We start from the raw sequence: 144179 nt of genomic DNA on the forward strand, positions 1-144179 counted from the left end.
CATTTTCACCACATTGTCACGTCTCTTATTCAGCAAGCAAATGAGTTAAAATGAGGACCATTTGCGTTGTAACTTGAATGTTGAAATGGCCTCCTCACCAATTCAACCCATCACTTTTCAAAACTTTGAATGCATCCTGTAGAAGCGAAGCAATTAAAGTGTAAAGCAGTGTTTTCCAAACTTCTTTCCCATGACTCACTTCTACCAATAGGCCGACCTTCGGCACCTACACCGGCCAAGCCTCGCAACCCATGCCGGCCGACATACGCGACACACCATTATTGCTCACCTTTAATGTGACAGGTGAGCCTCCTTGGTCCTCACAATCTCACTTACTTTGCCATTCGATGTAACATTTCTGCTAAAGACTTCAGCTGACGGTTTAAGTTCTCTCTGTATCTTCTGAAAAAAATCATTTGGTTTGTCCTCGAACTCGCCATGCTTAGTCTTCAAATGCCTTTGAAGTTTTGAGGATTTTAAACTTTCATTTACCAATACTTTCTTGCATATAATACACATGGGCTTTGCATTCTGATTTGTGTTGGCACAATTAACAAAGCCATACCTCAAGAAATCATCTTTATACTGCTTTGTTCCCGATTTCAGTTCCTTCTTAATGAGTTGTTCAGAAAAGGCCCTGGAGCTCTGTATATAGCTCACACCAGCACTGCTTTGACCTATTGTGGACTCTCCTGACCAGCTCTCTCCATTAGATTCAGTTGTGAGATGCTGGCCTCCTTGGGTCTCCGACCCTCTTTTCCTTATTACGAAACAATCTATAATAATAATTATAAAAATCTTATTGTCACAAGTAGGCATACATTAACAATGCAATGAAGTTACGGTGAAACTCCCCTAGTCGCCACATTCTGGCGCCTATTCGGGTACACAGAGGGAGAATTCAGAATGTCCAAAATACCTAACAGCACGTCTTTCGGGACTTGTGGGAGGAAACCGGAGCACCCGGAGAAAACCCACGTGGACACAGGGAGAACGTGCAGACTCCGCACAGACAAGCCGGGAATCGAACCTGGGACCCTGACGCTGTGAAGCAACAGTGCTAACCACTGTGCTCCCGTGTCCCACAAGAGGACAAGTAAATTGAAAACCAAAGAAATCAGAAGACCAGAAAGGACAATAGAGTGCGAGAGATTCTGGACCTGTAACAGTGTGGGACAATTGATACCTACACCAAGTGACTTCTTGAACTAAGCAGTAAATGTTCCCCTTCAAGCTACTCACCATCCTGGCTTGGAAATGTGTCACCATTCCTCCACCATCACTGGGTCAAAATCCTGGAGCGAACTCCCTAACAGCACTGTGGGAGTGCCTACACCACATGGACTGCAGTGGTTCAAGAAGGCAGCTCACCACCACCTTCTCAAGGGCAATTAAGGCTGGACAATAAATGCTGGATCAGCCAGCAAAGCTCACATCCTTCGAATGGATAAAAAATAAGAGTCATCAGCGAGGTCCACAATACAGACATGAGAGATATTCCTACATCAATCCAAACTGGAATTGATTTTATCAGAGAAAGAGCCCCTGACTAAAACAAATCCCGGGGAAAGTTTTATAAGCCAAGTTCATGGGCAGCACGGTGGCGCAGTGGTTATCACTGCTGCCTCATCCCGCTGAGGACCCGGGTTCGATTCTGGCTCCGGGTCACTGTCCATGTGGAGTTTGCACATTCTCCCCTTCTCTGCGTGGGTCTCACCCCCACAACCCAAAGATGTGCAGGGCAGGTGGATTGGCCACGCTTAATTGCCCCTTAATTGGAAAAAAGAAGAATTGGGTACTCTAAATTTGTAAGCCAAGTTAAATAATGCATGAAATGCCTTTAAAGGCATTGAAATGCCTTTACCAGGGGCTGGTTTAGCACAGTGGGCTAAACAGCTGGCTTGTAATGCAGAACAAGACCAGCAGCGCGGGTTCAATTCCCATACCAGCCTCCCCGAACAGGCGCTCCCGGAATGTGCCGACTAGCGGTTTTTCACAGTAACGTCTTTGAAGCCTACTTGTGACAAGTGATTATTATTATTATTAAAGAATAACATGATAATCTCAGACTAAGGTGGGTGCCCTATAAGCAGAAATAAATAATTAACATTGCCGAAAATAAATAAATCTTGCTGAATTGTATAAATTGCTGTGATTGTTTGAAATTTGGTATTCTTGTGTAGGGTCTGATGAGTTCAAGATGAAAATCTTTGACAGCATGTCTCTCTTTTCAGCAATATTCAAATTTGGTGCTACCAAATGCTCAAGTGAATAATTTGATGTTGCCACCTCTTTTTTCAAAGGTTGTGGTTGTGCTTTTCGTGACAGGGTCAGCTCAGCTGTCCAGGTCAGTACCTCCATGGGGTAGATGAATGCTCCCCTTTGACAGTCAAACTGCATTCCTCGCAGGTCCTACTGGAATGTTAGCTTCGTACAAACTGTTCACTTCATTTATTGATTGGTTGGCATGTATTGTGGGAGAGTTTAATACTTCAAAGCATTACTATTGTGGGCCCTTGTTGCCATCATTGCATTGAAGGCCTCATTCTTACCCAGATAGGGAATCACATTGAGAGAGGCATTTCTGCACATGGAGAGATTGGCTCCTCGTTCTAGATTTGGACATGGCAAGTGAGTCTTTTTTATATTTTAGTATCTGTTTTGTAAGTAGGCAAGTGGCACTCATTCCTTGCAGTCCCACACCAGGGACAGCATGGTAGCATTGTGGATAGCACGATTGCGTCACAGCTCCAGGGTCCCAGGTTCGATTCCGGCTTGGGTCACTGTCTGTGCAGAGTTTGCACGTCCTCCCCGCGTCTGCGTGGGTTTCCTCCGGGTGCTCCGGTTTCCTCCCACAGTCCAAAGATGTGCAGGTTAGGCGGATTGGCCATGATAAATTTCCCTTAGTGTCCACAATTGCCCTTAGTGTTGGGTGGGGTTACTGGGTTATGGGGATAGGGTGGAAGTGTTGACCTTGGGTAGGGTGCTCTTTCCAAGAGCCGGTGCAGACTCGATGGGCCGAATGGCCTCCTTCTGCACTGTAAATTCTATGATAACCAGAGGTTTGTGCACTTAATCTAATGCACAGTGAGAGAGTGCTTTTTAAAAATTCATTCATGGGATGTGGGCAACGCTGGCTGGGCCTTAATTTATTGCCCATCCCTACTTGTCTTGGAGTGGGCAGTTCAGAGTCAACCACATTGCTTTTTCTTTATCGACAGTGGTGGGATTTGAACCCGGGTCCCCAGAACATTACTCTGGGTTTACTAGTCCAGTGACAATATCATATGCCACTGCCTCCTGGCACTTTGCACTGTTAAAGGTGGCACCTTTTAGATGAGGCCTTTAAATCCAGGCTCTGCCTTTGCTCCCAGGTGGATATAAAATATGCCATGGCACTACTTCAGTGCAGAAGAGGGACGTTCTCCCTGGGTGTCTTGACCAACATCGTTCCACAGCCAACATCACTAAACTAGGATACCTGGTCATTCTCACATTTCTGTTTGCGGGAACGTCCGCGTACAAACTGGTTCCTGTGTTTCCATCATTACAATCGGGATTACATATCAATCCTTTTTCATTTGCTGTCAAGAACTTAATAATAATAATAATAATCTTTTATTGTCACAAGTATGAAATTATTGTGAAAAGCCCCTAGTCGCCACATTCCGGCGCCTGTTCAGGGAGGCTGGTACGGGATTTGAACCTGCGCTGCTGGCCTTGTTCTGCATCACAAAGCAGCTGTCTAGCCCACTGAGCTCTTTGGGACATTCTGGGGCTATGAAAGCCATTATATAAATGCCAACTTTTGATTACTCCTGTTTCTAATACTGTTTTGCTCCTGTAACAGAGCCACACACCTCACTTTACACCTTGCTGGGATTCCGTGAGAATAGAAATGCGGCTGAACATGGTTTGCAGGGTCATTTTGAGTGGATTACGAACACTGGGGAGGGGAAAAGCTCATAGAACATAGAACATACAGTGCAGAAGAAGGCCATTCGGCCCATCGGGTCTGCACCGACCTACTTAAGCTCTCACTTCCATCCTATCCCTGTAACCCAATAACCCCTCCTAATCTTTTTGGTCACTAAGGGCAATTTAACATGGCCAATCCACCTAACCTGCACGTCTTTAGACTGTGGGAGGAAACCGGAGCACTCAGAGGAAACCCACGCAGACACGGGGAGAATGTGCAGACTTCGCACAGACAGTGACCCAGCGGGGAATCGAACCTGGGATCCTGCCGCTGTGAAGCCACAGTGCTATCCACTTGTGCTACCGTGCTGCCCTACTGCACCAAGTAAAAGACCAACAAACGAGAATCCCTAAAACCAATAAACATTCATCAAACGAGAATGCTTTGAGTTGCTTTGAGCGTTTTCTTTTAATGATAAGACACAGTTTGGCGAGTGATTCAGTGCCCTTGTCCATCAAGCCTTGATTTAGCAAGGAATTACTTGTGAAGTTAACTAGCCTGAAGGTGTGTTACTTCATTATTGTTCCCTGATGAAAAGATACCAGTGAAGTTAGACACTCTCAGTGGATCTTGCCAAAGAGAGCACAGATGCACTCCAGTAGCGGGATTCTCTAATAATGGGGCTATGCCCACACACCGGCGTGAAAAGTGGTGCTAACCACTCCGGCGTCAATGGTCCCCGAAAGTGAGGAATTCGCCCCATCCTAGGGGGCTAGGTTGGCTCTGGAGTGGTCCGCGCAGCTCCAGCCGGAGCGGAACGGCCGGCGCGAGTTCACGCATGCGGGGAACGTCCGGCATATTTCCGTGCATGCGCGCTACGGCCGGCGTATTTCCGCAAATGCGCGGGGGTACCCTTCTCTGCGCCGGCCCCAAGGCAACATGGCGGAGCCCTACAGGGGCCCGGCGCGGTGTAAAATAGGCCCCCATGGAACCAGCCGCCCCCCGATCGGTAGGCCCCGATCGCGGGCCAGGCCACCATGGGAGTCCCCCTGGGGTCGGTTCCCCCCGCCCCCCCCTTCCAGGGCAGCCCCCGCAGACTCACCTTCCAGGTCCCACCGTGTGGGACCTGAGTAACCCACGCCGGCGGGACTCGGCCAAACCCGTCGGCCGTTTGGCCCATTGGGGCCCGGAGAATCGCCGGGGGGGGTGGGCGCTGTCAACGTCCCCCGACCGGGAGAATGGGGAAGTCGGCATCGGAGCGCGATTCTCCCTTCCCCAGGGGGATTGTCTGACCCGGCGCCGGGTCCGAGAATGCTGGCCCATGTGTAAAATATTCTGGATGAAAAACAAATTTGGTCAAAATCAAAAAAGAAAGTATATTTTGCATCAGAACCTTCCATGTTACACCGGGAACAAGGTTTGACAATGGCCACAGTCTCCATCCTGCTCTGAGCATTGCCTTTGAGTTTAAAAAAAATATGTTCATTGCATGTGGGTGTCGCTGGCTGTGGCTGCATTTATTGCCCATCCCTAATTGCCCTTGAGGGGACAGGTAAGAGTCAACCCCATTGCTGTGAGTCTGAAGTTACTTGTCGGCCAGACTAGGTAAGGACGGCAGCTTTCCTTCCCTAAAGGACATTAGTGAACCAGATGGGTTTTTACAACAATCGACAATGGTTTCATGGTCATCTTTAGACTTTCAATTCCAGATTTTTATTGAATTAAAATTTCTGCAGTGGAGGGATTTGAACCTGGGTCCACAGAGCGCTCTGGGTCTCTGGATTACTCGTCCAGTGACAATACCATTTATTATTTCCAGAGAAAATGGTCACACTGTTAAATGATTCAGAGGAGGGTAGCGGTAATAGATTCATTCACGCTATTTACATCAGGCCTTGTTTTGTGCCTGCTTTTATGTTAGCTCACAACGAGCCCCAGGTATTTGGCCTCTACCCCCTGCCTGGGAAGATCGTACTCCACGGGGATGTGGTGATGTGCATCACTGTGGGTACACGGGGGGGTTAATGTAAATACATGTAGGCTAGCTAGACACTAGAGGGAGCACCAGGGACATCACATACACACTCAACCAATAGATCAGTTAGATAGGACACGACCAATGGACATTCATGATACACACAGAGGTGACACGACCACAGGAGGGCATTACACCAACCCATATATAAAGGACACCACACACATGATCTGCCTCTTTCCAGTGGAGACAGTCAGTGAGTACAGGCGCAGGGTTGATTCAATATTACACCCACCACGTGGATTGCAGCAGCTGGTTAGTTAGTCTGGGTAGCTACAGTAGGATTAGCAGTCATGTCGAACCTGAGTAATAGAAGTGTAAATAGTTTAATAAACGCGTTGAAGTTATCTCCACGTCTGAACCTTCCTTTGTCAAGTGCACCACAAGGAAGCCGCTTATGCTCCACCTAGAGCATAACAAATCATGGGAGATCAAGGATGGCTTCCCCGTGGTCCTTGTGGGGGGTGGGGGGGTTATGATACACTGCAATGGGCTAGAGCCAAATTCGCAACACGGAACGAGAAGGGCTAGATTTGCAAACGCAGTTCTCCACTCACTGAAGTCCCTGAGAGCTATATCACTCAGGGAAAATAACCAGTTAGACTGTGGAAGCTCCCCAGATAGAAGTGCTCTTTTTATTTCAGGGTCCCATTGCTGAGGGCCTAAAAGGAGTTAAACTACCAACCTTCTGAGCTGGGACTGAGGGTGGCGCAGTAGGGCCAGTTTAAGAGGCTGGCAATAAAGGGCTTCCTTAAGGAGTATCTTTATATTGTATCCTCAACGAGAAGGTCAAAGAACACACAATAGAAAGTAATCCACTGAAGTGGCTATGCGTCTAAATAGTAGAGATAAGGGGCAGCATGGTAGCCCAAGTGGATAGCACTGTGGCTTTACAGGACCAGGGTCCCAGGTTCGATTCTCCGCTGGGTCACTGTCTGTGCGAAGTATGCACGTCCTCCCTGTGTGTGCGTGGGTTTCCTCCGGGTGCTCCGGTTTCCTCCCTCAGTCCAAAGAGGTGCAGGTTAGGTGGATTGGCCATGATAAATAGCCCTTAGTGACCAAAAAGGATAGGAGGGGTTATTGGATTACGGGGATAGGGTGGAAGTGAGGGCTTAAGTGGGTTGGTGCAGACTCGATGGGCCGAATGGCCTCCTTCTGCACTGTATGTTCTATGTTCTAAATAGAATAAGTGCCAATATCGTCAGTATTTTGCTTTTGTGTGGGAGAGTATGTGTCACAGGCATTTTAATAATAATAATAATATTTTATTGTCACAAGTATGAAGCTACTGTGAAAAGCCCCTAGTCACCACATTCCGGTGCCTGTTCGGGTAAGCTGGTACAGGAATTGAACCCGCGCTGCTGACCTGGTTCTGCATTACAAACCAGCTGTCTAGCCCACTGGACTTTTCATGGACTTCCAACAAATTTTCACACACCCCATTTTCATGTTCTCTGTCTCTTCTGTGCGAGCCCGTCGTTGGACTTCCATTTCTGTTGGAGGAGTGATTTAAACAATAAGAAATTGAATTTAGGCACGGTGAGCTCTCCAATTTCACTGCCTCATCCTTATTCAGGCGCTGAGCCAGACATGATATTGTCAGATATAAAACAGCACTCTCCTAATTACTCCAGGCTGCAAACTGACAATGGGCATGTTCTGAACCAACAAACTATTGATAAGAAAGTCTAGCCAAATGATACAAGTTCTGGAAATGAAGTCCACCTTAATCACAGCTGACAGAGAAAGGACCACGCAAATATTTAGGGTCGTTGGTGCAAGTATTTAAAAGATAACACATATTTGATAAAAGCAAAGTTTAGAGATTTATGTGTGCTTGATACGGTCTTGAGAGTTGGAATAGTTTAGATAACAATGGAAGATATAATACAATACAAGTATTACCTATTAATATGTTCCGTGTTACAGAGATACAATAGTCAAGAATTTTGATTTATATAAAAATTTCAGGAGCATCCTACATAAAAAACACAGCACATCAAATTCAACAGATCAGACTCGACGCACCAAGCTCTGCACACAAAACACCGTTCATCAAATATACCAAACTCTTCACATCAAACCCTGCACACCAAACCCTGCACACCAAACCCTATGCACCTAACACTGCACAACAAACCCTGCACACCAAATCTTGCACACCAAACCTTGCACACCAAACCCTACTCACCAAAACCTGCATACCAAAACCTGCACACCAAACCCTACGCACCTAACACTGCACAACAAACCCTGCACAACAAACCCTGCACACCAAATCTTGCACATCAAACCTTGCACACCAAACCCTACTCACCAAAACCTGCACACCAAAACCTGCACACCAAAACCTGCACACCAAACCCTGCACACCAAACCCTGCTCACCAAACCCTGCTCACCAAACCCTGCTCACCAAACCTTGCTCACCAAACCCTACTCACCAAAACCTGCATACCAAAACCTGCACACCAAACCCTACGCACCTAACACTGCACAACAAACCCTGCACAACAAACCCTGCACACCAAATCTTGCACACCAAACCTTGCACACCAAACCCTACTCACCAAAACCTGCACACCAAACCCTGCACGCCAAACCCTGCTCGCCAAACCCTGCTCACCAAACCCTGCTCACCAAACCTTGCTCACCAAACCCTGCTCACCAAACCCTGCTCACCAAACCCTGCTCACCAAACCCTGCTCACCAAACCCTGCTCACCAAACTCTGCACGCCTGACCATGCACACCGACCGCTGCGCGCCCAAACCTGCACGTCCAACCCTGCGCGCCCAACCCTGCACGCCCAACCCTGCGCTCCCAACCCTGCGCGCCCAACCCTGCTCACCAAACTCTCCACGGCAAATTTTGCTCACCAAACCCTACACACCTTACTCCACACACCAAACTCTGCACACCAACCCTGCTCACCAAACCCTGCTCACCAAACAATGCTCACCAAACTCTTCACGCCAAACTCTACACGCCAATCGCTGCACACCAAACTCTACACACCAAACCCTGCGCACCAAACCCTGCTCACCAAACTCTACACACCGAACTCCGCACACCGAACTCCGCACACCAAACTCCGCACACCAAACTCTGCACACCAAACCCTGCTCACCAAACTCTGCACACCAAACCCTGCTCACCAAACCCTGCTCACTAAACCCTGCTCACCAAACCCTGCTCACCAAACCCTGCTCACCAAACCCTGCTCACCAAACCCTGCCCACCAAACCCTGCCCACCAAACTCTGCCCACCAAACTCTGCCCATTAAACTCTGCCCACCAAACTCTGCCCACCAAATTCTGCCCACCAAATTCTGCCCACCAAACTCTGCCCACCAAACTCTGCCCACCAAACTCTGCCCACCAAACTCTGCCCACCAAACTCTGCACTAAACTGCTCACCAAACTCTGCTCACCAAACTGCTCACCAAACTCTGCTCACCAAACTCTGCTCACCAAACTCTGCTCACCAAACTCTGCTCACCAAACTCTGCTCACCAAACTCTGCTCACCAAACCCTGCTCACCAAACCCTGCTCACCAAACATTGCTCACCAAACCCTGCTCACCAAACCCTGCTCACCAAACCCTGCTCACCAAACCCTCCACACCAAACCCTCCACACCAAAGACTCCACACCAAACCCTCCACACCAAACCCTCCACACCAAACACTCCACACCAAACACTCCACACCAAACCCTGCTCACCAAACCCTCCACACCAAACCCTCCACACCAAACCCTCCACACCAAACTTTGCTCACCAAACTCTACACACCAAACTCTCCACACCAAACTTTGATCACCAAACTTTGATCACCAAACCCTTCCCACAACCCTGCTCACCAAACCCTCCACACCAAACGTTGCTCACCAATCTCTACACACCAAACTCTGCATACTAAATTCTGCGCACAAGACTGTGCTGACCGAACTCTACCTTCTCCTTGTGCTGGTCTCCAGACTCCATGCTCCGAATACCATGTTGCAGATATCAGATGCCACACGGCCGTGCATAATTAAATAAACATTCACACACATTCCAAGACCCCACACGTACGCGCAACCATATGTTCATGCACAAATACACATAAATGCACACACCACAGAGCCATGCACGCCTGCGCTTCCACACTCTGTGCAAAGCAGTCGCAAATCAGAGGTGCACAATTTAGAAAAAGGGGACAAAACAAAAGAGAACCAATTCCAGAAACTTCATACAGATATTTACTGGCTGTGAGATAACCTCTCCTCTCCCTCAGCGAAGAGGTCCATTAAGCTGCAATTTGAAATAATTTCCAACACTAACACCAATTAGCCTCGAAAGCTGCCACCAAAATGATGTTACAATTGCAATAATTAACAGCCACTTCAGCCGAGGGCCAATTTAGACTATTTCCCAGACAAGGTGGCCTTAACAGGACAAGGCCAAGTTAGCAACTCGGTCCAGCAGCTATGCTGGAGACCCGAAACAATTCTTAAGCAAAGGGGGGTGCTTATAACAGCCAAGTCATTGAGGATGGATGTGACACTTCTGGAACTGTACAATACCAGGTATGACAGTGAGAAATTCTTTAATTATAACATAGTTTTCTTGGAATGTGCTGAATGCAGCCAGATGAAATTTTTGCTATTTAATGGCGCAATGAGAATATAGGGCAAAATTCTCCGGTATCAGCGCGATGTCCGCCGACCGGCGCCAAAAATGGCGCAAATCAGTTGAGCATCGCGCCGCCCCAAAGGTGCGGAATCCTCCGCATCTTGGGGGGCCGAGCCCCAACCTTGAGGGGCTAGGCCTGCGCCGGACTAATTTCCACCCCGCCAGCAGGCGGAAAAGGCCTTTGGTGCCCCGCCAGCTGGCGCGGAAATGACATTGCCGGGCAGCGCATGCACGGGAGCGTTAGCGGCCGCTCATGGCATCCCCGTGCATGCGTTGTGGAGGGAGTCTCTTACGCCTCCGCCATGGTGGAGACCGTGGTGAAGGCGGAAGGAAAAGAGTGCCCCCACGGCACAGGCCCGTCTGCGGATCGGTGGGCCCCGATCGCGGGCCAGGCCACCGTGGGGGCACCCCCCGGGGCCAGATCGCCCCGCGCCCTTCCCAGGACCCCGGAGCTCTTCCGCGCCGCCTTGTCCCGCCGGTAAGAGAGGTGGTTTAATCCGCGCCGGCGGGACAGGCATCCTAGAAGCGGGACTTCGGCCCATTCGGGCCGTAGAATCGCGGGGGGGGCCCGCCAACCGGCATGGCGTGATTCCCGCCCCCGCTGAATCTCCGGTGCCGGAGAATTTGGCAACCGGCGGGGGCGGGATTCACGCCAGCCCCCGGTGATTCTCCCACCCGGTGGGGGGTCGGAGAATCTCGCCCATGGTGGATGTTTACGTGCTGGAGGTTAGATTTTGAAGCAATGATACTTTCTTATAAATGCACTTCTTCTGGGAATTTCTTTTAAAAAAAATTTGAAGTGCCCAATTCTTTTTCTTTCCAATTAAGGGGCACTGTGGCACGGCTAATCCACCTACCCTGCACATCTTTGGGTTGTGGGGTTGAGACCCACGCAGACAGGGGGTGAATGTGCAAACTGCACACGGACAGTGACCCTGGGCTGGGATCGAACCCGAGTCTTCGGCGCCGTGAGGCAGCAGTGCTAACCACTGCACCACCCTTTCTTCTTCAGGGAATTAAATATGAAAGTCTCCATACAGAAAACATCTTAAATTCTCTGTACAGGGGTCTCCTGAGGCTGCCCTTGTACAGCTCATCTAAAACGACTGCAGTGATTTTACAAAAAAATCTATTTCTTTAAAAAAAAATGCTTGTTACTTTAAATTAGGGCTGAAGGATTTTCATGTACTTTTGGCACCCTCCTGCAACAGACACTAATGTATGTATACACACACATACACATCTATACACACACGGAAGTATACATGCATACACCACAGATGCACACACACCACATGTATGCACACACGGAAACATGCATGCATATGCGCACGCATCACAGATGCACACTTGCACGGAAACATACACATATATACGCACACACCACAGATGCATGCACACACGAGCACAAATTCACACACATATTGCCTACACGTGAAAACACACACACACATACATCCACACACACACACCACACATGTATCCACACATGCACACACACATACACACACACACACTCGTGAACATTCCACACATATGCACATGGTTTTTGTCACCAGCTCTGAGGCAAAAATCAACATCCTCTGAGAGGTTTCTGTCGTGATGTACACAAGGGGTTAATGTAAATACACTACACCTAAGTAACCACTAGAGGAAGCACCAGAGATGTCATGACATGCAGATACGTAACCAATGGGTCATTAGAACAGGACACAACCAATGGGCAATCAGGACATCCAGAAGTGGCATTACCACAAGGGGGCCCTACACAACCCATATAAAAAGGACAGGGCATACAGGCTCTGCCTCTTCCACCGGCAGAAACCAAGAGAGCAAGACAGGGTTGATTATCAGCAACATCACGTGGTCTAGAGCAAGCTTGTATAGTTAGCAGAATAGACTGAGTTACTAGAGGCAGATTAGTCGAGTGTCGAACTCATTTAAGAACATTGTTAATCGTTCAATAAAAATGTTAAACTTATCTCCGAGTCTGGACCATCTTTCAGCAGAGCCTACATCAAGTGGCAGCTTATGTTACTCGCAATAACATAACACAACAGTTTCCATTAATCTTTCTGCTTGCCTTACGAGCATATCATCCACATCATTGAACATGTCAAGACACTTCACAGTCTGTTATGGTGAAGGACAGTCATTTTCATCTAATTAAGATGGGATCACTCATTAAGCTCGTGTTTCAACACTGTTTACTGTCGCAAACTATCACATCGAGTTAGCCACTGGAAATTGATTCTTTAAAAAATTTCTGCTGATCAGATGAATATTAATTTCCCCTCTTCTTAAGAAATGCTGCGAATCTTTGGGTTTCTGTACTTTCCATTGCACAGTTAAAGCTGTCATTCTTCCAGCTCCAGAAGGCATTAAGCCCTGCTTGACTAGTCACTGGAATGCCAGATTGGCTATTGAGAGACTTGAAGACTGATGGAGTCAGGGAAGGAATGCTTTTCTAGGCACGCCACGCTGGCAACCCATGCGTAACCAAAAGGGCATGAAAATCCCTCAGCACTAACTTAAAGCAACCAGCATATCTTCTTTATAATTTTTTTGGGGGAAAGTCGCCGTATAGTCATTTAACATGGAATTGTATAATCCCTGCAGTGCAGACGGAGGCCATTCGACCCATTGAGTATGCACTGACCCTCTGAAAGACCCACCCTACCTTGGCCCAATCCCCCACCACGTCCCCGTAACCGCACCGAGGGGTAATTGTAGCACCTAACCTGCCAATCCACCTAACCTGCACACCTTTCGACTGTGGGAGGAAACCGGAGCAAATGTACAAGAAGAGGGCAGCACGGTGGCGCAGTGGTTAGCACTGTCCTTTTTGCCCCACAAGACCCGAAAGACGTACTTGTTAGGTGAATCGGACATTCAGAATTCTCCCTCTGTGTACCCGAACAGGGGGCGGAACGTGGCGACTAGGGGAGTTTCACAGTAAAGACTGTGGGAGGAAACCGGAGCTCCCGGAGGAAACCCACGCACACACGGGGAGAACATGCAGACTCCACACAGACAGTGACCCAAGCCGGGAATCGAACCTGGTGCTGTGAAGCAACAGTGTTAACCACTGTGCGACCGTGCTTCCCGTTGCACATACGTGATGCCTAAATGTCACAGGTGATGAGTGATGTTATGGACAACTTGCCTTCGGCCAATGTGTTTTAATTATGTAGGGAAACAATAATTGACATTTTTAGTTCAATACTCCACTAATGTCAAGTGTTTTATATTTATTCTTTCATAGGATGTGGGCAACAACGGCAGGGTCAACATTTGTTGCCCGTTTCTAATTGGTCTTGAACTGCGTGGCTCACTGGGCCCATACAGTGGTCAGGTAAGAGTCAACCACATTGCTGTGGGCCTAGAGTCACACATAGACCAGACTGGGTAAGGATGGCAGATTTCCTCCCCTAAAGAGGAATGGTGAACCACATGGTTTTTTTCTAACAATCAATGATAGTTACCATTACTAGCTTCCCATTCCAGAATTTAGGAATTGAACTTAAGTCTCAATGAGGTGGCGGGATTTGAACCCACGCTCCCCTGCCCCCAGCATTAGCCTAGGTCTCAGGGACAACTGGTCAGTGGGAGTCTTTCAAAAGGGCATCAACTAGGGTTCAGAGTGAGCACATTCCTCCTAGAGTGAAGGGTAAGGCTGGTGGAAGGAGGGAACCCTGGGTGACTCAGGATATTGAGACTATGGTCAAAAGGCAGAAGGAGGCGTATGACAAGCATAGGCAGCTGAGATCAAATGGACCCCTTGAAGAGTATATGGCTTGTTGGAGTACAGTTAAGAGAGAAGTCAGGAGGGCAAAATGGGGACATCGGATTGTCTTGGCAGATAAGGCAAAGCAAAATCCAAAGAGCTTTTACAGATACATAAAGGGTGACTAGGAAGAGGGTAGCGCCTCTTAAGGGTAAACAAGGTCATCTATGTACAGATCCACAAAGGATGTGAGAGATCCTAAATGAATATTTCTCATCAGAATTTACTGTTGAGGAAGGCACAAATGTTAGGGAAATTGGTGAAATAAAAAGTGATGTCTTGCGGAGTGTACATATTACAAAGAAGAAGGTGCTGGAAATATTAAAGCTACATCAAGATGATAAATCCCCGGGACCTGGTGAAATGTATCCCAGGACATTGTGGGAGGCTGGGGAGGAAACTGCCGGCCCCCTAGCTGAGATATTTGAATCACCGACAGCCACAAGAGAGGTGCCTGAAGATTGGAGGGTGGCAAACGTTGTGCCCTTGCTTAAGAAGGGCAATAGGATTAAGCCTGGGACTACAGACCAGTTAGCCTTACTTCTGTCGTGGGTAAATTGTTAGAAGGTATCTGAGGGACAGGATCTATAGGCATATAGACAGGCAAGGGCTAATTAGGGAAAGTCAGCATGGCTTTGTAAGGGGAAAGTCATGTCTCATGAATTTGATTGAGTTTTTTGAAGGGGTAACCAAGAAGGTAGATGAGGGCAGTACAGTCGATGTTGTCTACATAGACTTTAGCAAGGCCTTCGACAAGGTACCGCATGGTAGGTTGTTGCAAAAGGTTAAATCTCAAGGAATCCAGGGTGAGGTAGCCAATTGGATACAAAATTGGCTTGGGGACCGAAGCCAAAGGGTGGTTGTAGAGGGTTGTTTTTCAAATTGGAGGCCTGTGACCAGTGGTGTGCCTCAGGGATCGGTGCTGGGTCCACTGTTACTTATATATATTAATGATTTGAATGAAAATGTCGGAGGCATGATTAGTAAGTTTGCAGATGACACCAAGATTGGTGGCATAGTGGATAGTGAAGAAGGTTATATAAGATTGCAACAGGGTCATGACCAATTGGGCCAGAAGGCCGATAAATGGCAGATGGGGTTCAATTTGGATAAATATAAGGGGATGCATTTTGGTAGATCAAATCAGGGCAGGATCTACTCAGTTAATGGTAGGGAGTTAGGGAAAGTTACAGAACAAAGAGATCTAGGAATACAGGTTCATAGCTCCTTGAAGGTGGTGTCGCAGGTGGACAGGGTGGTGATGAAGGCATTCAACATGCTAGGTTTTATTGGTCAGAATATTGAATACAGGAGTTGGGACGTCTTGTTGAAGTTGTACAAGACATTGGTAAGATCACACATGGAATACTGTGTTCAGTTCTGTTCACCCTATTATAGGAAGGATATTGTTAAACCAGAAATAGTGCAGAAGAGACTTACGAGGATGCTACCAGGACTTGATGGTCTGAGTTATAAAGAGAGGCTGGGACTTTTTTCCCTGGAGCGTAGGAGGCTTAGGGGTGATCTTATAGAGGTCTAAAAAATAATGAGGAGCATAGATAAGGTCGATAGTCGACATCTTTTCCGGAAGATAGAGGAGTCTAGAACTAGAGGCCATAAGTTTAAGGTGAGAGGAGAGAGATATAGAATATACTAGAGGGTAAATTTCTTCGCACAGAGGGTGGTGAGCATCTGGAACGAGCTGCCAGAGGCAGTGGTAGAGGCGGGTACAATGTTTTCCTTTAAAAAGCAGTTAGACAGTTACATGGGCAGGGTGGGTATAGAGGGATATGGGCCAAATGCGGGCAAGTGGGACTAACTTAGTGATAGAAACTGGGCGGCTTGGGCAAGCTGGGCCGAAGGGCCTGTTTCCATGCTGTAAACATCTATGACTCTATGACTCTATTACAAGTCACGCAATATTATCTTTTGGAAGTGCTAAAGTGCTAGAGTATCCTGTTGGGGATGGGGGAAATGAAGGGCACGCCTTGCATCGAGGAGGAGTTAGAAGATGGGAATGAGAATGAGCATGAACTGAGGAGGAAGACAGTGGTGACAATTAACTTGTGCCAGACATTAAGTGTGAGACTGCAATGGTACAGGAGGCAGTGAAGGGTGAGAGTTGCGGTGGAGGGAATGGGTGGTTGGCGACAGAGAGGAGTGCGCTAATACATACCAAGGGTAGAGGAAGTCATTGCATACTAAAAGGAGTAGAGCAAGTATAATAATCCTTAATTTCTGAGCAAAAACAGCAGAAACGTTTCTGCCTGAATCGAATTACCACAATGTTCCACTACAATAATAATAATCTTTATCGTCACAAGTAGGCTTACATTAATACTGCAATTAAGTTACTGAGAAAAGACCCTCGTCGCCACATTGCGGCACCTGTTCGGGTACACAGAGGGAGAATTGAGAATGTCCAATTCACCTAACAAGCCCGTCTTTCGGGGCTTGTGGGAGGAAACCGGAGCACCCGGAGGAAACCCACATATGAGTGTCTGAATGTTTAAGCTCTCGCAAGTTTGGACTCGACTCCATTTTGAATTCGATGGCTTACGTTGAAGGATATTGTGGAACGTTCAACCTTCTAGAAGTTGGTCAAGAGATTATCCCAGCCACCCAGCTTGCGTAGCTCCCAGAAACCGAGGGTGGGATTTTCCAGCCCTTACTGCCGGTGGGATGTTCAGGTCCCGCCCTCCCCCACCACATCCCCACCCGCCCCGGCCCCCCCTCGGTGCAGTTTCCCTGACGGCGGGACGGGAAAGCCTCACAAAACGCCGCAGACTTTGGCGAGACCGGAGGATCCTGGCAGTGGCCAATGCTGAGCTGCTGCCGCCGCCGAAAACACGCTGCCGGGATTGTGTGTGTGTGTGTGTGTGATCGTGTGTGTGTGTGGGGGGGGGGGGTGATAAATATCCACAAATAGGCTGCATGCTGATAATGTCAGTTCAGAACCTACTTGTGACAATAAGTGATTATTATTATTATTATATACGGCAGTGGGATAGAAGCAATGGGGAAATGGAGGAAAAAGGTTTATAAATTACCTAAAGAAAAGTCAGCAACTGCACGCAAACAAAATGTTTTAATCATTCTCGGGCTTCAACCAACATTTAACTTCCAACCCTTCTAAGGGGGCCTTTGTTTATTCATGGTCGGATAGCAACTGATTGGCTCACGAGGCCAGTAGAGCATTGTTTGAGGGTCAACCATTTTGGCATGGGACTGGATTGACAGGTAGGCCAGACCAGGCGGGGGAGAACCACGATGGTCCTAATGGCCCCCTTCTCCGCCCTCACAATTCTGCGATTCTGTGTGATTCGGAAGCATTTTCAAGCCAATCCAAATGCTTTCCGATCGCTTTTCCTGATTGCCAGGGTTTATTTTAACGTCCCGGTTTTTAAAACCGATTCTTGGAATTAAAGTCTGACTGATTCCGAGACAGTCTCTGTCTAATCCGCTAACGTTCGCTCTGCTGACACTTTCTAGTGTCTGCAGCTCTTTTGCATTTTCTCTCCAATCACAATTAGTTGATCCTGGCCAGGGCAAAATTTCTTCCCAGTAATTTGAATCGGGGAAAGCCACCAGGGTTCGTTGAAATGTTAGCCACACTGTTCGGGAAGGAAAAACTGGCAAAGACAGATCTGACTGGTCAATGGAGGCGTCCCACCAGGGTATGAAGGTTTCTCACAGGTCCTACTGCCTGCCCACACAGTCAGCTCTCACTGAATCTCATCTCATAGAATCATAGTCAGGGGGCGGGATTCTCCGAAATGGAGGCAGAGTGTTTGCGCCATCGTGAACGCCGTCGAGGTTCACGACGGCGTGAAACGGCCCCTATCCCGACCGATTCAGGGCCCGATAATGGGCTACGAGCGGCGCCGCCAGGCCTTGGCGCCGCGTAAAGGCGGCGCCGCATACATGACGCGGCCGGCGCTGCATAACTGGCGTCACCCGTGCCGACCCGCGCATGCGTGGTTGCCATCCTCTCCGAGTCCGCCCCGCAAGAAGATGTTTGACGGATCTTGTGGGGCTGCGGAAGAAAGGAGGTCCTCCTTCAGAGAGGCCGGCCCGACGATCGGTGGGCACCGATCGCGGGCCAGACCCCATTTGAGGCCCCCCCCCCGGTGCAGGATCCCCCCCCCCCTCCCCGGGCAGGCTGCCCCCCAGCGTTCCTGCGCTGTTCCCGCTGGCAGCGATCAGGCGTGGACAGCGCCGGGGGGAACCTGCCGGGGGGAATCGCCATTTTGGCTGTCTCGGGCGATTCACTGGACCGCACCGCGCAAAACGCGATTGTGCCGATCTGGCCGCTTCCACGAATCGCGGGAGGGCGTCGGACCAGCGTGGCGGGAAAATTTGGCGACCCAGGCGATTCTCCAAACCGGCGCGGGAGCAGAGAATCACGTCCAGGGAGTTTTATCAGCACGGAAATAGGCTCTTCGGCCCATCATGTTAACCCCAGCTCATCATGTTCACGCCGGCCATCAAGTACCTATCTACTCTACCCTCTGGGTGAAAGAGCTTTTCCTCAAATCCCCTCCAAGCCTCCTGCCCCTTACCTTAAATCCATTCCCCCTGGTTATTGTGTTTGAATCCCATCGTGGCAGAAAGATCGGGAATTGAAAGCTTAATGATGACCAAGAAACCATTGTCGATTGTCATAAAAACGCATCCGGTTCACGAATGTCCTTTAGGGAAGGAAATCTGCCGTCCTTACCTGGTCTGGCCTACATGTGACTCCAGAACCACACAGCGATGCGGTTGACTTTTTTGTTCATAATTTAGAGTACACAATTCTTTTTTTCCAATTAAGGGGCAATTTAGCTTGGCCCATCCACCTACCCTGCACATCTTTGGGTTGTGGGGGTGAGACCCACGCAGACACGGGGAGAACGTGGAGGTATTGACCTTGGGTGGGTGCTCTTTCCGAGAGCCGGTGCAGACTCGATGGGCTGAATGGCCTCCTTCTGCACTGGAAATTCTATGAAATCTATGAAATCACATGAGAGGCAGAGCCCAAATTTAACATGGTGCCTATGGTTAGCACTGCTGCCTCATGGCACCGAGGTCCCAGGTTTTATCCAGGTTGTGGGTCACTGTGTGTGTGAAGTTTGCACATTCTCCCTGTGTTTGCGTGGGTATCGCCCCCACAACCCAAAAGATGTGCAGGGTAGGTAGATTGGCCAGGCTAAATTGGCCCTTGATTGGAAAAAAAATTGAAAAAGGTACTCTAAATTTCCAACAGAAAACGTGGGGCGGGATTCTCTAATGATGCGACTATGTCCCCAAGCCAGCGTGAAAAGCGGCGCCAACCATTCCCGCGTCAATGGTCCCCGATAATGGGGAATGCTCCCCTTCCTAGGGGGCTAGGTTGGCGCCGGAGTGGTCCCCGCAGCTCCAGCCGGCGCGGAACCGCCCGCGCAAGTTTGTGCGTGCGCGGACGGCCGGCGTGATTCCGCGCATGCGCGGAATGGCCGGCGTATTTCCGCCCATGCGCCGGGGTTCCCTTCTCCGCGCCAGCCCCCGGGCAATATTGTGGAGCCGTACAGGAGCCCGGTGCGGAATAAAATAGGCCCCCACGGAACCAGCCTGCCCGCCGATCTGTAGGACCCGATCGTGGACCAAGTCACCGTGGCCCCCCCCAACCGGGGTCGGATCCCCCCCCGCTCCCCCTCCAGGACGGCCCCCGAACACTCACCTTCCAGGTCCCACTGTGTGGGATCTGGGTAACTCACGCCGGCGGGACTTGGCCAAACCCATCGGCCACTCGGCCCATTGGGGCCCGGAGAATCGCCGGAGGGGCAGTCAACACACCCGACTCGTGCGGTGGGAATCCCACGGGTGCCCGGGAATCGGCGCCGGGGAATGGAGAATCCCGACCATGGTGTCTGGGAAATAGCATATCTAACAAGGCAGCACCCCTGCAGTACTGCACTGGGGAGTGAGTCTAGATGTGGAGGTGAACCCACCACCGTGTGATGTAGAAACAAGAGCATTACCCACTGTGCCAAGGCCAACACAGCGGAAAGATTACAGAAAGTTAGGCTTAATAACCCTTAAAAATAATCATGCAGGGGAGACGAATTGTGCCAATAAATGATTGAGAAAGATGAGTCCAGAACATTACTGTAAATTAAAATGCGGGAGTAGGACAAAAGGATATAGTTTAAACTCGAGAAGCCTGTTTTTCGGACTGATATCAATCATTTTTTTGCTTAACAATGCACAATTGTTTTTTTGAAGGGGCATGGATAAAGGCAACAAGTTTCCATAAAGTTTGGAAGATTTTCCATTGTTGTGAAAGAGTCCGGTTGTGATTGTTCTGTGCCAGGCTTAATCCGGTAAATGCTGCATGTTTCGCTGCGGGTGACGTACTACACCCATAGAGAAAGAAAAAAGATGGCTTGCTCCAAAGCTAGAAACGTCAGTTCCTTTCTCTCCCTACAGATGCTGCCAGAGCTGCTGAGATTTTCCAGCATTTTCTCTTTCGTCCCTCAGCACATGTTGAACAGATGAGAGTAAACTCTACAACCTGGTGTTTTAGCTTTCCAAAACCTCCTTCCAACGAGAGGGCTGAGAGAGAGTGTGTGAGTATGCGGAGAGCTTGAGGGGGGGGGGTGAGTCTGTGCTAGCTTATCATCACGGCACGGTGGTGCAGCGGTTAGCACTGCTGCCTCACAGCACCAGGGATCCCGGTTCAATTCCGGCCTTGGGTGACGGTGTGGAGTTTGCATGTTCTCCCTATGTATGCGTGTGTTTCCTCCAGGTGCTCTAGTTTTCCCCACAGTTCAAATGTGTGCAGGCTGGGTGGATTTACCATGCTAAAATTTCCTCTTAGTGTCCTGGGATGTGCAGGTATAGGGCGGGGAATGGGCGTAGGTAGGGTACTCTTTCGAAGAATTGGTGCAGGCTCGATAGGCCAAATGGCCTCCTTCGGCACTGTAGGGATTTTATAATGATATAAAAATCTTTATTGTGTTATGGGCCAGGGTTTAGAGAACCCCAAAGTGTATCATGGAGTTCACCTGACCCACAACTTTTAATAGATTGTGGTATGGGGAGCACACGGCCCACTCTACAGGTGAGGTACAGCAGAAATGGAAAAGTATTTTTTTAAAGCAAAACAATGTTTATTCTATGAACTCAAGTTAACCTTTTTAAAACATACAGTGAACATCTTAGCAACCATCAATTCAAATACAACCCCCAAAGAATACAACACTAAGTAATCCTTAATAACTTCCCAAACAACATCCAGAAGACAAAAGAAGCACCTTTTAAAAGAAGCACATCTGGTTTACATTCACTACTGAGAACATTTATAATTCCGAATTCACCAAATGATCAAGAGGTAGTCTTTTCATGGCAGAGAGATCAACAGTACACCTGTTTTGTCTGGCTTCAGCTCCAATACTGAAAACAAAACTAAATCACACCCTGCAGCAAACAGCCTAAACCGGAAGTAAAAAGCTGACAAACAGCTTAGCTCCACCCACTCTCTGACATCACTGCAATAATAAACACCCATTTCTTAAAGGTACTCTCACTACAGATATTTATAAACAACCATTTCTTAAAGGTACCCTCACATGACAATTGTCACATGTAGGCTTACATTGCAATGACGTTACTGCGGAAATACCCTAGTCTCCACATTCCGGCGCCTGTTTGGGTACATGGAGGGAGAATTCAGAATGTCCAAATTACCTAACAGCATGTCTTTTGGGGCTAGTGGGAGGAAACCGGAGCACCCGGAGGAAACCCGTGCAGACACGGGGAGAACGTGCAGACTCCGCAAAGACAGTGACCCAGCGGGGAATCAAACCTGGGACCCAGGTGCTGTGAAGCCACAGTGCTAACCATTGTGCCAGTGTCCTACCGTGCTGCCCTATTTTATTGGTTTTATGGAAATGGAGACTGAGTCTCTTGATGTGTGATCCTGGATATCTACTCAATTTAAGGTTAGTTGATTGAAAGACTTCAGTTCAGTGAAGAATTGGATGAATTGGTGATGATCAGATGTCACCATATTCAGTTTCACCCTTGCCCGTGTGATGGTTCCAAATTACGGCTAACCACCTGGCTTGCTGTCAGCCTGCCTGTCCACTCTGCTTCTTACAACTGGGCCTTGCAATCTCAATTTTCCGCCACAAAAGCCTTTTGTGCGTCATTCTTTCGGTCCGCCATCCTGCTGATCCTACCCGGTAGTTGGGATACTTACGCTAATGTCAAGGTGCATTGTGACTCTTCTTACACCCGCCTCCCCCAACCCACCCCCCCCACCCCCACACACACACACACCCCACTGCGGGTTGCGACCCCCACTTTGAAATAGCCCGTGCTGGACCATTTCAGATTCAACCACATTGTCCTGGATCTGGGGTCACGTCGAGGTCAGACCGGGACCCGTAGGGATGGCAGATTTCCTTGCCTATAAAAGGACATTAGTTCCTAAAGAACATCTACAAAGTTGAAGCCCAAAATCAGCCATGACTGCATTGAATTGCAGGGCAGGCTCAATGGGCGTGTGAAAACTCCATTTTCCCACCCAATCCCCATATCCCTTAATTCTCTGAGAGACCAAAAAATGTGTCCGTCCCAGCCTTATGTGCATTCATCAATGGAGCACCGACTGGGGTAGAGAATTCCAAAGATTCACAACATAGGAACAGGAGTAGGCCATTCAGCCCCTCGAGCCTGTCCCGCCATTCAATGATATCATGGCTGATCTGTGACTTAACTCCATATACCTGCCTTTGGCCCATATCCCTTAATATCTTTGCTTAACAAAAATACAACTATCTCTGATTTAAAATTAACAACTGATCTAGCATCAATATTTTTTTGTTTGTTGGGACATGGGCATTGCAGGGCGGCACCAGCATTTATTGCCCATCCCTAATTGACCTGTAGGGGGCAGTTAAGAGTCAACCACATTGCTGTGGGTCTGGAGTCATACGTAGGCCAGACCAGGTAAGGACGGCAGATTTCCTTCCCTAAATTGTCATGTGAGAGTACCTTTACGAAATGGGTGTTTATAAATGGGTGTGTATATAAGTATCTGTAGTGAGAGTACCTTTAAGAAATGGGTGTTTACTACTGCAGTGATGTCAGGGTGTGGGTGGAGCTGGGCTGTCTGTCAGCTTTTAACTTTTGTTTTAGGCTGTTTGCTGCAGGGTGTGTTTTAGTTTCGTTTTCAGTGTTGGAGCTGAAGCCAGACAGAGCAGGTGTACTGCTGTTCTCTTTGCCATCAAAAGACTATCTCTTGATCATGTGGTGAATTCAGAATTATAAATGTTTTCAGTAGTGACTTTAACCTGACGTGCTTCTGTTAAAGGTTTTGTTATTTAAGTCGTATGGATATTAAAAGGAAAGCTTACATGGTTACTTAGTGTTGTAGTCTTTGGGGGTTGTATTTGAATTAATGGTTGCTACGATGTTCACTGTATGTTTTAAAAAGGTTAACTTGAGTTCATAGAATAAACATTGTTTTGCTTTTAAAAAATACTTTTCCATTTCTGCTGTACCACACCTGTAGAGTGGGCCGTGTGCTCCCCATACCACAATCTATTAAAAGTTGTGGGTCAGGTGAACTCCATGATACACTTTGGGGTTCTCTAAACCCTGGCCCATAACAAAAGGACATCAGTGAACCAGATGGGTTTTATTTTTATTGAATTCAAATTTCACCATCTGCAGTGGTGGGATATGAACCTGGGTCTCCAGAGCATTACTCTGGATGTCTAGTCCATTAACAATACCACTATGTCACCTTTTCCCCTGGTTTGTGGAAGAGAGTTCCAAACACCTACCACTCTTTGTGCATAGCAAGTGCTTCCTAACGTCTCCTGAATGGTCTGCCTCTATTTTTTGACTATGCTCCCTCATTCTAGAATCTCCAACCAGTGGAAACAATTTATCTTCATCTACCCTGTTTTTGAATGAAGTAATCCCACGTCATCTCAGTCCTAAATGATTGGCCTCTTATCCTGAGATTGTGCCCCTATGCTTTAGATACCCTGGAACAATCTCTCAGCATCCACCCTGTCAAACTCCTTCAGAATTCTGTAGGTTTCAATGAGATCACCTCTCATCCTTCTAACTTCTGGAGAATATACTTTACTCAACCTCTCAATATCGGACATCATCCCAGATACCAATTTAGTGAACCTTCACTGTATCGGCTCCAGTGCTGTGACCAGAACTGCAGACCGTGCTCCAGAGGCAGCCTCACTCTGGTATTGTGCCTCAAGTATACAATTTGTTAGCAGTGAGTCAATGAGTGTATTAGTATTAGTGAGAGGCAGCATGGTTTTGTGAAGGGGAGGTCGTGTCTCACTAACTTGATAGAGTTTTTCGAGGCGGTCACAAAGAATATTGATGCATGTAGGGCAGTGGATGTTGTCTATATGGACTTCAGTAAGGCCTTTGACAAGGTCACTCATGGTAGACTAATACAATAGGTGAAGTGACACGGGATCAGGGGTGAGCTGGCAAGGTGGATACAGAACTGGCTACGTCATAGAAGGCAGAGAGTAGCAATGGAAGGATGCTTTTCTAATTGGAGGGCTGTGACTAGTGGTGTTCCGCAGGGATCAGTGCTGGGACCTTTGCTGTTTGTAATATATATAAATGATTTGGAGGAAAATGTAACTGGTCTGATTAGTAAGTTTGCAGACGACACAAAGGTTGGTGGAATTTCGGATGGCGATGAGGACTGTCAGAGGATACAGCAGGATTTAGATTGTTTGGAGACTTGGGCGGAGAGATGGCAGATGGAGTTTAATCCGGACAAATGTGAGGTAATGCATTTTGGAAGGTCTAATGCAGGTAGGGAATATACAGTGAATGGTAGACCCCTCAAGAGTATTGAAAGTTAGAGAGATCTAGGTGTACAGGTCCACAGGTCACTGAAAGAGGCAACACAGGTGGAGAAGGTAGTCAAGAAGGCATACGGCATGCTTGTCTTCATTGGCCGGGGCATTGAGTATAAGAATTGGCAAGTCATGTTGAAGCTGTATAGAACCTTAGTTAGGCCACATTTGGAGTATAGTGTTCAATTCTGGTCGCCACACTACCAGAAGGATGTGGAGGCTTTAGAGAGGGTGCAGAAGAGATTTACCAGAATGTTGCCTGGTATGGAGGGCATTAGCTATGAGGAGCGGTTGAATAAACTCGGTTTGTTCTCACTGGAACGACGGAGGTTGAGGGGTGACCTGATAGAGGTCTACAAAATTATGAGGGGCATAGACAGAGTGGATAGTCAGAGGCTTTTCCCTAAGGTAGAGGGGTCAATTACTAGGGGGCATAGGTTTAAGGTGCGAGGGGCAAGGTTTAGAGTAGATGTAAGAGGCAAGTTTTTTTACACAGAGGGTAGTGGGTGCCTGGAACTCGCTACCGGAGGAGGTGGTGGAAGCAGGGACGATAGTGACATTTAAGGGGCATCTTGACAAATACATGAATAGGATGGGAATAGAGGGATACGGACCCAGGAAGTGTAGAAGATTGTAGTTTAGTCGGGCAGCATGGTCGGCACGGGCTTGGAGGGCCGAAGGGCCTGTTCTTGTGCTGTACATTTCTTTGTTCTTTGAGTGAGAAAAGGGGATGAAAGGCCACGAGGAAGATCAAATTAACTCTGAGTTGGGAATTGGCCTGGTCAATTCACTTACCCTGCACATCGTTTTGAGTTGTGGGGGTGAGACCCACGCAGCCACGGGAGAATGTGCAAATTCCACACGGCCAGTGACCCAGGGCCAGGATTGAACCCTGATCCTTGGCGCCGAGAGGCAGCAGTGCTAACCACTGGGCCACCGTGCTGCCCGATTGCAACTTTCTAACATCTTTTCCCATGGGATGCGGACTTCGCTGGCTCGGCCAACATTCACCGCCCAACCCTAATTGCGACTTGAGAAGGTGGTGGTGAGCGCCGCCTCGAACCGCTGCAGCCCACGTGGTGTTGGTACGCCCACGGTGCTGTTAGAAGACATGCTTGTTAGGTGAATTGGACATTCTGAATTCTCCCTCAGTGTACCTGAACAGGCGCCGGAGTGTGGCGACAAGCAGATTTTCACAGTAACACTATTGCAGTGGCATTGTGAGTCTATGTGTGACAATAATAAAGATTATTATTATCAGTTAGGAGGCTGGACCAGTCGCGGCCACAGTCCAACTACATCGCCTGTTGGACCACACATCCATCGGACATGGCGGATTGTACAGCGAAATTGAATAGACCCTGCCATGCAGGCCAAGGAGGAAAAAAATGTAAATCATCGATTGAGACGAGGCAGGGAAGAATATTCCTCCCTTTGGCTGTGAAGTTCTTTGGGACATCACACGATTGCGAAAGGGGCGGCACGATAGCACAGTGGTCAGCACTATTGCTTCACAGCGCCAGGGTCCCAGGTTCGATTCCCGGCTTGGGTCACTGCCTGTGCTGAGTCTGCACGTTCTTCCCGTGTCTGCGTGGGTTTCCTCCGGGTGTTCCGGTTTCCTCCCACAAGTGCCGAAAGACGCGCTGTTAGGTGGTTTGGACATTCTGAATTCTCCCTCGGTGTACCCGCACAGGTGCCGGAATGTGGCGACTAGGGGCTTTTCACAGTAACTTCATTGCAGTGTCATAGAAATCATCATAGAAATCATAGAATTTACAGTGCAGAAGTAGGCCATTCGGCCCATCGAGTCTGCACCGGCTCTTGGAAAGAGCACCCTACCCAAGCCCACAGCCCCACCCCCACCCTATCCCCATAACCCAGTAACCCCACCCAACACTAAGGGCAATTTTGGACACGAAGGGAAATTTATCATGGCCAATGCACCTAACCTGCACATCTTTGGACATCTTTGTCAATGTAAGCCTACTTGTGACAATAAAAAATTATAACAATAATCACTTCTTGTCAGAAGCAGGCTTCAATGAAGTTTCTTTGAACCACGTTCCAGCACCTGTTCGGGGAGGCCGGTACGGGAATTGAACCCGCGCTGCTGGCCTTGTTCTGCATTACATTGTATATGTTGTGTTGCCCTATTATGTATTTTCTTTTATTCCCTTTTCTTCCCATGTATTTAATGATCTGTTGAGCTGCTCGAAGAAAAATACTTTTCACTGCACCTCGGTACACGTGACAGTAAACAAATCCAATCCAATCCAAGCCGGCTGGTTTAGCACAGTGTAATAGCATTATAATAGCAATAATTATTATTCTCACCAGTTCTTGTAAACTGCATGGACATGAGGGGGGCGGCTTGGGGAAGGGGAGGTCGCTAACTTTCCTGCAAATTTCAATTCCCTGCAGAGTTGCAATTGGTTGCGGAGGCTTGCTTTTTTTGTTTTGGGACGTTTTGTGATGCGGTAACCTCGTCGGGCGCAGGGATCCCGCGGAATCCCTTATGGAAGAAGGGTCCAGTGGCGGAAGATTTGCCCTGAGAGTTTGCAGAGTCAAAAGAGGAGGGAGGTGAAAACCCAGAGAGAGAGAGGGGGAAGCAGAGAAAAGTTGGTGTATTGGAGTGTCTGCACAGCACTGGGAACAAATGAGGTTAGGCAGACTCGGCTAATCTCTGCCTCCCTCCCTCACCATCCACCCTGTCCCAACATGTTTAGTCTGGAGCTGTGTGCAGTCGGGGGCAGAGCATCGCCAGGAAATCTGAACTTTTCCTAAAGAAACGTTTTTTTTTTGTTCTTGTTGCGCTGCGGAGCAAGGTCGGTGAAAGTTTAACTCTGCAAAGTTGGGTTGGGGGTAAAAGTTTGGCTGCCCCCAGGGCTGGGTGGGGATGGAAGGGGCCAGGCTGCTGCCCGCTGTCCTGGGCTGCTGGTCAGTTTCCTGGTTAGTTTCACTCCGCTTGCCGCTGGTGGGGGCTCAGGGCGGCTGGGGCCAGGTCATCCAGTGGGAGAACAACGGGCGCCTCTACAGCCTCCTCAACAGTGGCTCCGAGTACCTCCCGGCCGGCCAGGAGCCCACCGGCAGCCACCCCCGGGTCTGGCTGGGGGGCCGCCTCCGCCCCGGGGGCACTGGACGTCGCCAGGCGCCCCCCCAGCCGGGCAGGGTGGGCTCGGAGACGGTGAGGGGTCAGACCAGGCACCCTTTCGGCTTTGGACAAGTGCCGGACAACTGGAGGCAGGGCACCTTTGGGGACCCCAGCAACACCCACCGGTACCTGCCAGCCTCCCCAAGGCAGGATGCCAGGCCGAGGCAGCATCAGCCCAGCTCCTTCCCGGAGCCCTCCTTTGCCCAGCCACCTTATCCCCGTTTCCCGGGGGCGCAGCCCTCTTACCCCAACTCCTACGAGCCCAGCTACGAATATGGTTCGCCAATGGGCTTCGATGCGGTGGATGAAAGTGCCCCCTATCACAGAGTGCCCGGGAGCTTGCCTTCGGAAGATAGGGGGTACCCCTACCAACCCAGGACGAGATACGATGAGTATAGAGAGAACGTGCCCCCTTACAGAGCCCAGAGCCAATTGTCCAATCAGGAGAGGTACAACGTGCCCCAGCAACCTTCTGCTTTCGACGGACTTGATCGAAGATACACGCACAGTCTGTACGATGAGAATAGGGAACAGGTGGTTCCGGCAGGTGAGGCGCCGTCATCCCTCTCGCTATCCGGCACTGGACGTAACCCCGCCCTTCGGTCCCCGCTCCCGTCCTCTGAGCTTGGCCAGCTGGGCCCCCGGGTGAGCTCCGAAGGTGCCGGCACTGGGTTCTACCCGTTCGGCCGCAATGTCCCAGTTGACCGCTACTCCTCATCCAGCCACGTGGAACCCAACGCTCCTGCCACCAATTTGGAACAATATGCACTTCGGCAAGTGGACCCCGTTGGTGCGACTGAACAACTGAGGCTCCATGTTCCGCCACCACGTATGGCCCTGGGAAGCGTCTATAGGCCAGACCAAACTGGCAGAGGTAATAGTGTTTAAAATGTATAACAAGTTGTCAAGCAATGCTCAGTTTTTTTGTTGTTGCTGTGGAACAGAAACTAAACTGAAATTACTATTTTCTCTCAGCGTGATTGAAATTCTTCAAATGCCTGCCTGTCACATCTCTGTATTATTGCCCAGTTCAGTCCCCCAGCGCGTGCAGACTAATGAGCAAGTTTATAAAACACTGACATTCATTTTTCATAGCTTCTCTCTTGAATAACATGTTACCCCAGCAGGTGAGGGTTAGGACACCTTCTAGACCTTCAGACTTGTGGTATTCATTGCTAAAGTCGAATCAATAGAAATTTGTTTCCAGCAGTACCATAGATATTTGAGCAGTATTGTATCTGTTGGAAGATGCACAGGCACCAACTTTCTTTTGCCACTCATAAAGCGGGGTGGGAGGGAAGACTTGCGTTTACCTAAAATAAAACCTTTCAACCGCAGGATGTCACAAAGTGCTTTACAGACAGTGAAGTACTTTTGAAGTGTTGTCACTGTTGGAATGTAGTGGCTAATCTGTGCACCGCAACCTTTTTTCACAAGGGATAATGACAGGATGATCTGTTTTGCGGTGATGTTGTTCGTGGGACTGATCAGGACTCAGGAGACCCCTGGGGTTTAACTGAATGACTCCCTCAATGGAATATTAGAGTTCCAGCCCAGATTTTGTGTTCATGTCTCTGGAGTGGGACTTCGAACTACAATGTCTTCATTCAGAGGCAAGGATGCTAGTCTTTCGGCCACTATTCTGAAAAGGAATTCTCAGTGACAAATGAAAATCCTCGGGTTGATTTCCCCCGAATGGTTTGTCGCAGTTTTGTCTTGGTGATACGTTTCCTATTCTATGCCTCTAATTGCTCATTAGATATCTGTTTCTTATGTCACGGTGCTCTAAGATTGAAGATGTCATGCGATCCACAGGGACGACCTGGTTAATCTCTCCCTGAGCCTCTTGGGGTATTGGATTTAAAAGGTGGCCCAGGTAGGGGGGGCGGCACATGGGGCAGTGGTTTGCACTGCTGCCTCACAGCGCCAAGGACCCGGTTCGATCCCGGCCCCGGGAAGTTTGCTCATTCCCCCAATGTACAACCCAAAGATGAGCAGGTTAGGTGGATTGGCCACGCTAAATTGCTCCTTAATTTGGAAAAAAAAAGCCGGCCCAGCTAGGACCCGTGCGGTTGTGTGCAGTCCCGTCTATGACTTGAATTGTGACTTGTACATCATTTACTTTGATAATAAACTTTTATGTTGAACTTTCTGACTGATCCCTCTGTGACCACTAAAGAAGGCATTCTCTCCAAGATAATGGGTTGGATTCTCCGATTCTGAGGCTATGTCCGGAGCATGTGTCTAGCCTTACGACCAAAAAGTCGGCATCGCCCCCTGCACCGATGCTCCGTTTTTGAGGGGGGGCAGAGCATCCAAGAAACGGCGCCGCCCCCCCCCCCCCCCCCGATTTCGGCGTAAAAACGGATTCTCCGCCAATAGTCGAACGCGATTTTGCCGTCGGCAATCGGAGAATCCCACCCAATATCGCAGTTCCAGAGATGGTGGCACTCAGTGAATTGTTCTATCAGAGAGCTAGCAAGTACATGATGGGCCAAAGTACATCCTTCTGTGCTGTCACTATTCTATAATTCGATGAATACAAAACCAAAGAAGTTATACAAAGTCATTACAAATGTCTGATTGACCTGCTTGATACATGCAGAGTCTGAATCCACTTTTCTGTGACACGGGTCAGTTGGAGGTGAATAGTCTTCAGTGAGGGACGTTGACAAATTGACAGCTGCTTCTAAATCTTTAACTGCAGGTTAAGAAAAGTCAACATGATATTTTTAAAATACTTTTGACATTTGGAACCACAGCCTCTGAACATGCACGTAGCTATGTGGGTGTTTGCATACCTTTCCTTCCCGCGTCATGGATTTGGTCGCAATTTAGTGCCAACTTTTATAATTGTAAATTGTTAAGTCACTTGAAATCAAATTTCCCTCTGTCTACTTTCACTGTCACAGCTTGTTGATATATTAATGATGTCACTCTGTTGTCCTCCCAAAAAATGACTACCGTTTTTTGCAACAATCTTTTTACGCCCAAAATTTTAAATGAAATACTTCCAAAATGCATATTGTATCATAACGTGGTTAAATTTATCATTGGATGGTGACACAGTGGCGCAGTGGTTAGCACTGCTGCCTCACAGCACTGAGGACCCGGGTTCGATCCTGACCACGGGTCACTGTCCGTGTGGAGTTTGCACATTCTCCCCATATATGCGTGGGTTTCACCCCCACAACCCAAAGATGAGCAGGGTAGGGGGATTGGCCATATCTTTTTATTAAAACAGTAAAACATATATAAGGCCAAATGGTACAAACACTAATTTTGTGCTGGAGAAATGAAAATGAAATGAAAATCGCTTATTGTCACAAGTAGGCTTCAAATGAAGTTACTGTGAAAAGCCCCTAGTCGCCACATTCCGGCGCCTGTTCGGGGAGGCTGTTACGGGAATTGAACCATGCTGCTGGCCTGCCTTGGTCTGCTTTCAAAGCCAGCGATTTAGCCCTGTGCTAAACAGGGCACCCTCCCCTCAGTTGCAACGTACAGGGAGTGGGGTAGTACTCTGATTGTTAAACCAGTTCACAACACATTTCTACAAAAAACAAATGGTACAAACACTAAACCTTGTGCTGGAGAGATCAGATACCCTTGCCTCTGTACCGACAGAAGGGGGTGGGGTGGGGAGAGAGGGAAAAGGAGGGTGGTGGGGAGGGATGGAGTTGGGGTGTTGGTGGAGGGGGGTGCCCAATAGGGCACTGCCTGAAATATCTATGGAGGCAAAAACAAAAGAACCTTCAATTTTGATGTGCCAAATTCCAGGAGTCCCCCAGAGGGAGTGAGGAAGACACAGTGTCAGGCGTGAGTGAGCCCCGCTACAGAGCGCCATGCTAAATTGCCGCTTAATTGGACAAATTATGCCTTTTAATACCTTTCCCTCGAATTCTTACTTAAACTCCTGCAATTGTATTTTACCGCAATTGTACAGGGCATTGGTGAGGCCACCTGGAGTATTGTGTGCAATTTTGTGTCCTTATCTGAGGGAGGATGTTCGTGCTGTGGAGGGAGTACAGCGAAGGTTTACCAGGCTGCTTCCTGTGGTGGTAGGACTGTTGTATGAGGAGAGACTAAGTCGGTTAGGATTATATTCATTTGAGTTTAGAAGAGTGAGAGGAGATCTCATAGAATCTTATAAAATTCTAACAGGATTAGACAGGGTAGATTCAGAAAGTATGTTGCCGATGGTGGGGGAGTCCAGAACTAGAGGGTCATAGTTTGAGGATAAGGGGTAACCTTTTAGGGCTGAGGTGAGGAGAAATTTCTTCACCCAGAGAGAGTGGTGAATCTGTGGAATTCACTACCACAGAAAGTAGTTGAGACCAAAATGTTGTGTAATTTCAAGAAGGCTTTAGATATAGCTCTTGGGGCTAAAGGGATCTGGGGGCAAGATGGGATCAGGGCATTGAACTTGATCAGCCATGATCATAATGAATGGCGGAGCAGTGTCGAAGGGCTGAATGGCCTTCTGCTGCTTTAATTGTCAATGTTTCCTGGCCTTTGCCTAATTTGGGAGAGATTTTAACTCTTTTTCAAACTCATCCATTAAGTTAAAATTAGGCCCAATACCTTTAACAGCAGCAGTGACTCTTGTCGATTGGGAATAATCCCGGTAAGTAGCATGTGTCGGATCATAGACTCCCGACAGTGCAGAAGGAGGCCATTCAGCCCATCAAGTCTGCACTGGCCCTCTGAAAGATCACCCTATCCCCGTAACCCAACCCAACTGTGGTGAATGTATAATTACTGATAATTCACCAGTGCACTGTGTTATGTTATTAACCCTGTGGGCTCTACCTATGGGCCATTGTGTGGCTTTACCCACAGGGGATATGTTGGGCATGTACGGGCTCTGCCCATGGCTCCACCTCCTTTACAGGAAGTATAAGAGCTGCCGACCTGCGGGGCCGCCTTCAGTGTTGTACCGGTCACAGGCAGGCTCAGTTCTAAGCTGATTAAAACCACGGTTTACTTCTCCACGTGTCTTCGAGTGAATTGATGGTCGCATCACCAACCTTTTTGGACACTAAGGGGCAATTTAGCATGGCCAACCTACCTAAACTGCACATCTTTGGACTGTGTGAGGAAACCGGAGCACCCGGAGCCCTATGTAGTCATAGTATTTTCCCTGGAATGTCAGCGAGTCCAGTGGTTGGGATATAGCGAGATCCCTTTATCACAATCTATGTTTTAAATTTTAAAAAATCCATGTCATTGTTTGACTAAAACTATTCAAAGAAAAAAGTGACGATAAATTGCTAGTCCAGGGGACATTTACATATGAACTGTTTTGCCAGCAAAGAGGCTATGCGCATGTGTGTGTGTGTCTGTGTGGGAGAGAGAGCGAGAGGATTGAGCAAACATGAGAAATTACTAATTATATACCTGGTGTAGTTTTATTTGCTATTTGGACTATACTTTCTAAGCATCAGATAACATAGTTAGCTAAGAAGAACAGAGCACTTGTCATCCCAACGGGAATCCATTTTCTCCCAAAAAACATGTTGTTTTGAAATCAATAGAAAATCTTTAATTGTCAGGTGACATGGTGGCGCAGTGGGTTAGCACTGCTGCCTCACGACGCTGAGGACCCGGGTTCGATCCCGGCCCCGGGTCACTGTCCTTGCGGAGTTTGCACATTCTCCCCGTGCCTGTGTGGGTCTCACCCCCACAACCCAAAGATGTGCAGGGAGTGGACACGCCAAATTGTCCCTCAATTGGAAAAAGAGAATTGGGTACTCTAAATTTATTTTAAAAATCTTTAATTGTCAGTGTGTTCGGAATGATAAAATGTGCTACAAGCCTCATTTAAATGGCATATGTAGCCAAGTGAGATGTATCCTAAATAGCAATGGTTGGGACTTTACACTTTACACTGCACACATGCCTTGATGCTGAATGGATTGGAAGCCAGATGGTGAAGTATGAAACTTAACACAAAGTCCTTGGTTTATTTATACAACACAGCCTTACATATGTCCGCTTTTCTTTATTCTCTCTCTCTCTCCCTCTCAAAGAAACCAATGAGCATAAACTAATTAAATAAATGATCACCCTTCAAGGGGTTTACTTTATTGCAACAGAACCAACAGACCTTCTGTGTGCACCCTTTTGAGTAAATCAAACAAACAGCTAAAGAATGACCACTTGGCAATACCTTGAAGGAAACTTGACAAATGATGTTCCTGGCGCTGATGATGCACTTCAGGTGCCCAGCGGTCATGGAAGTCTTACTTGTGCTCAAGATACTTAATTAATGAATGTCCTTCAACAGTGTTTCCTTCACCTTGATAATACAATTAAAAAATACATATATTATTTCATGCATAGTTGGCAAGGTTGTTGCCAAGCATTCATTGCCATCCCTAATTGCTCTTGAACTGAACAGTTTGCTTGGCCGTTTCGGAGGGACAGGTTGCTGTGGGTCTGGAGTCACATGTCGGCCAGACCAGGTAGGGATGGCAGAGTTCCTTCCCATTTTTTTTTTTTTTTTTACAAATCTAGAGTACCCAATTCTTTTTTTTTTCCCCAATTAAGGGGCAATTTAGCATGGCCAATTCACCTACCGCACACATCTTTTTGGGTTGTGGGGGTGAAACCCACGCAGACACAGGGAGAATATGCAACCTCCACACGGACAGTGACCCGGGGCGGGGATCGAACCCGGGTCCACAGCGCCGTGAGGCAGCAGTGCTAACCACGGAGACACCGTGCTGCCCCCTAGATTTCCTTCCCTAAAGGGTGTTCGAGAACCAGATGGTTTTTTTATGACAATCGGCAATGGTAATCATTAGACTTTTAATTTCAGATTTTATTGAATTCAAATTTCACCATCTGCCATGGCTGGATTTGAACCTGGGTCCCCAGAGTATTACCCCTGGTTTGCTAGTGCAACGACAATACCACTACGCCACCACCTTCCTCTATTTGTTATTTGTAACTCTATGGGCCTGGTTTCGGTTTGGAGCAGGGTTGCTCTTGTTTCCTGGAATGTTGAATTCTATTTAATCGTTAATATCTATGGTGTTTCGTTATTTGATCTCTCTGCTCCCAATGAGAGCACTCATGATATGGCGGCACATTGGACCCTCTTGTGCAAATTGACAACCTCTCTTGTTTTCGTTTTGCCTTTGGGAATCGCTCAGTTTTTAAAAAAGTCTGCTTGCTCTAACAACCGCAACACGATCTGTTGCATTTTTGAAAGAGATTGTTTTGGTTTAGTGGGCCCTGCACTTATCATGAACGTCCGACATGCACTTGGAGAAAAAGCGTGGACTCTTGTCTCTTTTTTTGGGGGGGGACGTTGGATGGCGCAAGATAGGAACAAATTAAATAAGAGCACTGGCTGTCATTCTGTTGAAGGACAAAGAGTTCCTGTGTGTGTGGTCAGGTTCCGCACATCTGATTTGAGTAATAATGAGTAGGAAGCCGTGCATCTGATGCAGTTTTCACCCTGTCTTTGACTGAAATGCGACAAAAGGCCATCACTAATAAACCCAATGGGGAATTCAGGAGGAATTTCATTATGCAGAGATTGGTTAGAATCTGGAACCCTTACCACGGGTGTGCTTGAAACAAATAGCAGGAATGCACTTGAGGGGCGGCCAAATATGTACCTGCAGTAGGAAGAAATGGAAGAATCTGCTTCTGTAGCTGGCTGAGGAGACTTGCATGGAGCATTAACATCCGGAGGATAAATGTGCTGGCGTTAAAGTCAAATATGCAATCACTTTAGTGAAATTATTTTTTTTAATTTAGCGTTCCCAATTTTTTTTTTTTTCCAATTTAAGGGGCAATTTAGCGTGGCCACCTAGCCTGCACATCTTTGGGTTGTGAGGGTGAGACCCACGCACACACTGGGAGAATGTGCAAACTCTGCATGGACAGGGACCCGGGGCCGGAATCCGACCCGGGGCCGGAATCCGACCCGATGCCGGAATTGAACCCGGTTCCTTTGCGGCGTGAGGCAACAGTGCCACCTGGCAAATATGCAGTCATGCCATAACTTTTGATAGCGATTTCTCTATGCTTTAATTGAAGTTCTCTTTGTGGTTACCCCGGCTGTAGGTAGATGCACTGGTCTCTATGATTTTGGCATAAGATAAAGTTCAATTCTAAGTGATCTCTGGCGCAGGTAAACTCTTGTATCTTTAAGTTCTATATTGCTGTTAAATACTGCATCCCATTTACCACTCTGCAGATGTATAGGAGAAAAATATCTTTTTGAGCCTCCAGTTGCCCCTGTGCCTGCCTGGAGCTGCTGGATCACGGGTCCATGGCTGACCGCAGATGTTGGGAATACACTCCTTTGTGTGACATCCTCACCCGACACACGCATTTTGGAGAGCAAGTTGAGATTGGGAAGCCTGGTTGGCAATTTGGCAGACGTCTGCGAAAGGAGAAGTGTGAGGGACATAGTCATGGAGATTTACAGCACAAAAAGAGGCCCTTTGGCCCAACGTGTCTGTGCTGGCCAACACGCACCTATCCCAATTCCATTTCCAGCACATGATTCGTAGACTTGCATGCCATGGCGCTTCAAGCCCTCATCCAACTGCGTCTCCAGGGTTGTGAGGATTCCCGCCTCGACCATCCTTTTGGGTAGTGATATCTCATTGAATGGCGGAGCAGACTCAATAGGCTGAGTGGCCTAGTTCTGCTCCTATGCCTTTAATACTAATCTTTATTGTCACAAGTAGGCTTACATTAACACTGCAATGAAGTTACTGTGAAAAGCCCCTAATCCGGCACCTGTTCGGGTACACAGAGGGAGAATTCAGAATGTCCAAATTACCTAACAAGCACGTCTTTCGGGACTTGTGGGAGGAAACCGGAGCGCCCGGAGGAAATCCACGCAGACAAGAGAAGAACGCGCAGACTCCGCACAGACAGTGACCCAAGCCGGGAATCGAACCTGAGACCCTGGCGCTGTGAAGCCATAGTGCTAACCACTGTGCTGCCGCTTCTTGAAATTAAAAATGAAAATCACTTATTGTCACAAGTAGGCTTCAAATGAGGTGACTGTGAAAAGCCCCTAGTCGCCACATTCCGGAGCCTGTTCGGGGAGGCTGGTAGGGGAATTGAACCGTGCTGCTGGCCTGCCTTGGTCTGCTTTCAAAGCCAGCGATTTAGCCCAGTGTGCTAAACCAGCCCCTTATGATCTTATGACCTTATAAAGTATGTTAAATATAATAATCCGGTTTGGTGGGTGGTGCGTTAGAGAGCACTCGGGGAGGTTGAGTCGCTGACAACAACATTTTTATATGTGTAATGCATATCCTTCACGGTAGCATTGTGGATAGCACAATTGCTTCACAGCTCCAGGGTCCCAGGTTCGATTCCGGCTTGGGTCACTGTCTGTGCGGAGTCTGCACATCCTCCCCGTGTGTGCGTGGGTTTCCTCCGGGTGCTCCGGTTTCCTCCCACAGTCCAAAGATGTGCAGGTTAGGTGGATTGGCCATGATAAATTTTCCTTAGTGTCCAAAATTGCCCTTATTGTTGGGTGGGGTTACTGGGTTATGGGGATAGGGTGGAGGTGTTAACCTTGGGTAGGGTGCTTTTTCCAAGAGCCGGTGCAGACTCGATGGGCCGAAAGGCCTCCTTCTGCACTGTAAATTCTATGATCTATGATCTGGAGCTATGGATAGTGACGGGAGAGGCGACAACTTTCTCTCCATCACATGACTGACCAGACATTTTTCCAACGCTTCCTGCCCCCCCCATGGCATGTTGAAAGGAGTATCGGATTGACCGCCAACCTGTTTGGCCATCAGGTCCTGGGGTGAGACTCAAACACAGAGCTTCTGTCTGTAAGGCAGGGACACTGCTCACTGCACCACTCGTTTGCCCGAAGTACTGCTTCACCACAATAGCTGATTTTACCGCCATTGATGTTTCAAGATTGCCACACTCGTTTTGCTACAGTTTGTTGATTTTGGTTCAGTTTCATAAACATGTGCGTGGATAATATAGAGTGTGTAGCAAAGAGTGGTTCTTGTGTTCTTGCAGCTGAACTACTTGGTACCTTTGAAGGCTTAAGATTGCCCAGACACGAGGTCGTGGCAGATGTTCTAAATAAAAAGCTATCTTTCTTTTTTTTTTAAAAAGCCAGGCATTTGATTCTGGGTTCTCCTGACCAAGAGTCTGAAATTCACAAGCAGCTTACTGATCTCCATTGCACCTTGGGGAACTTGCAAGTGGATACAGTTCATAGAATCCCTCCAGTGCAAAAGGAGGCCATTCAGCCCATCGGGTCTGCACCGGCTCTCGGAAAGAGCACCCCACCTAGGCCCCTCCCCACCCCAGTAACCCAACCTAACCTTTTGACATCAAGGAGCAATTTAGCATGGCCAATCCTAACCTGCACATCTTTGGACTGTGGGAGGACATCGGAGCACCCGGAGGAAACCCACGCAGACATGGGGGGAAGGTACAAACTCCACCCAGACAGCCACCCAAGGCTGGAATTGAACCTTGGTCCCTGGTGCTGTGAGGCAGCAGTACTAACCACTATGCCACCCTAGTCAACCTAATAGTCCCACAGAAAATGAGTGAAGAATCATACACTTTCACAAACTGCTGACTCTTCAGGGGCAGGCGGGGTGGAGGTTATAGAATTAAGGAGGTGACAACTGCACCCTGTCCAAAATGACAGTATCGCAGGAAACATTATCCTTTTTAAAACTACATTGTCTGACGGGTGTGACATTAAACTGAGCCCTCTTTGGTGGGTGCGGAAGACCCGAAGAAATGAATCATTTTAATTAGGCTGAACTGAGTTTTGAAGCACGCCACTTGTGGCCCTTATTTTGTTTATCCCCAGAAGTTCAAATTTTTGAAGTCTTTTTGCCTTTAAAGTGAGGGAAACAAATATCGGTGAAGGATGGCGTTCGATTAGCCAGGTCACCATCTCGGTTGGAAGAACAGTCAAATGTTTGGCGGTCCTATCATGTTATCTCCACTCCCACTCACTGCCAGGTGACTCCACACGCACTTAGGAATAAAAAAAACACTTTCTGAGCTTTTCACATTTCTGTCAGTTTCACACAAAGGAAAAGCCTTTAATGGGGTCTGTCAAAAGATGGGTAATAATTGTTGCCTTGGCATGAAAGAGCAGGTCGAAGGTCAAGAGCTTCAATCAAAGCATTTGTGGGGTTGCAATAGCTCCGATTTGAGCTAAATCAGCAGACTCACTCAGACTCTGATCCTCGTGGTTTTGGTACACGTTTCTGTCCTTGCTATTGCTGACCTCTTTTACCGTCAGCCCTCGGTCCTGCTCGATCCTGGTATTGAATCAATTTGGGAGGCTCGACTACGTGGGAAACATCCCTTGCTTTCGAAATGATGTACAGTGAGATTGCTGCAATTAGACCAGATAGGGTTTGGGGTTGTTGAGAGGTCAGAAGTGCTCGTTGCTAACTGGGTGATACCTGAGTGGGCGAGACCTGCATTAACCGTTGCAAGATGATACTTTGAATGTGAGCATTTGCAGGTAATTAAGTCTTTACAGATCCAGAGAGAGCCAATCTGGATCTCTGGATATGTAAAGACTTAATTACCTGCAAATGCTCGCATTCAAAGGATCGTCTTGCATCTTTGACTTTGTCTATATATATATATGTTTCTGGAACCTACCTCTTCATTCACCTGAGGAAGGAGCAGTGCTCCGAAAGCTAGTGATTTGAAACAAACCTGTTGGACTTTAACCTGGTGTTGAAGACTTCTTACTGTGCTCACCCCAGTCCAACGCCGGCATCTCCACATCATCCTCTAAGGATAACAGTCCCCGCTTTAGCAAACCATCCCAAAGCCAAAGGGGAAGGTCATATCTCATTTGAGGATGTCACATTTGATCCTTCTCGTCTCTGAGCTGAACGTTCCACGGGTACTTTCTCTACACTGGAGGCATAGTCGTAAAACTTCACAGCACAGACCCTTCGGCCCATCGTGTCTGGCCGACCACGTGCACCTATCCTAAACCCATTTTCCAGCACTTGGTCTGTATCTTTGTGTGCTGTTGCGTTTCAAGTGCTCATCTAAATACTTCCAAATGCTCTCACCCTGGTTATAACAATTTCTCTTCATTTCAGACCACTTTTGGTTTCTTTGTAAAGCAACATTCAATGAATAGTCAACATAGCCAGCCATTAATTCCTGACCAGCCTTGCTCTGTTTACTGACAATCTGCCGGGGGAACTTCCCAAACGCTATGCTTCAGTAAACCACGTGGGGAAAATCTGAACCGTCATCTTTTTCTACAAACTTTTGAAATTTGTAATTCCCTCACACTTTCTCCCTTTTTGGTGAGATCGGAGGTTGCGAGACACCCACTTTTGAGCAACTCCGTCCACCTGTGCCATTCCCCGTTGGCTTGTCACATGCTGCTGTCCTCGGCAACTTAAATCCACTCCGTATGGACTCTCGTATTGCACAAGTTAAAGACCTCCATGACATTTGTACCTACTGGCGGAACAAAGTCCCCCTTCTCTGTACTCCAGTAAATAACATTTCTGGATCCTGGCCCATGACTTCTAGATCCGTATCTGTGTTTCGATGAATAAAAAGAAAAACACTGATTTTCCACACATGTTGAAATATATAATCTTGTGACTGAAACATAGTGTTTGGAAAGTTCTATTATGCACACTCCTTGTTTACCCCAGTAGATTGTCGGTAAACGGCAAGGCCGGTCAGGAATTAATGGCTGGATTTCTTGACTATTTATTGAATGTTGTTTGACGAAGAAGGTTAAAAGTGGACCCGTCATTAGGACCAAGCTTTGAATAATAATCTTTATTGTCACAAGTAGGCTTACATTAACACTGCAGTGAAGTTACTGTGAAAAGCCCCTCGTCGCCACATTCTGCAACTGTTCGGATACACCGAGGGAGAATTCAGAATGTCCAAATTACCTAATAGCATGTCTTTCGGGACTTGTGGGAGGAAAGCGGAGCACCCGGAGGAAACCCACGCAGACACTGGGAGAAGGTGCAGACTCCGCACAGGCAGTGACCCAAGCCGGGAACCTGGGACCCTGGCGCTGTGAAGCCACAGTGCTAACCACCCTGCTACCGTGCTGCCACTCTAATTCCCTCCCTCCCTGGAAAAGAGGCATGAGGTTCGTTACAATTAAAGGCGATGTACGGAATGTGCGCCATTGCCACTGGGACAGTGCGAAACAATTAAAGTTCTGTGCTTTACAAAACGATCTTTTGAACCAAAAACAATTGATATGTTAACTTTTTGTACTTGTTCCCGGGATGTGGCCATTGCTGGTGAGATCAATCCAACGCTCGATTTTTTACAAAGCAAATCAGCCAAATGTTGACCAGGCAAAGGACATGTTTTGATGGTTTTATAAAACATTCGACCACAGTTTTCTAGCTAGTAAGGCGAATAAAAAGGATTATTTGTTGTTTCTCTGCCCACCTAGTGTTGCTCAAGGGAAACTTTTATTTGCTTCCATGCGCAATCATTCACTAGTCTGTCGCCAGAAAAGCACCACCACTCTGTATCCAGTATGGCTGACATGGAGTCGCTCCCATTATTACAGCCCACCATTGGTGGCATGTGATGGAAGGATTTTGCAGGTTGACCATTAGCCTATTTTGCCGCGTTATGAACGCACCGACCTTGGCCATCAAGTCCCGGGGTGGGACTTAAACCCGGAGCTTTTCGCTCCGAGGCGGCAGCCGTGTTGCCCACTACGACTCAAGACCTTCGCCAAGCAGGGCAGATTGGGAGAAACTGTTTTTGCTGATTGGTGGGCTTTGGGCTTAACGGAGCATAGTCAAAGCATGGAAACATTACAGGATTGAAATTGGGAAGCCTTCCTTCACATGAAGAAGGGTAAAAGTTCCGAACACCTCTTCCATGGATGATAGCTGATGTTGGATTAATCGTAAATGTTAAAACTGAGATTGATCGATGGAACAGCGGAATAGAAAACCGGATAACCCCTAACAATAAAATTAAACGAATCTCATTGAAGATTACAAAATTCCTAAAAGGGCGAGACAAGGTAGATGCAGAAAGGATGTTTTCTCTGGCTGGCGGCTCTAGTACCTGGGGACGCAGTCTCAAAATAAAAGGCAGGCTATTTAGGAGGAGGAATTTCTTATCTCAAGAGGGTGACGAGTCTTTGAAATTCTCTACCCCAGAGTTATTGACAGAGATCGCTAGATATCTGAGGGAAGCATGGGAAAATAGTGTTGCGGTGGATGATCATTTATCCAATTGAATGGCGGAGCAGGCTCGCAGGGTAAATGGCCCACTTCTGCTCCTGTATTATGTTCTTAACAGGTTTGAAGGCCTAAATAGCTGCCTCCCATGTCTGTGTTTCTAAGGCCAATTTTTGAGTATTGGAGCACGTTTGGTGTTACACATATACTGCAACATGATTACACTAGGTCAGGTGTAATGGTTGATATATAGCCAAAGAAGCTCATAAAGTCTGCTTCAATTGTTGATCCTGTCTCCCTTTATCCGCCCTTGTTGCTGATTTCCCTCATCTACATTTTTCAGATTCTACACCATCTTTGCACAGAGTCTTCTCATAGTGCTGAATTCATGTTGTCTTGTCCTGCTCCATGCCCTAAGGAAACAAAAACATTGTTTCTTTCGAATCTTCAACATCTTTTCTCAAGCCTCTCACAACTGTTCTCAACATGTCAGTTTGTTATTCTACGGGTGAAATGTAGTGTTGAATTGTTCTGTGTTTGATTGTGAGTCTGTTTACCATTGATGCTCACTGTGCTCGACTGAGTAAGCCTGGGTGTGGACTCGGAGAAAAGAAGCAAGCTGGAGGAAGGGTAGTCAGCTCGAGCTGTAGATAGGGAGCAACTGTTCCCATTGGTAGAAGGTGCTAGAAGCAGAGGACATCTTTGGAAGGTGATCGGCAAAAGAAGTAATGGCAAAAAATGGGATAAAACCTTTTAATGCAGTGAGTGTTTAGGATCTGCACTGCACTGCCTGAGAGCACGGTGGTGGAGGAAGATTTGACCATGACTTTCAAAAGAAAATAGGATAATTATCTGAAGAAGGATTGCCATGGCTACGGGGAAAAGGCAGAAGAGTGGGGTGAGCTGAATTGCCATTGGAGAGGCCAGCACAGACACGATGTGCTGAATGGCCTCCTGTGCTACAAGTGCCTCGATGATTATGTGCTTCCTGATCTTCCTCTTCTGATTTTTTTTTGGCTTGAATGGAAATAAAAATTGGGAGACGCGAAAGACGGGTGTCCAACTCGCCCATCGACCCATTTTACACTCGCTCAAGATCTCCTTTGGGGAGTTGAGACCAAGTGCTGTCTTCAGCTGAAAAGGGATTGGAGGGCAGGGGATAACTGTAGGTGGGATACAGATGCAAGTAATGCCGCATTTTGTAAATAAACCAAACTTCGCCATCTGGCTTGGGACCCGTTTAACAGCAAGGCGTGCGCTTAGTGTACAGTCTCATCCATTGCTCTGAAATCTAACATGAAAACTCATTTGGCTACATATGCCATTTAAATGAGGTATATAATTATGAACACACATTTGAAAGTCAAGTGACAATTAAAACATTTTCTGTTGCTTTCAAAATGATATGATTTTTTGAAAAAGAATCCCCATTGGAATGACAAGGCCTTTGTTTTCTTTAGCTTAATATCTGATGTTTAGAAAGTACAATCAGAATAGCAAGTAAAACTATGCCAGGTATGTAATTAGTAATTTGTCTTATTTGTTCTACTCTCTTGCTCTGCCACACAGACACACACAAATACAGAACCTCTATGTTTTAAAAAAAATAAAATCAGTGAATAAAGCATTTGCAATGCATTCTCTCACCTTTCTTTAAAAAATTATGGTCAAGTATTGATTTTCATTTTAATGTACGGAGAACGTCATTAATGGAGCTATTTAATTTTAACCACTTTTGAGGCAAGGGAGGCAGTGGCGTAGTGGTATTACCGCTGAACTAGTTATCCAGAGACCCAGGGTACTGCGCTGGGGACCCGGATTCGAAACCCGCCATGGCAGATGGTGAAATTTGAATTCGATCTAAGCCTGGAATTATAAGTCTAATAATGACCATGGGTGGGATTCTCCGACCCCCCGCCGTGTCGGAGAATCAGCAGGGGCTGGCGAGAATCCAGTTGCCGAATTCTCCGGCACCGGATATTCGGCCGATGGTGGGAATCGCGCCATGCCGGTTGGCGATTCTCCGGCCGCGTGGGCCGAAGTCCCGCTGCTGGAATGCCTGTCCCGCCGGCGAGAATCAAACCACCTCTCTTACCGGCAGGACAAGGCGGCGCGGGCGGGCTCCGAGGTCTTGGAGGGGGGGGGGGCGCGGGGCGATCTGGCCCCGGGGCACTCTTTTCCTTCCACCTTCGCCGTGGTCTCCACTATGGCGGAGGCGGAAGCGACCCCCTCCACTGCGCATGCGCGGGGATGCCGTGAGCGGCCGCTGACGCTCCTGCGCATGCGCCGCCCGGCAAAGTCAGTTTCGCGCCAGCTGGCGGGGCACCAAAGGCCTTTCCCGCCAGCTGGCGGGGCGGAAATCAGTCCAGTGCAGGCCTAGCCCCTCAAGGTTAGGGCTCGGCCCCTCAAGATGCGGAGGATTCCGCACCTTTGGGGCGGTGCGATGCCGGACTGATTCGCGCCATTTTTGGCGCTGGTCGGCGGACATCGCGCCGATTGCGAAGAATCCCGCCCCATGAAACCATTGTCGATTGTCGTAAAAACTTTTAAAATAATCTTTATTGTCACAAGTAGGCTGACAATGCAATGAGGTTACTTTGAAAAGCCCCTAGTCGCAACATTCCGGCGCCTGTTCGGTCGACAAAGTTATGAGGGGCATAGACAGAGTGGATAGTCAGAGGCTTTTCCCCGGGGTAGAGGGGTCAATTACTAGGGGGCATGGGTTTAAGGTGAGAGGGGCAAGGTTTAGAGTAGATGTACGAGGCAAGTTTTTTTTACACAGAGGGTAGTGGGTGCCTGGAACTCGCTGCCGGAGGAGGTGGTGGACGCAGGAATATTTATAAGGGGCATCTTGACAAATACATGAATAGAGGGATACGGACCCAGGAAGTGTAGAAGATTGTCGTTTAGTCGGGCAGCATGGTTGGCACGGGCTTGGAGGGCCGAAGGGCCTGTTCCTGTGCTGTACTTTTTTCTTTCTACACTTGAGGGAGAATTCAGAATGTCCAAATTACCTAACAGCGCTTCTTTCGGGACTATTGGGAGGAAACCGGAGCACCCGGAGGAAACCCACGCAGACACGGGGAAAACGTGCAAACTCTGCACAATGATCCAGCCGGTAATTGAACCTGGGACTCTACCGCTGTGAAGCCGCAGTGCTAATCACTGTGCGACCGTGTTTTCTGGTTCACTAATGCCTTTACCTGGTCTGACTCACATGTGACTCAAAATCTATAGCAATGTGGTTGACTCTTAAATCCCTCATGAACAAATTAAAAAAAAAAACTAGTTGATGGGGGGACGGGGGGAATAGACGGACGGACGGCGGTTATGGGAGGCAACATTGATTTAATTATTTCGACCAATTGGTAGTAAATGTTGATGTAGAAAATTTGAATTGAAATGTGGCAGGAAAAATGAGCCCATTAGCTGAATTAGTGCAGGGGCTGGTTTAGCACAGGGCTAAATCGCTGGCTTTTAAAGCAGACCAAGGCAGGCCAGCAGCACGGTTCAATTCCCGTAACAGCCTCCCCGAACAGGCGCCGGAATGTGGCGACTCGGGGCTTTTCACAGTAACTTCATTTGAAGCCTACTTGTAGCAATAAGCAATTTTCATTTCATTAATTTTCAATTAGAATGTGCCATGTCCACATGGGAGCGTGACATGTTTACATAGGCATTTCCAAAGTGGACATGGAGTATTAAAAATGAAAATGTCGGCATCAAAATGTGAAAGATGCGACGACCTGAAATATTTATTTTATTGTAACAGCAAGCTGTTGCAAGATCTTTAATATAAATAGATTGTGCTGTTTCAACCCTCCACGAATGAATATCCTATTGCTGTACTAAATGGGGAAATGCCAATTTAACTCCAGCAGTCTGCCTGCCACACGGCGATGAGATGCGGGTTCCCCTGCGGCGGGGCTGGTGAGCTGTTGAGACCCCGGTTCACATCGACGGGTGGAAAATTCCGTAGTACTGTATTCAGTTCAGAGTGCCACATCTCGGGAAGCACATCTCAGGAACCCCCCCAGAGTGCAGCGTGGCTTTACCAAAGTTAGACACAGAACATACAGTGCAGAAGGAGGCCATTTGGCCCATCGAGTCTGCACCGACCCACTTATGCCCTCACTTTCACCCTGTCCCAATAACCCCTCCTAACCTTTTTTGGACACTTTAAGGGTCAGTTAGCATGGCCCGTCCACCTAACCTGCATGTCTTTGGACTGTGGGCGGAAACCGGAGCACCCGGAGGAACCCCACGCAGACGCGGGGAGAACATGCAGACTCCACACAGACCGAGACCCAGCAGGGAATAGAACCTGGGACCCTGGCGCTGTGAAGCCACAGTGCTAACCAATATGCTACTGTGCTGCCCACTATGCTACCATTGTGCCTGGACTTGGAAGGGTTAAATTACGAGGACCGATTGCACCAGCTTGGATGTTACTCGCTCGAATTTAGGAGGTTAGGATCATTTGATTGATGATTTCAAGATATTAACAGGAATCGATAGAATGCCAACGTTAGCATAAATTTAATGGCCAACCAAAATTCAGGCACAAGCGGTGAAATTCTCCGTAATCGGCGCGATGTCCGCCGCTCGGCACCAAAAACGGCGCAAATCAGTTCGGCATCGCGCCGCCCCAAAGGTGCGGAATCCTCCGCATCTTGACCGGCTGAGCACTAACCTTGAGGGGCTAGGCCGCGCTGGACTGATTTCCGGCCCGCCAGCTGGCGGGAAAGGCCTTTGGTGCCCCGCCAGCTGGCGCGGAAATGACATTGCCGGGCTGCACATGCGCGGGAGCGTCAGCGGCCGCTGACAGTTTCCCGCGCATGCGCAGTGGAGGGAGTCTCTTCCTCGATTCTCGGAGTCTATCTGCGTGTCTCTCTCACAGCAAGAAAAATGTGGAGGGGCAGGTTTCTGACAGGAATGGAGGTTGCACTGCAAAAATTCCCTTCCCTAATTGCCCCAAAGTAGCGTGGCATTTTAGAGGGCATTTAACAGTCAACCACCATCCATCCGGAGTCACATGTAGGCCAGACCAGGTAAAGACGGCAGATTTACTTCCCTAAAGGACATTAGTGAACCAGATGGCTTTTACGACTTTACCAATTCCTGGACTTTCAATTCCAGACTTTTATTGAATTCAAATTTCAACATCTGCCGTGGTGGGATTCGAACCTGGGGGCTCCCAGGACATTACCCTGGCTCCCTGGATTGCCAGGATAGTGACAATCTCATCAAGCCACCACCTCCCCACAAGGAAAGTGCCTCCGGAGGCCTACGTGCTGGCTTATCACCTCTCGCCCTTTCCCTGAGGACTTGAGAACGGAAGGCAGGTGAAAAAGGGAGTTTGACACCTCGTGAATTGAACTCGTTAAGAGCTGACCTTCTCACCTCCTAAGATTTTCAGCGGGGCGGGTGGGCGGCCATTAGGAGTTCTCTGAAGTCGACCGGATGTAACTGAATGGGAACAGGGGCGTCAACGTAGAGATTTTATTTGATGGCATAGCGTGAACGTTTAGACAAAAGAAAAACAATCAGGCAGCAATGAAATTTCATTCACCAAGCTTTCCCTTCAGTAACCTGGGGAACCACATGCCATTTTGCTTGGCTGCTTTGAGGCCGGAGATTCCTTTATTGTTTGCAAGGTGACACTTCTGAACATGGAAATCAGGAGGAGTAGGCCATTCAGCCCCTCGAGCCTGCTCCACCATTCAATGAGACCATGTCTGATCTGATTGTGATCTCAACTCCACATTCCTGCCTGAGCCCGATAACCTTTCGCCCCCTTGTCAATCAGGAATCTCTCCACCTCTGCTCTAAAAATATCCAAAGATTCAGCTTCCACTGCCTCTTGAGGAAGAGTGTTCCAGAGACTCGTGACCCTCTTGGGAGAGAAAAAGTTCCTCCTCACCTCTGTTTTGCACAGTGGTTAGCACTGTTGCTTCACGGCGCCAGGGACCCAGATTCGATTCCCGGCTTGGGTCCCTGACTGTGCGGAGACTGCACGTTCTCCCCGTGTCTGCGTGGGTTTCCTCCAGGCGCTCCGGTTGCCTCCCACAAGTCCCGAAAGGCGTGCTTGTTAGGTAATTTGGACATTCTGAATTGTCCCTCAGTGGACCCGAACAGGCGCCGAAATGTGGCGACGAGGGGATTTCCACAGTAACTTCATTGCAGTGTTAATGTAAGCCTATTTGTGGCATCAATAAAGATTATTATTATAAAGGAATGACCCCTTATTTTTAAACAGTGACCCTTGGTTCTGGATTCTCCCACAAGAGGAAACACCCTTTCCACATCGACCGTCAATACCTCGCAGGGTCTTAAAGGTTTCGATCAAGTCCCCTCTTACACTTCTGAACTCCAGTGGATACAAACCTAACCTCGCCAACCTTCCCTCCAAAGACAACCTGCCCATTCCTGGTATTGGTCTCAGAAGCCACTTAGACAATGGCCCTAGCGACGGTTGCTGATTCGGACCAGAACACTCCTTGCTGTCCAGTGTCCACTCCTGCTCTCCGTGGGCCAAATTGGGCAGCAGACCCAAGCCATGGGTCATTTTAGAGCCTGACCCCTGTGAAAGACGACAGTGGGAAGGGGACGTGGGATCGCCCGTTTCCCCCCCTCCCGTTTCCTGCCGCCACGAGGAAAATCCGGCCCCACGTCCCTCGACTGGGGAGGGAAAGAGAAAAAGTGAGTGAATCACCCTGACTCAATGGTATCAAACACATTTGTTTTTGCAGTTTATCGTGAGATTCTGGAATGTTCCTCAGCCATGGTGATGTTTGGGGAAAACATACTGTACCGCTCATTGCCTGAAGGTGTCTGGAGAATGTTATGTCATTACCTCACTGTAGATCCATTAAACGTTAATTACTGCCAGAATGGAGGCTTGTTCCTGTGTACAGATGTCACAAGATCTGCACTTCCAGTGACCTATGTGGTAACCAGCAGCAAGGAGTACAGGCGGTCAACCTCTTTTCTTCCACACTGTAACCTTTGTTTTCAAACTGCATTAAGAACCTTTTCAGCCACGATTTTTCATCCTTTGAACCTGCTTGCACAGATTATTGTGCCCTGTGGTGAACCCTGTCCAACTTATCTAATCTTAGGAGGGAAAGTTCTGCAAAAGTTTTTTTTTTTTTTCCCCCCTGACCCCTGAAGGTAATTGGTCCAAATGCCACGCTATCTGTTTAACCTTGCAACCTCTCATTATTCAGCACTGGCTGGTTGCTTCCCACAGATGGCATTTACATTGTTGTAGAAGTATGGAGATTGTTGCAGTCCCTGGAGTATTTAATCATCTGTCTGTATTTAACCATGCAACCTTCAATTACGTTTTCAATCAGACATTTATCCAGCTGTGCTTTAAAATGTTGTGTTAATCAACTCGGGTTTAACCTTTGCTGGAAGTCTGGTCCCCTCTCTTAATCTCTAGTCTTGCGTTTTGCGACCAGAAATGGTGATGGGGGTAAACTGTTTTTGTTCCCAATGGCGAGCTTGCTGTGATGGGAATCATTTTGGGAATTTGGGGTCGGGGCACTGGGTGGGACTTTCCAGCCCCGCCCACCCTTTGGATGATCCAGTCCCACCGAGAGTCGATGGACTTTTGGCGGGGCTGCTGAATCTCTCGGTGTGGGCCCCGCAATCGGGGAACCGAAAAGGTCTGTCCACAAGAGTTTGTGGGTGTTGCATTTTCCTTCCATTGGAAGTAAGTCACATCCAGATGTGCTATTTTGCTGTTAAAGGCACAGTGGTTAGCACAGCTGTTTTTCAGCTCCAGGGACCCGGGTTCGATTCCAGCCTCGGGTGACTGTCTGTGCGGAGTTTGCACTTTCTCCCCGTGTGTGCGTGGGTTCCCTCCACGTGCTCCGGTTTCCTCCCACAGTCCAAAGATGTGCAGGTTTGGTGCATTGGCCACGCTAAATTGCCCCCTAGTGTCCAAAAGGCTACGTGGGGTTACTGGGTTACGGGGATAGGGTGGAAGGCATGGGCTTAAGTAGGGGTGCTCTATCGGGAGGGCCGATGCAGACTCGACGGGCTGAATGGCCTCCTTCTGCTCTGTAGGGATTCTATGATTATAGATGCAAGTTGTTCTTGAGTACAGTCCCTCAAACCAAAGATTGCGATCTGAGATTCATGCTCAGTTAGCATCACTTGAAAATTAAGATTCAAACGCTCTGGCTTGCCAACCATGAGGGGATACAGACCTGGCCCTCTTGAAGTAAGCCTTTTTCAGTCCGGTGTGGCTCCGCCTTCTGTGGGTGGAGGCCAAAGATCTCCATTTTGAAGAGTAGAGATCGTCTTTCGGTGCCCCGACCGTTATGTAACATTCAAACAGCGTCAAAATGGGTGATTCAGCCATTTATCTCATTGCTGTTTGTGGCAGCTTGCTGTGCATTAGTTGAGTGCCGTGGATCCGACACTGCAACAGAGATGACAGTTGAAAAATACAGGTCCTGTACACGTTATCTGAAAACCCCGGGATCGATTTTTCTTGGATTTTTTTTGGATATCGCAGATAAACCTGCCTTACACAGCCTAGCTATAAAGTAAATAAACTGGCTGTAAAAGGAAGTTGTGTCACTGAATAATAAACGCAGGGCGCCTGTAATTAGTTTTATTTTGTTGGCTCATTTACCACAAGAATTGCAAGGTAAAAAAGACTTCCCACCGGAGAGGTCGATGAGGTTGAAATGAGAGTTTATTTTTTTGGATGCGTTTGGTTTTCAGATGTTTTCAGATTTATGGATAACGGATACCCGAGCGCTGTTGACTTGGCTGTGAAGTGCTGTACGGCATCCGTCGGTCAGGAAAGGCGCTATGCAAATGTAACTCCTTTCTGTCTGCCACCTCGAGCTACTCCGCTCATCCCACAAGTGTAAGGATGAACTTCCACCGTGACGTTTCAATTGACCCGTCACATTTTTGGTTGTGAAATCCTGGTACCATCTTCTGTCCTGTTTTTATAATGATGCAAAAGCACCAATCACTCAGTAGGGGATTGGGTAAACATGAGACCGTCAGGGCGGCATGGCAGCACAGTGGTTAGCACAGTTGCTTCTCAGCGCCAGGGTCCCAGGTTCGATTCCCGGCTTGAGTCACTGTCTGTGCGGAGTCTGCACGTTCTCCCCGTGTCTGCGTGGGTTTCCTCCGGGTGCTCTGGTTTCCTCCCACAGTCCAAGGATGTGCAGTTTAGGTGGATTGGCCACGCTAAATTGCCCTCAGATTAGGTGGGGTTGCTGAGTTACGGAATGGGGTGGAGGTGTGGGCTTGAGTGGGGTGCTCTTTCCAGGGGCCAATGCAGACTCGATGGGCCAAGAAGCCTCCTTCTACACTGTAAATTCTCTCATTCTATGAGAACACAGTGGTTAGCACTGCTGCCTCACGGCGCCAAAGTTCCGTGTTCAATTCCGGCTGTGGGTGACTGTGTGGAATTTGCACGTTCTCCCAATGTCTGCGTGGGTATCCTCCCGGTGCTCCGGTTTCCTGCTACAGTCTAAAGATGTGCAGGTTAGGTGGATTGGCTGTGGCAAATTACCCCTTTGTGTCTAAAAGGTCAGGTGGAGTTATGAGGTTACGGGAATAGGGCAGAGGAGTGGGCATAGGTAGGATGCTCTTTCAGAGAAACGGCATCATGTCGATGGGCCGAAGGGCACTGTAGGGATTCCATGAAAAAAGATAGATGTGTGGGGGGAGGGACAACATGCTTGACAACACCAGCAAAAGCGCTATCTGTGCTGTGCGCTGTTTAAAAGCAAGAATGAAACTAAACTGGATTGGCTGACACACTTCCTTTCTAATGATGCTATGGTCCAACCGTTTAAAGACATAATGCAACTTTTTCCGATCAGCTTGCCACCTACCTTAAGCCGAATCCTCATTTTTTCCCATTTCTTACCCAATGCATCCTCTCTAATTAACCCTGTAAATCCCTCCACCACCGGCGAACTGAGGCAGCCATGCATACCATTTATCAGATGCACTGCTGGAACGCCCCCAAGGTTCCTAAGGCAGCACCTTCCAAACCCACGGCCACCATCATCCAGAAGGACAAGAGCAGCAGGTACTTGGGAACCCCACTTCCTGTAGGTTCCCCTCCAAGTCACTCACCATCCCGACTTGGAAATATATCGGCCGTTCTTTAACTGCCGCTGGAGTAAAATCCTGGAACTCCCTCCCTAACAGCACTGCGGGTGTACCTACACCTCAGGAACTGCAGCGGTTCAAGAAGGGCACCTAGGGATGGGCAATAAATGTTGGCCTAATCAGTGACACCCACATCCCGTAAATGAATTATAAAAAAAAAAATTCTTGCCAGGGTTTAAAAGAAATTCATGATTAAATTGCAAAAAAAAAATTCCACTGTTGTATCTTACAACACATCTTTATTAGGTTTGGAGAAATTTGAAGCGACCCATATTGTTGATGGAGCATTATCCCAACCTGGCAACTAATTGGATCAAATATCTGATCCTTAAAATGGGACGTGGACAGTAGTGCTAAGGCAGTGTTTCTTGCCCCATCTCTGGTGGCCCTGAAGCCAATGAAGGTTAACTATGTTGTGTGGAACCATTATCACAAGCGGGTAGACTGGCACCTCCTCTTCGCTGAAGGGCATAAAAGTATCAGTTAGATATTTGCAACAACCTGGCAGTTTTCACCATCTTCTGGCGGCAGGTTATCGATTGATTCAATTCAGTTTCGTAACTGACTATGGTGGGATTTGAACTCAGTACCTGGATTGCTTGTCCACTGCCACGGCCACTGGGCTCTCTGAACTGAGTGATGCAGTGTGTTATAAATTGCCTGTGTCGCCAACTTTGCTACATCGAAGGAACATAGAACATACAGTGCAGAAGGAGGACATTCGGCCCATCGAGTCTGCACCGACCCACTTAAGCCCTCACTTCCACCATATCCCTGTAACCCAATAACCCCTCCTAATCTTTTTGGAGACTAAGGGGCAATTTAGCACGGCCAATCCACCTAACCAGCACGTCTTTGGGCTGTGGGAGGAAACCGGAGCACCCGGAGGAAACCCACGCAGACACGGGGAGAACGTGCAGACTCTGCACAGTGACCCAAGCCGGGAATCGAACCTGGGACCCTGGCGCTGTGAAGCCACAGTGCTATCCACTTGCGCGACCGTGCTGCCCAAAGGTGGAGGCATGAATGGTGCCCCCTTGGGCAAGGCATAGGTAGGGCAGCTGGCACCAGTTGATATGGGGAATTTTTTTGTTTGCGGTTGGTGTTTCGGGAGAGGAGAGAAAATCGGAGAGAGAAAAGAAATGCCTGTGCCATCTCCTCAAGACAACCCTCTTTTCTCGGAACCCTCTCTTGGACAGGGTAAGGGTGGGGGAAGCTGACCAGGGACTCTGATTAAATGTCCAAATGGAACTCTCTGCCTCAAAAGGAAATGGAAGCAGAGTCTTTTCTTTAACTTTCAAACTAAGTGGCAATTTAGCGCGGCCAATCCCCCGACCCTGCACATCTTTGGGTTGTGTGGGGGTGAGACCCACGCAGACACTGGGAGAATGTGCAAACTCCACACGGACAGTGACCCGGGGCCGCGATGCAGCAGTGCTAATCGCCACCACCGTGCCATCCCGGAAGCAGAGACTTTGAATATTTGTTCAAGGCCGAGCTAGACCGATGCTTGATCGACGAGGAGGTGAAAGGTTATGCTGGATAGGCAGGAGTTGGGGTTGAGGTGACGAGCAGATCTGCCATGATCTCATTGAATGGCGGAACAAGCTTGAGGGGCTGAGTGGCCTACTCCTCCTGACTGGTATGTGCAACCAGCCGCGAGTGTCTCCCTTTCACTTGCCCCCTGGTGTGCAAGTGAGATTGGAATCTTGACTGATGGAAAGTTGCACCAAAAGTGAGGGGCAAACGCGTTTTTTTACACCATCAATCCATTGGTGTTGGGTGGGGTTACTGGGTTATGGGGATAGGGTGTAGGGGTGCTCTTTCAAATGGGCCGAATGGCCTCCTTCTGCACTGTAAATTCCATGAAATTATTTTCACAGTAGCTTCATTGCAGTGTTAATGTAAGCCTACTTGTGACAATAATAAAGATTATCATTATTCACTGTGGTGTCACCTTGTACTCTGCAGTTACTCATTATAAGCTTGGTTGCTTATAGTTAGTTGAGGAATTCTCCGCAAGTTTTACTTTGCGTTGAGTGGACCTTTTTTAAAGGTTGTAAAATGTTTCGGGGGTAAATTGTTGATCTGGGAGAAGAATATTTTCAGCTGGTTCCTGCCAAAGATCAACAGAATGACATAGATAATACCTTCCTCGCTTGATTTCTCCCTCATAATGTAAATTCTGTGAAGGATATGTAAATATTTAGTCCATTCATATTGTGCATCAACTGTGCTCCCATCTTGTTTTGATGAGGACTGGTGTGAGCTCATGAGACGAGGACAAGTGAAGGTTTGGAGCAATAGCATTCGTGCCCCTTGGTCCGTCTCTTCATTCTTTTTGAGTAAGGTTCTGTTACGAGAACTGGTTGAACTTTAATGGATATTCCTGTCCAATGTCAGCGAACCTTTTTCTGGTCTATCCCATCAGCAACAATTCCCGCGGCATGCGGGACTGGGAAGTTCGCAAGTTGAACCCCGTGTCAGGGTTTGAGCTCATAACCTAAGCTGATAGTTTCAGCGCGTGGCTGAGCAAGTATCGCATTGTGGTAGGCGCTGTGGTCTGAGATGTTATACTGACACCTCCCACCTCTGTCCCGAAGGCTCAAATCATAGATCATAGAATTTACAGTGCAGAAGGAGGCCATTCGGCCCATCGAGTCTGCACCATCTCTTGGAAAGAGCACCCTACCCAAGCCACACCACCCTATCCCCATAACCCAGTAACCCCACTCAACCAACACTAAGGGCAATTTTGGACACTAAGGGCAATTTAGCATGGCCAAACCACCTAACCTGCACATCTTTGGACTGTGGGTGTAAACCGGAGCACCCGGAGGAAACCCACGCACACACGGGGAGAATGTGCAGACTCCGCACAGACAGTGAATGCTGAAGATCCAATGACACTATTTAAAAGACGAGCAGAGACGTTTCCCGGTGTTCTGGTCAACTTCCTCCCTCAAACCTTCCCAGACTGCTCTAAGTGGAATCACGTTGCATTACATGGAATTACAAAGAGTTTCCAACCCAGGATCAGGCCCCTTGACCCAGCCAGTCCATGCCCATGTATAGGCTCCAGTTGAGCTTTCTCCTATCTGTGGGTTCTTTGTGTTGCTTATTTCAGGATGGTTGCTGTAGTGTCCACAAAGACCACAAAATAGCTTTAACTTGAACAAAGCTATAAAATTTATTAACACTACTAATTTGGATTCGACACCTACTCCTAAAGAATATACAGTTGATTATTAACATATAAACTACACTCTTCTACAACTAATCTTAATACTGGTATAAATTATTATCTGCTCTTACTCACACTAATAATACTTCTGACTCTCCCTAGCTAACTCCTTCACTTCTTCTCCCCCACAAGGCTTAGCATCAATACCTTATATACTTGTAGCTGTAGCTCCCTCTAGTGGCTACTCTAGACATTTCATTAACCCTTGCAGTTCTTACAGTTATGAATTTTAAAAAAAATAGAGGCTCGTTCCAATTCTGGCTGAACTCCCAAGATGTCTTGACCTGTAATATATGTAAGAGCTGCTCTCCCTCCTTAAATAAGCTGTGGGCCTCCCTTTCTCTCTCCATCAGCCACAATTATACAGTTATGTATAGGGTCCGAATGTATGGGAATACTGTAAGGATATCCCTTTATAATGTAAGTAACAGTTAGTCCAGCTGTGTCTTTCCACCCACGACTCCATAGATGCTACTGTACTGTTGTATTGCTTGCCTAACCAACAGGGAGTGAGGGGTCAGTTTAGCTCAGTCGGCTGGACAGCTGGTTCGGAATGCAGAGCGAGGCCAACAGGGCAGGTTCAATTCCTGTACCGGCTGAGGTTGCTCGTGAAGGCCCCGCCTTCTCAACCTTGCCCCTTTGCTTGAGGTGTTGTGACCCCTCAGGTTAAATCACCACCAGTCCCTGCTCTCCCTCAAAGGGGAAAACAGCCGATGGTCACCTGGGACTGTGGTGACTTCATTTTTTTCTTTACTAGTGAGGGGTGAGACAGAACGAGAGCGGGAAACCTGGTAACCAGGATTCCTCGTCATTAGGGTTGCCAACTCAGGTTGGACATATTCCAGGAGGCGTTGGTGGAAGTGACATCACGGAGAGACGTGGGCCATTTCACTTGGCAAGTCGTGTCAGTGGATTGTTTCCCCCCCCCTGCTCACAGTACCCCCTGGGAGCGACAGACTGCCCTATGCCCAGTTCCCTGCTCTCTGCCATGCAGGGATAGAGAGATTACATTTCACAGCGATTGCCGGGGATGAGGGAGGTAAACTGTCCTTGCTGGTTTCGGGGGGTGACGAAGCTTGTGGACTGAATGGGGCCCAACTCACTCCATGACGTCAACAGGATATTGCTTTATAATCTGCCAGAAGGCTTTCTTTTCTCACTGGGCGACTGATGGTCATTCCAGGAGATTCCCGGCCTTTCCAGGTGGGCAGTCACCCCTAACCAAGTCATCCTGTGTAGAATTCAGGGGAGAGCTCTTCACCCAGAGAGTGGCTAGATTACGGAATGCTCAAACCCATGGAGAAGTTGAGGTGAATCGCATGGATGCGTATAAGGAAAAGCTCAATCAACACGAACGGGATTCTGGTTTGTGGTCGTGATTCTGGTCGCCACACTTCCAGAAGGATGTGGAGGCTTTAGAGAGGGTACAGAAGAGATTTACCAGGATGCTGCCTGGTATGGAGGGTATTAGCTATGAGGAGCGGTTGACTAAACTCGGTTTGTTCTCACTGGAACGACAGAGGTTGAGGGGTGACCTGATAGAGGTCTACAAAATTATGAGGGGCATAGACAGAGTGGATAGTCAGAGGCTTTTTCCCAGGGTAGAGGGGTCAATTACTAGGGGGCATAGATTTAAGGTGCGAGGGGCAAGGTTTAGAGTAGATGTACGAGGCAAGTTTTTTACACAGAGGGTAGTGGGTGCCTGGAACTCGCTGCCGGAGGAGGTGGTGGAAGCAGGGACAATAGTGACATTTAAGGGGCATCTTGACAAATACATGAATAGGATGGGAATAGACCCAGGAAGTGTAGAAGATTTTAGTTTAGACGGGCAGCATGGTCGGCACAGGCTTGGAGGGCTGAAGGGCCTGTCCCTGTGCTGTACTTTTCTTTGTTCTTTGGGAGCATAAGGAGATGCTGATAGGGTGGCATGGAGAGGGAAGGGAGTAGACTTGTGCGTAGCATAAACGGTGGGATGTTCCGAATGATCGGAATGCCTGTTTCTGTGCTATATATGCTACGTAATCTATCTTTGTAATACGGTATCAAAACAGGGATGAGGTAACTAACAGACCGGGCCTCCAATTGCCCTAGAGACCAAATATTCACAAAGGCAGCCTACTTTGACATCTCTGTCCGGCAACCAACCGGCTGAGGCAATGAAGTTGGCGCTATTTTTTTTTTTTTTTTGAAGGCTGCATTTGTTTTTTTTTTCTTTTGTCTATTTATTCTCGAGATGTGAACATTTCTAGCAAGGACAGCATTTATTGCCCATCCTTAATTGCCCTTGAGCAAGGCATGGTGAGCGCCCTACAACTGAGTGGCTGGCTAGGCCACTGCGGAAGGTCAGTTAAAACCACATTGCTGTGGATCTGGAGTCATGTGTAGGCCAGACCAGGGTAAGGACGGCAGATTTCCTTCCACTGAAGGACATTCGTGAAACAGATGGGCTATTTATGGCAATCCGCCTCATGATTGTTAATGAGACTTGGGTTTTATATCCGATTTATCAATGAATTGGGTTTGAAATCCCCCAGCTTCTGAGGTGGGATTTGAACTCGTGTCTGTGGACTATTAGTGCAGGCCTTTGAACCCCCCACGCTGACGTTATATGAATCATAGAGTTTTACAGCATGGAAAGAGGCCCGACGGTCCAACACGTCCACACCTACCATCAAGCACCTGACTATTCTAATCCCATTTTCCAGCACGTGTATGCAAGGGCATTTCAAGTGCTCATCTAAATGCTTCTTAAAAGGTGTGAGGGTTCCCGCTTCTACCACCATTTTCAGGCAGCGAGTTTCCGATTCCAATCGCCCTCCCGGTGACAAAGGTTTTCCTCACATCGCCTCTAGACCTCCTGCCCCTTACCATAAATCTGTGCCCCCTGGCTATTAACCTCTCCAAGGGGAAAAGTACCTTCCTGTTCACCCCATCTACGTCCCTCATAATTTTCTACACCTCAATCTGGTTCCCCCCCCCCCCTCAGCCACCTCTGCTCCACGGAAAACAACCACAGCCAATGCAGTCTCTCTTGGTGGCCCAGGCGACATCCTGGTGAATCTCCTCTGCACAATGCGTTCCTAGGGGCTGGTTTAGCGCAGTGCCAGCAGCGTGGGTTCAATTCCCGTACCGGCCTCCCCGAACAAGCGCTGGAATGTGGCGACGAGTAGGGGCTTTTCACAGTAACTTAATTGAAGCCTACTTGTGACAAGCTATTATTATTATTATTCCTTTCTATAGTGAGGTGACCACACTTTTAGATACATTAACTACATCCAACTATTGATGAGGATCATTAACATGCCAAAGTTAGATTGGGAGAGGGGTTTAAGAGGAGATGCCAGCAGAGTGGTAATGTCACTGGACTGGTAACCTGAGGACCCAGTTATTGAACATAGAATTTAAAGTGCAGAAGGAGGCCATTCAGCCCATAGAGTCTGCACCGGCCCTTGGAAAGAGCAGCCAACTTAAGCCCCCGCCTCCACCCTAACCCCGTAACCCCACCTAACCTTTTTTTATTTTGGACACTAAGGGCAATTTAGCACCGCCAATCCACCTAACCTGCACATCTTTGGACTGTGGAAGGAAACCCACGCAGACACGGGGAGAACGTGCAGACTCGGCACGGACAGTGACCCAAGTCGGGAATTGAACCTGGGACCCTGGAGCTGTGAAGTAACAGTGCTAACCACTGTGGTACCGTGCCGCCAATATACGACCGTAACTTAGGGGGTGATGCAAGATGTGAAGAATTTAAAGACGGCGCAGTTGTGAGAAGGAAAGTGAAGGTGGTTTTTGAATGGTGTAACGGGTGGCCGGATGAGGGTGGTTGAAGTATACAGGTAATCAGAAGTTAATAGAAGTGATTCTTTCGCCAGCACCAGCATAGTGTCAGTACTCATTTTCTCCTTGTAGGTTATGAAAATAAGCAATGCCAAAATATCTGGAGTAGTAGATCAGTGTCTCAGCTGGCGAAATTTTCTTCCCTCGGCCGCAGTAAAGATTCTCCAGTATAGATGTTGGCATATTTTGGAGATGCATCCCCTCCGCCCCAGCATTTTGGCACATTTCTGGGTTCGACCCTGCAGAGTTTGGCCCATTCTTGGGGAAATCCCACATATGTTGACACATTCCCCTGGACCCCCTTTGTATATACTGGCACGTTTTTGAGGATTCGCCCCTTCCAGCATACATTGGCACAGTCCGAGTGGGTTTTCCTTCGCTCGTAGTTTGGCGCAATCCTAGGACTCTGTGTCAATATTGACACATTCTTGAGGACCTCCTGTTCCTATCTTCAGAAAGGGCTTGCTACCTGAAAGGGTAACTGTGCACTGGTGTATAGAGAAAGCATTCATTTCATTAGTAGAAAACGCAAATAACATCTTGATAGGATAGAAATTGGACACCGATCCTCTTTTGGCTGGGGGCCCCAGGTTGAAAACCCTTTCAGTTGCTTTTCAGATATTCATGACCTTTTTCTCTTTTTATTTCCCCTTTCCTTCCATTTTTCTTTTTTAAAATGTAGGTTTGCCTGACCTGGTGCCAGACCCGTATTATGTGCAAGCCTCCACCTACGTGCACAGGTCCCACTTGTATTCCTTAAGATGTGCGGCAGAAGAGAAGTGCCTGGCGAGGTATGTAGCCACATTCTGGGCCCCTTGCACCCACCTACAGATTCCTGCGTGCTTCCCGAAGTGAGGAGATCTGTGTCGGCAAACCCAGGAGATTTTTTTTCCCACAGGCCGTCGGAGGTCGTCTCGATTTGCCGCCGCTTGCGATTTAGATCAAACTCTCTCGGTTAAGAAAAAATACAAAGGTCTACTCGTGGAGTTTGCAATGGATTGGAGTTCTTCTCCTCTTCCTGGTGCACTCCAGTCAATCAGGAATTTGGACAAATGCTAATTACAAAATGGAATTTCAATCAATTTATCGATCTGATTTCATCCCACGAAACCTGTCCCTTTAAACAGTGAAAACAAACCTGCATTGATATGGTAGTTTTCGTGACCACTGGACATCTCGAAGAGCTTTACAGTCAATGAGATACTGTCAATAGAACACAGAACATACAGTGCAGAAGGAGGACATGTGACCCATCGAGTCTGCACCGACCCACTTAAGCCCTCACTTCTGCCCTATCCCCGTAACCCAATAACCCCTCCTAATCTTTTTGGTCAATTAGGGCAATTAGCATGGCCAATCCACCTAACCTGCACGTCTTTGGGCTGTGGGAGGAAACCGGAGCACCCGGAGGAAACCCACGCAGACACGGGGAGAACGTGCAGACTCCGCAAAGACAGCGACCCAGCGGGGAATTGAACCTGGGACCCTGGCTCTGTGAAGCCACAGTGTTATCCACTTGTGCTACCATGCTGCCCAATGTTGTAATGTAGGAAATGTGACAGCCAATTTGCGCACAGTAAACTCCCACCAAGAGCAGTATGTCAATGACCACACAATCTATTTTTGTGATGTATTGAGGGATAACTTTTGATTAGGACACTGGGGATAACTCCCATACTTGTCTTCGAAATAGTGCCATGGGATCATTTTTATCTACCTAAGCAGGCGGATGGGGCCCGGTTTAATGTCTCAACTGAAAGACTGCCCCTGGAACAGAGTAGCCCTTGAGTGGGAATGCCCAAATCCCGAAGGAAAGAAAAAATTCTGAAATTGTCCCTCTCGGATACAGAGTCCAGTTACAAAAGTTAGTAAGCAGCTCAGTGGGTGTACAAAATTTCTCCTGGTAGATCTCATAATATTTGAGAGTTGAATGGTTGGTGTAAGAACTAGGAACAGGAGTAGGCCATCTGGTCCCTCGAGTCTGCGCCGCCATGGTTTAGCACAGGGCTAAATCGTGGGCTTTTAAAGCAGACCAAGGCAAGCTAGCAGCGCGGTTCAATTCCCGTACCAGCCTCCCCGAACAGGCGCCGGAATGTGGCGACTAGGGGCTTTTCACAGTAACTTCATTTGAAGCCTACTTGTGACAATAAACGATTTTCATTTTTTAATTTCCATTCAACAAGACCTTGGCTGATCTTTTTGTGTACTCGGCTCCACTTAGCCCGCCCACTCACCGTAACCTGCTATTCCTTTACTGTTCAAACATCGATCTACCTTCGCTTTAAAAACAGTCAACAGGGTAGCTTCCCACTGCTTCACTGGGCAGGGAATTCCACAGATTCACGACCTTTTGGATGAAGAAGTTCCTCCTCAACCCAGTCCTAAATCTGTTCCCCCTTATTTTGAGGCTACGCACCCGGTTTAGTATAAGGATGTAGAGGTGAAGGGCATTGATTGATTAATTAACTTGAACACTTTATATAAAGAAAGACTTACCTGACTGGTGGGAGCAGCAGGAGCCGCAGTGCATCACCACCCCTGGGAATGGTATTTTGATTTAGTTAGTTAAGTTTCCTTTTGCCGATTTGTTTTAGTAACAGTGCCTCACCAGTGGGTGTCTCTCTTCCCCCCCCCCCCCCCCCCCCCATCTTTATTTAATTTATTGAACATTTATTTTGTTTTAAAAAAGAACGACTACACCAGACCCGTGGGACAGCACGGTGGTTAGCACAATTGCTTCACAGCTCCAGGGTCCCAGGTTCGATTCCCAGCTTGGGTCACTGTCTGTGCGGAGTCTGCACATTCTCCCCGTGTGTGCGTGGGTTTCTTCCGGTGCTCCTGTTTCCTCCCACAGTCCAAAGCTGTGCAGGTTAGGTGGATTGGCCATGCTAAATTGCCCCTTAGTGTCCAAAATTGCCCTTAGTGTTGGGTCGGGTTACTGGGTTATGGGGATAGGGTGCAGGTGTGGGCTTGGGTAGGGTGCTCTTTCAAAGAGCCGGTGCAGACTCAATGGGCCGAATGGCCTCCTTCTGCATTGTAAATGCTATGAAAAAGACTTTCCACGACTGTAAAAGTGGCACCAATCAGAAACAAAAGAGGCAATTTGAAATGCTATACTCCATGCTGGAGTGGACCTGTCCCTCATATTACATAGAACATAGAAAATTACAGCGCAGTACAGGCCCTTCGGCCCTCGAAGTTGCGCCAACCTGTGAAACCACTCTAAAGCCCATCTACACTATTCCCTTATTGCCCATATGTCTATCCAATGACCATTTGAATGCCCTTAGTGTTGGCGAGTCCACTACTGTTGCAGGCAGGGCATTCCACGCCCTTACTACTCTCTGAGTAAAGAACCTACCTCTGACATCTGTCCTATATCTATCTCCCCTCAATTTAAAGCTATGTCCCCTCGTGCTAGCCATCACCATCCGAGGAAAAAGGCTCTCACTGTCCACCCTATCCAATCCTCTGATCATCTTGTATGCCTCAATTAAGTCACCTCTTAACCTTCTTCTCTCTAACGAAAACAGCCTCAAGTCCCTCAGCCTTCCCTCATAAGAACTTCCCTCCATAACAGGCAACATTCTGGTAAATCTCCTCTGCACCCTTTCCTCTGAACCTTTTGTAGATTATGGGCTAGTTACTTACTATTTATTTTCTCGGCGACCCTCGACCTTGAGGACCTGAATGTTAACATCAACCAATTGCACACTTGCCTTTATTAGCCGAGGCATAGAGTTTAAGAGCAGGGAGGTTGCGCTGGAACTGTATAAAACGCTGGTTAGATGACAGCTGGAGTATTGTGTGCCGTTCTGGAATCCACATTACAGGAGGGATGTGATAGCACTGGAAAGGGTGCAGAGGAGATTCACCAGGATCTTGCCTGGGCTGGAGAGTTTTAGCGATGGATAGACTAGGGTTGTTTTCCTTGGAGCAGAGGAGACTGAGGGGGGTACATGATTGAGATGTACAAAAGTATGTGGGGCATAGATTGAGTAGGCAGGATGAAATTTTCCCCCATGGTGGAGGAGGTCAATGACCAGGGGGCACAGATTTAAGGTAAGGGGCAGGAGGTTTAGAGGGGATGTGAGGAAAATTGTAAATTCAATGATAATCTATGATTAATCTAGGACAAAGGTTCGGCACAACATCGTGGGCCGAAGGGCCTGTTCTGTGCTGTATTTAAAAAAAAAAATAAAAAAAAAAAATAAAAAAAAACCTTTTCGCCCAGAGAGGGGTGGGAGTCTGGAACTCGCTGCCTGAAAAGGGTGGTGGAGGCAGAGACCCTCATAACATTTAAGAAGTATTTAGATGTGCATTTGAGATGCCGAGGTATACAAGGCTTATGGATCAAGGGCTGGAAAATGGGATTAGAATAGAAAAGTGTTGTTTTTCACTGGCGCAAATGCAGTGGGCTGAAGGGCCTATTCTGTGCTGTAGACCTCTATGGCTTTATTAACAAAAGGGAAAATTATACTCATGTCAGAGAATCTTAATTTAAAATGTTTTGTTTTTCTTAGCTGAGTGTGGTGATATACATCATTAAGTACACAAAGGGTTAATGTACATACACTACACCTAGCTAGACACTAGAGGGAGCACCAGAGACATGACACACAGGCAGTCAACCAATAGATCAGTAAGATAGGACACGACCAATGGGCAGTCACGATACACACAGAGCTGACACTACCACAGGAGGGCATTACACCAACCCATATAAAAGGACACATCACACATGCTCAGTCTCTTTCCAGTGGAGACACTCAGTGAGTGCAGACACAGGGTTGATTGAGCATCACTCCCACCACGTGGATTGTAGCAGACTGGTTCGTCAGTCTGAGTAGCTATAGCAGGATTGACAGTAGCGTCAAATCCAAGTTGGAAAATTGTTAATAGTTTAATAAACGTGTTAAAGCTATCTCCAAGTCTGAACCTTCCTTTGTCAAAGTGCACATCAAGGAAGCAGCTTATGCTACGACAAGAGCATGACAAAACACTGAGCTCAGTCTATTACACTCTTGACTCTATTGCAAGGCTCTGGGTTCAAGTCCCCTCAGCAGCTTGGACACTGAAATCAAGGCTAACGTTCCAGTGCAATACTGAGGGAGTGCTGCAATGGCGGAAGTGCAGCCATCTTTCATATGTGGGAGTAACCTTTCCAGTGCCGCCCACCACGGGAACGGTTGCGGGTGGAATGGGAAATTTGCTGGGCCATATGAAGGTCCATTGAGCTTGGGTGGGAACATCCAGCCTTGGGGTGGACACGACCGGGGAATCCTGCCCGTGATTTTAAACGGAGGCCTTGCTTGACTGCTCAGGTGGTTGGAAAATATCCCCGTGGCACCATTTTAAAGATGAGCAGGTGAGTTTTCCCCGTTGTCCCGGCAAACATTTATCACTCGGTCACCATCGCAAAAAACAGATTTGCCCACTCTGTACCACAGCGTTTGCTGTGTGCAAATTGTCTTATCACTTTTCTACATCGTGACAGGGACTGCACCGCAAAATTATTTATGGGGGTGTAAAGTGTCCAGTGGCCATGAAAAACGTTTTTTTTAAAATAAAGGGTTGCAGTGACATATCACCATCCACAAACGAGGATATGGCAAAGGGTTTTACGATTAATGAAATACTATGAAAGTGGAGTTGCTATTTTAATGCAGGAAATTCGATTAATTTAGAGGTTTTCCCAACATCTTTAAACAGTGAAGAAATGCACGTTGTCAATTTGAGGGAGAGGTTCCCTCTTGCCGTGTACAGTTGTTGTGTCGTTAATTTTTTTAAAATGTAAAGTGCCCAATTTTTTTCCCAATTAAGGCAAAGTTTAACGTGGCCAATCCGCCTACCCGGCACGTCTTTTTGGGTTGTGGGGGTGAGACCCACGCAGAGACGGGGAGAATGTGCAAACTCCACACGGACAGTGACCTGGGGTCGGGGTCGAACCTGGGACCTTGACGCCGTGTGCCATAGACATAGAATTTGCAGTGCAGAAGGAGGCCATTTGGCCCGTTGAGTCTGCACCGACCTTTGGAAAGGGCCCACACCTCCACCCTATCCCCGTAACCCCCACCTAACCTTTTTGGGACACTAAGGGCAGTTTATCATGGCCAATCCACCTAACCTGCATATCTTTGGACTGTGGGAGGAAACCGGAGCACCCGGAGGAAACCCACGCAGACGCGGGTAGAACGTGCAGACTCTGTACAGGCAGTGACCCAAGCCGGGAATCGAACCTGGGACCCTGGAGCTGTGAAGCAACTGTGCTAACCACTGTGCTACCATACTGTGTGGCAGCAGTGATAGCCACCGTGCTGCCCTGTTGTGTAGTTTCTGAATTATATTGGTGCGGAGTTTGTACACGGCTCCGTGATGCATTCTCTCTGCACGGGCTCAGACTAAATTTATTTTGTCTCCTTCAGCTCTGCTTATACATCTGACGCCTCGGATTACGACATCAGGGTCCTGCTGCGGTTCCCCCAGAGGGTGAAGAACCAAGGGGTGGCTGACTTCCTCCCGAACAGACCACGACACACTTGGGAGTGGCACAGCTGTCACCAGTAAGTCCGCCGGGAACGGCATTGTGCGGGGGTGTCAGGAATTCACCAACCCTTTGGAGCAAAGGGGCAAATTAAGAATCTTCATTTGCACAAATCATATGTAAGCACGTATTGGCCCAGGGATTCAATTAAGATAAAATTACGCCTACACAGCAGTAATTATTTCTGCATAATGAAAATGACTTGAGAACTTTGTTGGAAAGATTACAGCTCATTTGAAATGTCAAGTGAAAAGGTTAAGATAGCGATTGTAAAGTGGATTAAATAATGGCAATTGATGTGCCTTTCATAGTTAAATTGCAGTCATTAATATTTATTGAGGAATTTTTTTTCTGATTGTGTTTGTTTCAGATTCATTGCCTATTGGTTTCCATTTCACATTTCATTTGCATACAGTGCATGAATATTGCACCCTGGGGTGTGCTTGAAGCTGTATCTAGGAGGTTTGTGCCAAGTAGTGAATATATGTCAGTCTTTCAAAGCCTTCACATTTTGGGTAAATCATTGGGCGACAGTACTAAACAACACTGAATTGGCTTCTTGTGTTATTAGCATGATTGAAGTCAATGGATAGTCAGTATTACGGTCCATATTTCTACCCGAGTGTGCAGCAAGCTGTAATTCTCTTTTGCTTGATCCAAACAACGATGAAGTAGATTCTTGAATAGTTAGATGAAGGAACAGCAAAGAGACTGTACTTTGCACGAGAGGCATTTTGAGCAGTGCCATCTGAACATAAAAATAAATAAACCGAATTAGTCACAGAATCACAGAATTTACAGTGCAGAAGGAGGCCATTCGGCCCATCGAGTCTGCACCGGCCCTTGGAAAGAGTGCCCTACTCAAGCCCACGCCTCCACCCTATCCCCGTAACCCACTTAACCTTTTTGGACACTAAGGGAAATTTAGCATGGCCAATCCACCTAACCCGCACATCTTTGGACTGTGGGAGGAAGCCGGAGCACCCGGAGGAAACCCACGCAGACACGGGGAGAACGTGCAGACTCCACACAGACAGTGACCCAAGCCGGGAATCGAACCAGGGACCCTGGAGTTGTGAAGCAATTGTGCTAACCACTGTGCTACCGTGCTGCCCTTTAATCCTTTACTCTCCTTCATAAACCTTTTTATCAAGGAAGAGGAATCAAACTTGAGGTCAGTTCTGCTGTACAGAGCGGTGGTTGCCAGTATTTTAGTGCGTGTATGTTGCATGTTTAACATTCAATTGTTTGTGTGTCAAGAAACTGAAAGGTATCTATCCAATCATCACCTTTCTGCCCTTACCCCTCTGCAAATATCATCTTTAGTACAAAGCTGGTTCATTCCGCTGGGCAATGCTTTGGCCAATCAGACTCCAGCTGCCTGGTTTAAATTTCAACCAATGCGTGACAGTTAACTGTCAGTCACCATCAACTGGTGCATTCTCCATGGCAATGCCTCTACCAATCAGAGTCCGTTTGCCAGCCAATCAGCACCCTCTTATACAATATAAAATTGCTGTTTCCCCTGACATTCCCCTGGTAGAACCCTCAAGAGTATTGAAAGTCAAAGAGATCTAGGAGTACAAGTCCACAGGTCACTGAAAGGGGCAACACAGGTGGAGAAGGTAGTCAAGAAGGCATACGGCATGCTTGCCTTCATTGGCCGGGGCATTGAGTATAAGAATTGGCAAGTCATGTTGCAGCTGTATAGAACCTTAGTTAGGCCACATTTGGAGTATAGTGTTCAATTCTGGTCGCCACACTACCAGAAGGATGTGGAGGCTTTAGAGAGGGTGCAGAAAAGATTTACCAGAACGTTGCCTGGTATGGAGGGCATTAGCTATGAGGAGCGGTTGAATAAACTCTGTTTGTTCTCACTGGAACGAAGGAGGTTGAGGGGCGACCTGATAGACGTCTATAAAATTATGAGGGGCATAGACAGAGTGGATAGTCAGAGGTTTTTCCCTGGGGTAGAGGGGTCAATTACTAGGGGGCATAGGTTTAAGGTGAGAGGGGCAAGGTTTAGAGTAGATGTACGAGGCAAGTTTTTTACGCAGAGGGTAGTGGGTGCCTGGAACTCGCTATCGGAGGAGGTGGTGGAAGCAGGGACGATAGTGACATTTAAGGGGCATCTTGACAAATACATGAATAGGATGGGAATAGAGGGATACGGACCCAGGAAGTGTAGAAGATTGTAGTTTAGTCGGGCAGCATGGTCGGCACGAGCTTGGAGGGCCGAAGGGCCTGTTCCTGTGCTGTACATTTCTTTGTTCTTTGTTCTTTGTTTGACATTGTTAGTCCTGCGTTTGTCCTGGTGAGTGCAAGCAAAAAAACTTGGACAAAATGTCTTGATTTCAGTTCTGTATTACTAGACACTATTTGTACAATGATATTAATTCATATTCAAATACTACATATTTCTATGGATAACCTAATGTAAAAATGGCACAGAATCGATTGTATAGCATGCAACACAGTTCAGATATAGATTTGCAACTTTAGATCATATGATGTCCTATGATTCGATGACTGGATTAAGCATCAATCTTGGTTTTTCTTTTGTAAATGTTTGAATAGCTTCGCATTCTGTCACCAATGAGCATATTACTAAAACTCTTGTAGATTGACTACAATACTTATTAAGTGTCATTAGTTCTTTAATCTTTTGGAAGGGTGCTCTTACTGAAGAAAATCACCCAGCAAGGGTTTGGTGAAATATTCCTCTGTACAGCACATGTGACAATGTACGGCTGTGACTGCTGAACCATCAAGATGAGGTTCAATTAAGAACATTTGAAATGAAAGAGCTCAGATGGACAACCCTCAAAAAATAAAGTACATCCTCACAGGGACAGCCAGACAGACAGAGGAGTGAGTGCTCCAGAAAGCCGCTCTTCAGACGAACCTTGTTTTGAACAGTGATGGGAAGAGGAGGGGAGTGTTTTAAAAAAGAGGTAATGTGAGACGATTCACCTGGAAACTGTGCACAAGGAAGATCCAAGATGGCATGGGACGGCACAGTGGTCAGCACTGCTGCCTCACGGCGCCAGGGACCCGGGTTCAATTCCGGCTTCGGGCGACTGCCCCGTGTGGAGTTTGCACGTTCTCCCTGTGCCTGCGTTGGTTTGCTCCGGGTGCTCCGGTTTCCACCCACAGTCTCCAAAGATGTGCAGGTTAGGCCATGCTAAATTGCCCTTAGTGTCCAAAAAGGTGGGGTGGGGTTGCGGGGGTGGAGGTGTGGGCTTGGGTAGGATGCTCTTTCCAAGAGCTGGTGCAGACTCGATGGGCCGAATGGCCTCCTTCTGCACTGTAAATTCTATGATTCCATGATTGGTTTCGGTAGTTTGTGGGAATGTTACGTTGGTGCTCTGTCGTGTAAACCTGTGACAAGAAGTCACCGGCAAGGGCAGTTTCTCAGCTGAGGCCTAACCAACGATTTATTCCCTTCGTTATATTTTCTGTTGAACTTAACCACTTTACTTAATTGTTCCCCCTGTCTTTTGGAATCGTTTTAATAGTCCTGGAAGTCAGGCGCATGTGGAAACTTGGCCTCTGCTTGCCCTCCCAAGACCAATTATTCAACCAATGGAGTGCCAGGATACTAAAGTTTCACACGATTACTTCATGAAGGTAGATTGCGGCCAACCTTGGGTTTGTCTCTAAATTGTCAAAGTGGGACAGGCCCATTGGCTTCATTGTGCCAGGAGCTTAATTGCATCCAGATGCAGTAACTGGCCTGTGACGCTGTGAACATGAAGTGGGGCTCAATCCAACCTGCAGTATCATGACCTTGCTAAGTTTAACCTCGATGTTGGCAAGTTGAAAAGATCCTGCGGCATCAAGGGTGGGTGCGACCCATTTTAAAAAAATTATATTTCCCCGCCTCGCCTTAAATGAGTGGGAATAATTTTGTTGCAGCAATATCCCTTCACTTCTGGGATTCTGATTCCTATTAAACTCAGACTAAAGCCTGGATTTTTGCCCCAGCGTTGGATAGCATGAGTTAGGAAATTTTTATTATTATTAATAATAATAATAATAATAATCTCTTATTGTCACAAGGAGGCTTCAATGAAGTTACTGTGAAAAGCCCCTAGTCACCACATTCCGGCGCCTGTTAGGGGAGGCCGGTACGGGAATTGAACCCGTGCTGCTGGCCTTGTTCTGCGTTGCACCTCATCAACCCCCCACCCACCCTGAGATGAAATACAATGAAGATTTAAATACATATTGCAACCTTCACTATATTAAACAGTCCCATTCTTGAAATGCTATTTGAACCATTTAAATCTCCTCAAGTGTTGAATCCCTTATCAAACCAAACACACCTCCACATCAAATACAGCTAATTGTATAATAACCTCTTTGAGATGCTAATCAAACTGTGATGTAAGGTTCCCCACGCTGAGATGATTATAACTTGGGGAAAACAGCCAAAAACTCTCAATGATAGTCCATGGGGAAATGTCAGCAACCAGCTAACTGCTAGAAGAGTTTTTTCAACTCTCACTAACACAGGTAGACATTTAAAATTTTTTTAAACTTTAAAGGGCTGGGGATTTAAATAACTTCACGTCATGACTATACCACAGACCTTATCTGCCCCTCGAGCATCTATGTCAACTCTTTTTTTTTTGAATAAAGGTTGTGATTCCCGCACTGTGGGTTAAGGTCTTTGTTACAGTGAAATTGGGGCCTGTGTGAGCCACACCCTACCCCCTTCCCTATGCTGGTCAACATAGGGGCCTGGATTCTCCGCCCCGCCACATTTCTGTTTCACCCCGCCGGCGGGATACTCCATTACGCCGGCTGGTCAATGGGGCTGCCCATTGTGGGGCAGTCCCACGCTATCAGGAAACCCCCTGGCTGCCGGCAAAATGGAGCATCCCGCCAGTGGAGAATCCAGCCCAGGATCTATCAGAATGGGGGCAGGACTTCACTGTGAAAATCCAAACCTAATAGACTTCTCCTCGTTTTGGAGATTGATTGGAAATGAGTTTAGGGATTTGTGGCTCTGTTTCAGATTGGCAGTGATCCACAGTACAAACCTCTTCTATATTTATCACCACGATTAGTTATCCCGAGGGAAAGTTGTCCTGTTCTTTGATTTTTCAAGCAATCTCCACTAATTCCCAGATAAATGTGTGACAGATATAAAAGTACCTTTCTCTATGATTACCTAGCAGGTTAACCTATGCTTAATAGTCCATTTTGAGAGGTAATTTCCAGTCACCAAGAGCTGGTCCTCCCTCGATTTATTGAGGACGAAAGCTGTAGATTGCTGAGAAAAAAGTTTCCCCTAAGCGGCACAGGTAGGCCTGGAGCAGGTAATGAACAGACCGTGCGCCGGAAGTGGCTCCTTTAAGATGTGGGGCTGCAAAGCAATCTTAAAGAGACCACGCACAGCATCGGGAAATTAGAGGGAAGGTTGGCCCTGGGTCAGGAGCTAGAAGGTTGGAGTAAGCCTGGTTCGCTCTTATTCAGCCAGGACAGGCACCATGGGGGTGAATTGATGCCGCACAGTTTTCAATGTTACGTCCTGCTTCCTTTAATCCCCCTTGGCTGAAGGTTGCCGACTGACCACTATTGCACAACAGCAATCTTGTAAACTATGCAAAATATTCCTAACAAACGAGTCCGAGGTTTGTGACCACAAAGGCCTGATTGTACCAGAGTGGATAAACGATCTTCAAGCTTGTGCAAGTCGGCCGTGAAGCTTTATTTGCCTCCTGATCAGATGTCGTGACAGCGAAAGGGGAAAAAGAAGCAAAAGACAATTGTGGAAGTGAATTGTTAACTGTTGAAAAGAAGAGAATAAATTAGAGTCGGTCACATAACTACTCAAACATCAAAATTGGAAATCGGAGCCAGCATGTGTTCGCTGACGTACCTGCTACCATAAATAGCGATTGATTGTGGATTTTGAACCTTTTCTTCACGCTGGTACCTGTAGATCACGAATTGTAACGGGTAGTCGGAAATAAAAACGGAAAATGTTGGATAATCCTCGGCAGGTCTGGCAGCATCTGTGGAGAGAGAGAGAGAGAAAAACGGAGTTAACTTTTCGAGTCCGCATGACCAATCCGGCTCTTCAGAGCTGAAGATAGAGTCAATGGACGGAGGCGAGTTTGCGTGATGGACTGGGCTGTGTTCACGACTCTCTGTAGTTTCTTACGGTCTTGGGCCGAGCAGTTGCCACTCCAGACTGAGATGCGGCCAGATAGGATGGTTTCTATGATGTGTCTGTAAAAAATTGGTAAGATTTGAGTGGACATGAGGAAGTATGGGCGCTGTTGTGCTTTCTTGGTCATAGCCTTGATGTGGGTGGACCAGGACAGATTGTTGGTGATGTGCAAACCCAGGAATTTGAAGCTGTCAACCATCTCCACCTCGGCCCCATTGATGGAGACAGGGGTGTGTACGATACTTTGCTTCCTGAAGTCAGTGACTAGCTCCTTAGTTTTGCTGGCGTTGAGGGAGAGATTGTTGTCATTGCACCATGCCAATAGCTTCTCTATCTCCCTCATGTACTTTGACTCATCCTTGTTTGAGATCCGACCCACTACGGCCGTGTCATCAGCAAATTTGTAAATGGAGTTGGAGCCAAATTTTGCGTGTATAGGGAGTACAGTAGGGGGCTAAATACGGAGCCTTGTGAGGCCCTGGTATTGAGGGCTATCATGGAGGGGGTGTTGTTGTTTATTCTTACTGATTGTGGTCTATGGGTCAGGAAGTCGAGAATCCAGTTGCTGAGGAAGAACCAAGTCCTAGGTTCTGCAGTTTTGACTTGAGCTTGGCTGGGTTTATGGTGTTGAAGGCGGAGCTGTAGTCAATGAATAGGAGCCTGACGGACGAGTCCTTGTTGTCGAGATGCGTATGAAGTGCCGTTGGGTCAGTGGAGGACCTTTCCTCAACTCCTTATTCCAGAATTTGGGGCATTCTGTTTTTTTTTGTTTAAATATGTAAATATTGATGGAACTATATACATGAAAGCGGAATCCAGATAAAGTAGACAAAGCCGAGCTAATCAAATGCAAGAACGTTCTGTTACCTGTCAAGGTGAATAAACCAAATGAGTGTTTACTTCTTCACGAAGCCAAGCGTCCTTGAGTATTTGACAGACTGGTTTGGTTAGATTACTGTATTTAAAAATTAGTTACAGTCGGTTTAATTTATAAAATGGAGCCAGACGGCGGAGAATTCCCCCGATGGCCTTCCCATCACCCCCACCGCCTGCCCCGACCTGCCCGATATATTACGGTGGGAAGGGCAAGGCCTGCCTGCTCATCCTAGCCCCAATTGAGGTCCTTAAGTGATTCATTAATGACCACTTGAGTGTCACCAAGCCTCCATTTTGAGCAGTAGTTCAGGAGTGGGGAGGAAGTTCTCCTGCTCAGGCCTTGCATGGGAAAGGGGAAAAGGCGCCTTCAGTGGCCTTTTTTCCAGACCGGGTACCCTCCCTTCATCCCTTCATGGTCTGCATCCTGAGGGTGAGGGAAATCTGCCATCCTTACCTGGTTTGGCCCACATGTGACTCCAGATTCCACAGCAAAGGGACTGACTCTTCACTGCCCTCTGAAATGGCCCAGTTCATTCACCCAATAAGTGCTGGCCACGCCAGCGTGCTCACATCACAAGATGATTAATTAAAAAGAAAACGTACATTTTGGTATGCAATTTACCTGGGCATTGTGTTTTAATGTTCCTGTTCAATCTTCAGGCAATAGTAAAACATGGGTCCTCTTCCTGGGGCAGAATTCCCATTTTTCTGGTGCGGTGTGCCCCTGTCCGTAGCGGGATTCTCCGTCCCGCCAGCCGGCCAGTGGGATTTCCCATTGTGGGCAGTCCCACGCCGTCAGGAAATCCCCGGACGTGGATGCGCTGCCGGCGCAACGGAGAATCCCGACAGCGGAGAATCCAGCCCCAGGTCTTCTGAGATACAGAGGGAGGCCTGGCTGAATGACCAGCAAATGGCCGAGCTAGACGCCCCCTGTTGTGACCTGATGGCAGCCTGTGTGATGTCCGGAGGTGATGTCATCTTTCTTGTCACAAGTTGGCTTGCAATTAACGCTGCAATGAAGTTACTGTGAAAAGCCCCTATTCGCCTCACTCCGGCGCCTGTTCGGGTACACAGAGGGAGAATTCAGAATGTCCAAATTACCTAACAAGCACGTCTTTCGGGACTTGTGGGAGGAAACCGGAGCACCCGGAGGAAACCCACGCACACACGGGGAGGATGTGCAGACTCCACACAGACAGTGGGCCAAGCCGGGAATCGAACCTGGCAGCCTGGCGATTCACCGGCCGGATGGGCCGAGCGGCGCTACGACACGACAGGATCCCGCCGGCGCCGTTCACCCCTGGTCGCTGCCGGCGGGAACTCTGCGGGAACGCTGGGGGGGGGCGGCCTGTGGGGGAGGGAGTGGGGCTCCTTCGCCGGGGTGGCCTCCGATGGGGTCTGGCCCGCGATCGGGGCCCACTGATCGGTGGGCCGGCCTCTTTTCGCCCCCCCCCCCCCCCGGGCCTACATCCTTCCGCGCGCGGCGCCAGAACACCGGCGCCATGTTGGTGAGGGGCCGGCGTGTGTAAGATGTTCCCCGCGCATGCACAGGATGGGGTGGCCCAAGTGCGCATGTGAAGGATTGGGCTGCCCCAACTGCGCAGGCGCGGGTTGGCGCGGCGCCCTTTTGGTGCCGCGTAAGGACGCTGGGGGCCAGAATAGGTTGTGTCCGGGCCCTGGTCGCGCCGGCGTGAAACGCGACGGCCTCCATATCGGAGAATCGCCCCCATATTTTCAAAGCACAGAATTTACAGATAACATTTCTTGTGAGCTGAATTTATCTCCCCTTTGCCAAGTTTCCCTTTTCCCAGCTGTAAAATCCTCTCTGGTCCCACTCTGAAAGCTGCCTCTCTCTCTCTCTGTCAGTGACCTGGGTTTTGTGGTCAATGTGGAGGGATGACGCTTGCTGGTCATTCAGCTTAAAGCTGCCCACAAGACTTTTGAGTGGCAATTTGCATTTCCTGGTGCGTCTCGGTGTGGAATCCTGTCTAGGGTATCTGTGGCAGTGTGCGAGCAGGGCAAGCAGATTGAATAATGCTCACTGAGCCGGGCAGAGTGCGAACCAGGGTGTGTGAACAGGACAGGCAGATTGATTCATGTTTACTGAGACACGCAGAGTGTAAACCAGGGGAGAAAAAGATGTGCATTTGTATCGTGCTTTTTATGATTCCGAGACAGCCAGTTAAGTACTTCTGAAGTGCTATCACTGCTGTACCATAGGAAACACTGCAGCCAATTTGCACGAAGGAAGTTGCCACAAATTAGCAATGTTAGAAGTGACCAGACAATCTGTTCTTTTGTGATGTTGATTAAGGGATAAATCTTGGCCAGGACACCAGGGATATCCTACCATGCTCTTCATCACAACAGAGCCAGCCAATCTTTTGCATCCACCTGGGAGCACAAACTTTGCCTTGGTTTAAGGCCCTGTCGAAGGGGGGCAGCACCTGCGACAGAGCAGCCCTCCCTCAGTACTGCACTGTGTGCTTCAGCCTAGATCACTGTGCTTAATTCTGCAGTGTGTGACTTAAAATTGGAACCTTCTGACTCGTACTCAACGAGTGTGACGAACTGAGCCAGGCTGATGCTGGAGTATAAAGTATGTGGGAATAATTGGAATGTTGAATTCAATGTCAAATCATGCAGAGAATAAACAAAGATGGAATAAAATGATCCCCCCCCCCCCCATTACTTTTCATAATTCAGAATCTTATAGGGCTGAAGGAGACTCACCGTAACCACGTTGGCTTTTTGAAAGAATTAGACCCTCTCCCAAACTCGTAACTCTCTAAAGTGCAGCCTATTCAAAGAACAAAGAAAAGTACAGCACAGGAACAGGCCCTTCGGCCCACCAAGTCTTTGCCGACCATGCTGCCCGTCTAAACTAAAATCTTCTACACTTCCTCGGTCTGTATCCCTCTATTCCCATCCTATTCATGTATTTATCAAGATGCCCCTTAAATGTCACTATCGTCCCTGCTTCCAGCACCTCCTCCGGCAGCGAGTTCCAGGCACCCACTACCCTCTGTGTAAAAAAACTTGCCTCGTACATCTCCTCTCAACCTTGCCCCTCGCACCTTAAACCTATGCCCCCTAGTAATTGACCCCTCTACCCTGGGAAAAAGCTTCTGACTACCCACTCTGTCTATGCCCCTCATAATTTTGTATACCTCTATCAGGTCGCCGCTCAACCACCGTCGTTCCAGTGAGAACAAACCGAGTTTATTCAACCGCTCCTCATAGCTAATGCCCTCCATACCAGGCAACATTCTGGTAAATCTCTTCTGCACCCTCTCTAAAGCCTCCACATACTTCTGGTAGTGTGGCGACCAGAATTGAACACTATACTCCAAGTGTGACCTAACTAAGGTTCTATACAGCTGCAACATGACTTGCCAATTTTTATACTCAATGCCCCGGCCAATGAAGGCAAGCATGCCATATGCCTTCTTGACTACCTTCTCCACCTGTGTTGCCCCTTTCAGTGACCTGTGGACCTGTACACCTAGATCTCTCTGACTGTCAATACTCTTGAGGCTTCTACCATTCACTGTATATTCCTTACCTGCATTAGACTTTCCAAAATGCATTACCTCACATTTGTCCGAATTAAACTCCATCTGCCATCTCTCCGCCCAAGTCTCCAGACTATCTAAATCCTGCTGTATCCTCTGACAGTCCTCATCGCTATCCGCAATTTCACCAACCTTTGTGTCGTCTGCAAACTTACTAATCAGACCAGTTACATTTTCCTCCAAATCATTCACATATACTACGAACAGCAAAGGTCCCAGCACTGATCCCTGCGGAACACCACTAGTCACAGCCCACCAATCACCTTTCCATTGCTACTCTCTGCCCTCTATGACCTAGCCAGTTCTGTATCCATCTTGCCAGCTCACCCCTGATCCCGTGTGACTTCACTTTTGTACTAGTCTGCCATGAGGCACCTTGTCAAAGGCCTTACTGAAGTCCATATAGACAACATCCACTGCCCTACCTGCATCAATCATCTTTGTGACCTCCTCGAAAAACTCTATCCAGTTAGTGAGACACGACGTCCCCTTCACAAAACCCCGGTGCCTCTCACTAACACATCAATTTGCTTCCAAATGGGAATAGATCCTGTTTCGAAGAATTCTCTCTCGTAATTTCCCTACCACTGACGTAAGGCTCACCGGCCTGTAGTTCCCTGGATTATCCTTGCTACCCTTCTTAAACAAAGGAACAACATTGGCTATTCTCCAGTCCTCTGGGACATCACCTGAAGACAGTGAGGATCCAAAGATTTCTGTCAAGGCCTCAGCAATTTCCTCTCTAGCATCCTTCGGTATTCTGGGGTAGATCCCATCAGGCCCTGGGGCCTTATCTACCTTAATATTTTTCAAGAAGCCCAACACCTCATCTTTTTGGATCTCAATGTGACCCAGGCTATCTACACACCCTTCTCCAGACTCAACATCCACCAATTCCTTCTCTTTAGTGAATACTGATGCAAAGTATTCATTTAGTACCTCACCCATTTCCTCTGACTCCACACATAGATTCCCTCGCCTGTCCTTCAGTGGGCCCACCCTTTCCCTGGCTACCCTCTTGCTTTTTATGTACGTGTAAAAAGCCTTGGGATTTTCTTTAGCCCTATTTGCCAATGACTTTTCGTGATGCCTTTTAGCCCTCCTGACTCCTTGCTTAAGTTCCTTCCTTCTTTCCTTATATTGCACACAGGCTTTGTCTGTTCCCAGCCTTCTGGCCCTGACAAATGCCTCCTTTTTCTTTTTGACGAGGCCTACAATATCTCTCGTTATCCAAGGTTCCCGAAATTTGCCGTATTTATCCTTCTTCTGCACAGGAACATGCCGGTCCTGAATTCCTTTCAACTGACATTTGAAAGCCTCCCACATGTCAGATGTTGATTTGCCCTCAAACATCCGCCCCCAATCTAGGTTCTTCAGTTCCTGCCTAATATTGTTATAATTAGCCTTCCCCCAATTTAGCACATTATCCCTAGGACCACTTTTATCCTTGTCCACCAGCACTTCAAAACTTACTGAAATGTGGTCACTGTTCCCGAAATGCTCCCCCACTGAAACTTCTACCACCTGGCCGGGCTCATTCCCCAATACCAGGTCCAGTACAGCCCCTTCCCTAGTTGGACTATCTACATATTGTTTTAAGAAGCCCTCCTGGATGCTCCTTACAAACTCTGCCCCATCCAAGCCCCTAGCACTAAGTGAGACCCAGTCAACATTGGGGAAGTTAAAGTCTCCCATCACAACAACCCTGTTGCTTTTACTCCTTTCCAAAATCTGTCTACCTATTTGCTCCTCTATCTCCCGCTGGCTGTTGGGTGGCCTGTAATAAACCCCCAATATTGTGACTGCACCCTTCTTATTCCTGATCTCTACCTATATAGCCTCACTGCCCTCTGAGGTGTCCTCCCGTAGTACAGCTGTGATATTCTCCCGAACCAGTAGCGCAACTCTACCACCCCTTTTACACCCCCCTCTATCCCACCTGAAACATCTAAATCCTGGAACGTTTAGCTGCCAATCCTGTCCTTCCCTCAACCAGGTCTCTGTACTGGCAACAGCATCATAGTTCCAAGTACTAATCAAGCTCTGCCTTACCTGTTATACTTCTTGCATTAAAACATATGCACTTCAGGCCACCAGTCCTGCTGTTTTCAGCAATATCTCCCTGTCTGCTCTTCCTCAGAGCCATACTGGCCCTATTCCCTAGTTCTCCCTCAATTTTTTCACCTTCTGACCTATTGCTCTGGTACCCACCCCCCTGCCATACTAGTTTATACCCTCCCGTGTGACACTAGTAAACCTCGAGGCCAGGATATTTATGCCTCTCCAGTTTAGATGCAACCCGTCTTTCTTATACAGGTCACACCTGCCCCGGAAGAGCTCCCAGTGGTCCAGATGACGGAAATCCTCCGTCCTTCACCAGCCACGTGTTTAGCTGCTCTAGCTTCCTATTTCTAGCCTCACTGGCACGTGGTACAGGGAGTAATCCTGAGATTGAAACCCTAGAGGTCCTGTCTTTTAACTTTCTGCCTAGCTCCCTGATGTCCTGCTACAGGATCTCATGCCCCTTCCTGCTGATGTTGTTAGTACCAATATGTACAACGACCTCTGCCTGTTTGCCCTCCCCTTTCAGGATGCCTGCTACCCGTTCGGAGACATCCTGGATCCTGGCACCAGGAGGCAACATACCATCCTGGAGTTTCATTCACGTCCACAGAAATGCCTATCTTGTGCCCCCGAGTCCCCTATGACTATTGCTCTACTGTGCTTTGACCTTCCCTGCTGAACATCAGAGCCAACCGTGGTGCCACTGCTCTGGCTGCTGCTATTCTCCCCAACAGTAACCAAAGCGGCATACCTGTTCGAGAGGGCGACAACCACAGGGGATTCCTGCACTGATTGCCTGCCCCTTCTGGTGGTCACCCATCTCTCTGCCTGCATCTTGGGTGTGACCACATCTCTATAACTCCTATCTATGACGCTCTCCATCACCTGCATGCTCCGAAGTGCATCCAATTGCTGCTCCAACTGAACCACGTGGTCTGTGAGGAGCTGCCATTGGTTACACTTGCTGCAGATGTAGTCGACCAGAACGCTGGAAGCGTCACAGATCTGCCACATCTCACAGTTGGAGCACCCCGCTGAGTTACATTTAAACACTAATTAATTAATTTAAAATAAAAACTTGAATTATTGTTAGATTGAGTTACAATTAACTATATGGCCCTGACGCTAGATGATTTTTACTGTAAAATTAAATGCTAAATACCGATCTCTGCCCTCGGGTTTAGTTACTCCACTATCTAGTTAATCAATTAGATTTTTTTTTTGCAATATTATTTTTTTTCAAATTTAACAGATTCCCAACCAGCCAATCAGGTCACAGCTGTACTGTGATGTCACTTACAGTCGCACCTCCCCCCCCCCAATTTGAAAAGGTAATACAAATAAAAATCACTTACCTTCCCAGGATGCTCTCTGGTTCTCTCCCTGCACATTAACAGTTACAGGCCAGAAGAAAGAGAACAAAACAGTAGGGAAAAAGCACCTTCTCCCACTCTGCACCGAATTACCTCACTGCACCAAATTACCAAGTTCAAATTCCCACTCAGGATGTGTCTCCTTCACCTGCGCAAAGCTTACTGAGTGCGCTTTCTGTCTGTCTTTTATACAGAACTCAGCTAACCAGGGTGACTCACTACTTAAGCTTCAGCAGAAAAATACAATGTACACCCTTGTGCCACTAAGCAGGCTTCAGGTGACTGACATAACTGCCTCTCAGCAATTAGAGTGGGGGCAGGTATTGCAAGAAGCAATATCACATCATGTGCAGCCTCTGGCTGGTGCAAGGCAGTGTTACCTTAAAAAAAATCAATCAGAGAATCATGTGGGATTTTACACTCCACCCCCCCCCCCCCCCCCCGCTGTGTTTTCCAGCAAAGGAGGCGGATCGCCATTGGCTGCCGACACGATCTTCCGGTCCCGCGAAGCCTATGCCGTTTTGCGTGGCTCTCCGTCCCGCCTCCGCGGGTGGTGGGGTTGGGGGGGACCGCCTTCAGCTGGTCCGGACGATCCCGCCAGCGGGAAGGGTCTGAAAAATCCAGGCCAGAGAATGGTTACAGCACAGAGGGAGGCCATTCATCCCGCTGTGTTGGTGCTGGCCCTCTGCAAGCGCAACTCACCTAGGCCCACTCTCCCGCCTTTTCCCCATAGCTCTTCAGATACATATTTGATTCTTTTGATGGCCTCCACTCCATTTTCCTCCACTGCACACTCTTGGGCAGCACATTCTAGATCCTAACCATTCACTGTGTAAAGTGTCTTTCCTCAACCCACCTCTGACTCTCAGGCCGTCCCGCCTCAAACTGGTTCTCGATCCTTCCTCCAACCATCGCCGTTTCTCTCCACCCCTTTCTGTGCGGATCCCTCACCATTTCACCCTTCTCTTGAAAGGCACCCCCCGAAACGCTTTCTTCAAAACCATGGTACTGGCTAATTTGTGACGGTAGATTATTATGAGATCATTACGAGGTGGGATACGTTGGCAGCCGGACTCTAGTTCACTTGCCAGCTTCATATGGAACTGGTACTGAGTCACCCTCCTCGAGGAAAACATCTTGTGCACGATCGACTCCTTCATGAGTCATCGTGTTACTGAAGTGGAAGAAAAGTTCCTTTTGGGCTTTCAACACGATGCGTGCCAAGTGATGATGTCTTCCAAGCTAAACATTCCTACCCGCATCCTCCATGTGTTTGTTATAATCGAACACACAAGTGGGCTGGATAACACAAGTCTTTTGATCAAACTCAAATCGGTCGCCAACCACCCCCATTCCCCCGTCAAGGATGCATTGTCTAGCTTGCTCTGGCATGCGACATGCTTTTTGCAACATTCCACACCCCGCCAGCCATTATTCTGCCTGAGAATGAAACACGTTTTCCTTTTTGTTGTCATTCATTAACCACTGATCTCCATTCTTCAAAGAACTCCGGAACAATGAAAAAAAAGGCTGCATTTACAAAGTGGCCTCTTGTTAGGAACTTTTTCCCACTCGATTGAAGGCCAGATGATGAACTGCTTTGTGCTTGCTCATGGCGTTACTCTCATCCCTAAATTGCTTATCTCTTGCGCTCGTCACCACTTGTCATCTCTTTGATCCCAAGCTTCTGTCGAATGACAGCCGGCAAGGTGGGCCTGTGACAGGATCAACAGCAACATAGTCAATTTATACAACAGAACCAAGTACAGCACTTCAGGAATCCATTTATTTACTGAGCCAGCAGAGTCTATTTAAAAAAGAGCCTCTTTGAACTACAGCAAATCGAACTCATGACCAAAACTACAGCAAAGTCTCCCGATAAAATGAGGCTTGTAGCTCCAGAAAAATACGGTGAGTTGAAGATAGTAATCTATGCCAAATTATGCACAGAAAATCAATCCCAGTCAATTACAGTACATGAGAACCATTCAATCATCTTTATTTTGCCTTGGAATTGTGGTACCGTGATATACAGCCATCTTTTATTATTCTTTGGAGTTGGAGACTTGTGTATTTTCTTTAAAAATATACATTACTATTAAATGTTTGTGTTTATTAAGGGGAGGGAGGCCGGGAATGGAATACTTTTCATTTCGGGAATGGTCATTGTTAAACTGACTTCGTTCCAGATTGAAATCCCAGTAAAATGACTCAGCTCGAATTGCAAAGGGAATTTTGGGCTCTATTTTCCAAGTGCTAATCTGATGCCAATTAGCAAATTCCATACGATATGTTACTGTCTAAGCAAACCGGAATGGCATGAAGAAAATACTGGCACTTGGAATATTCTGTTCAATTCTGGTCGCCACACTACCAGAAGGATGTGGAAGCTTTGGAGAGGGGACAGAAGAGGTTTACCAGGATGTTGCCTGGTATGGAGGGCATTAGCTATGAGGAGAGGTTGGAGAAACGTGGTCTGTTCTCACTGGAACGACGGAGGTGGAGGAGCGACCTGATCGAGGTCTACAAAATTATGAGCGGCATGGACAGAGTGCACAATCGGAAGCTTTTTCCCAGGGTAGAGGGGTCAATTACTAGGGGACACAGGTTTAAGGTGCGAGGGGCAAAGTTTAGAAGAGATGTGTGAGGTACGTTTTTTACACAGAGGGTAGTGGGTGCCTGGAACTTGCTGCGGAGGAGATGGTGGAAGCAGGCACGATAGTGTGTTTAAGGGGCGTCTTGACAAATGCATGAATAGGATGGGACTACGGACCCCGGAAGTAAAGAAGTTTTTAGGTTGGATGGGCAGCATGATTGGCACAGGCTTTTGGGGCCCGAATGGCCTGTTCCTTTTCTGTACTTTTCTTTGTTCTCTATTTATACAGCACATTTAGCGAGGAGATGATGGTGTTGTGCTAATGCCACTGCACTGGGCAAATGCTCCGCAGACACAGGTTCAAACCCCATCACGGCAGCTGGTGGAATTTGAATTCAATTAATTAATAAAAGTATGGAAGTGAAAACTAGTCTCAATGTTGGTGATGTCAAAACGGACCATCAATTGTTGTAAAACCCAACTGGTTCTCTAATGAACTTTTAAGGAAGGATACCTGCCACGCTGACCTTGTCTGGTCATGTGTTTGACTCCTTTTTTTCCTTAATTCTGTACCCAATTCATTTTCTCCAATTAAGGAGCAATTTAGCGTGGCCAATCCACCTACTCTGCACATCTTTGGGTTGTGGGGGCGAAACCCACACAAACACGGGGGGAATGTGCAAACTCCACACGGACAGTGACCCAGAGCCGGGATCGAACCCGGGACCTCGGCGCCGTGAGGCATCAGGGCTAACCCACTGCGCTGCCGTGCTGCCCTGAGGTTGATTCTTAAGCCAAATCAGTTATATCAGACCTCGATACGAAAATCCCAGCAGTAATGTGCAGCAGTAGCGGTTCAAGAATGTTGTTCACTGCCACTTTCCCCAGGGCAATTGGGGGACAGGCAATAAATGCTGGACCTTGCCAACATCACATAATGGAACAAAAGTAAAAAATATTTCACAACTTCAGTGTATCCTAAAACACTTTTCAGCCAATGAAGGATTTTTGAAGTACACTCATTGTGCGCATGGCAATGTCCTTTTTTGTTTGTAGTATAAACTGAGGGATACATGTTGGCCAAAACATTACCTTGATAAGTTTTGCAAATCCCCAGGAGGGCAGAAAAGGCAACATCTGATACGAGAAGTCTCTGTTAGTGCGGCACTCCCTCAATGAATGTTTGCACGTTCTCCCTCGAATCTGCGTGGGTTTTTTCTGGGCACTCTGGTTTCCTCCCACTGTCCAAAGATGCACAGGTTAGGTGGATTGGCCTTGCTAAATTTGCCCTTTAGTGTCCAAAAAATGTGCCCATTAGGTGGGGGTTATGCAGATAGGGCAGGGGGACGTGGGCCTAGGTAGGGTGTCCCTTCGGAGGGTCGGTGCGGACTCGATGGGCTGAATGACCTCCTTCTGCACTGTAAGGTTTCTATGGATAATGTTGTGAAGTATCAGCCTAAATGAGGTACTCAATCTTCTGATGTGGGGCTTGCACCCAGAAATTCTTGAGTTGGAAACAAGAGTATTTAATGGAGGCTGGTACCTGAGCTCTTGGCACTCATCACATCTCCCTCCCTGGCTGGTTTCATGAGATGAACACGATCGCACAAGCGTGATGACCTGTTCCTTGCTGAAGGATGTCTACTTACACATTTGTATCATTGCTTCTGTCCCTGATCATACCATTCACTGCTGAAACCCTCATTATAATAATAATCTAATCACAATCTTTATTATTGTCACAAGTAGGCTTACATTAACACTCCAATGAAGTTACTGTGAAAATTGTCATGATATTCATATGAACATATCATGGTGCAATCACACACACACACTGATGGACAGATCAACGGACCAATCAACACACACGCAACATCACAGCCAATCACCAGTGAGAGCACACGCACTATAAAACAGGGAACACCACAGTTCCCGCTCATTCCAGCAGGAGACAGCTCAGAGCACAGAGCTCACAGCGTGCCACTCAGACATACACCATGTGCTGAGTGCCTCACTAAATGGTAGGGCTGGGTCCACAGGTTCACGGGTAAAGTACTAATGCAGGTCTAATGCAGGTAGGGAATATACAGTGAATGGTAGAACCCTCAAGAGTATTGAAAGTCAAAGAGATCTAGGAGTACAGGTCCACAGGTCATTGAAAGGGGCAACACAGGTGGAGAAGGTAGTCAAGAAGGCATACGGCATGCTTGCCTTCATTGGCCGGGGCATTGAGTATAAGAATTGGCAAGTCATGTTGCAGCTGTATAGAACCTTAGTTAGGCCACACTTGGAGTATAGTGTTCAATTCTGGTCGCCACACTACCAGAAGGATGTGGAGGCTTTAGAGAGGGTGCAGAAGAGATTTACCAGAATGTTGCCTGGTATGGAGGGCATAAGCTATGAGGAGCGGTTGAATAAACTCGGTTTGTTCTCACTGGAACGAAGGAGGTTGAGGGGCGACCTGATAGAGGTATACAAAATTATGAGGGGCATAGACAGAGTGGATAGTCAGAGGCTTTTCCCCAGGGTAGAGGGGTCAATTACTGGGGGGCATAGGTTTAAGGTGAGAGGGGCAAGGTTTAGAGTAGATGTACGAGGCAAGTTTTTTACGCAGAGGGTAGTGGGTACCTGGAACTCGCTACCGGAGGAGGTAGTGGAAGCAGGGACGATAGGGACATTTAAGGGGCATCTTGACAAATATATGAATAGGATGGGAATAGAAGGATACGGACCCAGGAAGTGTAGAAGATTGTAGTTTAGTCGGGCAGTATGGTCGGCACGGGCTTGGAGGGCCGAAGGGCCTGTTCCTGTGCTGTACATTTCTTTGTTCTTTGTTCTTTGTACGAACCACAGCCATGAGTTAACGGATGTTGTTATCAAAAGTAATAAAACAGAGTTGTACCATCTACAACCGTGTTGGTTGGTTTGTATAGCGGAACACCCAACACGACAAAAATCTCCTAGTTGCCACACACCGGCGCCTGAGGGAGAATTCAGAATGTCCAATTCACCTAACAAGCATGTCTTTCGGGACTTGAGGGAGGAAACCAGAGCATGTTCGAATGATCTCCGAGCCAGCTTCGCGTTTTCTGCATTTTGTAAACTTCAGCCCCTAGGCTACTTTGTACAGAGTCGTGCTCAGCCCAGGGTCCTGTCCTTGCTGATCTATAGTTTGGTCTTTGTCCCCCAATGTATCACATTTGAAATTCTACTCATTGTATACAAACAGCGTCATTTTTTTTTTCTTCGTTCATTCGCTGGATGTGGGCATTGCAATTTGTTGCCCATCTCTAATTGTCCTTGAGAAAGTGGTGGTGGGCCCCTTCTTGAATGGCCCCAGTCCGTGTGGTGTAGGTACACCCACAGTGCTGTGCGGGAGCGAGTCCCAGGATTTTGACCCAGCGACAGTGAAGGAAAGGCCGATATGTTTTCAAGTCAGGATGGCGAGTGACTTGGAGGGGGACTGCAGGCAGTGGTGTTCCTATATCTCTGCTGCCCTGTCCCTCAAGCTGGCAGCAATTGCAGTTTGGAAGGTGCTTGCTATGTTTTGGAAGTCTGATACTCGGGAGCACGGAGGTTTAAAAGAACGGAATTTTATTTGCAGCGTGTTCTCTGTCTCCGGGTTCCCGCACTAGGATGCATTCACTTCTGTTGAATACATTGAGGCAAAGGAGCGTCACTAGAGCTAATAAGAATTAGTACAAATGCTGAACATTTCCTCCCCCCTTAAATCAAATGTCCCCAACAAGTTGAAAAGAAGTTCACCATGAACAACAGTCAATAAGTCTGGAGGTCGTCACCCTCAGAACGTTTGACAGCAAATCGCTGACATGTCCGTCTTTGCACTAATGTCATCTGTGTTTGGTTTAACCGGCGTCGACATAGGAACTAGAATTTATGCCTGCGTCTGGTCAGAAGGCGAGGTTTTGCTTTCCTCAACAGTGTCTGTAAGCATTGGTGTTGCGGGAAAGGTCAAGTCGTGGCTTTATGGGGTCGAACCTGGATTTTCCACAGGCTCCGATTCCGTTCTTCCAGCCAGTATCTGGTCTGCACGTCTCCTCCAGATAACGTCACCCCTTGGCCTGGACAGTGTAAGAGACAGGTTCAGTCTGTACAAGGATTGTGGCAGGGACCCATTTCTCCCCCCATGGAGTAATTCCTAGCCAAAACTCCTTGTCCTTGGTTGAACACCCTATGCTTTGCCTTGCTTCCCCACCATTCCATTTGTACCTGCTGTTGTACGATCTCTTTTGGAAGGATTCAACAGATCGAATGCAGAACATAGTTTTGTTTTCATCATTAGTAATGCAGGGGAGGTCTTTCATGGAATTTCCTAGAATTTACAGTGCTGAAGGAGGCCATTCGGCCCATCGAGTCTGCACCGGCCCTTGGAAAGAGAACCCTACCCAAGCCCACACCTCCACCCTATCCCAGTAACCCCACTTAACCTTTTTGGACACTAAGGGCAATTTAGCATGGCCAATCCACCTAACCCGCACATCTTTGGACTGTGGGGGGAAACCGGAGCACCCGGAGGAAACCCACGCAGACACGGGGAGAACGTGCAGACTCCGCACAGACAGTGACCTAAGCCGGGAATCGAACCTGGGACCCTGGAGCTGTGAAGCAACTGTGCTAACCACTATGCTACCGTGCTACCCGTCTTGGCCATGGAATATGCGGTAACTTGATCAGTGAACCTTATTCCCTGGTTGCTCTCGAGGTGTTTTATAATTTGGACGTAAAATTCCCACAGTCCAAAGATGTGCAGATTAGGTGGATTGGCCATGATAAATTGCCCCTTAGTGTCCAAAAGGTGCGTGGGGTACGGGGATAGAGTGGAGGTGTGGGCCTATGTAGGGTGCTCTTTCAGTGGGTCGGTGCAGACTCGATGGGCCGAATGGCCTCCTTCTGCACTGCAAATTCTATGAATCTATGTTTCTGGTAGTCCATTAGTATCAGGGTGGTGCGGTGTGGACTTTTATGTCGAATACCATTCTCTTGTACGAAGCTTTGAATTTTTGTGAAACAAATTGAGGTCCGTTGTCACTTACCAGTTTTTCAGGGGATGTAAAACAGCTCAACACTTCTCGCTTCCCAATTGTCTTCTCCGATGAGGGAGATTTCATCACCGCGATCTCTGACCACTTGGTCTGAGCATCAACCATTACCAACAACATATGTCCTGCAGAAGATCCTGCAAAATCCACATGTACGCGTTGTCTTCAGGCCATTCCCATGGATGAAGCAGTGTTAAGAGTGGCAGGTTTCTTACCTTTGTGCAGGCGCACGTGTTCTATCTTTCTCACTAATTTCTGCGTCCAGTCCACCTCACCAGAAATAACTTCTCGCAGTTTCCTTCATGCTCTGAAGCGACCCTCATGTAGCTTCTCTGACACCCGTTTCTTCAATGATGCCGGAATAATCACTCTGAGCCCCCAATGAACACAACCTGACCCTACTGACGACCCGAATCTCCTTGAGTACTTGGGTTTCGGGTTAGGTGCTAGTTCCGAAGTCTTCCCTTGTGACACCATACCCAACACTTTCTGGGAGTATCAGACTGCTCCAAGAGTGTTTCCTCACTTGTTCAGAAACGACTGCTATGTAGTCACTTGAGCGGTGTGACAATTTACCTGGCAGTGGTAATCCTGAAAGTCCATCCACCTGTAGACTGTCGGTACTTAATGGTGCAGACAAAAGCAATGCCCATCTTTACGGAATTCCTGTGTGCGGTCGAAATATTGTATTCCATCATCGATGGACCAGCAACAATTAACTTTCTCCTGTACAGGAATTGATGGAATTTCTGTCCTCCAAAAATAATCCCACATGGTTCCCTTTCAATCGGGGATTAGTTACTTTATTTTGCTCAACGTTCAAGAAGCAAACGCAGGGGGTCTTTCCTCACCCGATGACGGCACGGTCGCACAGTGGTTAGCACTGTTGCTTCTCAGCGCCAGGGTCCCAGGTTCGATTCCCGGCTTCGACGTACCATGGGCGGAGAAATCGGGAACGGCGATCGGGTGGCGAATGGCTCCTGACGTAGGAATCGGGGCAGGCGCCGGTTTGATGGCGGGCGGACTGCGATGCTCCGTCCCCTCCAAATCGGAATCCTCGGGGCGTACGCAGTCGCAACCCCATTGGTATGTGATTGCCGGCCCAACCACGTGTTCCCCCTCCAATGGGCAGAGTTCCCGATGGGAACCGGGTGTGCCAGCTGCAGGGAGAGAGAGAGGACGTGTGGACAGTGTACAGCGCCGCTGCACTCGGCCGAGATCCATGCCGCAGGCTGGGGGGCTTCCGCCATGGCTGGGGGGGGGGGGTGGTGGGGGTTGGCCAGGAGGTGGGCTGTGGGTCGGGATGGGCAGGTACGCGGTCCAGCGCAACCGGCGCCATCTTTTCTGGCGCGACCTGTGCCATGTGTGGGGCTGTAGGCGTACGTGCAGCTTTTCAGCCTTGCCAATGTGCAGCATGGGACATGGCGATTCTCCAACAATTTTCCACGCATTCCACGGGTGTTTCACGTGGCGCCAGTGCTAGCCCCTCACCGGTAGCGAAATCGGCAAAGGTTTTGTGCCGATCTTCCCATCGTGAAACACCACGGATCCTCCGTTGGCATCTGCACTTAGCCTCAGGAACCGGGAATCCAGCCCCATGTCTTTACACCAACATTCAGCAGCAGAATGCCCTGGCTTTGCACATTGGTAACATATACAACTCTGGAGATTCTTGAGTGTTGATTCAGCAGCCATGTTGTGTATTTGAATACACAAACTCAATTGCTGAGCTTCCTTTGCATCCAGCTCCATACAGACAGTGATTTCCATGCTCTGCTGCAGAGTAAGATTACTCTCACTTAACAAATCTTTCTGCACCACTTCCCTGAATAGACCGCAAACCAATCTGTCCCGAATAGTGTCATTCAGCACACCTACAGCTCATAATATTCTGCATAACCACGAATTGCATGACTGACTTCCTCTCTTGGTTTATTTTTTAAATGGAATCTCAAGTGTTCTGTAATCACCAAGGGTTTAGGTGAGAAATGTGTTTGCAAAATACCTACAATCTACTTGTACGTCTTAATGCCTGTCTTCTCGAGTTGCACTAAACTACAGAGAAGATTAAATGTGCTTTTCCCCCATCACGCTCAGGAAAATGGGCGCCAGAATATCTTCAGCCACTTTGTTTGAGTGCACAAAATAGTCAAAACGCTCAGTATAGGAACTCCATCGCTCCACATTTTCAGCAGAGTTCCACAGTACCGAAAACACCCGGCATGTTTCTACCAAGGAAGGTTTCCCATATGCACACTTTGCAACCGCGTTTTCAGCAGCTCCCCCACACACATGGTAAAATTCTTCCTTCACGGGTGACGTGCAAGCATACGTCCGTAGTTCTCTCAGCCAGCTTTTGTGTTGTGTTTTGGAGGTATGATGCCAGGAAGGTTAAAACAGCGGAACTTTATTTACAGTGCATAATCTCTTTACATGGTTCTTCTCTCTTTCTCACGTTAGGATGTCACTTCTGCCGAATATATTAACACAACAGAGCTTCACTAGAGCTAATATGAATCAATGCAAATATATAAGAGTGCTGTTGAAGGAGCCTTGGTGTATTGCTGCGCTGCATGTTATAGAAGCTATACATTGCAGCCACTGTGCACTCGTGATGGAAAGAATCCATTTTTAAGGTGGTGGATGGGATGCCCATCAAGTGGGCTGCTTTATCCTGGATGGTGACGAGCTTCTTGAGTCTTGTTGGAGCTGCAGTTGTTCAGGCAAATAGAGAGTATTCCATCACGCTCCTGACATGTGCCTTGTAGATGGTGGGCTTTCTTATAGACGGTCCAGTTAAGTTTCTGGTCAATGCTAGCCCCCAGGATGTCAATGCTGGAGGAAGTCGGGGGATGGTAATGCCTTTGAACTTCAGGTGGAGATGGTTAGATTGTGGGCATGGTTCCTCCTGGTACTTTATCTTGCCATGTAGCACATTTGTGTCAAATCTGTGTTGCTTTGATACTAGCCTTATGTGCATTGCCCCCCGCCCCACCCAGTTTTGTCCCACTCACCATGGACAGTCATAAGACATAAGAGCAGAATTAGGCCACTTGGCCCATCGAGTCTGCTCCACCATTCAATCATGGCTGATCTTTTTTTCATCCCCATTCTCCGGCCTTCACTGCATAACCCTGATCCCCTTCATTAATCAAGAACTTTTCTCGGTCTTAAATACTCTGTCTTCAGTCACCAGTATCTATGCTGAAGGCAATTATATTTTTAAGGTTTAATGACAATCAGGTTGTACTGGTTTAATGGCGATTATATTGTTAAACAGCTGATGGATTTGTACACCTATAAATGGTGATAGCTGGGACACTGGTGGGGTGAGGAGTGTTAACGCCATAAAGTCAAATAGACTGTCTTAATTTTTGACTTCACCAATTGCCTTGGATGTGTGTAACAATCTGAACCCCAAACCTTCCCTCTCTAACCCACTTTGCCAGTCCATCTTTCTTGGCAAAATTTAAACACTCTTCGAAACCCACCCCTTTGATCAATAGTTTTAAATCATTCCTCCTAGCATCTTCTTTCATTTTGTGTGAGATTTTGCCTCAGGAATATTGAAAACACGACTGCAAGTTGCTGTGGAAGTTGTGAATTATGGTAACATTATTGTTATTGCTGATGTTGCAAAAAGGTCTTCCCAAGATAATGTGTCGTAATGCAATCTATGCATTTTATCGATACAGTGATAGGATTTATCACATTTATATCAATATAAAAATATGGCTGAGGTGAAGTTATTAATAAGTGACCAGCAGTATAAATGGTAATTGATTTTCCATCGAATCCCTAACCGTGCAGAAGGAGGCCATTCGACCCATCGAGTCTTCACCAATCCTCTGAAAGAGCACCCTATCCCCCCGCTCTATCCCTGTGTCCCCACCGAACCACATCTTTTGTAAACATAAGGGGCAGTTTCAGCACCGCCAATCCACTGAACCTGCTCCTTGGACTATGGGAGGAAACCGGAGCACCCGGAGGAAGCCCACGCAGACGTGGGGCGAACGTCCAAACTCCACCAGACAGTCACCCGTGTCGGAATCGAACTTGGGACCCTGTCGCTGTGAGGCAGCAGTGCTAAGCACCATGCCACCATCTTAAAATGGTAACAGGTTATTGATTGAAAGCATTTTAGCTCGTCTGTCATTTAGAAATAACAACTGATAAAGGTACCATAAGAGTTGTGTTACCAAGCCTGGGTTGGTGTGTTTCAGCTATGAAGAGAAGCTGGTTAGGCTGGTTTTCCTTAAAGCAGAGAAGGCTGAGGGGGGACCTGATTGAGGTGTACACAACTATGAAGGCCATCGGTAGGGGAGAGAGGAAGAAAAATTTCTCCTTAGTGGAGGGATCAAAAACCAGGGAGTATAGATTTGCGGTACGAACAGGAGATTTAGAGGGGATCGATTGATTGATTAATTATCACATGTACCGAAGTACAATGGAAAGTATTTTTCTGCGGTCAAGGGAACATGCACAGTACGTACACAGTAGACAAAAAAGAATAATATATAATATTATTATATAATAATATATGCGAAGAAGTACACAGCACATCGACAAGTAAGTATTTGGTTATAGTGCGGGACAAGGACCAAACAAAGCAAATACATGAGCAAGAGCAGCATAGGGCGTCGTGAATAGTGTTCTTACAGGGAACAGATCAGTCCGAGAGGGAGTCGTTGAGGAGTCTTGTAGCTGTGGGGAAGAAGCTGTTCCTATGTCTGGATGTGCGGGTTTTCAGACTTCTGTACCTTCTGCCTGATGGAAGGGTCTGGAAGAGGGCAATGCCTGGGTGGGAGGGGTCTCTGACAATGCTGTCTGCCTTCCTGAGGCAGCAGGAGCTGTAGGCAGAATCGATGGGAGGGTGGCAAGCTTGAGTGATGCGTTGGGCTGAGTTCACCACAGCCTGCAGTTTCTTGCGATCTTGGGCCGAGCAGTTGCCATACCAGGCTGTGATGCAGCCGGATAGGATGCTCTCCATCACACATCTGTAGAAGTTTGTGAGAGTCAACGCTGACATGCCGAATTTCTTTAGCTTCCGTAGGAAGTAGAGACGCTGTTGGGCTTTCTTGGCTGTTGCTTCAACGCGAGTGGACCAGGACAGACTGTTGGTGATGGTGACCCCCAGGAACTTAAAGCTATCCACAATCTCCGCTTCGGAGCCAATGATGCAGATGGGGGCGTGTGTCGTACTACATTTCCTGAATTCGATGATTAGTTCCTTGGTTTTACTGACCTACAGAGAGAGGTTGTTTTCGGCACACCATGAAACCAAGTCATCTGTCTCCCTTCTGTAGCCTGACTTGTCATTGTTTCAGATACGACCAACCACAGTCGTATCTCAAACACAGGGATTTGAGGAAAAGCCGTTTCGCCCAGAGGGTGGTGGGAATCTAGAACTCGCTGCCTGAAAGGGTGGTAGGGGCAGGAACCCTCAACATTTAAGGAGCATTTAGATGAGCATACAAGGCTATGTGGACCAAGAGCTGTAAAACAGGATTAGAACAGATGTTTGCTAACCAGGGCAGACACGATGGGCTAACGAGCCTCTTTCTGTGTTGTAAAACTCTACCACCCTATGGTAGCAGAATGACTTGCACTGGAGTGAAAGTTGGATCCCAATCCAGCAGTAGCTATTCATTTAGCCCTACTGCTATTTTGGAGTAAATTCAAATACGTTCAACATTTGGTATTGGTCATCGTGTCACAGAAGAAGTTGGCTTTTCAATTTCAGTCCTTTAGAACAATTCTGAAGTTTCCACCTCTTGTGAATATTTTTTATTCGCTGAAATTGTTCTGCTCATTCAGATGATGTATTATTTTGCTTCCCTGGCATCGGGTGGTAGCGCTGTGCTTGCCGAGGCCAGGTGTAACGCAGCCAGACGCTCCCTATGCCTTACGCTAAAAATATGTCTTTAAGTTCTACCCTGAGACAGCAGTACGTACCGGCACTGCAGGCTCTGTGTGGCTCTCTCTTGTTCAGCTAATTAGTCGCAAGTTAAGCGCAGCTTTGGGCTGTCTATCCAATTCTATTGAGCACGGCTCCAGGCACTGCACATTCGCTTCACGTAACTTCAGAGTTGACTTCCAACTCAGTGAACTGGGAGGGAGTTGATCGAAGCAGCAGCAGTGCAGTGTAACGTGCCAGTTCGCCATGGCACACGGCCAGCCCCCAGAATGCAGGCAACATAAAATAACATTTCCGCCGAATAAAAATGTCTCTTTTTTTCTCAAAATAAAAGCATTGATTCACGCCTACCTTGCATTTCCAGGCACTACCACAGTATGGATGAGTTCAGTCACTATGACCTGTTGGATGCAGCTACTGGGAGGAAGGTAGCTGAGGGGCACAAGGCCAGCTTCTGCCTGGAGGACACCACGTGTGACTTTGGCCACCTGAAGCGTTACGCCTGCACAGCGCACACACAGGTAGGATGAGCAGCGTGGGCAAAGTCCATTTCCTTTGTCGTATATAACTGCTCTTGGGCTGGGTCTCCCGATGAGAAAGTCTGAGGGCGCCGTCGGCTTGTGGAAAGCCCCCCGTCGCCCCATCCCCGCCTGAGAGGAAGCCCCGCCCTGGAAAGCTGCCGGCCAGTCAAATGCTGGCCGCTCTCTGGTGGCCATGACATGCTGCTCCTGCAGGTAAAATTGAATGGCACGGGGGGGGGGGGGGGGGGAGAACGGGACCTAGACCTAGTCCACCTGGTCCTTGCGGTGGGTGTGGGGGGGGGAGGGGCGGGGGAAATGAAATTGGAGCCAACATTTCACTTTGTTGCGATTTAAAAAGTAATACGATCCTGTGCAGTGTCACTGAACTGATTCTTGAAGGGAACGTAGTCTATAGAAAAGGTGGAGCATGACGTTTTTGACGCGACCATCAATTCACTCAAAGACACGAGGAGAAGTAAACCGTGATTTTAATCAGCTTAGAACAGTGCCTACGAGCGACTGGTACAATACTGGGAACTGCCTGCAGGTCAGCTGCTCTTTATACTTCCTCTTAAGGGGAGGAGCCATGGGTGGAGCCCGTACATGCCCCAACATATCCCCCTGTGGGTGAAGCCACACAATGGCCCATAGGTGGAGCCCACAGGGTTAACAACATAACACAACAGCAGAACATGATACAAATGCACTGGTGAGTTATTAGCACTATACATTCACCACAGTTTTGTAAAAAACTCACCCATCTTTTCATATTCCAGGGGCATGGTGCTTTTCTGTTCCGATCAGTGTGGAAAGAATTCACATATTTCTGACATTGATTAACTTATCATGCAACCTGCAGGAGAATCTATTGCATGTGTTGACTCTATTTAATGTGGCAATGATCAATGTGATGACTCAGGCGATGTTGCATTTAGTTGGCTCAGACTGGTTGACATTAAATCAGCCCAAAAACATTTAATTTAAGATTTGGTTGGGAAGCAGTTAACGCTTGGGATGTCAGGGCCACCGAGAAGTGGATCCTCGTGCAGACTTTAATCTCTTGACAAGAAGCCTGTTGAGGTAATATAATAATAAATACATGATAATTTTTACGGTCACAAGTAGGCTTACATTAACACTGCAATGAAGTTACTGTGAAAATCCCCTAGTTGCCACATTCCGGCGCCTGTTCGGGTACACAGAGGGAGAATTCAGAATGTCCAATTCACCTAACAAGCAGGTCTTGTGGGAGGAAACCGGAGCACCCGGAGGAAACCCACGCAGACACGGGGAGAACTTGCAGACTCCGCACAGCCGAGAATCGAACCCGGGACCCTGGCGCTGTGAAGCAACAGTGCTACCGTGCCACCAATCGCCACCAGTCAGCTCTCCCCCCCCCCCCCCCCTCAAAGGAGAAGCAGCCCATGGTCATCTGTCGCAAGGAGGCTTACATTAACACCGCAATGAGGTTACCCTGTTCGGATACACGGGGCGAATTCAGAATGCCCAAATTACCTAACAGCACATCTTTCGGGACATGTGGGAGGAAACCGGAGCACCCGGAGGAAACCCACGCAGACACGGGGAGAGCGTGCAGACTCCGCACAGACAGTGACCCAAGATGGGAATCAAACCTGGGATCCAGGTGCTGTGAAGCAACAGTGCTAACAACTGTGCTACCGTTGTTGAGCAGACTGAGAGTCCTTCACAATCGTCCTCTCTTTCTCCTGATCGGACCAAGGCTGGGGCCATCAACCGATTGATACCGTTGTTTCTCTTGAGAGCCCTTTTAGCTGCGTTACTAAACCGTAATTGCAAAATGTCTCTCAACTGAATTCTCAATTGAAATATACACATCGGGAAGGATATATTGGCCTTGGAAGGAGTGCAACATAAGTTTACAGAAATGATACCTGGACTACAGGGGCTAAGTTACGAGGAGAGATTGCACAAATGTTTACGCCAGAATTGAGAAGGATAATGGGTGATCTGATCAAAGGCTTCAAGATATTAACAGGGAAAGACAGATAAAGATAAACTATTTCCGCTGGTTAAAACTAGGGGGCACAGTCTTAAAATGAGGGCCATTCAGGAGAGATGTTCGGAAGAACCTCTTCACTCAAAGGGTGATAGAAATTTGGAACTCACTCCCACATCAGCAATTGAAGCCAGAATTTAATTTTAAATGTGAGATAGGTTTCAGTTAAGCAAAGGTATTGAGGGATATGGCCCAAAGGCAGGTATATGGAGTTAGGTCACAGATCAGCCATGATCTCATTGAATGGCAGGATAGGCTCGAGGGGCTGAATGGCCTACTCCTGTTCCTATGCTCCTAGTTCCTTCCATTCCTCAATGCAGGCTGCAATCAGCTTCTCGCGGACTAAGCTAAAACCTTCCTTAGTAATAAAGCGTTCTCATTTAAGGTTAGCACTGAACCCCAGTCACTGCCGAGTATCTCTTTCTGGGAGCCTTTAGATCACATCAACATATTCCATCTCTTTCTAGTCCCTTTCAGATGACAACCAGCTCTATCTCTCCATCACCTTTCTTGACCCTTCCACTTCTAGCCCAATAGCCAGTACTGGATAAGCTGAAATCCCCCCCCCCCCCCCCACCCCCCAATTAAATGTTGAGGAGACTAGATTAAGCCTTTATCTCCTGTTTCTTCTACAAACTCTATTCCCCATCTCCACCCGTACGCCTGACTCCACCCTCTCCCTGCTTGTGTAAGGTAGAATCAGATTGTTTACAACCTTGACAACTTAATGCCCTGCACCTCGGTAACCGTGTCTCAGCACAACTGCTGAAACCCTCATTCATGCTTTTGTTCCTTGCAAACTCGACTATTTCAGTGCTTTAAGAACTAGGAGCAGGAATCGGCCATCTGGCCCCTCGAGCCATTCAATAAGATCATGGTTGATCTTTTTGTGGACTCGGCTCCACTTACCCGCCCACTCACCATAGTTCTTAATTCCTTTACTTTTCACAAATCTATCTATCTTTGCCTTAAAAACATTCGATGAGGTAGCCTCAACTGCTTCACTCAGCAGAGAATTTCACCAATTCACAACACTTTGGGTGAAGAGGTTCCTCCTCAACTCAGTCCTAAATCTGCTCCCCCTTATTTTGAGGCTCTGCCCCCTAGTTCTAGTTTCACCCACCAGTACCCGGGTTGAGAGGGTTGTTAAGAAGGCGTACGGTGTGTTAGCTTTTATTGGCAGAGGGATTGAGTTTCGGAGCCATGAGGTCATGTTGCAGCTGTACAAAACTCTGGTGCGGCCGCATTTGGAGTATTGCGTGCAATTCTGGTTGCCTCATTATAGGAAGGATGTGGAAGCATTGGAAAGGATGCAGACGAGATTTACCAGAATGTTGCCTGGTATGGAGGGAAGATCTTATGAGGAAAGGCTGAGGGACTTGAGGCTGTTTTCATTAGAGAGAAGAAAGTTAAGAGGTGACTTAATTGAGGCATACAAGATGATCAGAGGATTAGATAGGGTGGAGAGTGAGAGCCTTTTTCCTCGGATGGTGATGGCTAGCACGAGGGGACATAGCTTTAAATTGAGGGGAGATAGATTTCGGACAGATGTCAGAGGTAGGTTCTTTACTCAAAGAGAAGTAAGGGCGTGGAATGCCCTGCCTGCAACAGTAGTGGACTCGCCAACACTAAGGGCATTCAAATGGTCATTGGATAGACATATGGACGATAAGGGAATAGTGTAGATGGGCTTTAGAGTGGTTTCACAGGTCGGCGCAACATCGAGGGCCGAAGGGCCTGTACTGCGCTGTAATGTTCTATGTTCTAGTAGAAACAACCTCCCTGCTTCTACCCTATCTATTCCTTTCATAATTTTATGTTTCTATAATACATCCTCCCCCTCATTCTTCTAAACTCCAATGAGTATAGTCCCAGTCTACTCCGTCTCTCCTCATAAGCCAATCCTCTCAATTCCAGAATAAACCGAGTGAATCTCCTCTGCACCCCCTCCAGGGCCAGTACATCCTTTCTCAATTAAGGAGACCAAAACTGTACACAGTACTCCAGGTGTGTCCTCACCTGCACCCTGTACAGCTGCATCATAACCTCCCTGTTTTTAAACTCCATCCTTCTAGCAATGTTTAGCACACGGTGAGTTTTGATTGCTGCAAGCAAATGATTTTCACTTATCAACCCAGTCTCCAGTGTGTTTGCTGCTTTTGTTGAGTCACGTGGTCTTTAACACACATCTGGAGATCTCCTGCTTCCGGGGCAGCGTGGTGGCACAGTGGTTAGCACTGCTGCATCGCAGCTTCAGGGTCCCAGGTTCAATTCCGGTCTTGGGTGAACTGTGCGGAGTTTGCACATTCTCCCGTGTCTGCGTGGGTTTCTTCCGGGTGCTCCAGTTTTCTCCCACAGTCCAAAGAGGTGTGGGTTAGATGGATTGGCCATGATAAATTGCCCCTTAGTGTCCAAAGACTTGCAGGTTTGGTTTGGTTAAGGGGTTATGGGGATCGGGCGGGGGGGGGGGGACTGGGGCTGGCTGGGGTGCTCGTTGAAAGGGTCGGTGCAGGCTCAATGGGCCGAATGGCCTGTAGGGTTTCTTCTTTGAAAGTAGCTGCCTGACCATTTTGTGCTTTTCCAGCTCCCTGTTTTTAAATACCATCAATAAACAATGGGAGGCGTTTACAGTCCACGCCCGCCTGAGGGATCTTCCGGACCCACCGATGCCGGTTCCCTTCCCCGGGTTCCCCGCCAGGGGCAGGTGGCGAACAACGGGAAACCCCATTGCCAGCGGCGCGACAGGATGACCCTGCAGCCGGACAATGGTGGGCTGCCAACACTGACGCAATACACGCTGCGGGGGAGGTGCGGAAAATCCCGCCCAATATTTTAGCTTTGAGTTCAACATTTCTTCTATTATTAGATCAGTGGCCAACTCCTTTAGTGTCTTGATTGGCAAACTTTGTTTTCTAGAGCCACTTGTGTTGTCGATGGCTTTCCCCCAACTCCGTGATTGTGCAACTTTTAGCACTGAATCCTTGGTAAATAGTGCAACCTTACTTATTGCAATTCAGTGGTAGAAACGTGGACATTTCAGCTCTTGCACCTCAACGTACAAGAGCAAATAAAACTCCCTCATGCCACTTGTTTAAGGATTCATTTTCTTGACTGATGAATTTTGATCATCAACAGTGGAAAATCGCTTCACCTTTGCTCTTCTGTTCTATCACTTTCTCTTCATTCATCAGCCCCCATGACATTTAAAAAAACCGCGTTTGCACACTTTAGTGAGGGATGGAATTTTCCCATTTTGGACGTTCTAACGATACCCTGGGCCAGTGCATGGTCAATGCCAGCCCCACTTGGCCCGGAGTTGCAACAAGGTTGAAATTAACTTTTATTTTAAAATTCCCGAGATCTTCTGCTGGCCAATAACTATAGTCACCAGGTTTGTAAATTTAAACATCATTAACGTTTTTTCATTGACTGTAACTATAATTAATTAGGCAACAGATATAACTGGCTAGCTACTATCTAGTATCTAACCTGCCCATCCCCCAACTTTTTTAACTCACCCCACATATACATATAGACAAACAAACACAGAGGGGAACGAGGGGGTGTAAAATGATGGTGAAAGTAAAAGGACTTTTGTTTCAGATGGTCCTCTTCCGATTCATTTCTTCTTTAGTCTTGGCTTTACCTTCTCTTTCACTGTGGACTCACAGGAATAGCAGGCAGCCAGCATTCGAGAGAGAGAGAGACAGACAGACAGCTTCTTTCAGTGTCTAGAAACTTCTGCCTCCAGATAGTAGGGAGCAGAGAGAGTGAGCTGCTTCCACCTTGCGGGTCCAGTGGCTTTTCCCAGGTTCTCTCCGAAAACCCCCACCTGACAGGAACCAATTGTTGTCGGTTGCCATGCAGAACACTGTCCCTGGCCAATCCATTGCCCACCAGCCAACCAATCGAAACGAACCCCTCCGGTCTCTTGGGTGTCATCGGGTTTGGGTACTTCTGCCCAAAATACAAATTTTGCAACACAGTGTACGATTTTGACACTTTGAGTTCCTTACCTTTAAGTCGGGCAGAGGAAGCATGTCTCCATTAATGATCCATGGACCAAAAACGATGAAGACAAAATAAAAGAAATAGGAACTAAGGGAAACAGGAAGGAACCTTACAATTCTCATATGTCAGCACAAAGCTTTCCTGAGTCAGATGTAGCACAGCTAGCTGAAGGGGGTGACGTCCTCTGCGTTGTGCCAGCAACCTACAAATATATAATTATCAGAGTTGTCCCTGTACCAGAATTGCATTTCCGTTTTGCACACCAGCTGTCCTTACTGCTTTCCCTGCCTGAGTAGCAGGCTGAAGGCCGCTTGTGCCTCTGCTCAAGTTCATGTCACTTAGGACCAGAGAGAGGGAACAGCATGGAATGGGGCCATGCAGCCCTTTATGACCCGGCGACTCTTGCAGTTAACAAAATGAAAGACTTGCATTTGTATAGCACCCGTCACAGTATCACGGGATCCTGTACTGCAACAAATGAAGTCGTTTTTGAAAGTTTAAAAAAAAAAAATTTGTTCTTGGCATGTGTGTGTCCCCGGCTGGACCAGCATTTGTTGCCCATCCCTAATTGCCTTGGAACCGAGTGGCTTACCAGGCCACTTCAGTGGGGTGCAGTTAAGAGTCAACCACTTCGCTGTGTGGGACTGGAGTCACATGTAGGACAGACCGGGTAAGGACGGCAGATTTCCTTCCCTGAAGGGCCAGGTTGTTTTTTTTTTTTAATGACAATCGGCAATGATTTCATGGTCATCATTAGACTTTTAACACCAGGGGCGAGATTCTCCGACCACCCCCTCCGGTTGCCGAATTCTCCAGCACCGGATATTCGGCGGGGGCGGGAATCGCGCCGCGCCGGTTGGCGGGCCCCCCCCCCCCCCCCCGCCCCCGGCGATTCTCCGGCCCAGATGGGCCGAAGTCCCGCCACTAAAATGCCTGTCCCGCCGGCGTAGGTTAAAGCACCTACCTTACCGGCGGGACAAGGCGGCGCGAGCAGGCTCCGGGTTCCTGGGGGGGCGCGGGGCGAACTGGCCCCGGGGGGTGCCCCCACGGTGGTCTGGCCCGCGATCGGGGCCCACCGATCCGCGGGCGAGCCTGTGCCGTGGGGGCACTCTTTCCCTTCCGCCTTCGCCACGGTCTCCACCATGGTGGAGGCGGAAGAGACTCCCTCCACTGCGCATGCGCGGGAAACTGTCAGCGGCCGCTAACGCTCCCGTGCACGCGCCGCCCGGAGATGTCATTTCCGCGCCAGCTGGCGGGGCACCAAAGGTCTTTTCCGCCAGCTGGCGGGGCGGAAATTCGTCCGGCGCGGGCCTAGCCCCTTAAGGTTGGGGCTCGGCCCCCAAAGGTGTGGAGCATTCCGCACCTTTGGGGCGGCACGATGCCCGACTGATTTGCGCCATTTTGGGCGCCAGTCGGCGGACATCGCGCCGATACCGGAGAATTTCGCCCCAGATTTTTATTGAATTCAAATTTCACCATCTGCGGTGGTGGGATTCGAACCCCGGAATATTACCCTGGGTCTCTGGATTACTAGTCCAGTGACAATGCCACTACAAGAACATAGAACATAGAAAATACAGCACAGAACAGGCCCTTCGGCCCACGATGTTGTGCCGAACCTTTGTCCTAGATTAATCATAGATTATCATTGAATTTACAGTGCAGAAGGAGGCCATTCGGCCCTTTGAGTCTGCACCGACTACAGCATCGTCTCCCCTTCTAATGTAGGAAGCACAGCAACCAACATGCTCGCAGCAAGCTCTCACACTGCTCAGTTTTATATTCATTTAATTTGATTGAGAGATAATTGGTTAGGACACTGGGGAGACCTCGCCTGCTGCCCTTCAAGATGTGCCACAGGGATTGTTTGTATTCACCTGAGAGCGTGGACAAGGCCTCAATTTGATGTCTCCTGCAAATGGTGGCATGGCCAGTAAATGAGCACTCCCTCAGTACTGCACTGGAATGCCAGTCTTGCCTTTTCTGCTCAAACCCTGGTGCGGGACCTCAGCTCACAACCTTAGAACTCCAAGGTCGAGGGCGCGGCCAACTGAGGCACGGCTGGGACACGAGCATTGAGCACGAAGTACAAACTAGAATATCGGATTCGGTGTGCGGGATTTTCCGATCCCGCCAAAGCGAATCGCGGCATTGGAGAATCCCGACCATTTTCCCTGGACTGATTTATGGACCACTTCTGCTCTCGGGCGTATTAATGTCGGGAATTAGGGGTCACTTTTATCCCGTGTATCTGCATCTCTCCAATTTGCTTGTATGACACTGAACGAGAAGTAAACAACACTTGACTGCTGTAGTCCCTGCTGTAAAAGTTGAGGGGCCCACATTCCGATGAGTCAAGAAAACAGATGTCATTTTACTGGAGGGAAGTTCTGATTCTAATCTCTTGCAAACTATTTCAGCAAGTCTCTGTGTTTGCTCTCACTCTGTGAAGACCTGAGCCCAGGCCCGAGGACGCAAAGTTATGATCATACTGTGGCTCGCGGTTCCCCTCCCCTACTTACTTAGCCTGTTTCTTTTCCCAGCTCAGAGCCATGTACCATTTCCCACAGGGGGTTGTCGAGAGTCAGACAGAACACCCTCCGATCTCTTGTTGCTCTAGGACTGAACGCTGACTGTTGCCCGAGAGACTCGGGCCTCTGGTTCAATTGTTTTCATTTTGCTCTCTTCCCCGCTCCCCCCCCCCCCCCCCCCCCCCCCCCCGCCCGCCTGCCGCAGGGAATCGGTGGTAATTAACCTGCAGGCCACTCCGCCCCATCATGCGAGACTAGACTTTTCTCATTGTGCGGGAGTTCAGAATCACGAGGGGATTTGGTGAGAATACCAGAGGAGGAATTATTTCCACTGGCGGGAGCATCGGTAATTAAAGCTTGCCCGTTTCAGATAATTGGAGAGGTGGGGTAAGGGTGAGGAGAATTCGGCATGGTAGCACGTTGGTTAGCACTGTTGCTTCACCGCATCAGGGTCCCAGGTTCGATTCCCGGCTTGGGTCACTGTCTCTGCGGAGTCTGCACGTTCTCCCCGTGTCTGCGTGGGTTTCCTCCGGGTGCTCCGGTTTCCTCCCACATGTACCGAAAGACGTGCTTGTTAGGTAATTTGGGCATTCTGGATTCTCCCTCTGTGTACCCGAACAGGCGCCGGAATATGGCAACTAGGGGAATTTCACAGTAACTTCATTGCAGTGTTCATGTAAGCCTACTTGTGACACTAATAAAGATTATTATATGACTGATGGGCTGAATGGCCTTTTTCTGTTCTTTGTTACTCTATACACCGGCACATTTTGATTTTGAAACCTCAACAATTTCTTTGTTGGAGTATATCACAGAGTGACAGCAGTAAAAGTCCTTTTTTTATTCAGGGTCTGAGTCCCGGTTGCTATGACACCTACAACGCAGATATAGACTGCCAGTGGATTGATATCACAGACGTCCAGCCTGGGAAATTCATACTGAAGGTACAGGACTGTCCCGTGTTGATGCTGCATACTATTCTGGTTTGGTATAACGGTGCATATTTTCATCCCTCCTTTACATTCTTGTGTTACAGCTTCAAGTGAACCCCAACTATCTTATACCGGAATCAGATTTCACCAACAACGTTATCAGATGCAACATTCACTACACGGGGCGATATGTTGCCACTACAAATTGTAAAATCACACAGTAAGTCTCTCAAGTATTTTCCGTTGATTTAGAAGTTGTCTCCTGCCTGCTGAACTCCAGCCTCTACATTTGGCCCAAAGCTCCGAGGGTTCGTTCCCATCCCCTCGAACCTTCATTGACTCCCCGTCTCCCAACGCAGGGAATTCAAAAGCCCTCATCCATATTTAGATGTTTTTGCCACCACCTTGCCTCCCTATCTCTTGTTAATTTCATCGGCCCAATGTACCCACCCATGCCAGATGGGCCTCCAGCGTTTGGCTTCCGGTATGTTCACCCTTTCCCATCATTCCACAGGTGGCTGCCTTGACTTTGGGCTACTGACCTCATGCCATTAACCCATCCATTTTGGCACTTCTACCCTCACAGCTAGAAGCCTCCTGGAAGTTTTTTTGCGTTAGCTATGGCTATGCTGGTCACACGAACATCATGGAGTTTTGGATCCCAATCCGTCTTCATGGTAAACATCGAGGCTGACGCTTCCATCGCAGTGCAACCTTCCCCCTATCCACCCTCCCCCCAATCAGGGGCTGGTTTAGCACAGGGCTATAGAGCAGGCTTTTAAAGCAGACCAAGGCAGGCCAGCAGCACGGTTCAATTCCCGTACCAGCCTCCCCGAACAGGCGCCGGAATGTGGTGACTAGGGGCTTTTCACAGTAACTTCATTTGAAGCCTACTTGTGACAATAAGCGATTTTCATTTTCATTCATTTCATTTTTCATCCCACAGTCCCAGGCCTGACTCGACTTGACTCTCCAAGGCCAGATCCTATCCACTCACCTCATACACTTAACCTTCTTCATGGCCTTTCCAAAACCTTGAAACCTGACTGGACCTGATGTTCGGGAACTAGTTAAAAAAAGGGTGTGTGGCCCTTGACATTCGGCCTTGGGAGTGAGCTGCACAACATAGATCCTGAGTCGGAAGGGTGGATGAGATAGGAGAGCTTGGATTTCCAGGTAATATTTGGAGTATGGTGAGCAGTTTTGGGCCCCATATCGAAGGAAGGATGTGCTGGCCTTGGAAAGGGTCCAGAGGAGCTTCACAAGAATGATCCCTGGAATGACGAACTTGTCATATGAGGAACGGTTGAGGACTCTGGGTCTGTACTCGTTGGAGTTTGTAAGGATATGGGGGGATCGTATTGAAACTTACAGGATACTGCGAGGCCTGGATAGAATGGACGTGAAGAGGATGTCTCCACTTGTCGGAAAAACTAGAACCAGAGGACACCATCTCAGACTTTAAAACTGTGATGAGGAGGAATTTCTTCAGCCAGAGGGTGGTGAATCTGTGGAACTCTTTGCCGCACAAGGCTGTGGGGGCCAAATCACTGAGTGTCTTTAAGGCAGAGATAGATAGGTTCTTGATTAATAAGGGGATCAGGGGTTATGGGGAGAAGGCTGGAGAATGGGGATGAGAAAGTATGCGTCTGCGTGGGTTTCCTCCGGGTACTCCGGTTTCCTCCCATAGTCCAAAGTAGTGCAGGTTAGGTGGATTTGCCATGCTAAATTGTCCCTCAGTGTCCAAAAGGTTTGGTGGGGTTACGGGGATAGGGTAGAGGCATGGTCTTAAGCAGGGTGCTCTTTCCAAGGGCCGATGCAGATCTGATGGGCCGAGTGGCCTCCTTCTACTCCGTATGCATTCTAAGAGCTTTGGGTCACCGTGCCACACGGTGCTCTCCATGCTAAATTTCTAATGACCTGATATTGCCTCCTGCCCTGTCTCCCATTTTTAATAATAAGCCCTTTGCTTACCAAATCATTTCTCCACCTATCAAGTACTTAATTCAATCAAATTTGACTGTGGTAATTTATCTCTAGGTTTTAAATTAGAAATCACCACTGTGATTAGGAAAAGACACAAATTGCATTGGGTTTTCTCATAAAGTTACAATCCCAGAAGGTGTGGGTGACATTATGAAGGAGCTTGGTTCATTTATTGTAGCAGACAGTGGGAAGCTTGAATTAAAATAGATATTGATAGACCAACGAGGCAGTGCTGTGTTTTATCTCCTGAGGCCAGGCTTTGAACATAACCAGATTGAATAGATGACAGTCCACTCCACTCGTTGTGATGTGGCTGAAGCAAGTTTGGGTTTCATAAAATCCACAAATTACAGTGCAAAAGGAGGCCATTCAGCCCATTTACTCTTGGAAAGAGCACCCTACCTAGGCCCACTCCCCTGCCCTATTCCCGTAACCCACCCATTGATCATGGAGAACCCAACTAACCTGCACATCTTTGGACTGTGGGAGGAAACCGAGCACCCGGAGGTAACCCACGCAGACACGGGGAGAACGTGCAAACTCTACACAGTCACCTACCAGCCTCCCCGAACATGCGCAGGAATGTGGCGACTAGGGGCTTTTCACAGTAACTTCATTTGAAGCCTACTTGTGACAATAGCGATTTTCATTTCATTCATTTCAAGGCTGGAATCGAACCCGGAACCCTGGCGCTGTGAGACGCAGGCCTAGCCACTGTGCCACCATGCCTAAACTGATTTCCAAACTGGTTGTCTAAACTGAGTTCCAAATTGGCTTTTGGTAAAGCCACAAAACTGCCTCTAATTTTGGCATTCGATGGTAAGCTCATTTAGATAGACCAAAAAGATAGCTGGCAAGGAAAGACAAAAAATTTGCTATGATTTAAAAAAATTTTTTTTATAGAGTACCCAATTCATTTTTTCCAATTAAGGGGCAATTTAGCGTGGCCAATCCACCTAGCCTGCACATCTTTGGGTTGTGGGGGTGAAACCCACGCAAACACGGGGAGAATGTGCAAACTCCACACGGACAGTGACCCAGAGCTGGGATCGAACCTGGGACCTCGGCGCCGTGAGGCAGCAGGACTAACCCACCGCACCACCGTGCTGCCCGTAGAATTTGCAATGATGCCACAGAAGTGGCATTAACATAGAATTTACAGTGCAGAAGGAGGCCATTCGGCCCATCGAGACTGCACCGGCTCTTGGAAAGAGCACCCTTCCCAAGGTCAACACCTCCACCCGATCCCCATAACCCAGTAACCCAACCCAACACTAATGGCACTTTTGGACACTAAGGGCAATTTATCATGGCCAATCCACCTATCCTGCACATCTTTGGACTGTGGAAGGAAACCGGAGCACCCGGAGGAAACCCACGCACACACTGGGAGGATGTGCAGACTCCGCACAGACAGTGACCCAAGCCAGAATCGAACTTGGGACCCTGGAGCTGTGAAGCAATTGTGCTATCCACAATGCTACCATGCCACCCCTGTTAGGCAGAGTGTATTGCCAGCATCCTTCCATCAAGATAAGATGATTGGACATGTAGGAAGTACAACTTACTGCCTCGTTTCCCATGTGCAAGGATGAGGTCTGTTGGGAACACCAGACTTCAAGTAGAGTTAGTTTAGAGGCAGAGCTATGGGTGGGGTTACAGTTTTTCTTACTGCAGAGGTGTTTATTCTTAGGATTTGCAAAGCCAGCATTCATCACCCTGATTGCCCTTCAGAAGGTGGTGGTGAGCCACCTTCTTGAACCGCTGTAGTTTGTCTGACGCTCCCGCCGAGTTGTTACATAAAGAGATCCACGTTTTGGACAATGAAGTAACGCCCAATATTTCCAAACCAGGGCTTTGTGTGACTTGGAGGGGATCTTGAGTGTGGTAGTGCTCCCGTGCGTCTGCTGCCCTTGTCCTTCTAAGAGTGTATCGGGAATGGGATCTCGAGCCGATTTATATTGCAGCTCTCACTCTCTCTTCAAGATCAACTGATAAAGCAGAGTCTGTGATGTGCATTTTTTCTTGTCTTCTCAAAACAAGGGGAAAAGAAACTACTGATCCCAGGAACACAGTATTCTCGTAAGAGTTTTGGGCTTTCAAAAATGAAAAAAATTCTTAACAACAAGAGAAGAAAACTTAAGCACACAAGATCAAAGTTACACAGGAAAAAAGTTTCACAAAACATCCCTCCCAAAAAATTCACTTAGTCAGAACACGCAAGTAAACACCTCCTGCACACCGCCCCTTTATAGATTTTTAACTTTAAAAGTTCAGTGCTCTTACCCAAGGCAAAAACCGTTGTCACTTTAGAAAAGGTATCCCACAAGGCCACTCACTCGCTTCCACTCTGTTATGGAAGTGCAAGAAAATTCTGAAACAAGATTGTTTTCTGAAGTAAAGACCCGTCTGTTTTCTGGGTGGCTACTTCAGATTTCACATTTCCTCTCAGCATTGAGCTGTCCCTAGGATATCTTACCCATACAACCAACACAACTGAGCTTAACATCTTTCCTTAAGTATCCTTTTTCCCTTTCATCTTTGACTCCCTTGTGCTCAGTACTTTGTTGAACTCAACTTTTCCAAAAAAATAAATCTTCCTATTGCCCTTTCAGGTCAAGTAAATTTAATAACCCCTTTGTTACTTAATGAAACCTTTGTAAGTTGTGAAAGTTCCTTACTCTCCTTTGAAATTTAACAGCAGAAAAGCCAAGTGAAATGAAATGAAAATGAAATGATATGAAAATCGCTTATTGTCACAAGTAGGCTTCAAATGAAGTTACTGTGAAAAGCCCCTAGTCGCCACATTCCAGCACCTGTTCGGGGAGGCTGGTATGGGAATTGAACCATGCTGCTGGCCTGCCTTGGTCTGCTTTAAAAGCCAGCTATTTAGCCCAGTGTGCTAAACCAGCCCCTGTCCCAAATATCTCCTAATGCAAATCTCTAAACCTAACTTAATTACTTATAAATCCACTTCCCTTATTGCAAATTAATGCATTTGGCACCTTTATCTCTTCCATCTCTCCTCTCTCCCAGACAAGTTGTTTCTATTAACCCTTTCCCAGCTTAATTAAATTATTTACACTCTCACACTTGCACACAGACACACTTCTTTACATGATATCACAATATTCTCCAAAATTGTTTAAAAAAAGATTATCCATCATCATGGGCAGCCAAGCAGACAGAGGAGTGGGCGCTCAGGAAAGCAGATGTTAAGCGGAGCTTGTTTGAGGGTGTGATATCAAGGAAACTCATATTTTGGACATGTGATGGGAACAGGAGGAGAGCGTTTGGAAGAAGAGGTGATGTGAGGCGAAAACATCTGGAAATTGTGCACTAGGAGGATCCAAGGTGGCACTGATGGTAATATCAGAACGTGGACAGGCAGTGAAGGCAGCGGGGAATAAGAATCAGTGGCGAAGGATTGTACATCGTGCGGACAATCTTGAAATGAGGGTGGATGAAAGACAAGACAACTAAGCCACCGAATCCGATTGAACCTAGCGTTTTAGTGGCTTATATTCCTCAGCTACTCATGGGTTAAATCTATTGGGCAGGAATTTTTGACCCCCTCCCCCCCCACCCCCGGGTGACATGTTTTCCGACAGCGGCGGTGGCTCCCCATTGGTCGCCTGTGGGATCTTCCAGCCCTGCCAATGTTTATAGATGTCCAAAGTTGTGCGGGCTAGGTGGATGGCCATGCTAAATTGCCCCTTAGGTGTCCAGGGTTGTTCAGGTTGGGTCGTGGGGTTATGGGGATAGGGCAGAGTGGACATGGGTAGACTGCTCTTTCGAACCGTCGGTGCAGACGATTCGATGGGCCAAATGGCCTCCTTCTGCACTGCAGGGATTCTATGATTCACTAGCATTTAGCATGGTTAGCCATCTTCGGCAGGAATGCAAGCTCCTGGAGACCCCGCCCATTTGTGATACCTCAATACCGTATTGATCTTCTTGCATTACTATTTTAGCCTGCATTGTACTGTTTCTGAGACTGAAACAGCTAAACATCCGATCTGGATGGATTTCTTGCACTTCTGAGCAATATCTTGTCTATGGATTTACAGGAAACCATGTGGTCAGTGCTGACTTAACCTTCATCTGACGATCATTAAAACCTGAGATTTCTTGTCACATTATTTCTTTCTTTTTTTTTTGTTGCTTACAGGTCATGATCTACGAGTTGCAAAACACTGCACATCCTGAGCAAACATCTGGTGCGTGTGGAACTTGATCGTACGGCAGCTGTGGTGTTTGGTAGCCGGCATCGGGAGTTAACGGGGAGTTCAGTCATAACCAGCCTGTTAGAGCTGCGTGACACAAACCAACAACTGCAAATAAGCTTTTACATTAACCAGGCCCCAGATTATCGCCAGCGAGGTTGTGCGGGCATCTGAGAAAGGTTCTGTTAAAATCGTGGTGTGTACTGGGTGTGCCTTATTAGCCGGAGAATCACCTCAGTTTCACTCTTAAGGATGTGAGGAGCGGGAGTTGGTCACGAGGCCCTCAAGCCCACTCCGTCTTTCAGTAGGATCGCCGCAGAACCTCTACGTCAGCTCCACTTGCTCTTGATGTCCTTCGAGAGCCCAAAAACCTGTCGAGGTCAGTCAACATCCTCGGTGGTGGAGAAGTCCAAAGAGTCGCAGCCATCCGAGTGAAGACCCTTCTCCTCATTTCATTCCCAAATGGCTGACATTCATCCTGAGATTATGACACCCTAATTCGAAGTTCTCCAGCCGGGGGGGTGGGGTGGGGTGGGGTCAGTCACGTCTGCATCTACCCTGCAAGCGTTCTAAGAACTTCAGCGAGATCACCCCTCATTCTAAAATCCAGAATAGACACATTTTACCCTGTATGTGTGTCTCTATTTTTCATGCTCAGCGCTCATTAGGAGAGCAGTCCATCACAGGATTCTTTATTTTATCCTTCCAGTAGTAAAAGCAAATTTCCATCAGTTATAGGAAAAAAAATAACCATGTTTAGTTTATGGGATTCTTCTCTCATCTCCTGGGCAGAACAGATTCGATGGACCGAACAGCCTTCTTCTGTTCCTGCGTTCAGTGTCCTTCTGCGCACTCAACCCTAACCTGTCTTTTCTCTTCAGATGCACCGACTCGCATCACATTTCGAGCAATTTGTATTCGCAGTCTCCGTTCTTTTAATTTGTACTCTATCATCAAAGAAAAGGCAAAAAAAATAAAAGTGGAAAAACATGTCAAATGTTGGACGCCTTCAAAGAAAAATCCCAAATTCCTGGAAATTCTCCAGTGGGTCAGCCAAAAGCTGCAGAGAGAAAAGATAGATTATGACATTTCATGTGTGTGGGAGCCCTTTGTTGGAACTGTAGCTGTGATAAAATCGGATAACATTTGACAGAGAAAGAGAAGGAAGTGTGGGGGAGGGGATGATGGGGTGATTAGAGAATTAACTGATATATCGATCGCAGATTTAATCTCTGACCACTGTTGTTCTAAACCTTCTCGTTGTTCCTCTCCGTTAATCATATGCCATTGTGTATATTCTCTTTCTTCTTCCTTGATCTCCTCTGTGTTCAAATCTGAATTCATCTCTGTGACACTTTGTGTACCTCGCCCATTTGCCGGATGCAAAAACTCTGGGACTCAGTCCGCCAATCGTTCGTTTCCTCGCGTAAGTTGCACGTTTGCTGTGGACATGACCATTGCCGTTTGACGCTCTCGCTAACAACCCGCGTCCCCAAAGTGCCCGTTAACTTTGTAAAATGTTCTGCGGAGCTTTCTCGGGAGGGCTTATTGACCAAACTCCATGTCGAGTGACGTCGAAGATATTTTGAGGCAGGTGAACGAGCGCTTGGCCAATGAAGTAAGTAGTAAAGAGGAGAGAAGGTAGCCATGTGATGCAATGGGTAGTGTCCCTGCCCCTGAGCGAGCAGCTCTGGGCTTCTGTCCCACCTCATCTTTTGATGGCCAAGGAGGGCGTCAAGGTAGCACAGAGGTTAGCACTGTTGCTTCACAGCGCCAGGAACCCATGTTCAATTCCCGCTTGGATCACCGTCTGTGCGGAGTCTGCACATTGTCCACGTGTCTGCGTGGGTTTGCTCCGGGTGATCCGATTTCCTCCCACAAGTCCCGAAAGATGTGCTTGTTAGGTGAACCGAACATTCTGAATTCATCCTCCATGTACCCGAGCAGGCGCCGGAATGTGGCGACGAGGGGATTTTCGCAGTAACTTGATTGCAATGTTACTGTAAGCCTGCCTGTGACAATAATAAAGATTATTATTATCATTATAATGCGATCAAACAAGTTGGGTAGCGACCAGGAAATCTTTTTAACGGAGTTCAATATCAGGCGGTAAGAGCGGCAGAGACAGAGATTCCTGGTTAGCCAGGAGATGGAAAGAACGTTGGATTCACTATCCATAGCTCCAGAATGCAACATGCATGTAACAATGCAAGTTGCCACGGCAACTCCGACTCTTGGTGTGACCTATGACACATGAGATGAGAGAGAGGTTTTGGGAGGCAGCGAAATCTAGATCTTGGGGCCTGGACAGCTGAAAGCCTGTTTTTAGATGATTTTTTAATGCATCCCTGATGATATGAAGTTGTTTTCGCCATTTAAAAAAAAAAAACTACATTTCCTAGCATTTCAAGCTGCTTTGAATAATCTCCTTTCATGCATCTCTTAAATTATGGATCTTGGCGCCAGTTATCTTCAGTTTTACCAAATTTTGTTCAGAAGGAGAAAGTTCCATCACTCTGATTCATGGAATAAACGTAAGTGAAATATTGACCAAATGAACACTGTTAAGTTCAGCATCGATGTCATGTAACCTACTGAAGCTGTTTAACCTCCCGGATTCAAACTCTCCATGGACGCAGTGTAAAAAGTTTCTGAATAAGCCTCTGTAGAAGGTTCCTTGACCTATCTTGCACAGCGTTTGTTACTCGTAACGTGCGACGACTTCGACGGGATTCTTTTTTCTTTAAGTGAAGCCAATTTTTGAGCACTCTTGCCAAGGGAAAAAGTTCTTTGTTAAATCGTTCCAGGGACACGGCGATTGGCAGCTTTCTGAACCTGGCCTGGAATTGGCGAGGTCAGTTGGGGGAAAGTAATGACTTTGCACTCCACCCCCCCCCCCCCCCCCCCGCCCCCCCGTGAGATCTGAGGTACAATTCAGTGAAGCGCGCCCTCTCAATCTTGTAATCGATGTCAGTCCATGGTCCGGGTTAAAATCTGCTTTTCCATTTCAAACGTGTTGGCGGGTGGGTTTCCTTGGTGGTGGAGGCTATTAACCATTGGCCACCAGAGGGATCTTCGGGTCACCCCAATGCCTACGCCATTTTGTTTGTGTGGCTCGTCTGTCCGGGGAACCTGCCGTTGATGGGGGGGGGGGGGGGTCACCTTCGGCGGAACCGGACGATCCCGCCAGCGGAAAAGGTCGTGCAATCCATCCCAATATGTTTTCTACCGATTTGTATACATCCAAAACCACAAATACTGAGCGGGACCACTTTAGAACATTTACGTTCACACCTGTTTTTAAGGACTGTGAATTTGCATTGCATTCCAGGAGATCTGGAGGTCTTTCTTGTGTTTCAAAATAACGAGTTATCCAATATTTCGAGCAACTTTGAATTAAAAGCAATTGAAAGAAAGAACTTGCATTTACATAGCGCCTTTTGAGACTTCCGATGTCCCAAAGCGCCTTACCGCCAGTCACGTACTTCTGAAGTGTATTTTTGTCATGTAGAAACTGTCGGAGGCAGTTTGTACACCCTTGCCCACACCCCACGAACAGCAAAGTGATAATCACCAGATTACCTGTTTAATCAAAGCTGAAAATGTTGTAAGTGTTCAGCAGGTCTGGCAACACTGGGGCAGGGGGGGGGGGGGGGGGGGAGTGGGGGAGAGAAATAGAGAGTTACTGGGCGGAATCCCCAGCCGACAGCATTTCCTGGCTCTGTCCACCACCCCCACCCCGCCAGGAGAACATCGGCCGCAACACTCCGCCCAATGTTCCAGGTCTGTGACCTTTTGTCAGAACTGAGACAGGTCAGGAATGTAATCGGTTTTAGAGCAAGTGGAATGTGTTGGCAGGGAAACCGAAGAACGGGAGGGACTGTCTGCCGTAAGAGGGGAGGGCAGGAGAGATGAAATTACCAAAGGGTTCATGGTGCAAGGCCAAAAGGAGCGGGAGTGGGATAAGCAAGGGACCAAAAATAAAAAGGGCCTAGAAGAGGTGTGAATGGCAGGATCCAGAAAAGTTGCCATCAGAAAGGAAAGGAAATAAGAGAAAATGAAAGTGAAGAAAATGGAAACAAAATAGGGGGCAGAGATTAAGATCTACAATAGTTGAAATCAATGTTGAGTCCAGAAGGCTTGTAGAGTGCCCATTAGAATGATTAAGTTGGGGTTACATTGAGCTTCATGCTGAGGGATTTTTACATGCATCATAGAGGGTTGAGGTTGCATCGGGTCGATATCTCATCCAAAGGGCATTTGACTGAGAGATTGAAAATGCCTCCAAATCTGTTTCTGCGCTGCAAGTATGGGGGGAGAGAAGACTGGCCCATTCATTATTCCTCCATCCCAGAATGAACTGGAAACAGTTTATCACAGAAAATGCTATAAACACTGTGCAGGTCTGGCTGGCGATACAGAGGCTGGGATCTCTCCATTCCTCCCCCCCCCCCCCCCCCCCCCCCCACTTTGGCTGCTGGAGGGATCTTCCGGTTTCGGTCCCACCAAAGTCAATGGCCATTTGGGTTGCTTGCTGGCCACGCCGCCGGAGAACCCACCGTGGGGCAGGAAGATCACGCCGGAGTAAAAAGCCAGAAAATCCCAGCCAGGGTTCATGTGAGCTTTGAAGAAGAGTCCTATCCTAACCCGAAACATTAACTCTGTTCCTCTCTCCTCAGCTGCTGTCAGACCTGCTGAGTTTATCTAGTATTCTCTGGTTTTCCTTCAGGCTTGCAGCATCCGCAGTATTATGCTTTTACTTTAGCGACAGTCCATTGCTGAAAAAAAGGGACATATTATCTAAGCTTTCGGTCTTGCACTCATCAGAGTAATTTGTGAGAAATTACCAAGCTGTAATGGGGAAACAACCATTTAAATTTAAAGTGTAATTTGCTGTTTCCCCCATTCATCAGCTTTGTGTACTGGCGAATTTGTCCTATTGAGTGCAAGATGAAAAACTTTGACAGCATGTCTATTTTTTCAGCAGTACGTAAGTTCTGTGTTACCAAATGATCATTTATAAGTTGAGGTATTAGGAACGCAATACAACTTTTGGAGGTGTCTACATTTCAGTTTAATGGAAAGGTTCATGTGGCTCCTTTAGGACAAAGCAAATGTGTGGAAGTCCAAACATTTCTAATTTTCCATCTTTGAAAACCAACACAAACATGCAAACGTTTCAATGTTTTGCTTTCGACGGAATATTTTAATCGTTGGGTACCTTTTTGTAAATAAATCACCTGCAGTGAATGGAAACCCTTTGCTACTGACATAAAGAAAATAATGATTTACTGTGCACCAGACGTAACTGAATGAAAGAATGTTTTGGGGGGAGCAGTCAAACTATTTGTTTTCCATGGAGTGAAGAAATCGGCTGGACGCAGTTGGGCATGAAATTGATTCCAAACCCTAAGGAAGCAAAAACTGGAAAACCCGGTGACGAACTTCACCCTACCGAATGGATTGCCCTTTTAACTGAACCACAGTGATTATGTGAGATATGTGACGTTGCACTCAAAGGCTCGACCTGGTAACTGTGTGTTAGGTACCAAATAAAAAAATCTGAGATATTTCAAAGGAGATACATAATTTTGCTGAACTTCTGTAGGTCGGTTGTATAGTTACAATATTATTGAAAATAAAGGAAAATTCAGTGACCAGCCACCTTCTGATTCAACTGCTTTGTTTATTCTGCATCTTCCACCAACTGACTGCCGCTGCGTTTTCTATATTAGAAGATGACAAGCTAGAAGAAGCTTAATGGCATAGCGATTTGTCACTCGACTAGGAAATCAGAGTGGGGGCCGGTTTAGCTTAGTTGGCAGGACAGCTGGTTCGTGATGCAGAGCAAGGCCAGCAGTCTCATACCGACTGATGATGTGGAGATGCCAGCGTTGGACTGGGGTGAGCACAGTAAGAAGTCTTACAACACCAGGTTCAAGACCAACAGGTTTGTTTCGAATCACTAGCTTTCGGAGCACTGCTCCTTCCTCAGGTGAATGAGCTTCATACCGGCTGAGGTTATTCATGAAGGCCCCGCCTTCTCAACCTTGCCCCTCGTCTCTGAGGTGTGGTGACCCCTCAGGTTAAATAACCACCAGTCAGCTCTCCCCAAAGCGGAAGGCAGCCTATGGTCATCTGGGACTACGGCGACATCGCTTACTTTAGTAAACCAGGCGGTGTGTTAGCTCAGTTGGCTGGACGGCTGGTTTGTGGTACCAAGCAATGCCAACAGCGCGGGTTCAATTCCCGTACCGGACGAGGTTATCTGTGATGGCCTCGCCTTCTCAACCTTGATCCTCGCGTTAAATCACCACCAGCCAGCTCTCCCTCAAAAAAGGGGGGAGCTGTCCTCGGGGGTTGTGGCAACATTTCAAACCAGAGGCCCTGACTAATACTCTCAAGGACAAAGGTTCAAATCCCACTTTAGCAGGTGTTGGTATTTGGAAGTAATAAAAATCTGGAATTCAAAGTCTAATTATTGATTATGAAACCAGTGTCGTTAAAAGACCATCTGGTTTACTCATGTCCTTTAGGGAGGGAAATCTGTCGTCCTTACCTGTTCTGGCCTACATGTGACTCCAGATCCACAGCAATGTGGTTGACTCTTAAGTTCTCTCTGAAATGACCCAGCAATCCACACAAGTTGTGTCAAACCAATGCAAAGCCAATAAAAAGGAATGAAACAATACGGACTATCTTGGCATCGTGAGTGTACCTACACCACACGGACGGCAGTGGTACAAGAACCCAGCCCATACTCACCTTCTCGAGGGTAATTACTAAATGCAGTCCTAGCCAGCAATGTCCACATCCCGTAAATGGATAAAACAAAAGGGAGGGTGGGAATCAAACAGCACAGTTGAAAGTTGCTCGGGTGCAATTGTGGTCAAGGCTGTGTATTGCATTTGCACCTTGAGATTGTTTCTGTTGCCTGTGCTACTCTTTATTCAGAGGGCAGCATAGTCGCATTGTGAATAGCACAATTGCTTCACAGCTCCAGGATCCCAGGTCGATTCCCGGCTTGGGTCACTGTCTGTGTGGAGTCTGCACGTTCTCCCCGTGTGTGTGTGGGCTTCCTCCGGGTGCTCCGGCTTCCCCCCACAGTCCAAAGATGTGCGGGTTAGGTGGATTGGCGATGCTAAAATTGCCCATAGTGTCCAAAATTGCCCTTAGTGTTGGGTGGGGTTACTGGGTTATGGGCATAGGGTGGAGGTGTGGACCTTGGGTAGGGTGCTCTTTCCAAGAGCCGGTGCAGGTTGTACACCCTTGCCCACACCCCACGAACAGCAAAGTGATAATCACTTCTGCACTGTACATTCTATGATTTACTATCCATGTGGACATACCGAATTTCCTTAGCTTTCTGAGGACGTATTGGCACTGTTATGCTTTCTTGGTCGTCGTGTTGATGTGGGTGGACCAGGACAGATTGTTGGTGATGTGCACACCTACGAATTTGAAGCTGTCAACCATCAGGCAGCGCGGTAGCATTGTGGATAGCAAAATTGCTTCACAGCTCCAGGGTCCCAGGTTTGGTGGATTGGCCATGATAAATTGCCCTTAGTGTCCAAAATAGGTTAGCTGGGGTTATTGGATTAGAGGGATAGGATGGAGGCGTGGGCTTAAGTGGGGTGCTCTTTCCAAGAGCTGGTGCAGTCTCGATGGGCTGAATTTACAGTGCAGAAGGAGGCCATTCGGCCCATCGAGTCTGCACCGGCTCTTGGAAAGAGCACCATACCCAAGGTCCACACCTCCACCCTATCCCCATAACCCAGTAAACCCACCCAACACTAAGGGCAATTTTTTAGCATGGCCAATCCACCTAACCTGCACATCTTTGGACTGTGGGAGGAAACCGGAGCACCCGGAGGAAACCCACGCACACACAGGGAGGATGTGCAGACTCCGCACAGACAGTAACCCAAGCCGGGAATCGAACCTGGGACCCTGGAGCTGTGAAGCAATTGTGCTAACCACTATGCTACCGTGCTGCCCACTGTTACCGAATGTTACCGAAACTTTGATGTTGTCCAAAGCTTCCTGCAAGCAGGCATTCATTATCTGAGGTATTGTGAATAGTGCTGACCACTGTTGAATCATTAGTAAACCCCACCTTTTCTGACCTTCTGATGGAGAAAAACGTCATTGTTGAAGCTGCTGAGGTTAGTTGCGACGAGGGCACTGTCTTGAGGAATCCCTGAAGCGAAATGCGATGATTGGACTCCAACAAGGAAATCCACCTTCCTTTGGGTCTGGTACGGATGCATTTTGTCTGGTGGATCGGAGGCTTCAAGGGCCAAAAGTGGACTTGAGAAATTCCAACAATGCGGTGTGCTGATTTCCAGGGATTATTTCAAATGCACAGGGATAGAATTGAAAAGCTGAGACGTTAAGCTAAACCTGTATCAAACCTTGGTTGGGCCACACTGCATGGATTTATGGTTGCCAATTATAAACAGAATACATATACACTGGAGGGGGTGCAGGGAAGCTTTATGAGGATGATGCCTGAGATCCGTGGGTATACATATCAGGAAACCAAGTTTAATAATTTAATTTTATTGCGTATTGAGAGATTGAACAGTTTAGAAGAATGAGGGGAGATCAAATTGAGGTATACAAGATGATAAAAGGTACGGAGAAAGTAGACGTGTAGCAGATCATCGAATTCACAGTGCAGAAGGAGACCATTCGGCCCATCGAGTTTGCACCGACCCTTGGAAAGAGCTCCTTATTTAAGCCCACGCCTCCACCCTATCCCCGTAACCCAGTAACCCCACCTAATTTTTCATACACTAAGGGAAATTTAGCATGGCCAATCCACCTAACCTGCACATCTTTGGACTTCCTGCTGTGGGGCGTTCTAGAGCGAGAGTTTATATCCTTAGGATAAGAAGTGGCAAATTTAAAACAGAGGGTTGTGAATCTGTGGAATTCGCTACACCAGATTGTAGTGGATGCTGGGACAATGAGTAAAGTTAAGGGGGAGTTAGACATTTTTAATTAGTAATGGGTTGAAGGGTTATGGAGAACAGGCAGGACGGTACAGTTAAGGCCAGGATGAGATCAGCCATGATCGAATGGCGAAGCAGATTCGATGGGCCGAATGGCCAATTCTGCTCCTATATCTTATGAAGTTATGAACTAATATTAAGGAGATGGGGAGATCAAGCTGAGTAAAAGAGAGAACTTTGATTTATTTACACTCTGGAGTGTGTACACTCCAGAGTAGATCCCTACCGGATCTCTCCCTGATTGGTGACTTACTGACCAACCTTTTACACAATGCTGAATGGAGTTCCTCGCCGGTAGTCAGGGAAGACCGTACTCCGCGAGAACCACAGGGAAGATGAACATTCCCACCCTGTAGGTCTCGTGCAGGATATTACACCAAGAATGGTCTGGATCTCTTGAAAATTGAATTGACCAAATACAGGCCTTTTAAACTATGAAAGTTTTTGATAGTGTAGATACAGACAATCGGGAAACAAAGGCCATCAACAAAAGACGATCGCCAAGAAACCGAGTGGAAATTCAGAAGAAAGTTCTTTACCTGGAGAGTGATGAGAATGTGAAACTTGTTAGCACAGGGGGTGGTTGAAGTGAATAGTACAGCTCGGTTTAACTCAGCTGGCTGGACAGCTGTTTCGCGATGCAGAGCAAGGCCGGCTGAGGCCCCACCTTCTCAACCTTGCTCCTTCGCCTGAGGTGTGGTGACCCACGGGTTAAATCACCACCAGTCAGCTCTCCCCCTCAAAGGGTAAAATAGGCGCGGTCATCTGGGACTACGGCGACTTTACTTACTTACGGGTGAATTTAGGGGAAGGCCAGTCGGGCAAACGAGGGAGAAGGGTTGTAATGGTGGATTTAGATGGAGTATTAACACCAGCATAGACTCATTGAACTGAGTAGCCTGTCTTTTGAGCCGTACATCCTAAGCTTTGTGAATATGAAACTATCATCAATTTTTGTAAAAGATCTATCTGGTCCACTAATGCTCTTCAGGGAGGGAAATCTACCACCTTCACCTGGTCTGGTCTACGTGTCATAGAGTCATAGACATCTACAGCACAGAAAAGGCCCATCGTGTCTGAGCCGGTCAAAAAAAAAACAATTATGGGCGGCACGGTGGCACAATGGTTAGCGCTGTTGCCTCACAACCGCCGGGACCTGGGTTCAATTCTGACCTTGGGTAACTGTGCGGAGTTTGCACCTTCTCCCCTCCGGTTTCCTCACACAGTCCAAAGGTGTGCAGGTTAGGTGGACTGGCCAAGCTAAATTGCCCCTTAGTGTCCATCGGTTAATTGGGGTTACATGGTTACAGGGATGGGGTGGGTGAGTGGGCCTAGGTGGAGTGCTCTTTCGGTGTGTCGATGTGGACTCGATAGGCCGAATGGCCTCCTTCTGCCCTGTGGTTTTCTCTGACTAAAGTTCTATGATTCTAACTATTCTAAACCCATTTTGAACACTTGGCTCAGAACCATGGCATCACAAGTGTATATTTATATGCTTCTTAAATGTTATGAGGGTCTCTGTCTCCACCACCTTTCAGGCAGCGAAATCCAAATTCCCACCACCCTCTGGGCTCCACAGGTTAACTCCAGACCCACAACAAGTTACACAGTTCAAGGGCAATTGGGGATGGAGAACAATCACTGGTCTTTGACCATCTGTGATGGCAAACAATGTACTTGAACCATTCGCCCCTTGATTCATATTGGGTTCGCTTATTTGTTCTTCCTGAAGCAAAGCTAACAGCAATCCGGTGGTGCCCAAGTGAAGGGAGCTCCTTACCTAAGGACTGCATAACTTCAGCTTACCAATCCTGAGCCTTGTAGAGAGACCACCACCAATCGCAACCCTGATATAAACATTGTGCAGGCAACATTCTGTTTTCTCTCGGAAAGAGTAATGGATTTTCTTTTGCTTTGCTCCTCAAGGATATAAACTCCGTCGCCCAGAGTTGGAATAAAATTAGACTTGCAAATGAATTAGAGCGAAATGTACCATTTAATAGGTTCTTCGTCTCTGGATGGAAAAAGACAATTTTGAAAATAATTACAGAATTATTTTCAATTATTAAAGTGCTGCATCATCTTCAAGAAATGAGGAAGATAACTGTGGGTTGGAGCTTTCCAGTTAATATTTTCCTCTTATAAAGACTTATACAAGGGAATGATGTTCATGATGTACTTAAGTCTGTACATTTTGTATCCCGTTTTATTCCTTTCATATTTCTAATGGGGAAAAAAAGGGTTTTGCAATCTTGCAGTGTTCCAGACAGCTAGCAGTCCCATAGTCCTTTGCAGCCAATAAAGTACTATTTGAAGTGTAGTTATTGGTGCAAAGTAAGAAATGTGGCAGCCATTTTGTGCTCACACGAACAGCAATGTGATAATGACCGGGTGATCTGTTTTTCTGATGGTTGATTGATGGGTAAATATTAGCCAGAACAGTGGGAATAACTCTCCTACATTACTTTTAAGCATTGCCATGGGGTTTTAAATGTTGGCCTGTGAGGGCAACACAACCTCACTTTAACATCTCCTCTGAAAAATGATGAGTCATAGAATCATAGAATTTACAGTGCAGAAGGAGGCCATTTGGCCCATCGCGTCTACACCTGCCCTTACAAAGAGCACCCTACCCAAGTCCACGTCTCCACCCTTTCCCTGTACCCCAGTAACCCCCACTTAACCTTTTTGGACACTAAGGACAATTTATCACGGCCAATCCACATAATCTGCACATCTTTGGACTGTGGGCGGAAACTGGAGCACCCGGAGGAAACCCACGCAGACACGGGGAGAACCTGCAGACTCTGCACAGACAGTGACCCAAGCCGGGAATCGAACCTGGGACCCTGGAGCTGTGAAGCAACTGTGCTAACCACTGTGCTACCGTGCTGAGTCCACCCAGAGATTCAACCTGGGTCAGTGCTTCCCAACCTGTGGTTCGGGGAACACTGGTGGTCCGCGAGAGTACTGCAGGCTGGCCCGCGGAAAATACAAATACCATGACGTGTGCCTCGCATGTGTCATAATCGATGTTGCATTAGCTCAGTTGGCTGGACGGCTGGTTCGTGATGCAGAGCGAGGCCGACAGCGTGGGTTCAATTCGCATACCAGCTGAGGTTATTCATGAAGGTCCTGCATTCTCAACCTTGCCCTTCACCTGAGGTGTGGTGACCCTCAGGTTAAACCATCACCACTCTGCTCTCCCCCTCATCGGGGAAAGCAGCCTCTGATGATCTGCGACTACAGAGACTTCACTTTATTATTTGCAACGTAATCTACTTCACAGACATCCTTGTGTAATATAATCCACAGTCTTTTGTGAGTGTTGCTCTGCTTATCTGGTTATAAATATGGTGGTCAATATGGTCGCCTTCCTTAATCCTAATTATGTTTGCTTTAGAGTCGCCAGGTATCTCTCGATACCGTCACAAGGTTCAAACCCAAATACTGATCAAAGAGCCAATACACCAGTTAGTTAGTTCAAAGTCAATACTATTTATTTACACACACAGTGAGATCTACTCTTGCACAACAGTACTACAAACTAAACTACCTCTAACGCTAACACCTATACTTAACTTCGGGTGCCCACTTAGTCAGAGGAACAATGGCCATTGTTTGGATCTGAGGCTGTTGGGTTCGAAGAGATACAGGAGAACAGCTAAGGTCGTCCGTCTGGTAGCGAGCGTTGACCTTGAACTTACTTGCTTCTGGTGATACTGGTGGATGGGTCTCTCCGCTTTGAGAGCCAGGTCCAAGAGAGAGAATCTCTTGTGGGGGTTCCGTCTTATACTTGGAGGGGCTTCACGCACTTTTAGACGGGCCTTAAACTTGGTCCCAATTAATTGGGCCGCTTCTCGATCACTGTTATCGATCTTGACCAAAAAAGGGATGGGTGCCCTGATGGTTGGGCGTGTCTTAGGTGTCTGTTGGCCTTGCTTTGTTTGTGCTTTTTGGTTGGGGGACTGGCGCCGGGATGTCTGCAATAGTATCGGTTACCTGAGTGTCATTCCTTTGTTTCCCGGAGATGGGCCATCAATATGCTAATCGACCCATAGTTTCAATTCCGTCTGGGAGCTGTTTCCCAAATATCCATTCAGGCTCTGTGCCTGCTTGTTTTCTAACATTGTCCACAGTTCCCTATAATCTTTGCAAGCGTCCATTTTGTATTCTGGAAGTGGCCATCCCAGATGGCTACACTCCCTCCTTGTGATCCTCAACGCGAAGCGTGAAGGATCATATTACTGCATCTTCTTTGTTCTCTGCCTAAGTCGAGCACCCGTAAGCAGGGACAGGCTCTACTCTACTCTGTCCTATGGATTGGAACTTTACCTAAATTGTTTTATATACATACATTATTATAAAATTCTACGGGGCGCTATGACATTCATGCATTACAAAATAAAAACACGGGAACCTCTAACTATTCTTATCTAAACTATCCTTAGTCAAGTAAAATAATTTACAACATTATAAACTATACAGTAGCAGCAATATAGGTCTCTGTAGCTTGGCAGTCAAGCACAGAGTTTTACATCTTTTCATTAGAACAAACAAACAAAAAAATCGATGCACTTTAATTCACTTAAAGAGAGTGGGGGGTTTGCTGAAGTCCGAAAATAGGGGGTCTGAAGGTATATACCGGGAGGCTTTCCTTCACCATTTCCTAATTCTCAGTGTCTGGATGACACTGCAGAGTATTGCCATGGCTAAAAGTGCTTCTACAATGTAGGACAGGGAATACCAGGTGATGAACCTGTCACACCAGGTTGGTGTATCAGTCACTGTCTCTGGGCGTAATGTATGGCAGGGATGGGAAACATTCACGGCCTGTGGGGTAGGGGTCAGGGGGTGTCGCGTCCGCGCGCAACTGAAGTGATACCGCGAAGATCCACAATATTTGTCTTCATGTTCTCTTCTTTCTTCCGTAGTCTTCCTGTGGCTTCTGTGGTTCTGGATTTCTGTGGACACAAGCATAATATCTGTTATTATCTTGCTTAAGATCTTGTATGTCTGTCTGTCTGTCCTTTTATTATCAATTACCCATTATAATTGGTCACCATATGTGACTGCCTCATTTTTTTTTTAAACCAAATATTTTGGGACAAGACATCCGAGAAGAAAATACTGTCACAGCGTGAGCAGTCTCGCGACCTGTGTGGTCGATGCGGGCAGTGTACCCTCCCAGTGTTTGACGATGTAAATAGCCTATGGAGAGCAACTTAAGGGTCGCCGTGAAACAAACAAAGGAGTTTTGAACCAAAAGTTCCGAATGGGGTGCGTATGGGCCGTGGCGGGTAAGAATGGGTGGAATCCCCAGGTAGGATGGTGACCAGTGCCATATGTGCACTACCCAAGCGTAGCTGACCAGATGGGGGTCCTCAGGCAGGGCGGGGACCAGTGCCGTTACTCCACTGCCTGAGTAACCAGACAAGAACGGTAAGAATTTGTGCTCGCCGTGGATGTTGCCTCTCGTCATTACCTTCAAATCAGGAGAGTAGTTATGATCGGTTGTCTGCCGGAAAACTAGTTCCTTTAACTGCCAGTGGGTGTTAAAAGAGTGGTGGCATGGTGCCATGAAAAAGTGGACAAACAACATTCAACATTTACAGTAACAAATATTTACGGTAACACACAAACATAACAAAAATCGTGCAGGTTCGATCAGAAAGGACACCGTAAATCTCCATCGGTTCCTTTTTACCATCATCTGGACACCTCATTGCTCTATAGTGAACAGAGTCGCAAAGGGGTTCATCTGGTGGGAGTCAGACTCTAAGTCATCATCTTCTCCCGGTTGCCGTACTTGTGGCTGGAGTAGCTGTGCCAAACCTGCTTGGGGTGAATTGGGGTCCATCTCATCATTCCGGATGAGTCTGAACAAATTATCTCGGTGCCAGTGTTTTGTGTCGAGGTTGGAGCTGGTAGGGGGCAATCCATAATCGTCGGGCGGTGGGTCTGGATCAGGGGCCTTAATGTACATGGTTTCAAAGGGGTCGAGGAATCTTGTTCAGATTCGCTGGGAGTGGGGCCTGATGGAGGGGTGTAATCGCGGCGTGGTGGCATGGGGCTGTCGCTATCGCTGTCACTGCTGGTTGGAGGAAGGGAGAGGCGGAGTCGTGCCTCTGGGGGTGGAGTCGAAGTAGTGTCTGAGGATGGGCTGGACTGGTTGGGGAGGGTAGGAATAGGTTGTTCGTGTGTGGGGCGTGTCCATCTGCTGCTGCAAGTGAGATGTGGTGTGAATGGTTGTTCTGTGTGCCCTCAGCCTTAAGCTGGTTTATGTGGAACCATGCAGACTTGCCATTGGGATAGGTGATTTTATATACGGAGGGGCTGACGTTATCAGAAATGGAGTACGGTCCTGCAAATTTGGGGGAAAGGAATGAGCTGGGATTGTATAGGGATAGCATGACCTGCTCCCCTACTACAAATTCTGTGGTGTGTACTGTCTTGTCAAAGCAAATCTTGCTTTCCCAAGCCTAACAGCTGCAGTGAACTGGGCCGCTTTTACATTCTTTATAATCTGTTGAACTGCTTTATCATGGGTGAGGGCGGTGACTGTGGGGCTGGCCAAATCGAGTCCTAACATATATTCTGTCCCTTTCATGGGTCGTCCGGTCATGAGGGTGTGTTGGGTGTATCCTGTCGACGTGGATACCGTGTTCCTTATGAACATCAGTGCAAAGGGGAGAACTGTGTCCCAGGTGCTATTGTGCTATTGCACCATTTTCCTGAAGGTTGTTTTTAAGAACTATTCATTCTTTCTACTATTCTGCTGAATTGGGGTGATATGCAATGTGGAATATTTGTTTGATTCCGAAATTGTGAGGACGTTTTTCATCACTCGTCCTGTAAAATGTGAGCCTTGGTCGGACTCTATGCTGCGGGGAAGTCCCCATCTTGTAAATATGTGCTGAGTGAGGATCTTGGCTGTCGCTTTAGCCGTGTTCATTCTGGATGGAAAAGCTTCCACCCATTTTGTGAAGGTGTCGATGACCACCAACACATACTTAAAACCATTCTTGCAGGGGGGTAGGGGTCCTATATAATCAATTTGCAAATTCGTCCAGGGGCCATTAACGGGGCGGGTGTGACTAAGCTGACCTTTCCTTGTATATCTGTCCGGTTTGTTCTGGGCGCAGATTAAACAGTTTTCAATGTAGTGCGTTACATTGGCTTTTAAATCAGGCCACCAGCAGAGAGGTCTGAGGTGGGCGAGGGTTGCTTCTATGCCTTGATGTCCATGGTTGTCATGGAATTGACAAATAATTTGGTTTCTGTCCTGACTGGGGACCACATAAATACCTTCTTTTAAAATTACACCGTCATGTGTTGTCAACATGTTCTTGTATTTATCGTAGGGGGCTGGGAAGTTGCCTTTTAAAACTTCCCTGAGCTTCTCATCTTCTTTTTGGGCCTGTGCTAAATCCTGAATGCTGGTCTGTGAGGCCTGAACCACGTGTACTGGGGCGCTCTCGGGAGAATTCCAAAGGTGACCGTGTCTGGAACCTGCCTTTGCTAGGGCGTCTCCCTTAACGTTACCAGGGGGGAAGAACGATGGTGGTTACGAACTTTAATAATGCCATATTTCCGATCTTTTGCTGTCTTTAGGATATGCTAGAGTAATGGGGCTGAGGGTAGGGGTTTTCCATCTGCGGAAACGAAACCTCTAGATTCCCACAGGGGTAGGAATTCTGTCAAACAATTATAGACATATAAACTGTCGGAATATATGTCGGCTGGGGTCGGGAACGAGTCAGGGTGTTCTACAATATACGCTACGGCTGCTAGTTCAGCTGCCTGTGAGCCTAAATGCCCAGGCAATTTCAAAGATATTTCTTCTAACGCGCGTCCCTGCGCGTCCTCTACATATATACTGCAACCGGTAATCCTTTTTTCATTCAAAACTGTGGAGGAGCCATCCACATAAATCCTAAGGGGTGCGCCAATGTCTGTGGGCCGGGGTGTCGTACCTGGTTTCGGGGGAGCTGACTTCGGTACAAAGGGTCCTGTGTTGTGTTCGGTGGAGATGGTTTCATATTCATGTAGGGTGCTGGCATAGTGTAAATTGTCATGCGAGGAAAGTGTGTGTTTTTGTCCTCTTTACTGTAATGTCCCGTCCCTGTAAGGGAAGGGTCCATCGAGCTGCACGAATTTGGCTGACTGTGCCGTCCTTTAATCTACCATCAAGTTGGGGTGTGCTCAGTTAAAACGGTGATGGGGTTGAGTCTTGTAATGTAGGCGAAGTATTGGACTGTCCAAAAAACTGCGAGCAGGTGCCTTTCGCAGGCAGAAAATCCTTGCTCAATTGGATCAAGTACTCGTGAGACGTAGGCGACGGGGCCTAAACGATCATATCTTTCCTGGAGGAGCATGGCCGAAAGGATTCGGTCGGTGGTTGCAACTTCAATTGCGTACGGGGAGAGTGGATCTGGGACTAATGCGGGGGCTTTGCTGAGGGCTCCTTTTAATGCATCCATGGCATCCGTGTGCTGTGGAAGCCATTCCCATGGTGCTTGCTTCTTTAGAAATTCGAAGAGGGGCGCTGCCTTTGTGGCAAAACCGTCGATGTGATTCCTACAGTAGCCAACCAGTCCTAGAAATGACCGGAGGACTGTAACATTATGGGGCAGGGATAATTTGACAATTGAATTGCTTTGTTTCTGCTCGATCTCGTGTTTGCCATGGGTGATCACTGTTCCTAAATAAAGTACTTTTTCTTGTAGAATCTGGGCCTTTTGGGGGTTCATTTTGCATCCAATTTGTTGAAGAAGTCCTAATAGTTCGGCGAGAAGTGAAATGTGCTCTCCCTTAGTGTCCGTCTGTAGAAGCAAATCATCTACATATTGGACCAGGCAATCGGGTCGGGAAAATTTGGCTAAACCATTTACCAGCTGTCGGTGGAAAATGGAGGGGGAGTTGTGGAAGCCTTGTGGGAGGCACGTCCACGTATATTGCTGTCCCTGGAAGGTGAAAGCAAGTTTATATTGGCACGCTTTATCCAATGGAATGGACCAAAAGCCGTTGCTAATGTCCAAAACCGAAATTTTTAAAAAATGAAGTCCCTGTTTTAGCATTGTCTCGGGACTCGTGGCTACGGTGGGGGTTGCTACTGGGGTTACTTTGTTTAGTTCCCGATAATCAATGGTCAGTCGCCATGATCCATCGGGTTTCCTGGCGGGCCAAAGTGGTGCATTATTCATTGATGCTACTGAACGGAGTACGCCTTGGTTAAGCAGACTCTGGATAACCTTTGCGATTTCTCCCTCTGCTTCTTGGGGAAAACCGTACTGCTTTTGGGGTCTGGGGTCGGGACCTGTAATGTTCACTAAGCCAGCGATCTTGCCACAGTCGTGCTTGTGCTGGGCAAAAGCTGCTTTGTGTTGTTGCAAAACTTCCCTAACTTCTCTATCCTGACTAATGGCTCGAGGGTCGAACCAGAAGTCTCCTACTGTGCTGATTCTGTTTTCGTAGTCTCCAACTGTGAGCATGGCAGGGGCTCGTGCTGCCTTTGCCATTCTCCACACACATTTGTTTACTGGGTCGAATGATAGATTGTGGGAGCTCATAAAATCGATACGTAAAATGTGTTCAGCTGTCTGGGGTAGATCGACTAGAACTACGGGGTGTTTAGTTTTAATGTTCCCTATCTGAACTGCTACAGGGGCTGTGATGTGTCCCTGCTGCAAATGCCCTGTAAGACCGCTGAGAGTAATGGTCTCTGTGGTGGGCCATGTGTCTCGCTGATACATTGTGGAGGAGTTTAGTATGGTGCGGGACCCTCCTGTGTCCCAAAGAAATTCTACGGGGTGTCCCCGGACTGTGCCTGCCACTACTGGTCTCCCGGGCTTGACCCAAAGGGTGTCGCAGACGCAAATTGGGGAATCCGAACACCGTCAATCGGTGCCGTTCATATCTGCGTTCTCGGAATGGGCGCTTATACTATGGATTGACTTGGCCCTGTTCTTATTCAGGGTGCCTGTCTGCTGGTTTCGCTGCTGTTTCTGGGCGCATTGTACTCTTGTGCGTTATGTCCCAATTGGCCGTAATTATAACATTCTTGGGATTTAGTTTGCTGTGGGCTGTTTCTTCCCTCATTTACCCATGCGGGATTCTGGTGCGTCCTAACTGGATGCATGTTCGCATCTGCCTGCTCTTCCTCTGCTTTACCGTAAGCTGATTTTCCCTGGACGGACTGTTCCTAAGCACGGGATAATCTTTTTAGTACCCATTTCTCATTGTGGGCCTCGTCTGAGGGGTCGTAATTTGCGCAAGCTCTTTGCCCTGCTTCTGTCGCATGAGAGACTAGGATGCGGGTCCATTTGGCCATATTGTCTGGGGTCAAATGGGCGCGGGCTAACTCTCCAAATACCGCTGTGAAATGAATCCACAGGCGTCCAGCAAACGCTGTGGGGTGCTCTGTCTTTTTCTTCTACTGGGTCTCCTTTGTTGTAGCCGATCGCATCTAGGATTGCTGCATGCATTTCTTGGAGGGTTCCTCCTCCTACATTCTGCGGGTCAGGAGGGGCTGCCACGGCTGAGGGGTCGAGACTCAAAACTGTGAGCTTCACTTGCTCTTTTTCATCCAGGCCGTTCACGGTCGCCCGTTGTTTGACTCTTGCGAAATAATGGCGTGGGTCCGATGTGGGTAGGAACGGTGTTATCTTACCGCACGCGTCCCTTAATTGAGTGACGGTTAATGGGGTGGTGTACAGAAAATCTGGCTCACCGTTTGTTGTGGCCCTGCGCTGTGTGGCGACAGGGTTCATGGGGTTGTGTTCTGCCTGTGCAGTCGGGGGTGGGGGTGCTTTCCTTTTCTGAGGTTTATCCTGTGTACATGTTCCATGTACATATCTATGGGCAGTCTCATTTAACTCCTGCCAATCGGGGCCATTTTCTTGGTCTAATTGGGGTCCAAACGTGTTCTGGAATCAATTTTGTACAGAAAGCAGAGATTGCAGGTCTGCAATTTGCTTTCGGCATTTGGCGTGGTCTACCGAGCTCTGCCTTTGTTCCGTCGTGGAACTGTGGAGTGCTCGTAGGGCTACTTTTAAATCATTACATTGTTTCTGTAACTGCTCGACTTGGTGTTCTGTTTCTTCTCTTACCAACACCGCGCGTTGCGTGTCTTGGTAGGCCTTATCATATTGCGACTGAAAGCTGAAAGGGCGAGACAAGATTGGTGTGCCCGTTTGACATCTGCCATCTCCTTGTCCTTCGCCGCTAACTGCTCTTTCAGTTCCCTGTTAACTTTCTCGTACTCACTCACGTCTCCCCTACTATTCTTACCTCTCTCTTCAATCTCTCTGCGGAGCGTCCTCACGACCTCCTCTGTGCCTCGCAATTGTGCCAAGCAGGACACGATTGCCATCGGCTTACGAGCTTTCCCTAAGCTTTTCTTATGGATCTCTGTCAGGTTCTCCCACCAAGTATGCCCTATACTCCCGGGACCTGTTTCATCGTTCGCACAAAATTCACTCCAAAGGGGCCATCCTTTCCCTTTGAGGTATTTTCTAATCTCCTCTTCCCATACGGGACACTGTCCTACTCTACTGGTCGCTGCGATCTCAAATTCCTGGGGGTTCATAAGGCGTTCCATTGCCTTCATTGCCATTTCTATCGCTATCTCTGGGGTTTCTACCGAATTTGGAACAGGGGGGAAAAAAGTGGTGATGTAAACACGGGTACGGCTTACTCTATTTTCTGTTCTACAAAACTCCCGACAGTTTTACGCAACAAAATCTCTTTGGTTTACCTTACATCCCTGTCAGTACGCCTGCATTAACACACTTCCGAATCTTGGAGGTTTGATCAGTATTGGTCTTACGCTTGTGGTTTTTTCTTTTTCCAATTGGATTCTAATTCAAATTTGGGCTCTCTCGGAGTGACTAGGCCACTTCTAGGTCGAGTCCCATCAGATGTCGCCAGTAATGTTGCTCTGTTTTTCTGGTTATAAATATGGCGGTCAATATGGTCGCCTTCCTTAATCCTAATTATGTTTGCTTTATAGTCCCCATGTATCTCTCGATACCGCCACAAGGTTCAAATCCAAATAGTGATCAAAGAGCCAATACACCAGTTAGTTAATTCAAAGTCAATACTATTTATTTACACACACAGTAAGATCTATTCCTGCACAACAGTACTACAAGCTAAACTATCTCTAACGCTAACGCCTATACTTAACTTCGGGTGACCACTTTGTCAGAGGAACAATGGCCGTTGTTCGGATCATAGGCTGTTGGGTTCGAAGAGATACAGGAGAACAGCTAAGGTCGTCCGTCTGGTAGCGAGCGTTGACCTTGAACTTACTTGCTTCTGGTGATACTGGTGGATGGGTCTCTCCGCTTTGAGAGCTAAGTCCAAGAGAGAGAATCTCTCGTGGAGGTTCCTTCTTATACTTGGAGGGGTCTCGCGCGGTTTTAGCCGGGCCTTAAACTTGGTCCCAATTAATTGGGCCGCTTCTCGATCACTGTTATCGATCTTGACCAATAAAGGGGTGGGTACCCTGATGGCTGGGCGTGTCTCAGGTGGCCGTTGGCCTTGCTTTGTTTGTGCTTTTCGGTTGGGGAACTGGCGTTGGGATGTCTGCAATAGTATTGGTTACCTGAGTGTCATTCCTTTGTTTCCCGGAGATGGGCCATCAATATGCTAATCGACCCATAGTTTCAATTCCGTCTGGGAGCTGTTTCCCAAATATACATTCAGGCTCTGTGCCTGCTTGTTTTCTAGCATTGTCCACATTTCCCTACATTCTTTGCGAGCGTCCATTTTGTATTCTGGAAGTGGCCATCCCAGATGGCTACATGAGTATGCATCACGGATCATTAAAAATAGCTGCATTTTAGCTGTTGATATATAGGTTTGACTCCCGTCAGCAGTAGGCTGTATAAAAATCAATGTTTAAAATGGCTTGCGTATGTTGTGGTCTGCTAAAGCTTTTAATGACGTTCTCCAACCTGCACAAAGGAAAAGGTTGGGAACCACTGCCCTAGGTCATTGCGCACAAGTCCAACAGTGGGATTTGCAACCATAACCTTTTGACTGGCTGGCAAATGCTACCAATTGAGTTAGATAGAATTCCTACAGTGCAGAGGCCATTCCGTCCATCGAGTAAGCACTGACCCTCTGAAAGAGCACCCGACCTCGCCCGACTCCCCCGCTCTACCCCCCGTAGCCCGGCCTGACCATCTTTGAAGGGGACAATTTAGCACGGCCAATCCACCTAACCCCCACACCTTTGGACTGTGAAAGGAAACCGGAGCACTTTGAAGAATCCCACGCAGCCACGGGGAGAACGTGCAGACTCCACACAGACAGTGACCCAAGCCGGGAATTGAACCTGGAACCTGGAGCTATGAAGCAGCAGTGCTAACCACTGTGCTACCATGCCGCTCCGATGTGCTGCCTGTTTGTCACAATATAATTACAACACGCTCCAGAGGAGAGACTACAGCGACAGCCCTTGCAGGACGGTCACGTGTGACACGATCATAGAGCCAAGTGTCATTATAAATGTGGACAGAGGAATTCAGAATAAAAATAATGGTGCATTTTATGACTTTAAAATGGAAATGATATATACCTGACTACCCTTACCCCTATTATCTCTGACCTTACATCTTCTGAAGACTACACTAAAGGGAGACGTTAATGCAGTGGTAATCCAGAAACCCAGCCTAATACTCTGGTTTCTCTCCCTCCAGATGCCGCCATGTTTTTCCAGCGTTCTCTGTTTTTGTTTCAGATTTCCAGCATCTGCAGTAATTTGCTATTTTAATGCTCTGTGGACATGGGTTCAAATCCCACCGTGGCAGCCAGCCAATAACACGTCTGGAAGTTGAAAGCTAGCCTCGGGAATGGCGACAATGAAATTGCCATCGGTTGTCGTAAGAAACCATATGATTCACTCATGCCATCTCGGAAATCTGCTGTCCTTACCCGGCCTGGCCTATGCAATGTGGTTGACTCTTAACTGCCTTCTGAACTGGCCTAGCAAGACACTCAGTTCAAGGGCAATTAGGGATGGGCAACAAATACTGGCTTTGCCGGAAACACTCACATCCCATGAAAGAATTTAGAAATCCTTCATCAGGACTGTGTGCAACAGAAAGTTGACGAGTAAGGTGCAAAAGTCTTGTGTAGCATTGCTGCCTCACGGCGCAGAGGTCCCCGGTTTGATCCCGGCTCCGGGGTCACTGTCCATGTGGAGTTTGCACATTCTCCCCGTGTTTGCGTGGGCTTTACCCCCACAACCCAAAGATGTGCAGGGTAGGTGGACTGGCAAGGCTAAATTGCCCCTTAATTGGAAAAAATGAATTGGATACTCTATATTGATTTTAATAATGTCTTGTGAATGTTTGCACTCCCAGCAAAGCAAGCCTTTCTTTCTTGTAAACTTACTTGTTCATTTTATTTTTATTGGATTGTGTGCTCAGCGTTTACCAAGTAAGGTCAAGGGAGCTATTGCTGGCTTTATCTGCCACCTTCCGTTTTCATTTCCATTACTGTTTTGTCCCCTGTGATCTGTTATGTGCCAGGGCTTAGAAACTCCGAAGTGTACAATGAAGCTCACCTGACCTGTAACTTTCATGTTGAATTTGCCTAGGATGAGCATAAGAGCCTTCTGCAGGTGTGATTCATCAGACTTCCTAGGCGCTTTTATCAAAACAAAGTTTATTATAAGAATGCAGTTGACATATATAAAACACAGCAAGAATTTGTTATCAATTACAAACATAAAGAAAACACAACAGCTGTAGTAACCTATGTATATAACTCTTACTGAATCCCCTTAGTAACTGTTCCAATTCAATACAAAATCCAATAAACCAAAACCCCTTTCAAGGGCGTGGCTCAGCACACTGTAATCTCACTTGAATGGGACTGGTCCTTTCCCTGAGATTCTGATCCAGCCTCCAACCAGCAGACTCAAAACTCCTTCCGGAAAGCAACTCTATCTTTAAAGTTACCAAGGCAGTTTGTCACACCCAATGTGCTTTCAGTTCCCTGGAACAGCTTTAAAATTACAACAGGGAAACACTGCTTCTCTTCACCAGTCCAAAGCAACAAACCGAAACTGAAACCCAAACACTAAACCCCTTCTCACCTGACAGCCACAGCCCAGCTCCACCCACAAATGACATCACTGAAGCCATGCTGCAAGTCATGTGGTCAAACAAAACCTTTTTTAAAGGGACACTCACATGACAGATCTGAGAAGGCGGCTGACACTTGTTGTCCAGGTTTGTCCGTAAGGAATGGGTTTTAGCTGAGACAGTGATGGGCGAGCGATTTCCATGCCCCCCCCCCCCCCCCCCCAGGTAAAGGCCAGCGCTTCGTTCCTCCAATTCTGGGCTCTTTGTACATCCCCAAATTCCTTTGCCCTCAACATCGGGCATCGTGTTTTCAGGTGTCTCAATCCTCAGGTCTGGATTTTTCCTCCTAAGCCTCTCCACCCCACTCTTACCCCTGCCCTGTTAGAATGTATAACTTTGACCAAACGCATCTCACTATGTGGCTCTATGTCCAATTGTGTCTGACCATACGCCCGCAAAGTAGCTTGAGAGTGTGAGGTCATGCATTTGGGCAGATGGAATAGGCAGAGGCAATTTAGACTTAATAACATAGTGCTAAAAAAGTGTAGGGGGACAGAGGGACCTGAGGGTCCATATGTATAGATTTCTAAAGGTGGCAGGACATATTGGGACAATTGTTAGTGGTGGCACGGTGGCACAGTGGTTAGCACTGTTGCCTCATGGCACCAGGGACCCAGATTAAATTCTAATATTTGGATTGAGCGAATACTCACTCATTCTCCTCTCCCCCTCAGCACCCTATTCCCCGACCTGCTTCCAGGCAATGATTTATACCTGTTGGGGAACTTCCAATTGGGAGAAAGCTCCACTCCCTAATCACCTGGGGAGTTTGTAATCCGAGGTGTAGTTCTGATGCAATGCAGGGTCAAGCCCCTTTGGGGGTCGCAACAGGTCACTGTCTGTGTGGAGTTCACACTTTCTCCCCGTGTCTGCGTGGGTTTCCTCCAGGTTTTCAGGATTCCTCCCACAGTCCAAAGATGTGCAGGTCAGGTGGCTTGGTTCAATTGCCCCATAGTGTGCTAAAAGGTTAGGTGTAGTTAGAAGGATAGGGCGCGGGTGTGGGCCGAGGCAGAGATGGTTGGTGCAGACTGAATGGGCTGAATGGCCTCCTTTTGCACGGCAGTGATTCTATGGGCAAGATGTCTTACAACACCAGGTGAATCCTGAGGAAGGAGCAATGCTCCGAAAGCTAGTGATTTGAAACAAACCTGTTGGACTGTAACCTGGTGTTGTAAGACTTCATACTGTGCTCACCCCAGTCCAACGCCGACATCTCCACATCGTGACTCGATGGGATTTGGGGCTTCACACACTGAGGTACTGAATACAAAAACACTACGCTGCAGCTATATAAAACTCTGGTTAGGCCGCAACTGGATTGCTGCACCCAGTTCTGGTCATGACACTCGAGGAAGGATGTGAGGATTGTGCGGGTGTGTGTGTATATGTGTGCGAAGGAGTCCAGAGATGAGTTATTTTAGCATCAAGGCTAGCTTGGAGAAGCTGGGGTTGTTCTCTTTGGAGCAAAGGAGATTCAGAAGAGATTTGATAGACATATAACAGCATTGCAATAGGTTGAGACAAGATAGTCACGGAAAAGCTGTTCCCATTAGCTGAAGGTGCGAGGACCAGGGAACACAGATTTAAAATTTCGGTCAAGAGATGCGGAGGAATGTGAGGAATGTTATGGGCCAGGGTTTAGAGAACCCCAAAGTGTATCATGGATTTCACCTAACCCACAACTTTTAATAGATTGTGGTATGGGGAGCACACAACCCACTCTACAGGTGTGGTACAGCAGAAATGGAAAAGTAGTTTTTAAAGCAAAACAATGTATATTCTATGAACTCAAGTTAACCTTTTGAAAACATACAGCGAACATCTTCGCAACCATCAATTCAAATACACCCCCAAAGACTACAACAGTCAGTAAACCTTTAAGCTTTCCTTTTTAACATCTATATGACTTAAAAACAGAACCTTTATCAGAAGCACATCAGGTTAAAGTCACTACTGAAATCATTTATAATTCTGAATTCACCAAATGATCAAGAGATAGTCTTTTGATGGCAGAGAGAACAGCAGTACACCTGCTCTGTCTGGCTTCAGCTCCAACACTGAAAACGAAACAAAAACACACCCTGCAGCCGGCTCAAAAACAAAAGTAAAAAGCTGACAGACAGTCCAGCTCCACCCACACTCTTACATCACTGCAGTAGTAAACAACCATTTCTTAAAGGTACTCTCTCTACAGATATTTATATACACACCCATTTATAAACACCCATTTCTTAAAGGTACTCTTACATGACAGGAAGATCTCTTTATGTAACCTGGAGCTCACTGTCTACAAGGGTGGTGGAAGTCCAAAGATGTGCAGCTTAGGTGGGGTTACGGGAATACTAGGGAGTGGCCCTAGGTAGGGTGCTCTATCGGAGGGTCAGTGCAGACCCGATGGGCTGAATGGCCCCTTGTGTGCTGTAGGGATTCTATGGGATTTTATGGGGAGGTCGTGTCTCACTTCGGGGAGGTCGTGTCTCACTAACTTGATAGAGTTTTTCGAGGAGGTTACAAAGATGATTGTTGCAGGTAGGGCAGTGGATGTTGTCTATATGGACTTCAGTAAGGCCTTTGACAAGGTCCCTCATGGTAGACTAGTACAAAAGGTGAAGTCACACGGGATCAGAGGTGAGCTGGCAAGGTGGATACAGAACTGGCTAGGTCATCGAAGGCAGAGAGTAGCAATGGAAGGATGCTTTTCTAATTGGAGGGCTGTGACCAGTGGTGTTCCACATAGATCAGTACTGGGACCTTTGCTGTTTGTAGTATATATAAATGATTTGGAGGAAAATGTAACTGGTCTGATTAGTAAGTTTGCAGATGACACAAATGTTGGTAGAATTGCGGATAGCGATGAGGACTGTCAGAGGATATAGCAGGATTTAGATTGTTTGGAGACTTGGGCGGAGAGATGGCAGATGGAGTTTAATCCGGACAAATGTGAGGTAATGCATTTTGGAAGGTCTAATGCAGGTAGGGAATATACAGTGAATGGTAGAACCCTCAAGAGTATTGAAAGTCAGAGAGATCTAGGAGTACAGGTCCACAGGTCACTGAAAGGGGCAACACAGGTGGAGAAGGTAGTCAAGAAGGCATACGGCATGCTTGCCTTCATTGGCCAGGGCATTGAGTATAAGAATTGGCAAGTCATGTTGCAGCTGTATAGAACCGTAGTTAGGCCACACTTGGCGTATAGTGTTCAATTCTGGTCGCCACACTACCAGAAGGATGTGGAGGCTTTAGAGGGGGTGCAGAAGAGATGTACCAGAATGTTGCCTGGTATGGAGGGCATTGGCTATGAGGAGCGGTTGAATAAACTTGGTTTGTTCTCACTGGAATGACGGAGGTTGAGGGGCGACCTGATAGAGGTCTACAAAATTATGAGGGGCATAGACAGAGTGGATAGTCAGAGGCTTTTCCCCAGTGTAGAGGGGTCAATTACTAGGGGGCATAGGTTTAAGGTGCGAGGGGCAAGGTTTAGAGTAGATGTACGAGGCAAGTTTTTTACACAGAGGGTAGTGGGTGCCTGGAACTCGCTGCCGGAGGAGGTGGTAGAAGCAGGGACGATAGTGACATTTAAGGGGCACCTTGACAAATACATGAATAGGATGGGAATAGAGGGATACGGACCCAGGAAGTGTAGAAGATTGTAGTTTGGTCGGGCAGCATGGTCGGCACGGGATTGGAGGGCCGAAGGGCCTGTTCCTGTGCTGTACATTTCTTTGTTCTTTGTTCTACGGAAGTGGAGATGACGAATGATTCAAGAAAGAAATTGGCTGTGTATTAGGAGGAAATAAACTCACAGAACTACAGAGATGGAGTGGGGAAATGGGGCTTATTGGCTGCCCCACAGTGAGCTGGCCGAGACCCGATGGGCTGAACGACCACCCTCAGTGCCAAAATGTCTCTATGACCATTCATTAAATTTTCTATTCCAAAGCAATTTATTATTGTTTGGTACCTGAAATTCAACAGGCATGCTTCAGAATCTTAATGCATAAGAATGTGAATAGAACATGCGAGGGGTCTTGTCTTCTGCATGGTCTCCTGGATAGGTATAGGCAATTTTGGTTGACTAAGCATGAAAGCTTTATAACAATACTAGTCAAACTCCTGTGGTATTGTACACAGGAAGTCAAGTCTAAGTGCAGTCTTATGGTGCAGTGCAGTTAGAGAATGAGGAAATCAATCTCCACTTCTGTTCTCCTTTGTACAGCCTTACGTTCTGTCCTTATCTCCATCTATTAATACATTTAGTATTATTAATAATAATAATCTTTATTGCCACAAGTGGGCTTACATTAACACTGCAATGAAGTTACTGTGAAAAGCCCCTAGTCGCCACATTCCTGTGCCTGTTCGGGTACACGGAGGGAGAATTCACAATGTCCAATTCACGTCTTTCAGGACTGTGGGAGGAAACCGGAACTCCCGGAGGAAACCCACGCAGATGCAGGGAGAACGTGCAGACTCCGCACAGTCAGTGACGCAAGCTGGGAATCAAACCTGGGACCCTGGCGCTGTGAAACAACAGTGCTAACCACTGTGCTACCATGCGTGATTTATTTGTAACTCAGTGATGAAATGTTCATCGTTTTGGGAAACAAAGAGCTGGATGAGCAATAGGAATATCTCTGCCTCGTGCGCACAGCCAGTCCCACACACAGCAACCTGATCGCATATCTTCGTGCTTTTGATTGAGGGTTAAGTATTGACCTAAACTCCACGGAGAACTCTCTTGCTCCTCTTCAGAAAGCACCTGGAAATGTTTTAGCACCTCAGAGGAAAGATGGAAAAGGGTGGGGGAGAAAAGACTCATTTATATAGCGTTCCCCATCACCACTGGACACCTCGAAGGACTTTGTAGTCATTTACCGGCGTGTTCATTGTTCCAATGTGGAAAAGTAGCTGCCAGTTTGTGCTTAACAAACTCCCTTAAGCAGCAATGGGGTAATATGTAGATGATCTGCTTTTTGTGATGTTAATTGAGAGCTAATCATTGGCCAGGACACAGGGGCTGACACCCCTGCCGTTCTTCAAAATAGTGATATGGATTAATTTACAGCCACCAAAACGGGCAAGTTGGTTAACTTAACATCGCAAAAAAAGCCCCATCTCCACACCATTTGCCTTAATCTTTATGGTGAAGTTCTAGAGTGGGACCTGAACCCAGGGCCTCACGATTCGAAGCAACAGACCTACCACTGAGCCTCAGTTAATACATGCGCAGACATCAGAGGCGGGATTCTCCGGTTCCCCGGCTAAGTGTTTTTCAGCGGCACGCCATTCGCAGTGGCGGAATTCTGTCTTCCCGTCGCTTGTCAACGGGATTTCCCATTGAAGCCACCCCACGCCGATGGGAAGCCCACCGGAGGGGGCTACGCCGCCAGCACAAACCGACAATCCCGACGGCTGGAGAATTCTGGCCCTGCAGGTGGTCATTTGATTATTACTTGGACTCAGTTCTTTCTGAAATTGTTGCGGGTAGTGATGAAGATTGTCAGGGCAGCACGGTAGCATTGTGGATAGCACAATTGCTTCACAGCTCCAGGGTCCCAGGTTCGATTCCGGCTTGGGTCACTGTCTGTGCGGAGTCTGCACATCCTCCCCGTGTCTGCGTGGGTTTCCTCCGGGTGCTCCGGTTTTCCTCCCACAGTCCAAAGATGTGCAGGGTAGGTGGATTGGCCAATGATAAATTGCCCTTAGTGTCCAAAATTGCCCTTAGTGTTGGGTGGGGTTACTGGGTTATGGGGATAGGGTGGAGGTGTTGACCTTGGGTAGGATGCTCTTTCCAAGAGCCGGTGCAGGCTCGATGGGCCAAATGGCCTCCTTCTGCACTGTAAATTCTATGAAATCTATGATAAAGATAGGCTACAAAATTGAGCGGAGAAATGGCAGATGGAATTTTACCCCGACAAATGCGAGGTGATGCATTTTGGCAGATCCAATTCAGGTGGGATCTATAAAATAAATGGCAGAACCATCAGGAGCATAGACACACAGAGCGATCTGGGCGTGCAGGTCCACAGATCCTTAAACATGGCAGCACAGGTGGAAATGATGGCAAAGAAAGCATTTGGCATGCTTGCCTTCATCGGATGGGGCATCGAGTATAAAAGTTCGCAAATTATGTCACAATTATATAGCACGTTGATCAGGCCACATTTGTGTCCAATTCTGGTCACCAGATTACCAGAAGGACGTGGAGGCTTTGGAGAGAGTACAGAAAAGGTTTACCAGGATGCTGGCCTGGAATGGAGGGAATTAACTATGAGGAGAGATTGAATAAACTGGGATTGTTCTCCCTCGAGAGACGGAGGCTGAGGGGGCGATCTGATAGAAGCTTATAAAATTATGAGGGGTATAGATAGGGGGAACATTTGGAGGCTTTTCCCAGGGCGGAAGTGACAATTACGAGGGAGCACAAGTTCAAGGTGAGGGGGGATAGGTTCAGTGGAGATATGTGGGGGAACTGTTTTACACTGAGGGTGGTGGTAGCCTGGAATGTACGGCCAAGTGAGGTGGTTGAGGCACCTTTAAGTCTTATCTGGATAGACACATGAACAGACGGGGTATAGAAGTATACAGGTGGTTGGTCTGGATAGGACACATGAACGGTGCAGACCTGGAGGGCCGATGGGACTGTTTCTGTGCTGTATTGTTCACTCTGTAGCACATTGCTAATGGTTCTCAGCTGACTGTCGGTTTATGATCAATGTTATTTGACAGTGGGGAGGTGTTGCTATCATTAGAGAAGTAATAAATGCTGTTGGACAACCTCTTAGGTAAATGAATTTTAAGTGCCAGACATTGGTTAATAAATGTATCATATGTTGGACAGAAAATATGTTCAGTTTAACGAGACAAAAAAGCTGCCGCACAAGACAAGGATTTAATTTCCATTTGTTGTGGGCAGTTTCTGAGCTCTTTGTTAAATGGGGCGGCAATGATGAGAATGAAACTGTTTTGGTTGTATGTTCTCCTTCAGTCTTGCCAGATCTTAGTTTGGCAGACTCTCCTTTCCACCATGTCCATTCTTTGCTCTTCAAGTGAAAAAAGCAGGTGAGTGAAGAGTTGTCCTTCCTCCTGGAGCTCCCTGCTCGGGGAGCTGGGCCTGAAAGAAAGACAGGGTGTAACCAGTAATCAGAGTACTGTTAGATTCTGAGGGCATGGGTGTGGAGGCACAATAGCATGAATGATGTGGGGATAGTTGTGAGGGTTTTTAATTTCTGTAGCGTGAAGGTGACAGAGTTTCACATCTACATAGGAATTGTGAGGTCTCCCGTAATCGGAGCAGACTGTATCGCAGTCCTACACTTCTGCAGCGGAATTCTCAGTCAGCGGGATACTGCAGTCCGCTGGCGGCGCACCCATGCTGTGGCCACAATGGGAAACCACATTGGCCGGCTGCGGGAACGGAGAATACACTGCCGGGGGGGGGTAGGGGTGGGGGCGCAGGAACACGCGGCTGCCAGACAAGAGAATCCTGCCCCCTGATCTTTAGCCAGCAGGTGTAGAGGGAAGCGGGAACATTGGAAGATCTCCCTGTGGGACTACTCCTGGGCCTGGGTCAGGGTGGCTGAGGTCCTGGCAACGGGTGTGCCAGTGGACCTGACCGCCATTGCCTCTTCTGCGGGAATGACAGGGAGCACAGGGTGTCCAAAGTACATTTCAGGCCTTCTGTGACTGGTGGACACTGGAGGAGATGGAGGTGCATCAGCATTCATGAAAATGTTACCTGAATGCAATCGCCTAGGTTTGCTGTGAAATGCTTAGTTTTTGGTGCTTTCAAGAAAAAAGGGACACTGAACTCATCCGAATTGGCAATCTGCTGGTTGGGTCAAAAAAATAAAGATGGAAGTGTGAGGCAGTGAAGGAAGTATTAGTGAGGACACTGTCCTCCTACAGGTCATTTTGTGGGTACAGCAGAAGTTGTATTAGGGGGTAATACCTCTGGTATTTGTCTTCTGCTGTTTCTGCCCCCTTGCATGCTTCGATATATCCCAATTTCCAGACCCACTACCCTCAATATTGTGGGTGAAATTTGATCTGGGCAATAGGCAAATGGGCAGTGTCACATCGATCCCCAGTTACTGGCGGCACGGTAGCACAGTGGTTAGCACTGTTGCTTCACAACACCAGGGACCCAGGTTCGATACCCGGATCTGTGTGGAGTCGGCGCGTTCTCCCTGTGTCTGCATGGGTTTCCTCCGGGTGCTCCGGTTTCCTCCCACAAGTCCCGAAAGACGTGCTTGTTAGGTGAATTGGACATTCTGAATTCTTCCTCTGTGTACCCGAACAGGCGCCGGAATGTGGCGACTCGGTGATTTTCACAGTAACTTAATTGCAGTGTTAATGTAAGCCTACTTGTGACACTAATAAAGATTATTATTATTATGGTCCAATGTTCAGTTTCATTGAGTCCAAATATCAAATGGGATATATAACGGGGGCAACTACAATACCACCTCCTTAGGACTTTTCCAAATTTTAATTTAACCCCCCCCCCCCCATGAAATATATCAACAGGATATTCATTGGTGCGAGGGTTTAAGTGTTGCTGTACAGAATAATGATCTGCTATCAGCTGAAGCTCTTCGATGTTTGGATGAAGGACAGGGACATTCTATATCATTTCTTAATATTGAAAGAACAATTTTATTCTGACATATGGTGCACCCTGTCAGTATTTCCTGAGAACGCAGTAGTCCCATTCACCATGACCTTCATTTTAAGTGCTTGATCTATATCTGGAACTCCTACTTTCTCCCAGAAAGATTGGTGGGGATTTGATGGCTGTCCTACGATTAGGTCTGAACACCTTGGAGGAACCAGGGTTAATTCGAATGATTTACTGGTGCCACTATGGTGAGCGCTTAATTACTTTCAAATTCTGGTCATCTAGCAGTTGAGATCCAATTTGAAGGCTTGTGTGTGTCTTGTGTGCTTGGCAAACACGCAATGCCTACAGAAGCACAGTGGTTAGCACTGTTGCTTCACAGCGCCAGGGTCCCGGGTTCGATTTCCGCTTGGGTCACTTTCTGTGCGGAGTCTGCACGTTCTCCCCGTGTCTGCGTGGGTTTCCCCCGGGTGCTCCGTTTCCTCCCACAAGTCCTGAAAGACGTGCTTGTTAGGTGAATTGGACATTCTGAATTCTCCCTCAGTGTACCCGAACAGGCGCTGGAGTGTGGCGACTAGGGGCTTTTCACTGTAACTTCATTGCAGTGTTAATGTAAGCCTACTTGTGACAATAATAAAGATTACTATTATTAAATGAAATGTGTTAATTATTTTGAAAATTATGTCATTACGATAAAATAAGCCAGAGACTTAATGGTCCTATTCCACACCAATCAAGCCTACTTTTGGTGTGAAGACAGCAAACCCTTTAAGAAAAAATTGGCTGATTAAAAATTCATTAAAGGGCACTATTCATTTCATTGACAGCATTGGGCGGCACAGTAGCACAGTGGTTAGCACAGTTGCTTCACAGCTTCGGGGTCCCAGGTTCGAGTCCTGGCTTGGGACACTGTGCGGAGTCTGCACGTTCTCCCCGTGTCTGCGTGGGTTTCCTCCGGGTGCTCCGGTTTCCTCCCACAATCCAAAGATGTGCAGGTTAGGTGGATTGGCCACGCTAAATTGCCCTTAGTGTCCAAAAAGGTTAGGTGGGGTTACTGGGTTGCAG

General features: G+C 47.7%; 1 protein-coding gene across 1 annotated transcript; it reads left to right on the plus strand.

Moving 5' to 3' along the window:
• Positions 1-27785: 27785 nt before the first annotated feature.
• On the plus strand, positions 27786-115980 carry LOC140404407 (lysyl oxidase homolog 1-like). The gene is made up of 7 exons (XM_072492902.1): positions 27786-29319; positions 60565-60673; positions 66308-66445; positions 94436-94592; positions 104021-104116; positions 104209-104324; positions 110262-115980. The coding sequence occupies exons 1-7, from the start codon at positions 28191-28193 to the stop codon at positions 110266-110268; spliced, it is 1752 nt and encodes a 583-aa protein (XP_072349003.1). The 5' UTR covers positions 27786-28190; the 3' UTR covers positions 110269-115980.
• The last annotated feature ends 28199 nt before the right edge of the window (positions 115981-144179 follow it).

Source organism: Scyliorhinus torazame, chromosome 30, assembly GCF_047496885.1.
Source record: "Scyliorhinus torazame isolate Kashiwa2021f chromosome 30, sScyTor2.1, whole genome shotgun sequence".
In the NCBI taxonomy this organism is placed as follows: domain Eukaryota; kingdom Metazoa; phylum Chordata; class Chondrichthyes; order Carcharhiniformes; family Scyliorhinidae; genus Scyliorhinus; species Scyliorhinus torazame.

Excerpts from the sequence above, each read along its gene's own strand:
- LOC140404407 (XM_072492902.1), top strand. The coding sequence starts at position 28,191 with ATGGAAGGGGCCAGGCTGCTGCCCGCTGTCCTGGGCTGCTGGTCAGTT. Across the intron at positions 60,674-66,307 it reads GAAGAGAAGTGCCTGGCGAG|CTCTGCTTATACATCTGACG; the intron begins GTATGTAGCCAC and ends TGTCTCCTTCAG. Across the intron at positions 94,593-104,020 it reads CCTGCACAGCGCACACACAG|GGTCTGAGTCCCGGTTGCTA; the intron begins GTAGGATGAGCA and ends TTTTTTATTCAG.